Here is a 142,907-nt window from a genome sequence, read left to right on the forward strand (position 1 = left end):
CTAAGAACCCCTTTTTCTCTCAACTGAGGAAGCCAGCTTGCTGGGAGCCCAATTCTCTCTCAATGAACTCAAAAGGGCATTGGAATACATGAATAAAGGCAAATAACCTGGTTGGGACAGTATTATTCCAGAGATGTATTAAAAAAGGATTTAAATACAGCACTAATTTTGATCATAAAAAAAAAGGTAAGGACACCACCCAGTTTTCTCCTTATCATCCCCTATCATTGATATACACAGATATGAAACAAATTTTTTAAAATTGTCATGCCGTCTCAAAATGTACTTACCCAAATTGGTACATGCAGACCAAAGTGTGTTTGTTAAAAACAATTACCCTTAGATAACCTCCGTCGTCTATTACATATCTTCCATTCTTCATCAAAAACCAAAGGTCATTGGGCAGTTCTATCTCTCGACGCAGAAAAAGCTTTTGATAGACTAAAATGGTCGTATCTGTGGTCGGTTTTGGAACATATGGGACTTACCTCCAATTTCATTCATATGATTAAAATACTATATGCCAATCCCTCAGCCATAGTAATAACAGGGAATACCAGCTCTGTTCCATTCAGAATAACTAGAAGTAGCAGGCAAGGTGATCTTATCTCACCTCTGCTATTTTTATTGTCTATGGAGCCCCTGGCCCAGGCAAATCGACAATTGAAACAAATTACACCAATATCTCTCAATTCTACGGATCACATAATCTCGTTTTACGCCGACTATATCTTACTTTATCTTGACAATGTATCTCAATCCCTCCCAAACGCTTTGAAGATCATAGACAAATTCCACTCCATCTCAGGTTATAAAATAATTCTAACAAAAATCTCCCTCTTAAAACCCAGATGGTGGACTCCATCTCTACTTATGGAATCCCAATCGTTTCCCATTTTATATATGGGAATATATATAAAAAAAAAAAAATAATAATAAAATAATCCATAGTGTGGTTTTGAAATGTATATGGTATTTTGTCCCATCCTAAATTGGTTTAGACATCATTCTTCTGCCCCCTGGCTGAGTATAGAGATACATATGGTGTCTCATATTGCCCTGGAAGAGGTGGATGTCGTACAGTGCCTTCGGAAAGTATTTAGACCCCTTGACTTTTTCCACATTTTGTTACGTTACAGCCTTATTCAAAAAAAAAAATGAATTCCTCATCAATCTACAGAATACCCCATAATGACAAAGTGAAACAGGTTTTTATAAATTTTGCAAATTTATTACAAATAAAATACAGAAATACCTTATTTACATAAGTGTTCAGACCTTTTGCTATGAGACTTGAAATTGAGCTCTGGTGCATCCTGTTTCCATTAATCATCGTTGAGATATTTCTGCAACTTGATTGTACTCCACCTGTGGTAAATTCAAATTGATTAGACATGATTTGGAAAGGCACACCCCTGTCTATATAAGGTCCCACAGTTGACAGGGCATGTCAGAGCAAAACCCAAGCCATGAGGTCAAAGGAATTTTCCATAGAGCTCCGAGACAGGATTATGTCGATGCAGAGATCTGGCGAAGGGTACCAAAAAATGTCTGCAGCATTGGAGATCCTCAAGAACACATTGGCCTCCATCATTCTTAAATGGAAGAAGTTTGGAACCACCAAGACTCTTCCAAGAGATGGCTGCCCGGCCAAACTCAGCAATCTGTGGAGAGTTGCCTTGGTCAGGGAGGTGACCAAGAACCCGATGGTCACTCTGACAGAGCTCCAGAGTTCCTCTGTGGAGATGGGAGAACCTTCCAGAAGGACAACCATCTCTGCAGCACTCCAGCAATCAGACCTTTTTGGTAGAGTGGCCACTCCTCAGTATAAGGCACATGACAGTCTGCCTGGAGTTTGCCAAAATACACATAAAGACTCTCAGACCATGAGAAACAAGATTCTCTGGTCTGATGAAACCAAGATTGAACTCTTTGGCCTGAATGCTAAGCGTCACGTCTGGAGGAAACCTGGCACCATCGCTGAAGAATGGTGGTGGCAGCATCATGTTTTTTAGCGGAAGAAACTAGGAGACTAGTAAGGTTCGGGGGAAAGATGAATGGCGCAAAGTACAGAGAGATTCTTGATGAAAACCTGCTCCAGAGCACTCAGGACCTCAGACTGGTGTGAAGGTTCACCTTCAAACAGGACAACAACCCTAAGCACACAGCCAAGACAATACAGGAGTGGCTTCAGGACAAGTTCCTGAATGTCCTTGAGTGGCCCAGCTAGAGACCGGACTTTAACCCGATCTAACATTTCTGGCGAGACCTGAAAATAGCTGTGCTCCCCATCCAACATAACATAGCTTGAGGGGATCTGCAAAGAGGAATGGGAGAAACTCACCAAATACAGGTGTGCCAAGCTTGTAGAGTCATACCCAAGAAGACTCGAAGCTATAATTGCTGCCAAAGGTGCTCCATTAAAGTACAGAGTAAAGGGTCTGAATACTTATGTAAATTTAATACTTCATTTTTTTTTATTTTTATAAATTAGCAAACATTTCTAAAAACTTGTTTTTTCTTTGTCATTATGGGGTATTGTGTGTATATTGATGAGCGGATAAAACGATTTAATCAATTTTAGAATAAGGCTGTAATGTAACAAAATGTGGAAAAAGGGAAGGGGTCTGAATACTTACCGAATGCACTGTGCATCCCTTAAACAATGTAAACTATGCTTTGGTCCTATTGCTCACACAATCTGTATTTTGTGCAAAATTTTAAAAACAATGTAACTGGGAATCAAAATGGCATGCCCATACTCCAATATTTCACAGTAATGCCTTGCGATCTGGAAGGAGGCCTTTTGCATCCCCCCCAATTGTCCAAATGTGGAATCCGTACCCTTGCCGATATCATGGACAGTAATGTTTTGAGAATATTCCAAGATTTGAAAGGCATATACACATTACCAGGCAATTTCTTTTTTTTCTATATTTACAACTTGAGTTAGCCTATAAATCCAACTTCCTGAACCATCCAATGAGGGAATTTATAAATACATTAAATGATCTGTGCTCCCGAAAAGACTGCTCTCTGTAATATATATTTAAAATTGGACTGACATGCAACCCTAGTTGCTAGATGGATGGGAAGGGGTGGAAAACATGGTTTTCGGGTGGTTGAGGTATATCAGGCTACTCACTAGTTCATGAATAGGCTACATTAGGTATCATTAACCCGGTATCCACATCTTCATAACATACCAACCAGCACTATTTATAAATGTAACTAGGAGGCACCTATGATAAAGTACAGTCCAAACTGTGATCTACATGCAATGTCCTGGATGTTTTGGGTGAAACAGTGGAAATACGGAAACACACACAATACAACATTATTTCAATAATTTCCATCATTTGGTAAGCTGTAAGCTGTAATGCGTGATCTATTCTTTGTGAAAAACACCTGGGCTATAAATGAACAATATCTAGTTTTATCTACCATCTAGATAGGTAGCCTACTGCATAGTCAGTTAGCTATCCCTTCACCCACAGCTAGCCAACATTTGTATCAACTCTACCCAATTACATATTGTATCAACTATAGAACGCTATTGTGATGGAAATGTTATACATGTGCTTTTCTTATAACTCATTTCTGCATTCTATTCATGTGCTGTTCTATAAACACATTTCTGTGTTCATGCAAGTGAATGACTGAACGAATCCTCACTATCAGTAGCTGCAATTTGGCAGTACGCCCAGACCTTGTTTTGAGAACGAAAGATATCTCTCCGTTTCAAGGTCTCAGCTTAGAGAGAAGAAGCCTCGGGAGGTATTGGTCTGTCACATGTTATGAACCAGTATTGGTCGGTGACATGAATGAAACCAAACGATAATGATGAACGAGCAATGCTAAAGCATGCAAATAGAATTTGTCTGTGTATAGCCGCATATAAGACAACTGCTGGGATTGCCCCAGCAGAGCTCCTGATTGACATGTGTACTATGGTGCATTGAGTTGGTTGGAACCTCTCCAGCGCGCTGACAAATAAACAATGATTCATATTAAAATTGACCTTGAGTGTCCCTGTGTAAGAACTTCCACAACGTTATAATAATAACTTACCTTTGTTGAGCACTTTTCATTTCCAGACGTAAATCACAAAGCTCTTTACATTGAGAGCAATCATTCTAATAAAAAAGCTTTAATTAAAGGCCTAAAAACAAATTAAAAGATAGCTAGCGGTCTAGTACTATACAATATACACAAAATAATAAGGGAGGTGACAAGGACAAAACAATAGAACTTGAAAATAATGTTTAAGACCAACAAGAGATACCACAACGTAGATCACATTTAGCGAAAGCCAGTTTGAAGAAGTGTTTATTGAGCTCAGACTTAAAGTCAGTGGTGGTCTGGGGCGCGCAGGGGTGGGGAGACAGAAGAATGCTCGGTCACCCATTGTTTTTAGGCGTGTCTTTAAGTGAACGTGAAGACTGTTTGGGGCTGAGGAGTTCTGAGGTATTGGAGACCAGAAGCATTAAGGGTTTTGAAGACTAACAGGAGGTTTTTGAAGTTGATTCTGAATTGGATGGGTAGTCAGTGGAGAGAGGCTAGAATGCGGGTGATATGGGCAGATCTCCAGGTTCCTGTGAAGACACTGGCAGCTCTATTCTGCACAAGCTGCAGCCTGTGGATGCTTTTTTAAGGGGAGACCACCATGGAAGTCATTGCAGTAATCGAGTCGGGAGAGTTTGTATGAACTCTAGCTAGCCAGTAACATTTGTAACATCTACAGCAAGTGATATCTGTATCAATTCTATTCTTGGGAACTTTTGAAGAAAATAGCTACCATTATGAATTTGCAGAAAAATTCCATTCACACTGTCAAATTTGAATACGAGTAAAATCCAATTACAGATTAAAGGAAGTAACTCCAGAAATAGTTTGGTCTTCCTGCCAACAGGAATGAAATATCAATATGACCGGGCAGGGCCAGCAGTAGTGTAGGAGGATATATACAAGTAACATAGGAACAGTAATTGTTCAATTATAATCAGATTGCCTTGTAACGTAATGTGATGGGCCAAACCCTCCATCCCACCTAAACAGGCTGAAATTCCAGGCATTTATTTTCTTCAAATATGTGGTTTATTTCAACCTCATAGTGTGGAAATATCATTTAACAAATGTTTTTAACTGCATTGCCCCTGTAATGATTTTTGGAAAGTGTTCGCGTTCAGTATAAACAATAAATAAAATTAACAACTTATTTCTTATGGCACCCTATTATGTAAAAAGTGCACTACTTTTGACTGGAGCCCTAGTCAAAAGACAGGCACTAAATATGAGAATAGGGTGCCATTTGGGACATGGCCATACAGTATGATCTTTATGAAAATGATCTTAAACCAGTTGGACCATTTACCAGATTCCCCCTCATGGAAAATGTGTCCTATCTTCACGAGGCACTTAGCACAGCATGCGACAATCAAAAGCAGTAAACATCTGGACTCATGTCATGAAGCCATCCCGTTTAATAAATCTTTGGGAGATAAATCTGTTTCTCATTTTACCCCTCTCTCTCTCCATAGCTCCAGGGAGCATACACAACTTGATGACATCAAACGTATAATTATTCATCGGGAAATTGCTGATGTCTGCACGAGCTTCCGTCAAACATTTGATCAACATGTTGCGTTCTGACTATATATTCGTAGACCACATTATTGACGTGCCTGTCTGTTGAGATGCTGAAGTGTTACGAAGGCACGCAGAGTGCTAGATCCAAATAGTCTGAATGAACGGTGGAGAATTGTTGGGAATGCTGCTCAAAAGAGCTTTCTACTAACCTCCAATTCAAATTTAGGAAGTCAATCCAGCCACTTTTAAAGTATTGTTTTGGGCTAATGACTGCAGGAGAGCCCAGATGTTTCACCCAACAACAGAACTGGTTAGAGGGGTTTCGGAAGTTTCTACTGAGCTGTAATAACTGTATTCAGACTGTTAGCATATGACTGGGATGGGAACTATGACAATTTACCCACTTGATCACTGGACCAATGATTAGTCTCCCCCAATTATGTGAATTTGCAGAGAAAACAATTTCACGTTTATATGTTTTCAGAGAGTACGGATGTCGTGACACTACATTTTTACATGTTATTGGGCTTGAATAGACAATCACCATCTGTCCTTTTGGGGCCTTCAGGACCAGGGGTAGAAACTTGGAACATGTCAAAGGAAGCATCTTAGGCACCACAGTTACACAAAAGTTCTTTATTCCTGTGCCATACAAAATAGAGAGACGATGTATAGAGGATTCTCTTCACGCTCCACCTCACAGCGACTGCACAGAAGTCAGTCAAAAAAAAACAAACAAACGAAAACTCCTGGGAGATTCCACAGCCGATACAAAAAACTAAGTAAAGAATCAAGGGGTCCAACCCATCTCTAACCCAGAGTCCAATGTGTGTTCCCTGTCCAGTGACGTCATTCGTGGGAACTACTTCTTGGCATAAGTGATCTTCATGGCACATTGGGCCGTAATCCGGAAGCCCTGCAGTGCATCTTTGGCCACTCCCGCCTGGCCCTCGCTCTCAAACTCTACAAAGGAGATGTCGTGTTTGCCAGGGACGAGTCGCACCTCTTTGAAACCAGGGAATCTATGAGGAAAAAGAGAAATCATGGGTGTATTGAGAGAGGTGAAATGTTCAGAAATCAGAAATGTAATGAATAGAGCTGACATGATCTCCCTTTTCTACATGGTAGATAAGCAGGTTTGTTCTACACAATGCATTTCTATCTGAACGTTCTGTACTTTTGCACCCTCTTGAACAGAGCCCCAGTTGCCAATTCTGCAAAATATCATATATCAAAGACTTCACCACCTGGCAATGGTGAAGTCTGAATGATATAAAGCAGAGGTTCTTAAACTTTTTCATCTCCAAGACCCAAACGAGAAATTGACCGTCCTCCTGTGACCCAAGTCGTCCTCCAACGACCCAAATTAAGAAGAAAGTGTGTGTGATTATACGTGTATTCTCATAACTCACAACCCAACTCACACGCCCAGGGCTCCTACCCACATTTTAAGAAACCCTGTTATAAAAGCTACTACTGTATATTTCACAAGTTCACGAGCCAGACTCAATAACAATTGCTGCCGAAGAATGAACGCAATCAGGCATCTAGGCGAGTTCCCTCAATTGACAACAAGATCATTCAATACTCACTGATTGAACAGCATGGAGAGCATCATTTCATTCGTTTCCTCTGGCAGGTTATTAAGGAATAAAATGTAGTTGGGTGGATTGTCCGGAACCTAAAAAGACAAAGAAATCAGTCTGTAATTGTCACACAAAACCCTCCCATGGAACATTTTTGCAGCTTGGTCAATAAGCAGACCAGGCTATCTGTAGCACTCCAACAGTTAATCCAAACAGGGCGTATCAAAACAGTAAAAGACTCCTTAAGCAGTGGGAGCAGAGATTTTTTTTGCAAGAATACAAGTCATTTCAACATTGAGCTGATTACGAGAGTCCATCGGCACTAGTGATTTAGTCAGTCACTCACAAGGGACATTTGCCGAGTAAACGCAACCCCGTACACATCTCAATGGAGTTGAGTTGCGATGCGCGTCGGCGGAGTGTACCCCCTATTACAGTTGGTATCAGTCGATACTTTAATTTTTTTTTATTTTTTACTTGTAACTTGTGCCTATGTTTCTCCTGTGTAACCAGGTTATTTTCTTTGGGTGGTGCAAACCGTATTTATTATTTAAACAGCGTTTTACGCGACCGCCGCCCAGGGAGCCGTTGTCTGTTAACGGAGAAGGCGCAGTCACTGCTCGGCAGATTATTTTTGGGGGGGCGGGGGATGCATAGAATGTGATTTCTTATCAAAAACGAAGGATTCCAACTCTATAACAATCAGGACAAGCATTAGCATTAAATCATTTATAGAAGTATCACGTGGTAGCGCATGTTCGAAGTCACTAGCTTCACATTCTATTGGAAAACAGCGGATTACACAGAGCAACTTGACAGACGTCACATCAAATTGGATCTTTTATCAAACACTACAGATGGCAGCAACCGACGAAAATAACACAGATACACAGGACAAACGGTTTACTCAGCAAACGGAAAATGAACAAGTTCACTTAACATTCTGGGTTATAACTCTTGATAGGGCTAGAAAGGCTTACCTGCATGGTTGTTGGAGCATTATTTGTGTTGGCTGATCCCTGTCAATAGAAAAGATAAACAAGTTATGAAAATAGCGTTGGAGTACAAGTACATTCAAAAGTGTACAGGATGGCTATGTGCAGTATGTTGACGAATACTCATGACCTATGGCAGGGGTAGGCAACTAGATTCAGCCTCGGGAAACATTTTGTCAAGATGCGGATGGTCGGGGGCCAGAGCATAATTATAATAATCTAAGTTGTGCCTTCTATTTCATTTTGCACCGTATCTACGCAGACTCACAGGACTCTACACACTCATTTTTATTTGACCTTTATTTAACTAGGCAAGTCAGTTAAGAACAAATTCGTTATTTACAACGACGGCCTAGGAACTGCCTTGTTCAGGGGCAGAACGACAGATTTTTACCTTGTCCGCTCGGGGATTCGATCTAGCAATCTTTCGGTTACTGGCCCAACGCTCTAACCACTAAGCTACCTGCCGCCACTCATGCACCATGACACTCGAACACACATAACATGTACACGCATCTATACTGACACACGTACTCGCTTAATCATCATATACGCTGCTGCTACTTATCATATATCCTGATGCCTAGTCACCTTACCCCTAAACACATCTACTACCTATCGCTCCAGTATCCCTGCACATTGTAAATATGGTATTGGAACTGACCCTGTAAATAGCTTACTTACTTTCTTGTGTTCTTCTTATTTCTGTTTTTGTTCTACCTTATGTTATTTTTAGTACTACATTGACATTGATTACTGCATTTTTGGGTTTAGAGCTGGCAAGAAAGGCATTTCACTATACTTGTGCACGTGACATTAAAACGTGAAAAATGTCATACATTGAGACACGATTACATACAGTCGAAGTCGGAAGTTTACATACGCCTTAGCCAAATGCATTTAAACTCAGTTACACAATTCCTGACATTTTATCCGAGTAAAAATTCCCTAAGGTCACTTAGGATCGCCACTTTATTTTAAGAATGAGAAATGTCAGAATAATAGTAGAGAGAATTATTTATTTCAGCTTTTATTTCTTTCATCACATTCCCAGTGGGTCAAAAGTTTACATACAGCATTGCCTTTAAATTGTAGAACTTGGGTCAAACGTGTCGGGTAGCCTTCCACAATCTTCCGACAATAAGTTGGGTGAATTTTGGCCCATTCCTCCTGACAGAGCTGGCGTAACTGAGTCAGGTTTGTAGGCCTACTTGCTTGCACACGCTTTTTCAGTTCTGCCCACAATTTTTGTATAGGATTGAGGTCAGGGCTTTGTGGTGGCCACTCCAATACCTTGACTTTGTTGTCTTTAAGTTATTTTGCCACAACTTTGGAAGTATGCTTGGGGTCATTGTACATTTGGAAGACCAATTTGCGACCAAGGTTTAACTTCCTGACTGATGTCATGAGATGTTGCTTCAATATAGCCACATAATTTTCCTGCCTCATGATGCCATCTATTTTGTGAAGTGCACCAGTCCCTCCTGCAGCAAAGCACCCCCACAACATGCTGCTGCCACCCCTGTGCTTCACAGTTGGGATGGTGTTCTTCAGCTTGCAAGCCTCCCCTTTTTCCTCCAAACATAACAATGGTCATTATGGCCAAACAGTTCTATTTTTGTTCCAGAGGACATTTCTCCAAAAAGTACAATCTTTGTCCCCATATGCAGTTGCAAACTGTAGTCTGGCTTTTTTAAAATGGTGGTTTTGGAGCAGTGGCTTCATCCTTGTCGAGCGGCCTTTCAGGTTATGTCGATATAGGACTCGTTTTACTGTGGATATAGATACTTTTGTACCTGTTCCCTCCAGCATCTTCACAGGGTCCTTTGCTGTTGTTCTGGGATTGATTTGCACTTTTCGCACCAAAGTACATTCATCTCTAGGAGACAGAACGCGTCTCCTTCCTGAGCAGAATGACAGCTGCGTGATCCCATGATGTTAATACTTGCGTACTATTGTTTGTACAGATGAACGTGGTACCTTCAGGCGTTTGGAAATTGCTCCCTAAGGATGAACCAGACTTGTGGAGGTCTACAATTTAGTTTCTGAGGCTAATTTCTTTTGATTTTCCCATGATGTCAAGCAGAGGCACTGAGTTTGAAGGTAGGCCTTGAAATACATCCACAGGTACACCTCAAAATATGTCAATTAGTCTATCAGAAGCTTCTAAAGCCATGACAATTTTCTGGAATTTTCCAAGCTGTTTAAAGGCACAGTCAACTTAGTGCATTTAAACTTCTGACCAACTGGAATTGTGATACAGTGAATTAAAAGTGGAGTAATCTGTCTGTAAACAATTGTTGGAAAAGTTACTTGTGTCATGCACAAAGTAGATATCCTGACCGACTTGCCAAAACTATTGTTCGTTAACAAGAAATCTGTGGAGCGGTTGAAAAACGAGTTTTAAATGACTCCAACCTAAGTGTATGTAAACTTCCGACTTCAACTGTAGGTCTCTTGGGAACATATTTCCTAAATGAAACAAATTTTTGCTGAATTCCTGGTGATTTTACAGTCTTTTTTTACCCAATGGGGCCAAAAAAAGGCCTGCAGTTGAGAGGGTTGCCGACCCCTCCCCTATAGGCTCTGGTCAAAAAGATTCACTATAATATATGATATAGGTATAGGGAATAGGATGCCATTTGGGATGCAGTCATATAGCCTGTGCCGATGCTGGCACTAAGACAGCGCTCAATGAGCTGTATACGAGGTTCTGCTCGCCTGAGGTAGAGTATCTTATGATAAGCTGTAGACCACACTATTTACCAAGAGTTTTCATCTATATTCTTCGTAGCTGTCTATTTACCACCACAAACTGATGCTGGCACTAAGACAGCGCTCAATGAGCTGTATACGGCCATAAGCAAACAGGAAAACGCTCATCCAGAGGCGGCGCTCCTAGTGGTTGGGGACTTTAATGCAGGGAAACTTAAATCCATTTTACCTCATTTCTACCAGCATGTTAAATGGGCAACCAGAAAAAATAAAACACAGAAAAAAATAAAAATAAACTCGAGACCACTTTTACTGCACACAAAGAGGTGCATACAAAGCTCTCCCCTGCCCTCCATTTGGCAAATCTGACCATAATTCTATCCTCCTGATTCCTGCTTACAAGCAAAAACTAAAGCAGGAAGCACCAGTGACTCGGTCAATAAAAAAGTGGTCAGATGAAGCAGATGCAAAGTTTTTGCTTGTGGACTACAGGAAAAGGAGGACCGAGCACGCCCCCATTCCCATCGACGGGGCTGTAGTGGAGCAGGTTGAGAGCTTCAAGATCCTTGGTGTCCACATCACCAACAAACTATCATGGACCAAACACACCAAGACAGTTGTGAAGTGGGCACGACAAAACCGATTCCCCCTCAGGAGACTGAAAAGATTTGGCATGGGTCCTCAGATCTTCAAAAGGTTCTACAGCTGCACCATCGAGAGCATCCTGACTGGTGGCATCACTGCCTGGTATGGCAACTGCTCAGCCTCCGGCCGCAAAGCACTACAGAGGGTAGTGCGTACAGTCCAGTACATCACTGGGGCCAAGCGTTCTGCCATCCAGGACCTCTATACCAGGCGGTGTCAGAAGAAGGCCCTAAAAATTGTCTAAGACTCCAGCCACCCTAGTCAGACTGTTCTCTCTGCTACAGCACGGCAAGCTGTAGTGGAGCGCCAAGTCTAGGTCCAAAAGGCTTCTTAACAGCTTCTACCCCTTAGCCATAAGACTCCTGAACAGTTAATCAAATGGTTACACAGACTATTTGCATTGCCCCCCTCCACTTTTATGCTGCTGCTACTCTCTGTTCATTATCTTTGCATAGTCACTTTAAAAACTCTACCTACATATTACCTCAATTACCTCGACTAACTGGTGCCCTCGCACATTACCCTGTACCGGTACCCCCTGTATATAGCCTCGCTACTGTTATTTTACTACTGCTCTTTAATTATTTGTAACTTTTAATTTTTCACTTATCTATTTTTTTACTTAACATTTATTCGTCTTAAAACGGCATTGTTGGTTAAGGGCTTGAAAGTAAGCATTTCACTGTAAGGTCTACACCTATTCTATTCGGAGCATTGGACTAATAACATTTGAAAATGTGATTTGATATACTATACTAGTCTCACCAGTGCTGGTTTCTTGGCCACGTTGGCCACTTGATCTTGAGCCTTCTTCTTCCTGTCCTTCTTCTTGTCCTTGTCGCCAAATGTGCCTCTGATTTTGGAGATCACCTCAGAGTCTGTCTTAGCATACTGAATGCGCTGAAAATAAGAGACAAGTACAATAAAAAAAATTCTTAGCACGGACCTGGGTCTTATTCACTAGAAACCAAATGGTAGAAAACAGACCGAAAAGCTGAGGAACTGCCTGACCTTGTCCACTAAGAAACTCCCCATTTTCACCGCAAAATGTTTAGCCGCTACGGTGCAAAAAGTTTTGCTCGTATATGGTAATGTATACCACCCTGTACTACTCCCATTTGTGAAACTAAGTAGTAACTTACCATGGGCTTATTGTAGAAAGGAAAACCTTGAAGTTGACGCAGTGCGTTCGTACTTGAGGCTAGCTCTTTGAACACCACAAACGCCTGCCCTCTCATCTTCATGGTTTTCATGGCAACAATGTCCATGACTTGCCCAAACTGAGAGAACAGGGCATAGAGTGACCGCTTCAGTTCTAGAAGGCAACAACAACAAATGTTACTTAACTGTTGTTACTTATAGACAATTGACACAGACAAAGAAATATATGTAAACTTACTACAGCTCCAGTACAAGAGGATAAATAGCTATCTAGCCCTGAAGGAACGCTGTAGCTAGATACATGATCTTGGAACAAAGTTGCACTGTGATTCTTACCATCCTTCTTGATCTTATCATTTACATTATTGATGTAAATGGTGTGGTTTGGTCGAATATCCATGATTAACAACTTTCCCCTGTCACTCTTTCACCTGGAACAACAAAACAAAAACATAGCCACATTAGCTGGGTACAATTTAAAAAAAACAAAATTAACAAATAAATGGGGGGAAAAACCTGGGTACTTTAGCTTGCTAGCTAGCTTTAGCTACTACTGGCTAGCTAGTACAATGAATGAAGCGGTGAGGCACGCTAGCTAGTTAACATTTCTAGTAAGCTTCCTCACCTCGAACTGATAGCTGGTGCCACTGACCAGACAAATGTACAGCTTAAACAGATCAATATGTATATGTGTGCAAACAGAACATTTCCTGAGCCCTATTTGCAGATAAACTGACTTGAGACTGTGAGAACACTCACCTGTCTCTACACACTTCCAAGAAAACACAGGAAGTAAATGTGTTCACATGGTTCATCATGGTTCTTCTTCGGTTAATCAACAGTTCTCTACCGCCACCGTCTGTACAGGAGTGTAACTATTTTCCCCACGAACGTAATTTGTTCTCTCCGAGTACCCGTATCAGCTTTGTGATTTACGATCGTATGACACTTTGTGTGTTTGATCCTTTTTTCTGTGACGGTAATGTTAGCAGGCTAATATAAAGTGCACGCTCATGTCTCAGGTAGAAGCATAAAGTAGCTAGCCCTCTTCTTTTGAAAGTAAACTTGGCTCTGTGTGTAACCGGTCGGGTGGTACAGAGGAAATTGGAAACAGACTCAAGATAACGAAACGCGCTTAGCCCACTGGTTTTGGGTGCTAGCCACATTTATTTGTACTTCACACGATTGGGTTGTTCCTTTCAAGGATACCTGGATCTAGTAGCAGGTGACGCCGACACAACAGGGATGTGCAATGGCATCGGTGCGGGTGGCTGTCCGGCTCAGGCCTATGAACAGACGGTAAGTAAAGAAAAAAACATGCTAAACAAAAACGGCCAAATTATGCTATTGTTGTTGTTAATGGTTATATTGTTTCCTTTGAGGAGAGGCGCCCGGCTGGCTCACTGTGATACATTGTAACCATTTCGAACTTCTAACAGTTTAATATACTCTAATTTGAATGGCATGTTGCAGTGACACTGCTTATTATATTTTGTCATAACATGCATTGACGTTGCCACAACTGTCTCTTCCAAAATGTAGAGGGAGACAAAATTTGGGATTTAAATGCCAACCCCACTCATAGGAGCACGAGCCCACTACACACCCCATTGTTAATCTACCAAAAAGAACGCCTGGAGGTTGGCGCGCACACATTGTTTTAGGTAGCAGACAGCTGGCAAGGTGACGGGTGAACAGTTAACAGTTAACCAACAAAACAAACATGAAGAATAGGAACTAGAGCTACCATGGCTGTGCTGTGTCCGGAATTGGGAGTTAGTATTGGCAGCCACCCAGGGATTATGGGATACCTTAGTATTTTTTTGACCTCTATCAAGAATTGCATGGCATTCGTTTTTTTAATTTTATCACAAGCTATTTCCTACAGTAAATAGGATACATACATAGCTGCATGACAGAAGACAACCACCCTGCCACTTACTCTACACATCTATGCTGGGGCGGCAGGTAGCCTAGTGGTTAGAGCGTTGGTCCAGTAACCAAAAGGTTGCCAGATCGACTCCCCAAGCTGATAAGGAAAAATCTGTCGTTCTGCCCCTGAACAAGGCAGTTAACCCACTGTTCCTAAGCCGTCATTGTAAATAAGAATTGTTCTTGCCTAGTTAAATAAAATAAAAATGTTAAATGTAGGTGTGTGAAATATTATGTACAGATTCCAAGTAAGATCCACTATGAACCTGTGGGAAAAACAAGGAAGGATTCTGAAGGAAGTAACCTTTGACACATTTTTATACCAATTGGCCCAGAGTATAACCTGATCCAGTTGGCATTGTGTTAATGGTAATCTGTTAGGCACCAGAAAGTACGGTTTTATTTCATTACAGTATGTCATACTGGAAAGGCCACTAATAATACAAGCTTGAACTGAATACTTCCACAGAGAGACTAGGAATAGTAATACCAAGAGACATTTCCTCCAGACTTTTAGTGATCAATATGAACTAAGAGGATTCAGTTGGCATTCTTCCCGACCCCAGACGGCATACACTAGCCCGATCTTCGAGAGAATGTAGTCTTCTGATTGATTAATCACAGTAAATGTATGTTTACTTTACTATGTTGTCTTTTGTTGCTAATGTAACGGGTACTTTTCTTGTTGGTCCAATTTGGGAACCACAAAGTACTGCAATTTGGAAATATTTTTTTTTACTCTGATGCTCCTTCATTAATTCACTGTCTCTGTTGCTTCCTGGTTTGGCTCAAAGAAAGGGAAAGCTTAGTTATTTGGAAGTATTAACCTGTTTTATGTTTTGATTTTTACAGGGAGAAGGACTTGACTGCCAAAAACATAATTGAAATAAAAGGGGACAAGACCACCATTACAAACTTGAAGGTAATTTAAAGTTTTAAACAGCCTTTCTATTGCAATAATAATCAATTTACCCATAGCTAGGCCTGTATTTCTTTCAACTTGGCAGATGTTTAGCATAAAGTGTTATTGAATATTACTTTTTAATACTAGTTCATTTAGATGAATTGAATACATAATTCAATTATTTGGTCATAACATATGATCAGTGAACATGCCTCATGTCCGGGGTTCTCTGCACTGCATCTCAGTGCTAGAGGTGTCACTACAGACCCTGGTTCGATTCCAGGCTGTATCACAACCGTCCGTGACTGGGAGTTCCATAGGGCAGCGCACAATTGGCCCAGCGTTGTCCGGGTGAGGGTTTGGCCGGGGTAGGCCGGGGTTGTCATTGTAAATAACAATTGGTTCTTAACTGACTTGCCTAGTTAAATACAATTTCACTCCACTTTGTCTTTACAGTATATTTCATATTATTTTGTTGTATTTAATTAGATACCAGATGGCCTTACCGGGGATTCGATGAGGGAGAGTAAAAAGACCTTCACCTATGACTTCTCCTATGACTCCGCTGACAGTAAAAGCAACACCTTTGTCTCTCAGGAAAAGGTAAATGTCATATTTCAGTCGGAAAACGTGATCTGGACTAACACTTTCTGTTTTTATTTTTTTAATTTCTCTAATGTTTTTTTGTTGTCCAAATCAGATTATAGTCAAAGCAGCTTACATTTGCCTCTGTTCAGTGGTCATTTACATTTTTTATTTATTTGTAGGACATTTTGTTATGGATGGAAGTTCATTGAGTCAAAACAGTTGGCTTATGTTCTGATAGTCTAGTCCACATGTTGACTCCCAAGCTTCAGACATAAGATATGACTTACTGTTGTGCAACATTTAAAAAAGAAAATCATAATATTGCATCACACAGGGGTCAAAGTAGATTTCATTTCTTACTGATACAGTACCTTATCACATGCACACATTTTTTTGGGAGGCTGAAACAGAATTACTTATAGAATCCCTGTTAAGATCTCTGTGGGCCTTAAAGTAAAGATTTGTTGTTCCATTTGAATGTATTGCCTTTTTTAATGTGTCATTAACATAAACAGTCATGACGTTTTCATGTGATTATCAAACAATTAGATGACAACGATCCTGTAAGCTTGGCTACCTTCCTCCACTTTAAAATAATTCCTGAATGCATACAGTGCACTGTGCACCCGCCATTTGATGAATGGAAAGAGACCTCAGTAACACAACACCAAGAGGTGTAATGAATGACATTCAGTGATTTGTTTTTGATTAGGCTTACACTTGTAACCTGAATTGACGCGTCCACTGTCCAAGTGCGTCTTGGTCACAGCCACTCATCTCTGCCTTTGCAAAAATGTGTTGTCGCCAAACCACATCGCATTTTGAAGCGTATTGCACACATTTGCCAACTTTTCATGTGGTTGACATGCGGCAATGATAAATAATATTGTGGAGGTCTACAGTTTTCTTGGAATCTTTGTTTTAATTATTGTGATATGTTCAACCGGTACACCGTACCCGCACTATTTATTTTGACGGTTCTCTGTCCTGGACCCTACCGGCTTACTTTCACCCCTGGCATCATGTCAGTGCAGTATCAATAGTAACACAGCCGATGAGCTAACTGTTATAAATGTGTTTTAAAACTATGCATACATAAATTCCATATTTTCGACTTTGTACTATATTGGCTAGATTCTTTCTTTCACTGACTGCTTACAGCGAGATCTGTTTGAGGTAGTTAGATCTGGGACCTGTTCAGGAGGTACTGTTTGGAACAAATGAGTCGCTGTCATTGTGAATCATATCAGCTACATTACATTCCAATTTGCCAAAGCTCTGAACATTTCACCTTATTGAACAAGCCCATGTTTGCCATCTTCCTTTGCAGGTGTTCAAAGACTTGGGCTCAGATGTCCTCAAGTCTGCGTTCCAAGGCTACAACGCCTGCATCTTTGCCTATGGCCAGACCGGCTCGGGGAAGTCCTACACCATGATGGGAAATCCAGTGAGACAAACATTCCCTTTCTTGGCCTGTGGTCATATAACATATCGAAGTAGGAGTGCTGATCTAGGATCAGGTCTCCCTTGTCTATATAATCTTATTCATAGTTATCCTACTCTGAGACGCTTTATGAATACAGGCCCAAATCAGACTGGGCTGTGTTCAGCAGGGCACAACGATGTGGAATGATTAAATATACAGTACCAGTCAAAAGTTTGGACACACCTGCTCATTCCAGGGTTTTTCTTTATTTTATTACTATTTTTTATGTTGTAGAATAATAGTGAAGACATTGCAACAATGAAATAACACATATGGAATAATGTAGTAACCAAAAAATTGTTTAAAAATCTAAATTTATTTTATATTTGAGATCGTTCAAAGTAGCCACTTTTGGCGTTCTCTCAACCAGCTTCATGAGGTAGTTACCTGGAAAGCATTTCAATGAATAGGTGTGCCTTGTTAAAAGTTAATGTGTGGAATTTCTTTCCTTAATGCGTTTGAGCCAATTAGTTGTGTTGTGACAAGGTATACAGAAGATAGCCCTATTTGGTAAATGACAAAGTCCATATTATGACAAGAACAGCTCAAATAAGCAAAGAGAAACGACAGTCCATCATTACTTTAAGACATGAAGGTCAGTCAATCTGGACAATTTCAAGAACTTTGAAAGTTTCTTGAAGGGCAGTCGCAAAAACCATCAAGCGCTATGATGAAACTGGCTCTCATGTGGACCGCCACAGGAAAGGAATTCCAAGAGTTACATCTGCTGCAGAGGATAAATTCATTAGAGTTAACTGCACCTCAGGTTGCAGCCCAAATAAATGCTTCAGAGTTCAGGTAACAGACACATCTCAACATCAACTGTTCAGTGGAGACTGTGTGAATCAGGCTTTCATGGTCAAATTGCTGCAAAGAAACCACGACTAAAAGCACACCAATAAGAAGAATATACTTGCTTGGGCCAAGAAACACGAACAATAGACATTTAGATCGGTGGAAATCTGTCCTTTGGTCTGAGTCCAAATTTGAGATTTTTGGTTCCAACTGCCATGTCTTTGTGAGACACAGAGTAGGTGAACTGATCTCAGCATGTGTGGTTCCCACCGTGAAGCATGGAGGAGGTGGTGTGATGGTGTGGGGGTGCTTTGCTTGTAACACTGTTGGTGATTTATTTAGAATTCAAGACACACTTAACCAGCATAGCTACCACAGCATTCTGCAGCGATACGCCATCCCATCTGGTTTGGACTTAGTGGGACTATCATTTGTTTTTCAACAGGACAATGACCCAAAACACACCTCCAGGCTGTGTAAGGGCTATTTGACCAAGATGGAGAGTGATGGAGTGCTGCATCAGATGATGGCCTCCACAATCCCCCTGGCCTCCACAATCCCCCGACCTCAACCCAATTGAGATGGTTTGGGATGAGTTGGACTGCAGAGTGAAGGAAAAGCGGCCAACAAGTGCTCAGCATATGTGGGAACTCCTTCAAGACTGTTGGAAAGCATTCCTCATGAAGCTGGTTGAGAGAATGCCAAGAGTGTGCAAAGCTGTCATCAAGGCAAAGGGTGACAGAATCTGAAATATAAAATATTTTGATTTGTTTAACACTTTTATTTGTTGGATACTACATGATTCCATATGTGTTATTTCCTAGTTTTGATGTCTTCACTATTATTCTACAATGTCGAAAATAGTAAAAATAAAGAAAAACCCTTGAATGAGTAGGCGTGTCCAAACTTTTGACTGTATAATGTACAACAATCATGCCTCTCTGACATGGAGATAAGGAATCGGGTCTACTCTGTTCATGACATTTCTGGAACTTTCCACAACATTTGCCTACCCAACAGGGCTGTTTTTGTTATCAGACTATTGGGACTTCAATCAGTCGTGGAGACCCTAAGTAAATATCCCAGTAACGAAGGAGGGCTCTGACAGTCCTGTTTTGCTTTCATAAGTCTAGGGGAAAGTGATTAGGGGGAAGTACAAGTCAAAGTTCAGTGTCAGTTTTCTTTGTGGACTCTTGTATTGGAGAAAGACTAAAGACATGTGACATATTTAGAGTTTTCCCTGTAATGAGTAAAGGATTTCCCTCAGTCAGTCCACAAGTTCCCTCCGTCCAGTCCTCCACTGAACAGGGTCAATTATTGTCAGGCTTAACATCAAATTATCACCTGCGTTTGATTAAGCGTTTGCTCTACGGATGTATTTTTCATCAGGGAGATGCTGGTCTCATTCCACGGATCTGCGAGGGTCTGTTCAGCCGGATTGCTGGGATGACTCGTTGGGATGAGGCCTCCTTCCGCACCGAGGTCAGGTAAGAAAACTCTGTCATTCTCTGGAATTAAAAATAAATAAATAAGTATTTAACCAGGCAGGCCAGTTAAGAACAAGTTCTCATTTACAACTGTGACTTGGCCAAGATAAAGCAAATCGGTGTGACACCACAAACAACAACACAGAGTTACACATAAACAAACGTACAGTCAATAACACAATATAAAAAAATCTATATACATTGTGTGCAAATGTAGATGAGTAGGGAGGTAGGCAATAAATAGGCCATAGAGGCAAAAGAGCAAGAAGATAAATAACAATATGGGGATGAGCTAGTTGGGTGTGCTATTTACAGATTGGCTGTGTACAGTGTTCGGTAAGCTGCTCTGACAGCTGATGCTTAAAGTTAGAGAGGGAGATATGTCTCCAGCTTCAATTAAGAAGCTTAATAAAGGAATAATCCACTCAAAAACAATACTTTTGGTATTTGTTGCATTAGTCCACTGTTGATACTGTGCCAAAATGTTGTGCATGTCAGCAATAAAGTTTTCAAGATTATATAACTTTCCAAACACACATGTTCACTGCCGGTGTGATGCGTTTTGCATCATATGATGCAAAACTCGTCATACACTTGCTGTATTTCTACCTGTTTGAACGGCAATAGGTCCAATACACACAAATTACCCTAGGAATTGATAGAACATTGCTCAGAGATGCACAAAAACTATATAACATAAAAAAATGGAAAATCTTTCCTTTTTTAATGGTGGCTCAATGATCATTTTTTAAATGTAATAAAAAGTGATTGCACATGATCGGTAGACGATCCAGCAATCCGTACCTCATCCAAGAGACGACAAAAAGGGTCCCTTAATAATAATTGGTAGATATCATCAGGCTAAACTTGACCTCTGAATGACCTCTTTATATCCTCTCAATGTCATCAGCTACCTGGAGATCTACAATGAACGTGTCAGGGACCTGCTCAGGAGGAAGTCCACCCAAACCTACAACCTGAGGGTGAGGGAGCACCCAAAAGATGGACCCTACGTGGAAGGTAAGACAACATTATGCTTTTTAGATCCTAATGAATGAGATTATAGGCACATAAGGGACCTAATTTGGTATTTTCTCTGTTCATTCTGAGACCGATCCCACACCTGTCTGTAAGGCAGAATGATGGCTCCCAAGCTCATTATAACAGTGGAGATCTCTCTGTATTATGAACCCATGTGTTAATCCAATCTGACCCCAGACCTGTCCAAGCACCTGGTGCAGAACTACCACGACGTGGAGGAGCTGATGGAGGCGGGCAACATCAACCGCACCACGGCCGCCACGGGCATGAACGACACCAGCAGCCGCTCGCACGCCATCTTCACCATCAACTTTACCCAGGTGGGCTGCTAGGCGAGCTAATGCTACAGCTACCGCTAGGCTAGCTAGCTACTGCTACTCCAGAAATGCTCAACTACACTGTGGCCTTTGTGGACTGGAGAAGTCCTTGTTTATTAGTTAGAGACTGATTCAGTTACCAAGTGAGTGGACTCCTAGCCAATCAATGACATTGATTGAGAGAAATAAAAAGTAGCGGGACTGTGGCTTTGGAAGACTGTATGCTGCATTATAAGCTGCATGTTAACCCTGGAAGGGGTTGCCACTAATAGCTTCTGTGATGGCAGTTATCCATATTAGGAAAGATTAGATACATAGTGTTGATTGCACCCACAGTTTAAGTGCAACCTTTCAACTCAAAGTTCTTCATCAGACTTAACAATATTAGCCTTTCAGCCTCTTTGACATCCTTCAGGGTTTTTACGTGTTTTCTCCCTCCTCTCCAGGCTAAGTTTGACGCGGAGATGCCCTGCGAGACGATCAGTAAAATCCACCTGGTGGACTTGGCGGGCAGCGAGAGAGCGGACGCCACCGGTGCCACTGGAGTCCGGCTCAAGGAGGGCGGCAACATCAACAAGTCACTGGTCACCCTGGGCAATGTCATCTCCGCTTTAGGTGGGTGACTGTTACACCAACTGTTATATCATCGAGACAGCAGATATGATGGCGTTTTCATTAAAGTCGCATAATATTTTTTTTTGTATGGAATGAAACCCCTTATCTGGCAGTGTCTTTTAGCTTGAATATGCAGGCCACAATAATACGTTTTCCCCTTACAATATTTGAACCACAGCAGTGTTCCAATGTCTGTTGATTTGCCCATTGATTTGGGCATTTGATCCGACCTGATCCGACCTGGATTCAAATACTACTTGAAATCTTTCAAATACTTTGAGTGTTTGCTCTAGCCTGCCTGAAGTGGCAATTATTTGTCTAAATGATCGATTGATCTGAAATCCTTTCCTTGTCTTGGTCCAGCGGACCTGAGCCAGGACGGAGTGAACACCAACCTGAAGAAGAAGCAGGTGTTTGTGCCTTACAGAGACTCTGTGCTAACGTGGCTCCTCAAAGACAGCCTGGGAGGCAACTCCAAGACCATCATGATCGCTAGTAAGTCCTTAATAATGCAAAATGTCTTGCATTTAATCAAATGTTTCCAATCCTCCCCTTGAAAAGCCCCAAATAGACCGGACTAGGAACCTTGGTTTTTACCTGTCTTACTTCAGTATATAAGAGGAAACCTTGAGTCTCATTCATCTATAGATCAGATCCTGAGCCCAGCCACGCGTTTTACTGGGATTAAACAACGGCTTTGCTGCGGATATGACTTTTCTGGGCCCTTCTTCCCGTCAGCTGAAGGTTCCAAATGCTTCTGCACATGTGGGTGGGATCCTCTACTTTAAAGACAGTCTGCTCTATTCATAGACGCGAATGGTACTTGTTTAATGAAGTTGGATAAAAGCTTAATCAATGTCTGCAAGATATAGTATAATGTTACTTTAAGACAAAAAAACACTTTCTTATGAGATTTTATGATTGTGCAAAAGATCAACATTTTTTCTCTCATGTGGCCAAAACGCAACAGCAAGTCCCACTAGGCAAAATATGTGCTTTGATTTCAACTAAACACAGGTAGACTATCCTATAGGTTAACACCATTGGCTCATTGTAAATAATAAAACAATAACAGAATGATTCTGAGACCCTGGGTGACCAGTGACTTGTTGATGTTGCCGCCCTCCTTGAGCCGGACTCCTGTGGCACCGGTGGCGTCCGCTCTCCTGCTGCCCGCCAAGTACAACTCTATGCAGAAGGACTACTTTGAACAATTTCCACATACAATTTGACAAAAACACATTTACTTGAACAGTGCGATTGCAAAGTTTTGTAACAGAATGACAGTCTGTCTCAGCATAATTTTGTTACTGTGGAATTTCCCATATCCCTATAAAACTGATTGAGATCAAATGGTTGAAGAATTAACATTCACAATAGACCGTAAGAAATGTGAAGGGAGGGTGACCACAAAAAATGTGTGCGTAAAGAAACGCATGCGCTAGGGCTGTCAAACAATAGAAAAATGTCATCGAGTTATTAATCGCAAATTCAGAATTTGTTCAACGTGAGCTGTAATTTACGATTTTTCTCACATGAAACATTACAAGAATATAGTAGTCTTTTGTCTAAAGTAACGCTTAGCAAAATTAGGTAGATTAAGAAAGCACACTTTTTGTTTAACCACGTTTCCATATCATAGAAGGGGAAAAAAATAAAGACATCTGTGATGGAAACAGGAAGTTTCTATACAATTGTATACATGTCAACATAATTTGTTCGTTTGTCAAATTAATTATGTAAGAAATGGCGGTGGAAACGCCTTTGTGCGCAAATATTGATATAATAACCATCATATCGAAGTAAACTTGGGAGTCATGCGATGACATGGTGTGTGGTTCTCCCACTACGACTCAGGAAACCATGCAGTTTATTAGGCTACAAATCAAATAAGTTCTGATGAACTCAAAGCGTGGTGAAAGTGATGCTCCTTCCAAAATGAATGTCGAAGGGTCTGATTCTGGTGACATGATCGATGCTCGACTGCCGTTTGACAAATTAAAATATTCTCGCTCTTATCCATAATAATCACATGCTGCTGTTGGCTGGAGCGCACGTGCCAAGACCAGAGTAGGCACATTTGCTATTTAACGCCACAGTTTTTGTGACAAAACTATCCGTAGAGTTGAAAATGCGATGGAAACATATCTAACTTTTTAGATAATTTTTTTGGGTGCATGAATACTTAAGCGAAAAAGTGAATTTTGTGCGTACTACGTCATCACGCACTGATTTTTATCTGCAACAAGTCCGTTTGGTGGAAACACGCCACTGGTGTGAAAATATGCACATTTTCTTTGAAGATTTTAGAATATTCTCATTCAAATCTGTCGCCAGTTGGATGGAAACCTGGCTACAATCAACATGTTTTTACATGGCATTGTACATTTGAGCTGTATAGATTATATATTTTGGATGTTGTCAGTGTGTTTTCAATGCAATAAAAGGACACAATGTTAATTTAACTGACTTAACTCTGGCAGTCCAAGCATGCCCAGAACGTGTTTCGGCTCTTCAGCTCAGGGTAAAATGGATCCAGGGGGCAGGATGGGGGTGGTTACCTAGAGATCTTCAGCCATAAAACAAGATGGACCCCAATTTTTTACAGTTGTACCACAGCAGGAATCATGAATGTGCTTTGCAGACATTCTTGCATTCCTAGTCCAGTATACTTGGTGCTAGAATTTGAGAACATGGCTTTCTAAACCCTTGTTAAGGCTGACTTTATGTATATGATTCTTAAGTGTGGTGAGTGGCCATAAACTAAATATCTGTGGCTTGTTTGCAGTCAAAGATGTAGCATTAGAACACGGCAATTGTAAAAGTATTTTGTAGTACGACAAAGGTTTCAAAGATGTTTTGCTCTCGTTTGCGGCAGCCATCTCGCCTGCTGACGTTAACTACGGCGAGACGCTGAGCACTCTGCGCTACGCCAACCGTGCCAAGAACATCATCAACAAGCCCACGATCAACGAGGACTGCAACGTCAAACTCATCCGAGAGCTCAGGGCTGAAATCGCCCGACTGAAGGCCCTTCTGGTCCAGGGAAACCAGGTGGGGATTTGTCACACTGACCTGAAATGTTTTGTGTGTGTGTGTTGATGGTTTAGGGCAGTGGTTCTCAATCCTGGTCCTGGGGACCCAAAGAGGTGCACATTTTTGTTTTTGCCCTAGCACTACACACCTGATTCAAATCAACAACTCATCAGGCTTTGATGATTTGAGTCAGGTGTGTAGTGCTATGGCAAAAACAAAAATGTGTACCCCCTTGGGTCCCCAGGACCAGGTTTGAGAACCACTGGTTTAGGTCATTGGAACTCAGCTATCCTGTCCACTACAACATTTTCTCTGTATTTTTTTAATTTTAATTTTTTATCTCTTTATTTAATTTTAAAAAACAAAACAGCTCTACAATACACTGCCTTTCAAGTTACATAAAAAAATCTGTTATAGTACACATGGGTATAGCAAAAATGCGTTTTGTTAATTTATGGGCACATTTTTATAATGCATAGCTAGTACATTGTTTTATTCATGTCCACCTTTCCAGCTACTGGCCTATGACCTTGTTGTGTTTTAAATGTACCATCTTATCTAACTAGGTCGCACTGACTTAGGGAGTATTGATGTGTGATTCAATAATGTATTGATTGTTGGTTTGGTTTTCATCCTTCTCAGATTGCACTTCTGGATTCACCCACCGCTCTGAGCATGGAGGAGAAACTACAACAGAACGAAGCTCGAGTAAGGCCATGTGATGGTTCCCTTACGAGTAAAAATGAACACGATCACCCCAAATAAGCTATCGATACTTTGGAAGTGCAGTGTTCTATTCTTCGAATCCATAAACGAACAAGTCGAGCATTACAGCAAGTTAATGACGTGACCTCGTCTTTGATATTCAAGATTTTTTTTTTTTGCATTTTCTGTCATAGGTGTTGGAGCTAACCAAGGAGTGGACTAACAAGTGGAATGAAACTCAGAACATTCTCAAGGTGAGTGGGTATATATTTGTATAACATGTCAAGTTCAATTTAGTTCACAGAAGCACTCTGGTTATATGCCTTTTTGTATTATAGTCAGCTTTGAAATTTCATTGACTTGAGTCAGAATCATCAATCAATTCCTAATGACTGACAATTGATCTCGTCTTTACAGGAAGAAACCCTTGCCTTGAGGAAAGAGGGAATCGGTGTCGTCCTCGATTCGGAGTTGCCTCATCTAATTGGTATCGACGACGACCTCCTAAGTACTGGCATCATCCTCTACCATCTAAAGGTCATTCGTTTGACTCTTTAGTTATTTTTACACTTCATTTTTTTCTCCGATTGCGTCACATAAGTTCATTCGTCCTCCTATTAAACTGTAAATAGAAGTTACATGGACTTGACATACTGCATCGCTTTCATTTGTTTTTCTAGGAGGGCAGGACGAATGTTGGTCGAGACGACGCGTCGACTGTTCAGGACATTGGTGAGTGGCCTCTGTTACATACTCTATCCGCTGTCGTACTTTGCTACAAATCAAGACAAAGAAATAATTGATAATGCTAATGCATGCACACACACACACACACTGTCTTTCCCTCTCTCTCTTCCCTAGTTCTCCATGGGCTGGACCTAGAGAGTGAACACTGCATGTTTGCGAACCAGACCGGCACTGTCACACTGGTTCCACTCAATGGGGCCCAGTGCTCCGTGAATGGAGTGCAAGTGACAGAAGCCTCTCCACTAAACCAAGGTATACGCTTTTGGTGGCACGTTATTTTGATTGTCTGGATTTTCCATCTGTAGATGCTCTACAGATGGTCATAGGCTACTATCAACAAACTGTTGATAAGCAACTGCTTGCTACGGTTACGGTTAGTTAGGTTTAGAATAAGGGTGTGGCATATCAAGAAGATTATTAAATAGCATGATCATTACAAAGGTGCACCTTGTGCTGAGGACAAAAAAAAAAGCCACTCTAAAATGTGCAGTGTTGTCACACAATATCACAGATGTTTTGAGGGAGCGTGTAATTGGCATGCTGACTGCAGGAATGTCCATCAGAGCAGTTGCCAGAGAATTTAATATTGATTTCTCTACCATGAGCTGCCTACAACGTTATTTTAGAGAATTTGGCAGTACGTCTAGCCGGCCTCACAACCGCAGACCACGTGTATGGTGTCGGATTGCTGATGTCAACGTTGTGATGGAGTGCCCCGTGGTGGGGTTATGGTATGGACAACAGACACAATTGTATTTTATCGATGGCAATTTTAATGCACAGAGATACCGTGACGAGGTCCTGAGGCCCATTGTCATGCCATTCATCCACCTCCATCACCTCATGTTTAACCTTGATAATGCCCGGCCCCATGTCGCAAGGATCTGTACACAATTCCTGGAAGCAGAAAATGACCCAGTTCTTCCATAAATTGCATACTCACCAGACATGTCACCCATTGAGCATATTTGGGATGCTCTGGATCGAAGTGTACGACAGCGTGTTCCAGTTCCTGCCAGCCAACACAATGACTGTTCTGTGAATGCCCAATCAGTAGTAAAACCCACCCATCTGTATTTCCTTTCCTATGTATTTTTTCCCCCCTTATTATTATCTTTATTCAATGTTTATTGTTCTATTGCGTTTGATAGGTGCTGTTATCCTACTGGGGAGAACCAACATGTTCCGTTTCAACCACCCTAAAGAGGCAGCTAAACTAAGGGAAAAGAGGAAGGTAAACACCAAAGGCTCTATGTCTCTCAAAGGCCTTTTTATAGAAGCTTCTTAGTGGCGGTATTATTGATTTGTTGTTGTTATTATTACGTGTGGATAGCCTACTTTCCCCAAGGGTTTAAATCAAGTAAGTCATGACTCATATAGCTTATTACTCATATAGCCAAGCATTTTATCGCTGCACCTGCGATAACATCTGTGTACGTGATCAATAAACGTTGATTTGAAATAACCATCTAGTGGAAGGGCACGTTTACCCTAAGCATTTTAGGATGCAGGCGACTTGACCAACGAGTCATTATGAGGTCAATGATCGTGTTGAGCTTTAAGTGTTGGTCATTTTTTTCCCCCAGAGTGGACTGCTCTCTTCCTTTAGTCTGTCCATGACTGATCTCAACAAATCATGTGAGAACCTCTCCACAGTAATGCTCTACAACCCAGGGTGAGTGTATGTATCACCTAATCCCGAATCGGCCCCTAGCCTGCACTTGTGGCGATCTGAGAGGAATTGATAGGTGTAGGCAATATGGCGAAAACTCCACCTGGCCTATCAGAGGGCAAGGAGGAAGCTATTCCCATATTGCTTATACTAATCTATTCCTCTCAGATCTCCACAAGTGCATGGGGAGTGGGCAGTAGGGCTGGTTTGGGATTAGTCAAATGTATGCTACGGGGCATGAATGATTCCCCCGAACTCCCTCTGCGCAGTTCCCCCTGCCTTCTCAGGAGTTCGTAAGCTCTCCTTTTCCTCCATTCGCTTCGGTCCGTTGCTGCTCACCCGCGTGACCACTGACTGAAGCAGTGGATTGGTTGTAAAATACAAAAGAAAAATTGGGCTGAAAGACAATGTTACAGTGCCCAGTCAAAGACATCAGTGTTCTGATTAGTTTATGTGTAGCTCAAAATGGAAATGGGGGGGGGGGGATATTTACTTTGGATTGGAGGGAGGTCTGTAACATTGCAACTGCTGTGACTCGAGCCAAAATCATGTGCGCTGGTCATACTGCACGTCACAAATGCCACATCACTCAAACCGTATGGCCTTCATTGATTCTATTACTAACTCTCCAAATCTGAGCCAGAGACTCATTTTGCTTGTACAGAACCGCTAAGGAATACGTTTGGTTTGTTGTTGTACAGCACCCCTTGTGGAGGATGCAACTACTCTTCATTTAAGTTTTGTACAGTACAACACGTGATGCCATAGCACTTACTCCTATTTAGACATAAACCTGATTACAAAAAAAAAAAACGTATCATCTACTAGGTAGATATGCACGCACAGACAAAAAAAAAACGATTTATTAATAGGTCCAGAGCAACCATGGATATTCTGAGGAATACACAGCCAGTATTTAGTGAACGTTGGTAACGGTTATGGCTGTGTTGTTTTAACTCCTTTTGTGTGCTTATTGCTCTTCATTGAGTCTAATTTTGTAAGTACAGTAACTAATGTATCTCTGACCCCTCCCTCGGCAGTCTCTTCACTGAAAAGGGGCCTATCTATCTCAGGTAGACCCAAGCAGAGTGTTCAATGTTCACTGCTTTGTTTTAACAATGCTTGTGAAACATGAAACATCATTTCCACTTTGTCCCGCCACCACCATGTTTGAACATAAGCCGTCATCGTCTCGTCTTGTTTTTATTATGATTTTGCACGGCGTCTCGCTTGCTTCAGTCACTGTATTGGCACAAAATGATGACGTCAAGCTTTGACATCCATTGCCTTGTATGGAGCTCTTCAGTCATTCCATGTGCCAATTGCAGCCTTCATTTCTGTTATCATGCTGTCTCGTTGAGTAATACTGGTGTGTGTGTGTGTCCAGTCTCACTGTCATTGTTATTAAGCCAGTTAAATGATAATGGTGTACTTGCCTAGGTTGGAATTTGAGAGACAGCAACGGGAAGAGCTGGAGAAGCTGGAACACAAAAGGTGCGAGGGGAGACACTCAACAAACATGCTCATATTTTGACTATACAAGTCCAATAATGCTCACTAGTCACCTGTAATGCACCACATTGCAGGAACGGTGTGCTTTAAAAGCAAATATGCTGACATTACATGATTACTGGAGACTCTTATCGTTAATACCAATCGTTCAAAAAATGCCTTGTTTACTATGTATTTGTTTGGCGAATGACCATAGCGTATTGCATAGTGTTTCATGATTTGTTTGTATTTGGTTGGGAGTGCAGGAGGCTTATTAAGGAGATGGAAGACAGGCAGAAGTGCGAGAAGGCGGAGCTGGAGCGCCTGCAACAGGAGGTGGAGTCCCAGCGCAAGGAGTCGGAGCAGGTGCAGCAGCGCATCCGCCGCCAGGAGGAGACCCTCCGCTGCCGCAGCCAGGACATCGAGAGCCGCCTGCGCGACCTCCTGGCTGAGAAGCAGCGCTTTGAGGAGGAGCGCCACCGCGAGACCAAGGAGCTGGAGCTACAGAGGCGCCAGCGGCGAAAGCAGCAGGAGGAGCGCGAGGATGAGAAGACGCAGGACGAGGAGGCGCGATGCCATAGCGAGGCGGCAGAGCGTGCCGAGCAGGCGGAGATCTTCCGCGAGCTGGAGCGGCTGAAGCGGGAGCACGAGGAGCAGGTGGTGCGGCTGGAGGCAGAGAGGCGGAGGCTGGAGGAGCGCGAGATGGAGCAGCTAGGCCTGGTGGGGCGCCTAGAAGAGCAGCTGAGGGAGCGCCACGAAGCGGCGGCTGCCCTGCTGACCCGCGAGGACACCCGGCGCCTGGACGAGGAGCGCCGTGCCTTGGCCGAGATACGCTCTGCACTGCTCCGCGCCAAGGAGGCCAGCGGGCGCTCTGACTGCGACAGAATGGGCGAGGAGGCCGGGTGCGCCGCCCAGGTCCGTTACACGGACTTCAAGGCAGCGCAGGTGGAGGAGCTGGGTCAGTTGGAGGAGGGGCTCCGGCAGCAGAAGGAGTGCCTGGAGAAGGAGGTGGCGTCAGAGCACGCTTCCCTGGCCGTCCTGGTCCACGCCCACAAGGAGCGGACCCAGGAGAAGGGGGCACAGGACTCCTCAGAACTCTCCCAGGAGGAGCAGCGGATGCAACAGGCCGAGCAGCGCCTCCTCTTCAAGGAGCGCCGGCTAACCAGCCTAACCGACAGCCTCCTGCCGGCGGTGGCCGAGGAAAGGCAGAGGGCGGAGGAGCTGCTGAAACTCGGAAGCTCCTCTGGCGCTGGCAGCATTTCCAACATCTCCCTGGGACTAGACAACACCCTGTACCAGGTGGAAAAGGAACTTGAGGAGAAGGAGGAGCGCCTTACCGCACACTGCGCCAGCGCCGAGCAGCTTCAGCAGCTGCAGGAGACGTACGAGTTCACGGCCAACGTGGCGCGCCAGGAGAAAAAAGTGCGGCGCAAGGAGAAGGAGATCCTGGAGTCGCGGGAGAAGCAGCAGCGTGAGTCCCTGGAGCAGGCGGTGGCGCGCCTGGAGAGAAGGCACTCGGCGCTGAGGCGCAGTGTCCCACTGGACCCAGAGAGTGTGGAATCCAGGTGCAAGGCCTCCGTTCTGGGGCCCGCGCAGGAATTCGACCAAGAGAGGTGCGCACACTTGTTCTTCACTGTCACTACAGATACATCTGTAGAATCAATGATTAGTACAACATTTGTCCTCTAGTGGAAGGTGTGCAGTAGACCCATTGCTATCCACATAATTATAGAAAATGTAGATAAGCTGATGTCAGAAAGTTTCAAGAGATGATAGATGATGGTGGTAATGAGGATGGTAAATGAGTGTCGTCGATGAGTGATGATGGTATTACCACATTGGTCAATCCCTCCTGTCTAAAATGGTGTTTCTCAATTGGTAATATGATTATGGACATGATAAATAAGTAACTCTGCCTTTTTACAATTATATTGTACCATCATAACCGGACCATAGGGCGGCGCACAATTGGCCCAGCGTCGTCTGGTTTTGGCCAGCGTAGGCCGTCATTGGAAATAAGAATTTGTTTATAACTGACTTGCCTAGTTAAATAAAAAAGTAGTTTTGTGGAATGAGCGTATTTAGCATGACTCTGTGGGTCGATGGACACATGACAACTCTCCATCTTCTCTCCATATCCTCAGGGTGGACCGGGAGATCCAGAAGCTGAAGCAGAGGATCAGTAAAACTGAGGGAAGTGGAAGGAGTCACACTGGGAGCGGCGATGAAAAGACCAGTCTCAGCACCCCCCCTGTCAGCCCAATCCAGAGCCTACCCCCGGTGCTGCCTATCACAGATGACGGGTACAATGCCTTCAGAAAGAAAACCCCTTGACTTTTTCCACATTTTGTTGTTTGCACAGCCTGAATTTCAAATGGATTAAATTGAGATTTTTTTTGTCACTGGCCTACACACAATACCACATGGAATTTGTTTTTAGAAATGTTTACAAAAAAAGTAAACAATGAAAAGCTGAAATGTCTTAAGTCAAGAAGTATTCAACCCCTTTGTTATGGCAAGCCTAAATGAGTTCAGGAGTAAGAATTTGCTTAACAAGTCACATAATAAGTTGCATGGACTCACTGTGTGCAATAATAGTGATTGACAGGATTTTTAAAGGACTACCTCATCTCTGTACCCATACAGTTATCTATGTGGTCCCTTAATCGAGCAGTGAATTTCAAACAGGTTCAACCACAAAGACAAGGGAAGTTTTCCAATGCCTTGCTAAGAAGGGCACCTTTTGGTAGATATAGATATATTTTTTAAAGCACACTTTGAATATCCCTTTGAGCATGGTGAAGTTATTAATTACACTTTGGATGGTGTATCAATACACCCAGTCACTACAAATATACAGGCGTCCTTCCTAACTCAGTTGTCAGGAAATGAAGGAAACCACTCAGGGATTTCATCATGATGCCAGTGGTGACTTTAAAACAGGGTTTAATGGCTGTGATAGGAGAGAACTGAGAATGGATCAATAACTTGGTTACTCCACAGCTAACCTAATTGACAGAGTGAAAATAAGAAAGCCTTTACAGAATAAAAAATATTCCAAAACAAGCATCCTGTTTGCAACAAGGCAGTAAAGAAATACTGCTAAAAATTGCGGCAAAGCAATTAACTTTTTGTCCTGAATACAAAGTGTCATGTTTGGGGCAAGTCCAATACAACACATTACTGAGTATCACTCTCCATATTTTCAAGCATAGTAGTGGCCGCATCATGTTATGAGTGTGCTTGTAATCGTTAAGGACTGGGGAGTTTTTCCAGGATAAAAAAGTAATGAAATCGAGCTAAGCACAGGCAAAATCCTAGAGGAAAACCTGGTTCAGTCTGCTTTCCACCAGACACTGGTAGATGAATTCACCTTTCAGCAGGACAATAACCTAAAACACAAGATCAAGTCTACACTGGAGTTGCTTAACAGGAAGACAGTGAATGTTCCTGAGTGGCCAGTTTGGACTCAAATCTGCTTGAAAATCTATGGAAAGACCTGAAAATAGTTGTCTAGCAATGATCAACAACCAATGTGACAGAGCTTGAAGAATTTTGAAAAGCATAATGGGAAAATGTGTGGAAAGCTCTTAGAGATTTACCCAGAAAGACTCACCCCTGTAATCATGATTCTAACATTTATTGGATACTTATCTAATCAAAAGATTTTTTTGTATTTTAAAAAACAAAACAAATTTTGGAACATTTCTTCCACTTTGACATTTTGTGTAGATCGTTGACAAATCAATTTTAATCTCACTTTGTAACACAACAAAATGTGGAAAAAGTAAATGTGTGTGTGAATACTTTCGGAAGGCACTGTATGTGTCATCCTATGTAATATTCACAATGATGGCCAGAAACGGCACAGGCAAATTTGTTGTAGGTGGTGGAGAATGATGAAATGTAGATGATCAAAATAAAGATGCTTTCTTTTTTGACAGTAGAGTTGACCTGGCCATTGCAGATTTTGAGTATCTAATACGTTTCCTTATCCGTTGACAGGATAAATGCATACATTGAGGAGGAGGTTAAGAGAAGGTTACAGAAGCTGAACCTCTTCAATGGTGACAAAAACATTGAGCTCTCACTTTCATCTGAATCTCTGCAGGTAAGCATCACAGTGATACATTGTTTTGTTTGCCTGGCAATATTAAGATGGGGATATTTCTCAATCTCAAGAATAGATTCTTGATGTTCAAACTCATAAAGTCTTAGTTACTGTAGCCTCCCATACAATGGGAGCATAATAAAGAAACCCCAATTTGGAAATTGTGGCTTTGAAAAATAGCAATGATATGAAGTTCTTCAATTCTACAGGAGGACGAAGAAGTTAATGAATCTAGCTCTGTTAGATTAACGGATGAGGTAAGCCCAGGTCCTCGACACAGGGTATACAGAATGGACTATAATCTGCATGCATTTCTGAAAATTCTCTATAGAGGTTACATGGACCAATCAAGTGGGGTCTTTTCCCAACCTTTCTCATATTTTTTTGTATGTGGATGATGATTTGCCTGGTTTGCTTTTCTTTCCCCCCAATATGAGAGGAACTCTTGCTTGCCTAATGGCAAAGTTGTCCATTTACCACAGCATATGCAATTTTGGTTTGAAATGAATTTGACATTGCAATGTATCTTTTAGGAATTGTTTGTCATTGCTTAGAAGTGTGGTCTTATTCATTACAGGATGATGCCAAGCTGCAAAACCGTGTCAACCCTAGGAAATTGAAATATGAGGTAAGACTTGAGTTTTTTTCTGTTGGTGATGAAGAAACTAACCAGACATTTTGAAACAATAATTTAACTTGACTGGCAATCATTCTGAATCTTACTAACCACCACACCAACTATGAAAAAATTAATGCCGTTTGTAAAAGGCGCTTTAGGGAACATCCTGCTTTACAGGAATCCCAAATTTGTATCTGATTAGCAGGGAAGATTCCTAAACCAATAACTTCAGACCTTTTATAAAGAAATTGCAAAAACATAAGAATATAAAATAAATTGATAAAATTTGATAAAATACTCAATTGGCTAAATGAAACCATCACTGACAGAGGAGGCCGATTTAAGTGTAGAACATAATAAGGAGAAATGTCCAACCAAACAGGGTTGATGTCTGGTTTTATAAGCAAAAAGGAAAGGTCAAAATTGCATGGAAGCCTGGGATGTGTAATTTTGTATTCATGCTGCATAACAATAATCAGTCTCTTTAATTGCCTTTTGAATTGTAATCTTGCTCATCTGGATTTTTTTTCCAATCACAACTGGATTTTTACACTTGGTGGAGGAAAAACTTAATTTACTGGGGTGAGAAGGAATACATGAAAGACTATAATTCAGAGCTGTGATCTCTGGTTTGAAGTTATAGTCATGGAATCCCCCCTTGTCCACACAGAAAGACTCTATGCACTTGCTGTGGCGTAGCTTCCTGTGTGTCCCAGAACGTGAGACGAGCACTCACCTGGATGGGGCTACAACAAGTTCAGAAGAAGAAGGCGGCAAAGACCGCTCCGAGTTAGATAAAATTGGCAATCCAGAAAGGGAAACCAAAGTCTTGGCAGAAAATGATAGAATGCCTTATAAAGAGGGTGAAAAAGCAAAATGGTGGCAGGTGGAAGTGAAGGGGAAGGTTGACCAAGCTGAGAGCGAGAAGAGTAGCTGTGATTTTAAAACCAAGGACTGGGGATTTAGGTCTACAAACACCATAGTTGGTGAGGATGGAAATAACAGCCAATGTAGGCCAGATGAGGAAGATGACAAGATGAAAAGTCTGTCATATTATCAGTCCAGAGAAACCAGAACAGAAAACCCACTGTTGCTCTCACAGTTTGACTCTTTGGAAGGAACCAAAGACCAAGTTCAGAACACAAGCAAGACAAGTAACGACACTGTAACCGTGATAAATTCTGAAGTCCCCATACTGAGACCAAGTTCAAAGAGACAAATCTCCATCGAGGGCTACTTTGGTCTCAACAAGATCCCTAAAGAGTCTGTAAATGGGCAGGTGCAGAGGAATCTGAGAACTTCAGAACCGGATATATTAACCAACGAACTGGGAGCCAAACAGAGTTATGTCCTTGGATACTTGGCAGGCAAGCTGTCTGGAGTTTACAACGACGCTGGACGATATCTGCAGAGTACACGGGATATCATTCGGCAGGTTCAAGCAGGAGAGACTTCAGCATTGACTAGTACATTCTCTCAGTACATGACCATAGTTACAAAACATCTTCCACTTGCTCAGAAAAAGCAGCTTGAACCTTCAATGAAACCCGACTCGAGGCAGAATAAAGTTCATTTTGCCAATTTGACAGGCAATTGCCTTTTCAATGTACCCGATAAAGGTAATGTGTCTGCAATTCCGGACATTTCATTATGGCCTAAAGGCTCTATGACTACATACAAAGACGGGGAGCTTGTAATTTATTGTCAGACGCTCGTGCAGTTTCCCATATGCCTTTTGGAATTACAGTCTCTTCCGCTTCAGAAGATGCTCTATTGTTTGTACTGTGTGATGCCCAAAATCGCTACCATTTCCCACCACCTTTTGGGTATCTACTGGCTAAGTGTTGCCAATTGCAAACAGCCTACACCACAACCAAGTTGCTTACTGTTATTTGAAACCGACATCTATGCAGTCTCCGCTGGTACTGGTTTAGGTAACAACCAACCTTTGGCAGTTTTTCAGCACTTCAGTCTCTTGCACATCAAAGAGATCCAAGTGAGCTTTGCTGGGCAGCATGTACGACTCCTGGGCTCCACTAAAGACACCATCTTGGTCATCTTCACCCACAGCAAAGAGCTTACCCAGGAGCTATGCTGTACCCTGCTGAAGATCCTTGCCCCGGCAGAGGTTCAGGAAGGCCCAGGAGCCCACCCCTTGCTTTGTGGAGACCTCTCGCGCCTCTCTCTGGACTGGAGGTCCCACGTTCCAGACCTCCTGCTGGATAGTGGCCTCTGTGTTACCTCACGTTTTAAGAGGATCATGGCTGACCTGCTCTATATCCTGCACGGCAACATGGAAGGACCCAACAAGCCCTCCTTGGCTAACATACACCTTCTTCTCTACACTTCCATCAAGGTGGAAAACTATTCCACCTCGCGCCAAGTTGTCCTTTGCCAGTTCTTTCTCACCGACACTCACATAGGCCTGGTGCAAGAGGATGCTGTGTTCCACCCGGAACCTCGAGGCTCAACTCTGGTTCCCATCCAACCCCAGTTTCAGGGAGTGGAGCTGCGCAGACGCTCAGACATCCGCTGTGTGCTTGTGAGACACATTGATAGATGTATGGTGCTTGACATCGTATTCTCCGTGACTCACAGAGGGCAGATTGAGACCAAAAGAAAGACGAGGAAGGGCTTAGGCATTGTCCCTCTACCTTCTGATTGCAGGCCCCCAGCTGATTCCTGGAAATTAACTTTCAGCTCTACCCCGGATGCAGCAATCCTAATCAATCATCTGTCCACCTGATTTAAGGCTGTGCTTACAGGTCATAAAAGGATGTAATGCTAATAGGTAATACATGGAAAGGAGTTTAACTGCCACTGCAGGCCTGAAGCGTAATGACCGTGCCGTCCTGCTGAACTCTTGTTTTCTTTCAGTATTGCACTTGAGCAAGAAAGCCATGGTGAGTTAGCTAGCTAGCGACATTCAGTATTGTCAGCCAACTGCATTTCTGAGTATTGTATTCAGATAGCTAGACTGATAACATCAGGGTTTGCATACTACAAGAGTTGAGCAACATTGTAGTAAAGATTTCACTTGTAAATCTTATTTTGTTTGAACATGATGGTACCCTCCTACCACTTCCAATGTGTATTTAAATGATTTTTTTGATTAGTTGAAAATCATATTCCAAAGAAACATTATTCTTGTAACATGGTAACCATGCCTTTTTGTAATTGTTAATGTATGTCCATAATGTCAGTAACATTTTATTGAAACTTCTACAGGATCCTCATGAATATTGTGTTATAAGAAAATATTCATATTATATTATATACACTGCTCAAAAAAATTAAGGGAACACTAAAATAACACATCCTAGATCTGAATGAATGAAATATTCTTATTAAATACTTTTTTCTTTACATAGTTGAATGTGCTGACAACAAAATCACACACATTATCAATGGAAATCAAAATTATCAACCCATGGAGGTCTGGATTTGGAGTCACACTCAAAATTAAAGTGGAAAACCACACTACAGGCTGATCCAACTTTGATGAAATGTCCTTAAAACAAGTCAAAATGAGGCTCAGTAGTGTGTGTGGCCTCCACGTGCTTGTATGACCTCCCTACAACGCCTGGTCATGCTCCTGATGAGGTGGCGGATGGTCTCCTGAGGGATCTCCTCCCTGACCTGGACTAAAGCATCCGCCAACTCCTGGACAGTCTGTGGTGCAACGTGGCGTGGGTGGATGGAGCGAGACATGATGTCCCAGATGTGCTCAATTGGATTCAGGTCTGGGGAACGGGCGGGCCAGTCCATAGCATCAATGCCTTCCTCTTGCAGGAACTGCTGACACACTCCAGCCACATGAGGTCTAGAATTGTCTTGCATTAGGAGGAACCCATGGCCAACCGCACCAGCATATGGTCTCACAAGGGGTCTGAGGATCTCATCTCGGTACCTAATGGCAGTCAGGCTACCTCTGGCGAGCACATGGAGGACTGTGCGGCCCCCCAAAGAAATGCCACCCCACACCATGACTGACCCACCGCCAAACCGGTCATGCTGGAGGATGTTGCAGGCAGCAGAACGTTCTCCACGGCGTCTCCAGACTCTGTCACATGTGGTCAGTGTAAACCTGCTTTCATCTGTGAAGAGCACAGGGCGCCAGTGGCGAATTTGCCAATCTTGGTGTTCTCTGGCAAATGCCAAACGTCCTGCACGGTGTTGGACTGTAAGCACAACCCCCACCTGTGGACGTCGGGCCCTCATACCACCCTCATGGAGTCTGTTTCTGACCGTTTGAGCAGACACGTGCACATTTGTGGCCTGCTGGAGGTCATTTTGCAGGACTCTGGCAGTGCTCCTCCTTGCACAAAGGCGGAAGTAGCGGTCCTGCTGCTGGGTTGTTGCCCTCCTACGGCCTCCTCCACGTCTCCTGATGTACTGGCCTGTCTCCTGGTAGCGCCTCCATGCTCTGGACACTACGCTGACAGATACAGCAAACTTTCTTGCCACAGCTCGCAATGATGTGCCATCCTGGATGAGCTGCACTACCTGAGCCACTTGTGTGGGTTGTAGACTCCGGCTCATGCTACCACTAGAGTGAAAGCACCGCCAGCATTCAAAAGTGACCAAAACATCAGCCAGGAAGCATAGGAACTGAGAAGTGGTCTGTGGTCACCACCTGCAGAACCACTCCTTTATTGGGGGTGTCTTGCTAATTGCCTATAATTTCCACCTGTTGTCTATTCCATTTGCACAACAGCATGTGAAATTTATTGTCAATCAGTGTTGCTTCCTAAGTGGACAGTTTGATTTCACAGAAGTGTGATTGACTTGGAGTTACATTGTGTTGTTTCAGTGTTCCCTTTATTTTTTTGAGCAGTGTATTATATTCATAAATATCCATATTATAAATCAAATACTAAAATGTAAAGGTCTAACTCCAATTGCTGCTATTGATTTTAAAGTATTTTATAGTATATTTTAATGCTTCTGTTCTTAACATACTGCCACTGTGGTGGTACACCTTAATCAAATCCTAGTCAACCCTTAATTGTCACTTTTAAGAACAATTTTACTCATGAACCTAATTTGTTTTGTATTGGTGTAGTTAATTAATTGGATATTTTGTAGATTTTCTATCCTACAGGGAATAGGGTGACATTTTGTTTAGTCAGCTTAGCTCTCCCTCTCTGTTCTTACATGAACGCTCACATCAATCATTTATGGCTGGTAAAATTGTTTTCTTCAATATGTTTGTGTACATGTTTATGCATATTCATTATATGGTAATGTGCAATATGATTTTGAGGAATATGTATGAGTAGTAACATGACGAATGTCTGAAGAATAATATGACTTGGGACTATGATCACTGCAATAATGTTAATAAAAGATGGTTAATTGTTTAAACAGAAAATAAAGATAGGCTTACACAGAACACTTTGTGTTGCGTGGTTGTATCTAGCTGTTCTGTTTCGTACCTAGTCACTGTTGTCATATAAATAAGACTACACCTTCCTGTCCATGTTTTTCTCTCTCTCTCCCATTTTTCTTTCATTCCACCCATGTCTTTCCCAGCAGCGATTTGTCTCTGTCCCTCTTGGGACCAACTCCGACTGCCTAAAGGACCCCGTTAAAATTAGCATTCCTCGCTACGTTCTCAGAGGGCAAGGGAAAGATGAGCACTTTGAGTTTGAAATTAAGGTAAGCTTCTCTTGTTAATTTGTTAAGTATCTTTGTTAAGTATCTCTCAAGATCCAGCATCATTGCTTTTGCTGTCTCTTGTCTTGTACACACGTCCGACAAGTCCATATCCATTTTCCATTTTGAGTTAGTTGTATCAGTCTTGTACTCAGTATTATTTTCCTCTCTCTTTAGATCACTGTAATGGACGAAACGTGGACGGTCTTCAGGAGATACAGCCGCTTTCGGGAGATGCACAAAACTCTCAAGATGAAATTCCCCGAGGTAAAAGACTTTGAACTAGGAATTACCACATACTACACATCCTCTCCTATTGTAGATAATAGTAATATAATTGGTACAATCTTAATGACCTCCTTCCATACCAGCTTGCAGCTTTAGAATTCCCTCCCAAGAAACTCTTTGGGAACCGAGATGAGAGAATGGTTGCTGAACGGCAGAGTCACTTGGAGGTGAGTGCTGGCATTGACACATACTATTGCGTTTCTTAAAAGTAGTATAGTTTAAGTTGTAATGATTGACGGGGTTATCGAAATCTGTCGGTGACGAAAGTCTGAAGGTTTGTCATTCTCATCCATCAGTTCATAAAAAAAAATGAAAAAAATGAAAAAACAGTTCAGAGATCTATTTGTTCCTTGTCATACATTTAAAGCAGTAGTCGCCAAACTGTCGATCGCAAGGCATTCCTAGTCGATCACCAAACATTTCTGTAGAAAAGCCAATGATAAAGCCTTACGCTCCAATTTTTTTTTGTATTAGTCTTGCGCTGTTGGCGGTAGATGCATTTGCGCGCTGGGTAGGCAAAGTGTTCTCATTTTGAACCATTTAATTTGTCTACCCTGCGGACCAAGAGAGCTATATCAAGTGTGCCTACTGCGCTGGCCAATCGGATAGCTCAAATCACTGTGCCTACAGCTTCAACGACCCCACAGCAAAGTTTGATACTTGCCTACGTGAGATTTCATAACTTTTAAAACCCTGACCAAAGCGAGACTGTCAAAGTTACAGCTGCTGTGTTTGATTGAGTTCATGTTTAAGGCTATATTCAGCACTGTTTTTATTTAACACTTTTACAAAACAAAAAAAAGCGCTTCTCCATACTTCTACTCGCGCTACAACCAGCACTGCAACTGCAATGAATCAGTAGCCAAGTGTATCGATAGGCCTGCCTTTTGATTATTTGCAGCTCGTCGTTTTTTATTTTGTTTATATCGACCATTTCTATGGTCATAAGAACATGAATTTGTGCATGCGACTTGAGTTTCGCCATTAGGTGGAAGGCTGTCCCCTCTCTCTGGTCAGTCTTACCGGAGGAAAGGAGAGCGCAGGGAACTTGAGAGGCAGACCCTCTGCTGCTCTCTCCCTCTGCTGAGACTGACCGTCAGATGCAGGTACCATCAGTATAGTAAAATACAAAAGTTAATTAGTTGCAAATGATTCAATTCGTACTCAGCTGTGCCTTGCAAGTGATACAACAACTGATCTATTTTGTCATCAAAGCTCAAGTTTTGAAATATAATATGGTCTGAGAAGGCCAAGCATAGCCAATATGTTGTGATCATGTATTAGTGCACAAACCTCATTCCTACAGAAATGTTTTTATTAGGTTAATGTTGCATATGCTTACATTTTTTTGCTGCATTTTTTTTGCTCCTCCAGAAATATCTGAAAAACTTCTTCAGGGTTATGATGTCGCCCTCCTCGGGCTCTCCACTCCGCACTGATTCAGACTCTGAGGGTGGTCTGCAGCTGTCCAAGCACGCCATCTGTGACTTCTCCCCGTTCTTTAAGAAGGGCGTCTTTGACTACAGCAGCCATGGAACTGGTTGAAAACATTTTGGATGAGGACGGGTTGGAGCTAGTCTGGCCCTAGATATTTTTGTGCTGTTTTGCCATTTCCTACAGTCATTGGAGTTGACAAGACAGCGCCAGCAGATCTGTGACCAGGCTACGATGGAGCAGCTTTAATCCCAAAATCAAAGTGTGCGGTGCCTTCCCAGGTCGCAGTCTAGGTATTGACCTCAGTACAACCAAGTTATCAGGGGCACTAAGGAACAGATATCTAACTTACTATTCACCCTACTACTTTTTCTTCTTCTAGCTCTCCTGCTTTCCTACTCACTCTCTTCCTTTCCTACTCTCTCTTCCTTTCCTACTCACTATCTTCCTTTCCTACTCACTATCTTCCTTTCCTACTCACTCTCCTTCCTTTCCTACTCACTCTCCTTCCTTTCCTACTCACTCTTCTTCCTTTCCTACTCACTCTCTTCCTTTCCTACTCACGTTCCTTCCTTTCAGGTTAGGCCAGTACATTTGGAAATGGTCCTTTTTTATGAGGACCAAACGCATGAGGAATAGTCTTATCTTATAAGTCGAGTAAGTCATGTAATGACAACAGGTGTAGAATATGTGCTATTACAGTGACACAAAATGGTTCTTTAAGCGGGCCTTGCAGAAAGGCAATGCAACCGCTGCCAATCTAGGAGACATTGCAAAGTCCTGGCATTAGTGACTTGCTAAGTCCATCTACTCTGCTCTCTTCCTTTTCACCACAGTTTACTCAGAAATAATGTTCTGAAGGGAGGCTTTATAACAAAATACTTTTTATGCAGCTATAATTTCGATGGCAACTCTAGTTTCTACCATTTCTGGTGATATGCAATTGAGACTGACATGTGCTGTATCTATGGGAACTGACCATGAAGGCATTACTCTTCACTACCTGTAGTGTTGATAAGGGTGGGCTGTTTCTGTATTGTATGGGTCATGGCTTCTCAAACTTGCTTAAAGTGGGATGTTCAGTATTTTATGACTTAATGTTAGATGGTTACTCATCCTAAAAGTAGACTAACCCAACCATGGGTTACATTTCTTCTAGCCCATAGATTACTTTCTCGGTTAGAAACCCAAAAACTGAACCTCCCCTTTTAATGTTGATATCATGTCTCATTATTGTACAATGTATCAGTTGAAAATAGTCCGAGGAGAGGTACTTTTGAGTGCAATAACAAGGACTCATGAATACTCCCAATTTTCAGAGAAATGTTAAATTGAGTCAGTTTGGTGAGCTGTCGAAGTGATAACATGCTTTGACTTCACCTTTAATGGTAGCTACTACAGTAAAAAAAAAGTCAAGCTGATGTCACATGGCATTTGTGCGGGTTGAATCGTATTATTCAGGATTGAGAGAATAATTGTTGAACGAAAACGTGGCACATCTCTCCAGACTTCACCTTTCAACACTTAATTGGGTCTTTTTGGGGCCTAGGCAGTTGATGTGCCTACTGGTCCTGAAAGCTGTTGCTAACAGTGTTGCTCTCCATGTTTCTAACTGGGTAATAGAATTACGCTTTTGTTGACCGCATGTCTTCCAAGTTTCACACGTAATACAATCACGGCTGCTGAGTTCAACACTTGACAAAACACTTTCACAACTGGACATACTGTAGGTGCTAATACTTGTGGTGTGGATGTCAAACAGTTTACTTGGGGTTAGACTTACTATGTCTTTGTAAATCTGTAACAAAATATAATTATTTCTTTAAGTAATAAGGTGGTACAAATATACTACAGTTTCACATTAAATGTAGCATAGTGCAAGATCTTTAATCACTCCCCTTGTAAAGCATATTGTATACATATAATGTATATTTGAATGTTTGTGTGCATAGTTTTCTACATGAAGTGCTTGTACACACGCAATGTAAACTATTGACATTGAATGTCATAAAAGGGATTGTATATTATAACTGCTATAACTGATTTAGCTTTCAAAGGCTTTGATATCGTAATGATGTAAGAGGAGGACCAGTTTGCTTTACTGGTGTCCATTTTGAGACTCCAAGTTGAGGGATTGAAAGTCAGTCATATGTAAGTACTGTAGTAGAAACTTTTTGTTTTGTTTTTATATAATTTTTTTAGAACTGGAATATAATTAGGATTACATTGATTTTCATAACTGACAGCTCATTTGTGTATTTATGTCCTGTAAAAACACTTAGCTATCTGCAAAATAATGTACAGCAAGAAACTGATTAGTTGTACCATTGTATTGAGGTTGTAACTGACACATTTACAAAATCGATACATTTGATAAAACTCCTGCAAAATATTTTGCTGCGGCATTGTGTGTTTATAACATGGATGCAACTCATTAAAACAAATAGTCAAGAGGTCATAAACTGTCCCTATCTTACAGGAGTAATATACTTACTGGTGTAATACACAGCAAGCATATCAAACTATTTCTTTTTTATAATTTTTTTTATTTATTCCAACTTTATTTAACCAGGTAGGCCAGTTGAGAACAAGTTATCATTTACAACTGCGACCTCTGCCAAGATAAAGCAAAGCAGTGCAACACAAACAACAACACAGAATTACACATGGAATAAACAAACATACAGTCAATAACACAATATAAAAAAATCTATATACAGTGTGTGCAAATGAGGTAAGATTAGGGAGGTAAGGCAATAGATAGGCCGTAGTGGCGAAGTAATTACAATTTAGCAATAAACCCTGGAGTGATAGATGTGCAGAAGATGAATGTGCAAGTAGAGATACTGGAGTGCAAAGGAGCACAAATGGGCTATGTGCAGTGATCTGGGAGATATGAGTCTACAGCTTCAATCATTTTTGCAATTTATTCAAGTCATTGGCAGCAGAGAACTGGAAGGAAAGGTGGCCAAAGTAGGAAAAGGCTTTGGGGGTGACCAGTGAACTATACTTGCTGGAGCGTGTGCTACAGGTGGGTGCTGCTATGGTGACCAGTGAGCTGAGATAAGGTGGGGCTTTACCTAGCAAAGACTTATAGATGACCTGGAGCCAGTGGGTTTGGCGACGAATATTACATTTACATTAAAGTCATTTAGCAGACGCTCTTATCCAGAGCGACTTACATTTAACCTTTTTTATTTATTATTTAACTAGGCAAGTCAGTTAAGAACAAACTCTTATTTTCAATGACGGCCTAGGAACAGTGGGTTAACTGCGTACAGGTCGCAGTGGTGGGTTGTATATGGGGCTTTGGTGACAAAACGTATGGCACTGTAATAGACTGCATCCAATTTGCTGAGTAGAATGTGGGAGGCTATTTTATAAATGACATCGCCGAGGATCGGTAGGATAGTCAGTTTTACGAGGGTATGCTTGGCAGCGTGAGTGAAGGAGGCTTTGTTTGCGAAATAGGAAGCCGATTCTAGATTTGATTTTGGATTGGAGATGCTTAATGTGAGTCTGGAAGGAGAGTTTACAGTCTAACCAGACACCTAGGTATTTGTAGTTGTCCACATATTCTAAGTCAGAACCGTCCAGAGTGTAGTGATGCTGGATGGATGGGCAGGTGCAGGCAGCGATTGGTTGAAGAGCATGCAGTTAGTTTTACTAGCATTTAAGAGCAGTTGGAGACCACGGAAGGAGAGTTGTATGTCATTGAAGCTCGTTTGGAGGTTAGTTAACAGTGTCCAAAGAAGGGCCAGATGTATACAGAATGGTTTCATCTGCGTAGAGGTGGATCAGAGAATCACCAGCAGCAAGAGCGACAAGAGTCGGCCCGAGAATTGAACCCTGTGGTACCACCATAGACTGCCAGAGGTCCGGACAACAGGCCCTCCGATTTGACACACTGGACTCTGTCTGAGAAGTAGTTGGTGAACCAGGCGAGGCAGTCATTTGAGAAACCAAGGCTGTTGAGTCTGCCGATAAGAATGTGGTGATTGACAGAGTCGAAAGCCTTGGCCAGGTCGTTGAAGACAGCTGCACAGTCCTGTCTTTTATCAATGGCGGTTATGATATGGTTTAGGACCTTGAGCGTGGCTGAGGTGCACCCATGACCAGCTCGGAAACCAGATTGCATAGCAGAGAAGGTACGGTGGGATTCGAAATGATCGGTAATCTGTTTGTTAACTTGGCTTTCGAAGACCTTAGAAAGGCAGGGTAGGATAGATATAGGTCTGTAGCAGTTTGGGTCTAGAGTGTCTCCCCCTTTTGAAGAGGGGATGACCGCAGCAGCTTTCCAATCTTTGAGGATGTCAGACGATACGAAAGAGGTTGAACAGACTAATAAATAAGGGTTGCAACAATTGCGGCGGATAATTTTAGAAAGCGAGGGTCCAGATTGTCTAGCCCGGCTGATTTGTACGGGTCCAGATTTTGCAACTCTTTCAGAACATCAGCTATTTGGGTGAAGGAGAAAAGGGGGAGACTTGGGCAAGTTGCTGTGGGGGGTGCAGGGCTGCTGACCGGGGTTGGAGTAGTCAGGTGGAAAGCATGGCCAGCCTTAGAGATGCTTATTGAAATTCTCAATTATCGTGGATTTATCGGTGGTGACAGTGTTTCCGCGCCTCAGTGCAGTTGGCGGCTGGGAGGAGGTGCTCTTATTCTCCATGGACTTTACAGTGTCCCAGAACTTTGAGTTTGTGCTACAGGATGCAAATTTCTGTTTGAAAAAGCTAGCCTTTGTTTTCCTAACTGCCTGTGTATATTGGTTCCTAACTTCTCTGAAAAGTTGCATATCGCGGACGCTATTCGATGCTAATGCAGTACGCCACAGGATGTTTTTGTGCTGGTCACTGGCAGTCAGGTCTGGAGAGAAGGGCGATATCTGTTCCTGGTTCAACATTTTTTGAATGGGGCATGTTTATTTAAGATGTTGAGGAAAACACTTTTTTAAAGTATAACCAGGTATCCTCTACTGACGGAATGAGGTCAATATCCTTCCAGGATACCTGGGCCAGGTCGATTAGAAAGGCCTGCTCGCTGAAGTGTTTTATGTAGCGTTTGACAGTGATGAGGGGTGGTCATTTGACCGCAGACCCATTACGGACGCAGGCAATAAGGCAGTGATCGCTGAGATCCTGGTTGAAGACAGCAGAGGTGTATTTTGAGGGCAGGTTGGTCAGGATGATATCTATGAGGGTGCCCGTGTTTACAGATTTGGGGTTGTACCTGGTAGGTTCATTGATAATTTGTGTGAGATTGAGGGCATCTAGCTTAGATTGTAGGACGGTCGGGGTATTAAGCATGTCCCAGTTTAGGTCACCTAACAGTACGAGCTCTGAAGATAGATGGGGGGCAATCAATTCACATATGGTGTCCAGGACACAGCTGGGGGCAGAAGGTGGTTATAACAAGCGGCAACGGTGAGAGACTTGTTTATGGAAAGGTGGATTTTTAGAAGTAGAAGCTCGATTTGTTTGGGCACAGACCTGGATGGCATGACAGAGCTCTGCAGGCTGTCTCTGAAGTAGATTGCAACTCTGCTCCCTTTGGCAGTTCTATCTTTTTGGAAGATGTTATAGTTAGGGTTGGAAATTTCAGGATTTTTGGTGGCCTTCCTAAACCATGATTCAGACACGGTTAGGACATCCGGGTTGGCAGTGAGTAAAACAAACTTAGGGAGGAGGCTTCTAATGTTAACATGCGTGAAACCAAGGCTTTTACAGTTACAGAAGTCAACAAATGAGAGCGCCTGGGGAATGGGAGTGGAGCTAGACGCTGCAGGGCCTGGATTAACCTCTACATCACCGGAGGAGGAGTAGGATAAGGGTACGGCTAAAGGCTATAAGAACTGGTCTAGTGCGTTCGGAACAAGTTTCTGGGCGCAGAAGAATAGATTCAAGGCATAATGTACAGACAAGGATGTGAATACAGTGGAGGTAAACTTAGGCATTGAGTGACGATGAGAGAGGTTTTGTCTCTAGAGACATCATTTAGACCAGGTGAGGTCACCGCATGTGTGGGAGGTGAAACAATTCTTGCATAACTCATGTTCAAATGGGTGTAATCTTTAAATTTAAAAAATCTCAAAAGTGTGTTTTTTGATCAGTTTAATAACATGCTTAGGGAATGTGATTTTGGGAAAGAGGTCATCTTAATGGGAGATTTTAACATTAATTATGAAGACAAGTGTTGTAGGAAAACCCTCAAACGGATCACTAATACCTTTGACCTTACACAGCTAGTTAAAGGGTCAACCAGGGTGACTTGTTGCTCTAAAACACAGATTGATTTGGTGTTCAGTAATAAACCAGAGAGAGTGACTAAAACATTCAATATGGTTACTGGGCTATCTGATCATAATCTGACACTTATAGCCAGAAAGCTGTCTAAGAGCAGGTTTAACCTCTCTACTGTTAGAAAGCCTGATCAACTAAGAATACCTAAGAGTGAATTAAGCTATTTTGAAAACGCAATTAAGGGAATTAACTGGAATGATCTCTTGTCCTATGCAGACGTGGAAGCTGATAGTCAAGTTTTTCTATCCACAATCCAGACTACATTAAATGGTTTCCTAAAGAAAATCAAATCCAAACCTGGCCAAAAGAGCACTCTTCCTTGGCTAAATGGAGAAATCTGGAAATTGATGAAAGAACGAGATTATTATCTAAAAATAGCCCTAAGATCCAAATTAGAGCATGACAGACGTAGGTTTACCATGTTGAGAAATAAGGTGATGAAAGAAATCAGACAGGCCAAGGCAAACTTTTTTATTAACATAATTGGTGAAGCAAAGGGAAATTCTAAACTGATCTGGGAGAATCTAAAAAAGTTAACAGGGAATGACCATAGTAACACTACAAAAAGACTAGAAATCATGGTGAATAACAATCTAACACAGGATGCAGTCGAAATAGCAATAGCCTTCAATTCCTACTTTATTGACTCTGTCAGGGTACTGACACAGAACCCCTCCACTGGTTTCTTGGGCTCAGTGCTAGTAAATGATGCTCAACCTGTCTTCATCATAAGGGAGGTTTCTGAGTCAAAGGTGGACAAGGTGATTAGCTCACTAAAGAACTCTAAAGCCAAAGATGTGTTTGGGATGGACTCTACCTTTCTTAAAAACTACAAAGAGTCACTCATTGGCCCATTACTAAGGTCACCAACACATCTATTGGTCTTGGGGTGTTTCCAAGGGTATGGAAGTCGGCCATAATAACGGCCATCTTTAAATCAGGCGACCCTGCTGACGTGAGTAACTACAGGCCCATTAGTATACTACCTGTGGTGTCAAAGGTTGTTGAAAAGTGTGTAGCAGAAAAACTGATTGCCCACCTCAACAACAGCCCCTTCACATTACATTCCATGCAGTTTGGCTTCAGAGCGAAACACTCCACAGAAACGGCCAACTGCTTTCTTCTGGAAAATGTGAAGTCCAAGATGGACAAAGGGGGCGTTGTTGGGGCTGTGTTTCTGGACCTAAGGAAGGCTTTTGATACTGTTAACCATGAGATTCTCATCACAAAATTGTCCAAGTTCAACTTTTCCCCCGATGCCTTGAAATGGATGAAATCATACCTTGAAGGCAGAACTCAGTGTATCAGAGTGAGCAATGAGCTGTCGCCCACTCTTAGCTATAATGTGGGTGTGCCCCAATGGTCAATACTGGGGCCCCTCTTGTTCAGCCTGTACATTAATGATCTGCCTTCTGTCTGCACTGGGTCTGTAGTTCAAATGTATGCAGATGATACAGTGATATATGTGCATGCAAAGAGCAAACAACAAGCTGCACAAGAACTCACTACTGTAATGGTCCAGGTTACAAAGTGGCTCAGTGACTCGTGTTTGCATCTCAATGTGAAAAAAACTGTTTGCATGTTCTTCACAAAGAGGGCAACAGATGCTACTGAGCCAGATGTCTATGTGTCAGGGGAGAAGCTCCAGGTGGTATCTGATTTTAAGTACCTTGGCATCATACTTGATTCCAACCTCTCTTTTAAAAAGCATGTGAAAAAGGTAATTCAAATAACCAAATTCAACCTAGCTAATTTCCGATTTATACGAAATTGTTTGACTACAGAGGTAGCAAAACTGTACTTCAAATCTATGATACTCCCCCACTTAACATACTGCTTGACTAGTTGGGCCCAAGCTTGCTGTACAACAGTAAGACCTATTCAGTCTGTCTACAAACAGGCTCTCAAAGTGCTTGATAGGAAGCCCAATAGCCATCATCACTGTCACATCCTCAGAAAGCATGAGCTCCTGAGTTGGGAAAATCTTGTGCAATACACTGATGCATGTCTTGTATTCAAGATTCTAAATGGCTTGGCTCCCCCTCCACTCAGTATTTTTGTTAAACAGAAAACCCAAACATATGGCAGCAGATCCACAAGGTCTGCCATGAGAGGTGACTGTGTAGTTCCCCTAAGGAAAAGCACCTTTAGTAAATCCGCTTTTTCTGTGAGAGCTTCCCATGTCTGGAATACACTGCCATCAGACACACATAACTGCACCACATATCACACTTTCACAAAATGCTTGAAGACATGGCTAAAGGAAAATCAGATTTGTGAACATGGTCCCTAGCTGTGTGTTGCCGCTTTCCATGTCTGTTGTCTGTAACTTGTGAGGTGTGGAAACACTTTGTTGCTTTTATGAATTTTGTCTTGCTGCTTTTTGTTCTATGTTGCTCTGCCTGTATGCTACGTCTTGCTTGTCCTATGTTGCTATGTCTGTATGCTATGTCTTGTTCTATGTTGCTATTGTCTATATTGTAATTGTTTTTAATAACCTGCCCAGGGACTGCGGTTGAAAATTAGCCGGCTGGCTAAAACCGGCACTTTTACTGAAACGTTGATTAATGTGCACTGTCCCTGTAAAAATAAAATAAACTCAAACTCAAACTCAAATACTTTGAATTACAGTGCATTCGGAAAGTATTCAGACCCCTTGACCTATTTTCTACATTTTATGTTACAGCTGTATTCTAAAATGTATTAAATCGTTTTTCCCCCATAATCAATCTACCCCATAATGACGAAGCAAAACTAGGTTTAGAAATGTATTCAAAATACAAAACTGAAATATCACATTTTACTTCCCAAAATAGGCAATGCAGAAATACCCAAGGACAAGAAAGTTTAGATATTTTTTTTTTTAAACTAGATGATTACCTCTTGGATTACTTTGAGATTCACAAAGGATGGCAAAAAAATATATATTGGCCCCTTTTGTTTTCAATGCCATTCAATTCAGCGTTGAAAAAAGTTGCAAGTTTGTTTGTTCCACCTGAGCGAGTCTGGCCACAAGTCAGAGACGACCATGACACACCATATGCGTTTGATGGATCCTTTTTGTCTTCAATGCCTCAATCTAAAAAAATATATATTGGCACCCATTTTCAGTACTCCAGTACCCTACCATTGCGAGGATAAAGACACTGAGCCTTTTTGTAAAATGTTTAATGAGACTGGAGAACACATTGGGAGGGATGTTAGACCCTTCATGCATAAAGAATCTTTCCAGATCCTTGGTATGATTTGTCTGTGCCAATGGACTGCCCTCTTCAATTCAAACCAGTGGTTCCCAAACTTTTTATAGTCCTGTACCCCTTCAAACATTCAACCTCCAGCTGCGTACCCCCTCTAGCATCGGGGTCAGCGCACTCTCAAATGTTGTTTTTTGCCATCATTGTAAGCCTGCCACACACACACACTATACAAATCATTTATTAAAAACATAAGAGTGAGTGTTTTTGTCACAACCTCTTATAGGACCAGGGCACAAATGATAATATAATAATCAATCATTTTGCTCTTTTATTTAGCCATCCTACATGTAAAACCTTATTTGTTCATCAAAAATTGTGAATAACTCACCACAGGTTGAGAAGGGTGTGCTTGAAAGGATGAACATACCTCTGCAATGTTGTGTTGTATTGGAGAGAGTCTCAGTCTTAAGTCATTTCCCACACACAGTCTGTGCCTGTATTTAGTTTTCATGCAAGTGAGGGCCGAGAATCCACTCTCGCATAGGTACGTGGTTGCAAAGGGCATCAGTGTCTTAACAGCGCGATTTGCCAAGGCAAGAAACTGTACGAAGCCCTAACGCGAAATCTGGCAGTGGCTTCTGATTCAATTAAATTTTCACAGAACCGCTTGTTGCAATTTCGATGAAGCGCTCTTGTTCAGATATCGGGAAGTGGACTGGAGGCAGGCCATGAAAGGGATAATGAATCCAGTTGTTTGTGTCTTCCGTTTCGGGGAAAGTACCTGCGTAGTTGCGCACCCAGCTCACTCCGGTGCACTATATCACATTTGACATTTTCCGTCAGCTTGAGTTCATTTGCACACAAAAAATCATACAATGATGGAAATACCTGTGTGTTGTCCTTGTTAATGCAGACAGAAAAGAGCTCCAACTTGTTAATCATAGCCTCAATTTTGTCCCGCACATTGAATATAGTTGCGGAGAGTCCCCGTAATCCTAGATTCAGATCATTCAGGCGAGGAAAGAACATCACCCAGATAGGCCAGTCATGTGAGAAACTTGTTATTGTGCAAGCGGTCAGACAAGTGAAAAATTATGGTCAGTAAAGAAAACTTTAAGCTCGTCTCTCAATTCAAAACAACGTGTCAATACTTTGCCCCTTGATAACCAGCTCACTTCTGTATGTTGTAAAAGCGTTACATGGTCACTGCCCATATCATAATGCAGAAAATACACGAGTTCAAAGGCCTTGCTTTAACAAACCATTTTCACTAGTGTCCAACACGTCTTTCAAGCTGTCAGGCATTCCCATGGCAGCAAGAGCCTCTCGGTGGATGCTGCAGTGTACCCAAGTGGCATTGGGAGCAACTGCTTGCATGCGCGTTACCCCTCCACTATGTCTCCCTGTCATAGCTTTTGCACCATAAGTACAGACACCAACACATCTTGACCACCAAAGTCCATTTAATGTCACAAAGCTGTCCAGTACTTTAAAAATATCCTCTCATGTTGTCCTGGTTTCCTGTGATTTGCAGAAGAGGATGTCTTCCTTAATTGACCCCCCATAAATGTAACGTACATATACCAGGAGCTGTGCCAGGCCCGCCGCCACGTCTGTTGACTCATCTATATAATTCACTGGCTTGTATGCGAAGCAGTAATTGTTTCAAAACATCTCCTGCCATGTCACTGATGCATTGTGAAACAGTGTTGTTTGATGAAGCAATTGTCTGTATAGTTTTTTTGTGCCTTTTCCCCCAGCATTGTCCCAGCCATATCCGCGGCAGCAGGAAGAATGAAGTCCTCCACAATAGTATGGGGCTTGCCTGTCCTAGCCACTTGGTAGCTCACCATATAAGATGCTTCTAGCCACTTCTTATTAATGGTATCTGTTGCTTTTGTCTTACTACTCAAAAGTTGTCTTTATCACTCAAACTTCTGTGGCTTATTTTTAAAATTGTCATGTTTTGTTTCTAAATGTCTGCGCAAGTGAAGGTTTCCCACAAGAGAGTAACGATTAATGTGATTGGATGTTAATTATTTGGCTCCCGAGTGGTGCAGCGGTCTAAGGCACTGCATCTCAGTGCAAGAGGCGTCACTGCAGTCCCTGTTTGAATCCAGGCTGCATCACATCCGGCCGTGATCGGGAGTCCCATAGGGCGGCGCACAATTGGCCCAGCGTCGTCCGGGTTTGGGTTTGGACGGCCGTCACTGTAAATAAGAATTTGTTCTTAACTGACTTGCCTAGTTAAATATTTGACTAGGCTACCTGTATTTGACATTGTGTTGTTATTTTGCTGAACACTAGATGGTTTAATTTTATTTGTGGCAGTGAAACGAGGGTACTCAGGCGAGGGAAAAAAAACACAGAACTGTATACCCCCGTTGCAAAATATACATGTACCATTTGAAAATGGGAACATGGGGGGGCGTACCACTGATGGCATTGCGCGTACCCCAGTTTGGGAATACCTGATTCAAATCATATGTTTTCAATTGGGTTCGATGTGTGCTTGGGGTTATTGTCTTGCTTGAAGATCCACTCCAAGTATCAGCCTGGCAGAGGAAACCAGGTTTTGGGTAAAATGTCCTGGTACTTTGTAAAGTTCATGATGCCGTAGACCTAAAACATGGGCCTCAGGACCAGTGGAAGCATAACAGCCCCATAACATCAGATGCACCACCATATTTTCCCGTAGGTATGACGTACTTTTCTGCATATACTTCTGTTTTTCAACACCAAACCCACAACTGGTGTGTGTGGCCAAAGAGCTCAATTTCCATACCATCTGACCATAGTACCGGTTGCAATCAAATCAAACAGGGGTAGATCTTACCGTGCAATGCTTACCAACAATGCAGTTCAAGAATAGTTAAGAAAAGATTTACTAAAGTAAAAGTAGCACATTAATGAGGCTATATACAGGGGGTACCAGTACCCGAGTCAGTGTGCTGGGGTACAGGTTAGTCGAGGTAATTTGTACATGTAGGTAGGGGTAAAGTGACTATGCATAGATAATAAACAGCGAGTAGCAGCAGTGTGAAAACAAAGTGGGGGGTTATCAATGTAAATAGTCTGGGTGGCCATTTTATTAATTGTTCAGCAGTCTTATGGCTTGGGGTAGAAGCTGTTATGGAGCCTTTTGGACCTAAACTTGGCGCTCCAGTACCGCTTGCCCTGCGGTAGCATAGAGAACAGTCTATGACTTGTAACTGGAGTCTTTGACAATTTTTTGTGCCTTAATCTGACACTGCCTAGTATATAGGTCCTGGATGGCAGGAAGCTTGGCCCCAGTGATGTACGCACTACCCTCTGTAGCGCCTTACGGTCGGCTGCCCAGCAGTTGCCATACCAGGCTGTGATGCAAGGGGTGAGGATGCTCTCGCTGGTCCAAATACCAATGCCGTTTATCAAACTCCAGGCGGTGCTGTGGTCAGATGACATGAAAATAGAGCTCTTTGACCACGCACACCAGTGGTGGGTTTGGCATTTGAGTCATATGTTCATATTTTGAATTCCACTTCTGACAAGCAGCATTACCTTCAGATGTAAACATTGTATAAACAGTATCCATACAGTTCATCATCAGACACAAAGTGGAGATTTATATATCATTGCATTTATTTTAGGAACACGAAGCATGGTAAGACAGGAACACAAGACACTGAATGATAAATGTATTGTAGAAATGTATGCATTTGCTCTTAGCTGGTGAGAAACGAATTATAGCCTTTCTCAATCACTGTCTGGCTTACACTGAATCTGTGTTGATAGTATCAGTGAAAAAGTGACATCTGACTGATGTCACTGAGTGGACATCTCTTGGGAACCAGTCACCTATCTACTTTAGTAGTTCGCCAATACTTTCATTGGGGAACTCACCCCATACTTATTTCTTTATGCAATGGCTGCAGATATTTTTTTCCTACGACTTGTCTTTAGTTGATGGCTGGCCGATCTTCGAGAGGTCCCCGAACGACACGTTCGCAGAGCCTCTTTTCGCTGGTTTCGCCTGCCAAGAACAAAACAGCATTCAACATCTTCACCATTTGTCATTGACATTATATTTCGGCAAATGTGATTTGCGAAGATCACACACCTGGGAGTCATGAGGCTTCCAACCAATCATGTAGAGGATCTCAAATGTTGCAGGAACAGACCCATTCTCACTCCCGTACATCTCTGAATGGAAATCAATCAAATACAGTATCGGCATCTGAAGCAGGGGTCAGGCTGGTTAACAACTGGTACTGGAGAGCTGCTGGTTGTGCATGATTTTGTTCCAAGCCTGCGCTTAACACACCCGATTCATCTGCTCATCGAGATGTGTTGAATCAGGTGTGTTTGTGCTGGGCTGGAGCAAAACCCTACACCCAGTAGCTTTCCAGGACCAGAGTTGGTGATCACTTCTCTAAAGCAGAAGTTTGATCAGAGTTACTTCTGCTTAGGGATGGATAAAAATGTACAGAATGGGTACCTAGAGGAAAATGGGGTAAGGTCATGCTTTTTCAAATTCAGTCAAGGGGAGGGTTTAGTATTTTCTTTTTTACTAGTCCAGGGGAGGGTAATGTAATTGATAAAATGTCAATATCTCTGTGTTTTAGAATCAGTGGCTTATTAGGCTATATATCGATGTGTGCCCGATGCCACCCCGCATCTGATTCTCTGCTGGGTGCGCAATATCAAGTGCGCCTACAGGCTATTTAGTATGGTCTCAATCAAATAATCCATAGGCTACGAAGAGCATGCTCGAAAAGCACAAACAGATAGCTGGTGTATATTAAAAGGAGGACCGGAGGTCAACTTTGATAACTCTATAATTGACTTTATTAAAAATAAAATGTTTCTTGCCCATAAGGCCTATTTATCAGAGTTATCGACCTCACAATAAGCCAGGTACGAGTAACTTACATTGTGGTGCTGAAATTTGAAGCAGCTGCCGGGGCACTTAAATCGGAAATGGACAGCTCATGGTGATGAAAATAGGCAAATTCGAGTAGGCATAATTCATTTCAATGTCTTCATTTTATTTACACTTCACTATCAGGGCTTTGTGTTGGAGCCTATTTATTCCTATTTAAGAAATAAGAGGGCGGCCTACCTGTTTGACGGACAAAATTAGGCTATTGGCTGCTATATCTATAGATGTGTTGGTCAATTCCTTCACCCATCCGTGCTCTCCTTAAATAGCCTACCTCCGTGTTAGTGAAGGGCTGCTAAGTTAACTGGAGAGCCTTACAGTTGTTGGCGGAGCATTTGCCGTACCAGGCGGTGATACAGCCTGACAGGATGCTCTCGATTGTGCATCTGTAAAAGTTTGAGGGTTTTCGGTGACAAGCCAAATTTCTTCGGCCTCCAACTGTCCCGTCAATGTGGTAGGGGGGTGCTCCCTCTGCTGTTTCCTAAAGTCCACGATCATCTCCTTTTGTTTTGTTGACGTTGAGTGTGAGGTTATTCTCCTGACAGCACACCCCGAGGGCCCTCACCTACTCCCTGTAGGCCGTCTCGTTGTTGTTGGTAATCAAGCCTACCACTGTAATGTCATCTGCAAACTTGAGTTGGTTTGAGTTTGAGGCGTGCATGGCCACGCAGTCATGGGTGAACAGGGAGTACAGGAGAGGGCTAAGAACGCACCCTTGTGGGGCCCCAGTGTTGTGGCTCAGCGGGGTGGAGATGTTGTTTCCTACCTTCACCACCTGGGGGTGGCCCGTCAAAGTCCAGTACCCAGTTGCACAGGGTGGGGTCGAGACCCAGGGTCTTGAGCTTAATGACGAGTTTGGAGGGTACTATGATGTCAAATGCTGAGCTGTAATCGATGAACAGCATTCTTACATAGGTATTCCTCTTGTCCAGATGGGTTAGGGCAGTGTGCAGTGTGATTGCGACTGCATTGTCTGTGGAACTATTGGGGCGGTAAGCAAATTGGAGTGGGTCTAGGGTGGAGGTGATATGATCCTTGACTAGTCAAAGCACTTCATGATGACTGAAGTGAGTGCTACAGGGCGATAGTCGTTTAGCTCAATTACCTTATGTTTCTTGGGAACAGGAACAATGGTGGCCCTCTTGAAGCATGTGGGAACAGCAGACTTGGATAGGGATTGATTATGTCCATAAACACACCAGCCAGCTGGTCTGCGCATGCTCTGAGGATGCGGCTAGGGATGCCGTCTGGGCCTGCAACCTTGCGAGGGTTAACACGTTTAAACATTTCTCACGTTGGCCGCGGTGAAGGAGAAGAGCCTGCAGGTTCTGGTAGCGGGCTGTGTCAGTGGCACTGTATTGTCCTCAAAGCGAGCAAAGAAGTTGTTTAATTTGTCCGGGAGCAAGACGTCCATGTCCGCGACGTGGCTAGTTTTCTTTTTGTAATCCGTGATTGACTGTAGACCCTGCCACATACGTCTCGTGTCTGAGCCGTTGAATTGCGACTCTACTTTGTCTCTATACTGACACTTGTTTGATTGCCTTGCGGAGGGAATAGCTACACTGTTTGTATTTGGTCATGTTTCCGGTCGCCTTGCCATGATTAAAAGCAGTGGATTGCGCTTTCAGTTTTGCGCGAATGCTGCTATCAATCCACGGTTTCTGGTTGGGGAAGGTTTTAATAGTCACCGTGGGTACATCCCAGATGCACTTGCTCAAACTCGCTCACTGAATCAGCGTATGCAGTCGTGGCCAAACGTTTTGAGAATGACAAATATTAATTTTCACAAAGTCTGCTGCCTCAGTTTGTATGATGGCAATTTGCATATACTCCAGAATGTTATGAAGAGTGATCAGATAAATTGCAATTAATTGCAAAGTCCCTCTTTGCCATGCAAATGAACTAAATCCCTAAAAAACATTTCCACTGCATTTCAGCCCATGCCACAAAAGGACCAGCTGACATCATGTCAGTGATTCTCTCATTAACACAGGTGTGAATGTTGAACGAGGACAGGGCTGGAGATCACTCTGTCATGCTGATTGAGTTTGAATAACAGACTCGAATCTTCAAAAGGAGGGTGGTGCTTGGAATCATTGTTCTTCCTCTGTCAACCATGGTTACCTGCAAGGAATCATGTGCCATCATCATTGCTTTGCACAAAAAGAGCTTCACAGGCAAGGATATTGCACCTAAATCAACCATTTATCTGATCATCAAGAACTTCAAGGAGAGCGGTTCAATTGTTGTGAAGGCTTCAGGGCGCCCAAGAAAGTCCAGCAAGCGCCAGGATCATCTCCTAAAGTTGCTTCAGCTGCGGGATCGGAGCACCACCAGTACAGAGCTTGCTCAGGAATGAAAGCAGTTAGGTGTGAATGCATCTGCACGCACAGTGAGGCGAATACTTTGAGGATGGCCTGGGGCCAAGAAGGGCAGCAAAGAAGCCACTTCTCTCCAGGAAAAACATCATGGACAGACTGATATTCTGTGAAAGGTACAGGGATGGGACTGGTGAGGACTGGGGTAAAATCATTGGGGCATCCGGAAAAAAGCTTGTCCGGAGAAGACAAGGTGAGCGCTACCATCAGTTCTGTGTCATGCCAACAGTAAAGCATCCTGAGACCATTCATGTGTGGGGTTGCTTCTCAGCCAAGGGAGTGGGCTCACTCACAATTTTGCCTAAGAACACAGCCATGAATAAAGAATGGTACCAACACATCCTCCAAGAGCAAATTCTCCCAACCATTCAGGAACAGTTTTGTGATTAACAATGCCTTTTCCAGCATGATGGAGCACCTTGCCATAAGGAAAAAATGATAACTAAGTGGCTCGGGGAACAAAACATCAACATTTTGGGTCCATGGCCAGGAAACTCCCCAGACCTTAATCCCATTGAGAACTTGTGGTCAATCCTCAAGAGGCGGGTGGACAAACAAAACCCCACAAATTCTGACAAACTCCAAGCATTGATTATGCAAGAATGGGCTGCCGACAGTCAGGATGTGGCCCAGAAGTTAATTGACAGCATGCCAGGGCGGATTGCAGAGGTCTTGAAAAAGAAGGGTCAACACTGCAAATATTGACTCTTTGCATCAACTTCATGTAATTGTCAATAAAAGCCTTTGACACTTATGAAATGCTTGTAATTATACTTCAGTATTCCATAGTAACATCTGACAAATATCTAGACACTGAAGCAGCAAACTTTGTGGAAATTAATATTTGTGTCGTTCTTAACTTTTGGCCACGACTGTACACCAATGTTGTTGTCTGAGGCTATCCGGAACATATCCCAGTCCTCGTGATCGAAGCAATCTTGAAGCGTGGAATACGATTGGTTGGACCAGCGTTGAACAGACCTAAGCACGGGCGTTTCCTGTTTTAGTTTCTGTCTATAGGCTGGGAGCAACAAAATGGAATCATGGTCAGATTTGCCGAAAGGAGGGCGAGGGAGGGCTTTGTATGCACTGCGGATGTTAGAGTAGCAATGATCCAGAATGCTGCCAGCCCGGAACAGTATGTATGGATGATAATATGATAATAGTATAAGATGGTTTCATTTCAAGTATGTATTTATCTACTATGTAGCTCACCTTGGTAGATTGCAGCTGCAGCTAAAATGGTGTCTCTGTGCAACATGGACTTCCTGTTCCAAGCGCAGTTGCTCTCCCCCATACCTGGAGAGTTGAGACAACTGTGAAAACTCAGCATTCAGGCGCTAAACATTATTTAACTGCCTGTCCTATGAGACAATTACCTATGAGAAGATGAATAGAAACAATTAAACTATTAAAAACTCAGTATGAACAAAAAGCACAGATCTACAACAGTATAACTGCGGTATACAGTAGGCCTACCTTGCAGGTCACTCATGACCTCAAGTATCCCAGGATAGTGCACTTGAATTTCATCAATGTCCTACAGAAAACAAAATGTCATATAAATCGCTTGCCTCAAACACGAATATTACGGCATCATTATATTGTCTAGCTAATCGCTAGATTCACAGCTAGGACCACAGATTTAAATAGAACACTCACATTAGCCTATATTGTATATCTATGGCTAGGGACACCCAAGGCCTCACCACTGTCAGCATACTGAAGCCTGCCTGGCCCAGCAAGTTGCCCAGGTCTGTGACGGCCGTGTAGGGGGACACGTGGGGGGAGAACCCCCCTTCCCGCTCGAGCTCAGCCAGCTGCAGGGCGCAGCGCAGCTCATACAGGGTCTCCCCGCCCACCATGGCCCCGATGAACGCCCCATCTGGCTTCAGGACCTGGTTGATCTTTGGGAAGGGAGAGGGATTATAATGACAGCACAGTGATTTATTTATTTATTTATTTTACCGTTATTTTACCAGGTAAGTTGACTGAGAACACGTTCTCATTTGCAGCAACGACCTGGGGAATAGTTACAGGGGAGAGGAGGGGGATGAATGAGCCAATTGTAAACTGGGGATTATTAGGATATTAGTGATACAGACTGAAGAACCGGGATTGTTGTAATCCTGAATCCTATGCGTAAATATGATGTTTTAAGAAGGTAACGTGTTTGGAAAAACAGCCCGGCAATAGACAAAGTACTGATATAATAATATGAGGCTGTCAGTTACCTGTCTCAAGGCTCCAGGGAGATCATTGATCCAGTGTAGGCTAAACAGGAGAAACATACAGTACTAGATCATTTTGTGTTGCAAGCAAGCCATTCAAAACCCGGGGGAATATGACTTGGATGGCTCAAATCGAATATTATGTCAGAAACATCTACAGGGCCAAATCACCTCAAGCTGCTGACCACCAGATCAAATGTGTTTTCTTTAAAGGGTAGAAACTCTTCATCGGCCATGACACAGTGGGTAGGGATCTCACTTTCTCTTGTGTTTCTCTGAGGAGTGAGAAGAGCGTTAGATCATCCAGGGAAAAAAAACAGAAGTCCCTCCATAACATGCCTGATTTGACAGAATATTCCATCAATCTATTGATCTATAGTTAGTGGTCTCTGCTCATAAATACAATCATTCCACTTAGGTGTTCTAACAGAATTACATATTGTAATTCCTATTAGTAATTTAATTGGATATAAAACTCACCAAAGACTTTTCTGAGATGTCAGTTAAGAAGAGCTGCTCAACTACTTCCTGAAAGTGGAAGCACAATTCAATATTCAGAAAGCCATACATCTTGTGAGTTGATGTTTTCCCTACCTTAAAAAAAGGGGCAATCTACATCCATTTTGGATTTATAAATGTATGATATGTACCCATTGATTCTTGACGAATATAGCTAATAAATGCCCCATAAGCTTTGTTCTGTTGTACCCCATCAGAACCCAAAACATTCAAAAGCTTATTTTACTATAATGTTTGTCAACAAAGTACATGTAAACAAACATGATATAGCCTTAAAACATGGTTAAAACTATAATTTTGATATCATGGGTATATTGCATAGCTCGGTCTATGAATTTGGGAGTGGTTACATTTCTACAGCCTCCAACTTTCTACCGAAACGGGTGGGGAATGCTGTTATCGTTTAAAATGCTCCCCGCCTCTTTATGAACAACCATTGAAGGCTACCTTGTGCAAATGCTCAGCAATGTGACTTTTCCCACAGCCAATGTCCAAAGCCAAAGGAAATGTCCTGTGAAAATAAGTTCAAAATGTCAGCAAAATACACACCCTCACATGCACAAATATAAACTTTTAATTTCAACGACAGTGCCACGAATGTGACAATTTTCATACACTATGTCTATGCATCACAACTTCTGTTGCCTTACCTTGTAATGTCATAGACCCGGTCTGCAACTCTGCTTCCAACCTGCAAATGAATACGAACAGTGCCAGAATACATACATTTCCTTGGATAAAAGAGAGCTAGGACGGGACAAACTATCTCATACAAATACAGCTACAGTATACCTCGTCTCTCAGATAGTCATATTTGTCACCGTCTTGTAGCGATGCAGCCCATTTCTTCTGTCTCCTCTTCATAGTCCTGTCAAATACATTCATTGTACCTCCAGCCCTGCCTGACAACTGCCTCTGAATTTCAGTCCATTGAGAACACCGAATTTTAGGAGACAACTCTCTCACAGGTGGAAACATTGAATGAGTTGTCATGACATTTCTTTGCGAATGAGCTGCATCGTGTTGGTGAGGGACCAGCAATCTAACGCTGCCTATTTTCAAGACTCTCCGGCAGACACAACTACCATTGAGAAAACGACTACCTATTGCATTGTTCATTTTTACAAATTGTTTACCGACTAACGCGCTAATTAGTAGCAAACCTTTGCATAACAAATTAATTTTTGGTGTGTTTTTCCAGTCATCCACATTGAATGACCTCGACTCAGTGGACAAACATAAAACATGGAACTGTTTTTTCCTTCGTTTGATAGAAAATGTGGAACTGGATTTCAGTCTGTCCGCCTCTTCTTGTTGTAAAGGCTAATGCATATAGTGCGGATTTCATTTTAAAGCTCAAATGATACATTTATATTGGTAAATGTATGTATTGAATTTGAATACATGATGTATTGAATATGGACTGAATTGTGGTTTTGTACTGCCTGGCATGCCTTATGTACTGAATATGGACTGAACTGTGGTTTTGTACTGCCTGGTTTGCCGTATGCAAAAAGGGGCGGGACAAGAAAAAGGTCACGAAAGTGGTGCATGTTGGGAGATCACGTGGGTAGCGGTACAATTTCTTCGGAAAAGTTGTTTTTGTAAGCCTCTATTCACCAAAATACGTTTGCACGCGTTATCTCTGCCAATTACTTCTGTTTACACTTTGAATTGTGTTCTTTATGCTAACTGCAGCTCTTGGAATGGCCCTCCTCAAGTGTTGTTTACATGTTTTACTCATGTATCTAACGTGTTAGCTTGCTTGCTTGCTAACCCATGCAATAAAACACTCACTTGTTAGAGTAGTATGCGCCCAGGGCAATATTGCACATTGGTGCAGTGTACCTACTACGACTAATAGAGAGTAGGAATTAGCTTATGTCCCGAGTGGCGCAGCGGTCTAAGGCACTACAGTCCCTGTAGGGCCCATAGAGAATGATAGAGGCCTCTAGTGGCCAAAAGGTCATTTTTAGCATGGGAAGCGCCTTTGAGGGCTTCCACCATTTTAATGTAGTCAACTGGGTGGGACTTCCAACATCATTGGCTGATCCCTCCTGATGATCCGGTTCGAGGCATGTCCAACTGGGTCATCAGAAGGGATCAGCCAATTGTGAAGAAGAAAATGTACTATTTTAAAGTTGAGATGGCCTCAATGGGGTGGCAGGTAGCTTAGTGGTTAGAGCATTGGGCCAATAACCGTAAAGGTTGCTGGACCAAATCCCCGAGCTGACAAGGTAAAAATCTTTCGTGCTCCTGAACAAGGCAGTTAACCCACTGTTCCCAGGAAGGCCATCATTGTAAATAAAAATGTGTTCTTAACTGACTAGCCTAGTTAAATAAAACATGTTACAATGGTGCTGTCACAGATGCTATAATGTAGGGCGTTCACTTGCTGCTGTACAATGTAGAGAAAAACGAGGCAATTCAAGAGGGTGCTATGAAATTATTGTCAAAATGTGGTTTTCTTTGCACTGTGTCATTATAAATTACATAGAATTAATCATTATGGCAACTGCTCGGCCTCCGACTGCAAGGCACTACAGAGGGTAGTGCGTATGGCCCAGTACATCACTGGGGCCAAGCTTCCTGCCATCCAGGACCTCTGTACCAGGTGGTGTTAGAGGAAGGCCTTAAAAATTGCCAGACTCCAGCCATCCTAGTCATAGACAGTTCTCTCTGCTACAGTACGGGAAGCGGTACTGGAGCGCCAAGTCTAGGTCCAAAAGGCTCCTTAACAGCTTCTGCCCCCCAAGCCATAAGACTCCTGAAGACCTAATCAAATGGCTACCCGTACTATTTGCATTGTCTCCCCACCCCCATTTATTATCCATGCATAGTCACTTTCTCTCAATTACCTCGACTAACCTATGACCCCCGCACATTGACTCTGTACCGGTTGTCCCTGTATATAGACTTGCCACTGTTATTTTATTGTTGCTCTTTAATTAAATTTTTTTTGTATTACATTTTACTTCAGTTTATTATAGTAAATACTTTTACACATATTTTTCTTAACAGCATTGTTGATTAAGGGCTTGTAAGCATTTCACTGTAAGGTCTACCTACACCTGTTGTATTCGGCGCACGTGACAAATAACATTTGATTTGATTAGATTGTTTGCTACAATATTATAACCTTAATATACTTGTGTTGATCAAATAAGAAAGTTAATTTGCTGTGACCATTGCCAGTTTAGACTGTGCCACGCTTGGTTGTATCTCTTCCATATTTGGTGTTGTGAGGAGGTACTATTTGCAGGTATTTCCACTGGTTGGACAAATCAAAATCAACTTGATACATTTTCTCCTCCAGATCCTTGGCTTTCATTGTCTATAACCAAGATCAATCTATGTTGAGAGGGGCTGTTTCTATGGCGATTTAAAGGTAAAGACTCAGAAATACACAATGAAAACAGGAACAGATTATTGTTGTGGAGGGTGGATTTTGAAATTCAGTCTTCTAGCTTTGTAAATAAATATATTTAGTCCCTACTTAGTTTTGTATTTAGCGGATTTCGTTTTTTAAAAGCCCCTGTTTACACTCACCAACCTGCAGCCACTAGTTAGCTTGTCAGTTGACGTTCGAAGTTAGCTCCGTTCTGCCACGGCGCAGCGCCACTGAGTTCTATTGAGCAGTGACCACTTTTTGATCATGCCTGTGATAACATTCCATTCACTCTAAACATTCTAAATTCTCTGAGAAAATCATCGGTATCTTTTTAACCATATATGGTAGAAACATGGGGTTTGGACTTTTATATATACCTTGATTGAATAAATAATTTTATGGGTGAACACCTTATATAGTGGCACAGATACAAAGATGAGTCCTCTATCTATCTCTATGGGGGTGTCAAACTCATTCTATGGTAGGCCTATAATTGTTAAAGTTTTAAATATGTGTTTATTACTTTTATTATTATTTCATTCTCTTCTCTTTTTGACCTGCACTGTTGGAGCTCAGAGCTTAAGAATTTCACTGTACCCTTCAATTACATCTGCGACCCTGTGCACCTGACTAATAAACTCGTCTAATCTAGAGTCTGATGGTTTTTGCTAATGTTCTTTACTAATCAATTACCTTAATTCATCAATCAAATACAGGGAGGTGCGAAAACCAGCAGACGCTCAGCCCTCTGTGGCTTGAGTTTAACGGTGACCTAGGAGCAATTCCATGGTAACGGAATTACGTTGAGACTTTGGTATACATTTTTCACTTCAAAATGTATAACAAACAAAAACCATTTGATAATAAAAGTTTAAGAAATCATATCACATATAATTTCCACTGAACATTTTACAAGAACAACTGTGTAGATTCAAAGTTTGGTAACAGAATAAAACTGAGGAAGATTTTACTGTAATTCTGTAACCAAACTTTGCATCTGCAAAATGTTTTCAGTAAATGTTTTTATTTTTTAATTGTGTACATTTTTCAAAGTAATCATTGTGCATAGTTTATGCTTTGAAATCAATGCTTTTTGTTTAGCATACACTTTAAAGTGAAAAATAGGAGACTCCGCATAATTCCGTTACCATGGAATTGTCCCTAGCTAGTTACTTTCATATATTTCTTTAGTGGATATCAATAGACTGGAGCAAATCTACCATCTCTTACTGTAGTTAGAGTAGCTCGCTAGAGATTTTACATTTTTTATTTATTTTTATTTTTATTTATTTCACCTTTATTTAACCAGGTAGGCAAATTGAGAACACGTTCTCATTTACAATTGCGACCTGGCCAAGATAAAGCAAAGCAGTTCGACACATACAACAACACATAGTTACACACGGAGTAAAACAAACATACAGTCAATAATACAGTGAAAAATAAGTCTATATACAATATGAGCAAGTGAGGTGAGATAAGGGAGGTGAAGGCAAACAAAGTATATATATAAATAAATAAAAATATAAAAAGGCCATGGTGGCGAAGTAAACACAATATAGCAAGTAAAAAAAAGTAAAAAAAGTAGAGATAGTAGAGATAGAAAAAAGTAGAGATAGAAATAATGGGGTGCAAAGGAGCAAAATAAAGAAATAAATAAATACAGTAGGTAAAGAGGTAGTTGTTTGGGCTAAATTATAGATGGGCTATGTACAGGTGCAGTAATCTATGAGCTGCTCTGACAGCTGGTGCTTAAAGCTAGTGAGGGAGATAAGTGTTTCCAGTTTCAGAGATTTTTGTAGTTCGTTCCAGTCATTGGCAGCAGAGAACTGGAAGGAGAGGCGGCCAAAGGAAGAATTGGTTTTGGGGGTGACCAGAGAGATATACCTGCTGGAGCGCGTGCTACAGGTAGGTGCTGCTATGGTGACCAGCGAGCTGAGATAAGGGGGGACTTTACCTAGCAGGGTCTTGTAGATTGTCACGAACCGGCTCAAAGCCCGTAACAAAAGGGAGACACGTGGAGATAAGAAGTAACAAAATATATATTTATTAAATAAAGAAACTATGTATAATATACAATGGTGTGTGTAATCAGTAATCAGTAGTGTAAGTGAATGTTTTGCATGGATGAATGTGATAATGCAAGGTGTTGAAAGATGCTAAAACAAACAACCAAAAAGCACAACCAAACGCAACAAAATCTATCAAAGTGTCTGTATGGAGAGAGTCTCCTTGATGAATGGGGAAGTTGTGATTTTATCCTGGGAGAGTGGGCCCAGGTGTTTCCCATGTAGCTGACGACCCTCCCAACTCCGCCCACCGGCATCCTAATAGGGAAACAAGAGCAAAGAGAGAGAAACCGGTAGACAGAGTGGGAGGGTCGTCACAAGATGACCTGGAGCCAGTGGGTTTGACGACGAGTATGAAGCGAGGGCCAGCCAACGAGAGTGTACAGGTCGCAGTGGTGGGTAGTATATGGGGCTTTGGTGACAAAACGGATGGCACTGTGATAGACTGCATCCAATTTATGGAGTAGGGTTTTGGAGGCTATTTTGTAAATGACATCACCGAAGTCGAGGATTGGTAGGATGGTCAGTTTTACAAGGGTATGTTTGGCAGCATGAGTGAAGGATGCTTTGTTGCGGAATAGGAAGCCGATTCTAGATTTAACTTTGGATTGGAGATGTTTGATGTGAGTCTGGAAGGAGAGTTTACAGTCTAACCAGACACCTAGGTATTTGTAGTTGTCCACATATTCTAAGTCAGAGCCGTCCAGAGTAGTGATGTTGGACAGGCGGGCAGGTGCAGGCAGCGATCGGTTGAAGAGCATGCATTTAGTTTTACTTGTATTTAAGAGCAAATGGAGGCCACGGAAGGAGAGTTGTATGGCATTGAAGCTCGCCTGGAGGGTTTATGCGCTTCAAAAGTAAATAGCGGAAGGCTGCAGTACTAGCTTCTGATCTGCAGTATTGAATACTTCTAGTCAGTTCAGTTTGGATATCAATAGATCTGCATAATCAGAATTGAGTACTGAGCACAAGAATTGCTCTAATAAGCTTACATGTGAGGTAGGCTGTTCTTGGTTGTTACGACAAGTATGATAGTATTAGTAAGTAAGAGGGTAGTGTGTATGTAGAAAGGATAATAACTCATATTGTTTTCTTTCTTAATCTCTGATCTTGTGCAACATTACCTTCCATGTTATCTAATAACTTCCATTGACAAACTGTCTGTCCTCTCTACAGATACTCCTCCGACGACTTAGTCATCATGGCTTCCGAAAAGGGCCAAAGCGGCGATGACCACTTCCAAAAAGTGAAAAGGGACCCACGCTTCTGGGAAATGCCAGAGAAAGAGCACAAAATCAAGATTGACAAGCGCTTCCAGTCGATGTTCCACGGCGATCACTTCAAGCTCAAGTACACGGTCGACAAACGCGGCCGACCCGTCAACCACACCTCCTCCGAGGACCTGAAACGTTTCTACAATCTCTCTGACTCTGAGGAGGAAAAGGAGGATGGAAAGGATAAAGAGAAGAAAAAGAAGACAAAAGCAAAGTTGGACTCTGGGGAGGGAGAAGTTAAGGTAGTGGATGAGCCCAAAAAGCCTCTGAAGAAAGGAAAAGATTCACAGTCCATAAAGAGTGGACCTAAAGGAGACCAGCCTATCAGAGGAGTCAGACTGTGTGAGGAGGGTAAGTAGAAGAGGGGACCTTATTGTATGACCTTATGACCCATAACATCAATTACACCTCAGGGCCTGTGCTAAAGCAAATGTGTTAAAAACAAATGTTTGTAGTTGTATTGTCACGTGCACAAGTACAGTGAAATGCCTTTCTTGAAAGCTTTTTCCCAACAATGCAGTAATCAATATCAGTAGTACTATAAAGTAAAGTAGAACAAAAGCACACAAGACATAAGAAGAAGAGTACAAGAAAGTAAGTAAGCTATATACAGGGTAAGTGCCAATACCATATTTACAATGTCCAGGGGTAGATATAGACCCCTTTCTGTGTTTACAAACATTGTCGCAGGAGGACTATGCGCGCAAGTTGGTGGCAGAACAAGGGGGAGCTCTTATAGAACACCATCAAAAAAAAAACTCTATTTACATGTTGCTTATGAGTGCATTTCACACTACTTTTGGATTGTAATTGGATTTTAAGGCTCGTATGAACGTCCCGCTTAATATAATGTTTGTGTCATCATCGCAAATCAACTGCATTATACTTTAAAAAAACACTTCAACTTCAACCAGTAAAATGGCTCTTTGGCTAGCTGGTCAAATCAAATTTTATTTGTCACATACACATGGTTAGCAGATGTAAATGCGAGTGTAGCGAAATGCTTGCGCTTCTAGTTCCGACAATGCAGCTGTTGCTACAGCCTATATCAATGAGCGTTAGCATTCTAGCTAACAACTGCTGCATCCCAAATAGTTATTTTTGCAAAGATCACAACCAAATATAATCTTAGTGACTGTTCATGCAAGAATCAAAACATCATTGTACGAGTATGAGAACCCCAAAAAGTTATTTTGTGAAGAATACGTCAATCTAAGCTATGTTGAATGGGCGCAGATGGCGATGGCTTTCCGTGACATCAATGTGTCGTGTACTAGAAAAGGCTCTATGTATAGGTATAAGGGGACTAGGCATCAGGATATATGATAAACAGAGTAGCAGCAGCGTATATGGTGATTGTATTTGAGTCAGTATGAATGTGTGTGTGTGTTATGTTTGTGTGAGCAAATAAAGTATATGTGTGAGTATGTATAGTCCTGTGAGTGTGCATAGTCAGTACAAAAAAATGTGTTAACATTGGGCGATGAGTTGGATTGAAGACATGCATATAGCTCTAGAGATGATGAGGATGGTTTTTCCTTTGACCTGCTTGCTCAGTCCTAGCAAAGCTGCTGCTGCTGCAGCAAAGACTTTATACAGTGCATTCGGAAAGTATTCACACCCCTTCCCTTTTTCCACATTTTGTTACGTTACAGCCTTATTGTAAAATGTATTAAATAAAAAATCCTCAACAATCTACACAAAATTCCCCATAATGACAAAGTGAAAACAGGTTTTCAGAAATTGTTGCGAATGTATAAAAAAAAAAACAGAAACACCTTATTTTTTATATACAGTATATGCTCATACAATCTATGCATTGTTTTGAAGTTTGTTGTTGCCATCAATACATGCCGTTTTTACAGATGACGAAGAGGAAGATGACAAGGTGCCTCGCGTTGAGGGGGACAATGTGGACCAGGCGGCCAGCATCTCAGACGGCAGTGAGGATGACGAAGATGATGACAAAGATGAAGCAGATGTGGAGAGTGACATGGAGAGCGGCTCCGAGGACGAGTCCGGTTCAGAGTTAGACGAGGACAGTGACGGCAGTGGGCCAGATCTGGCCAGGGGGAAAGGCAATGTGGAGACCAGCTCGGACGAGGACGACGATGATGACGTGGAGGCCATCTTGAAACGCGAGGAGGAGATCCAGCACGACTGAGGCGAGGGAGGCCATCTTGAAACGCGAGGAGGAGATCCAGCACGACTGAGGCGAGCTGTGCAAGGACGCGCCGCGGAGCGAGGAGGTGAGGTCTAAGGCTGTGTCTCAATTGTCCAGAGGGACTTCTTCTACTCATTTCCTTTCATCATCTAAAATGACATAAGAAATTGCATGTTCCAATGTTGTCGTTAGTGTCCTACAACATGTAACCCAAAGGCTTGCCGTGTGTAACATGGATTGGGACCGGATGAAAGCCAAGGACCTGCTGGCTCTGTTTAACTCCTTCAAGCCTAAAGGAGGGGTTGTGCTCTCTGTGAAGGTAAGGCTCCATTAATTTGTCTATTGGCTGTCACTCAATTATGATGGATGTGACACTGCTTCACCAGACCAAGTCACAAATGTTGTGTATGTTTAACACTGTGTGTTTGTTTAGATCTACCCCTCAGAGTTTGGGAAGGAGCGGGTTCAGCAGGAACAGACCCAGGGTTCCCCTGGAGCTGATGGCCCTGCCGGAGGATCCAGACAAAGACACAGAGGAGGAGAAGTATGATCTAGCTACCCCATTAACACTTCCCTATCCTCCCTGTATTGTTCAACCAAAAATGAACCAGAGAATTGGTATTTGTGTGTGTGTGTGTGTGTGTGTGTGTGTGTGTGTGTGTGTGTGTGTGTGTGTGTGTGTGTGTGTGTTGTAGGATTTACAGAGAGAAGATGCGGGACTACCAGTTCAAGCGGCTGAAGTACTACTATGCGGTGGTGGAGTGCGGATCGCTCGACACAGCCGCTAAAATCTACCAGGAGTGTGACCGTATTGAGTACGAGAGCAGCTGCTCCATCCTGGACCTCCGGTGAGGAAATAGACAGACACTCATTTATACTGAAGTGTACACTAGTGTAATAGAATGTATAACTTGATAACGTAAAGCATGGTAATGGAGCTGTCCTCAAAAGAGAGGTGGATGTACACAACATCTTATCACTACATAGAATAAAATAATAGCATACATAGTGATGAATCTCATCCTTGCTTAATATATTACCAGTATATCAAGGTATTGCACTAGTACATGCTAACTACTTATTAGCATGATACCATTATCTGTGCTGCTGGTTCATTCTAAACATTAGGATGACGCTATACTCCCATGCTAACTGTTGTGGTGGTCCCTCCCTTCCGTGGGAACAGGTTTATCCCTGATGATGTGACGTTTGACGAGGAGCCAAAGGACTTGGCCACAGACGTGGACCTGTCTGCTTACACCCCCAAGCTCTTCACCTCCACAGCAGCAGCCACGTCAAAGGTTAGGCACACTACGTCTAATAAACTCTTATGGTCATAGCATTAATTTCTCCATGTTCGGTCCCAGGTTTACCACCTGTCAGGTGCATGGATTATCTTGGCAAAATAGAAATGCTCACCAACAAGGATGTAAACAAATTTGTGCCAAAAATGTTAGTGAAATAAGCTTTTTGTGCGTATGGAACATTTCTGGGACCTTTTTTTTCAGCTCGTGAAACATGGGACCAACACTTTACATGTTGCGTTTTATGTTTTTGTTCAGAATAAATAAGTATGAATTGTTCAGATTGAAATTAGTAGATTATTATTTTTTGGGCTGAATTTTGGGATCTCGTACATTTCCCCCTAGTCCTATCATCTTCTTTACTTGAGAAAGGACTGTGGTTATATTTCAGGTTGTTTACAGACTTATTGTGTGTTTTGCACCCCAGGTGGAGTTGACCTGGGACGAGACGGACCACGAGCGTGTCACTGCCATGAACAGGAAGTTCGACAAGGACGAGCTGCTGCAGATGGATTTTAACGCCTACCTGGCCTCCTCCAGCGAAGATGATGAGGATGGAGTGGAGATGGAGAAGGAAGAGGAGCTTCCAGAGGGTAAGAAGAAAACAACACTTGAAGAGATTTTGATTTGCTTTTATAGAATACCTTTCTACCTGTATACCTGAAGAACAAAACCTCACTTTAAGGTTATTGTTCTTTGTGCTGGTAGATTATTGCATATGTTTGCATACACTTGTATTTTGACTTGTTTCCTACCATCGTTTCCCATTGACATCAATGAATGATTTCGTAAAAGTCTCAAATCAGAAGCTTCATGAATTCACTCATTGATATGGGATTTAGGTTAAATTACCTGGAATAAGGTGGAATTGGTACACATACAACTTTGCCAAAGTTCATTAACTTTAAGGACCATTTTTCTGTGGCACAATTTGTTTTACGGTCAAGGCTTTTTTGTAGACTTCAATGAAATCTCAACCCCCCCCCCCCCTCCTCTCTGACTGACAGGTGGACGTGTTTACCTCCCACCTCTACAACTTAGACCCGTCCGACCCGGGCTACAAGAAGACCAAGGCCACCCAGAGCATCCAGGTCGAGAAGCAGCGCCTCAGGGAGGAGCGCCAGCGCGACCAGGAGCTCACAGGCCCCACCCACACAGGTAGTGGGAGCAAAGAAACAGGAAACAATTGCCAGTGGCCAGGCGGTGGCTGAACCCACCAAGAAAATGGACCCCGGACTGTCCATGCTTATCAAGTCTATTAAGAACAAAACAGAGCAGTTTCAAGCACGAAAGAAACAGAAGACAATGTAGGCCTTTCTAACTGGACTATTGGGGACTACGTTTCTGGGTGAAAAGCTATGGACTCTTAACCAGTAGCTATGTGCAGCAGCCTTACGCTACACTATCTCTTTGTGATGAAGAGACTGTTGGTGTGTGTGTGTGAGATGCCTGAGACAAGCCTTACCCACTTTCATTTTGAACTATCACTCTACAAGAGGCCTAATCAGGAACACGAAGTTGAAGATAGTTTGAATGTATAAAATGCTAATTAACATTGAGACACTTGTATAAAACATGTTCTGGGGGACTGCCAACAGTAAATGGTGGTTTCATGGATCTCTGAATAGTATTTATTTGCTCTAAATTATACAAACATGCTCTATAGCCCCAGTCTGAGCCCTTTAAAATACTTATATTAAAAGAAGACACTTCACACAATTTTACAGAACTGGTTCATTTTATTTTTGATCTGCAACAACAGTACACATTCATAGGTCCATTGACACTGTCAAACTCACAGCACGGCGACACTTCATACTGCTTTTCAGAGAAAACAAGGTCAAAAATAAAGTGTATACAAGGAAGCAAGATACAAAAAGGCTGTCCCATTTGAAAAGAGTACCAATAATAGTGCAAACAATAGTTAGCTATATACATACAAGGGCCTAACACTGAGACAGCAACATACTCAAGTATCTTAAACCTCAGCACAGGTTTACATTTCCGTTTGATGTCTATTCTCAGTTTATTAATCGCACAGAAAACCCAAGGGGAAACTTAGAGGTAACAATAGAAAATCTTAGAAATTGCACCATCAAAAATGTTTAAACTATTTCTCATGTTACAAAAATATTTGATTATACCCTAAGTATCCTCTACAGTAACGTCGATTTTTGCACAGGTTGAAAAACCTTATTTTGAAGTTGTAGTGTTTTCCTTAAAATTATAGGAATGGTTGAAGTAAAAACAAAAAAAGCTACCTACAACACTAATAATCTTGTTAAATGAGAACTGTGCGTCATAAACAGTAAAACAAATGAGTAAACAGTTAAATGTGAACAAATGCCTACCCTTCATTTAAAATAAGATTTTTTTTGGTCATATCAACGCAGTCCTACACTAGGTCCGGCATACTCATAAGGCAATTGAATATTGAACTAAATAACCTTCACAATAAATTGGATGTTTGTTTTTTCCAAACCAGGTACACTTTTAAAGCCATAGTTAAGAGATTATGCTTTCTGAACATCCGGAGGAGTGCATTTACTGTGACCGTAAAGAAGGAGTGTTACGTTTCCCTCACGTTCGACAGCTCAAGCGTAAAAGATGAGCTCAGGGATTTGCCCCCCCTGCACACCTGTCCCGTTGGTGCTGTCTGAAGAGCACTGGAACTGGAAAGTGACCTTGCCACACTGCACCTCAGTCATGCCCTCCTGGCCAAAGTAGCTGAGCTCGTTGCCGTCCAGCACTACGCTGGCCGTGTAGAATGTGTCGGGCTCGATCTGCACAGGGTATTCAAACCACACTGGGAATGTGCTGCTGGAGCCATCCGAAAAGTACTTGATGAGGCTCTGGCCCAGCAGCACGCCCTGCCTCTTGAGTTCAATCTTGGCGCTGTACTCTGCTGAGCCACAGCTGGAGCCGTACAGGCCGAAGCCGGCGATGAACACTCGCTTGTCCACGGCGAACTGGATGCTGTCGCAACGGCCCCGGTAGCGCCACTGGTTGCTCCGGTAGGCGCACGACTGGAAGCGGTGGCAACGCTGTGGCGCCAGGCCCTTGCGCGACTTGCTGGCGAACAGCAGCTCAGGCTTCTTGGCGGCCGTGTACCACAGGAAGATGTCATTGGTCTCGTTGAGCGTCAGCACACCCGACTGTGCCGCACCGTTGGCGAAGTCATCCAACGTCATGGTGGGGATGCGGATCAGGTAGATGGCCTTGCCCAGCGCCAGCCGTTTGTTCTCAATGGTGGGCGTCAGGTCCTGGCGCTGGCATTCGGCCTCGGCCCAGCTCAATGCCGCCTCGAACACCACCATCTCCTTGGCGTTGAGCGTCTCGCGGCGCAGGATACTCTCCAGAGTCACCGAGTCGATGTCTGTGAAGCCCTCGGAGCGCAGCGCCAGCTCGGCTTGGGCGTCGATCACCTCCCAGCAGCGCTGCATTAGGTCTGGTTCCTCAAACAGGCAGCTCTGGGATAGCAGCACACAAGCGTTCTTGGCGCTCAGGCTCGTCTCCAGGAAGTTGACGCAGGCCCGAGCCAGGTGGGGCACAATGTACTTCTTGGCGGCGTAGAGCGTAGCCAGGACCGTGTCGGCACACAGGTCGATCTCATCGCAGTAGATGTACCTGCCAGACCAGAGTGGGGAGAGTCAGATGAGAGCTTGACAAGTTCACTTCAACTTCTCATTTATGGGAAGGCTAACTTTATAAGTTCACATGCCCTTGCATTGTCTGCTGCCTATTCAAAGGAAGACATTCTAACCTGAATACGACATTCTGAAATGTACAATGAACACTGGGACTGCATCTAATGAGATGTCAGGAGGCGCCGGCCACTTACTTCAGCATGGCTAGGAACGAGGGAGGCTCCACATCAGGGATACGGATCTCTTCCTTGTCCTCTGCCAGTTCACCATAAAACATGGCGTGGAACACAGAACTCCCCACAGCCAGCACATACTGAGGGACAACATGGAAGATAGGGAGTCACATGAGAAAAAGAAGAGGAGCAAAGAAAAGGGAGCAAGTTATGGTGGGAGGATGGATAAGGGACAGAAGGTGGAGAGAATATACATGTACACATTAATTATGTAAGAAATGTAGAGATTTGCAAAAGGATTTAGCATAAAGAGGCTGGTGTGGAGAAATATCAGCCAATTGCATTTTATTTTACATTTTGGTCATTTAGCAGACGCAACAGATAAATCTGTCTGAACATGTTGTGTTTGGTCTTGCTCAGTTAGTTACTCACATACGTTGGACAGGTTTAAAGATGACTGATTACCTTGTGCCCAGGTACTTGCTGAGTCCCTCCTGGGGGGCCAACGACAAAGTGAACATCTGCCATCAACTCATTGTTGAACATGACTGAATTCCTGTGAAAGCATGAGTCATAGGATTAGCAAACAGTGTCAATGGCATCACATTCAGACTTCAGTATCTGCATGTATGAGCTGGTAGACCCAGGAAATTGGTTTTCTTTGGCCATTTTAAATCTATTCAATGTACACATCGTCTCTCCTCAAAAGGCATTAGATTCCCAATTTAACTACTGCTTACTAGGGTCACCTACCTCTCTCGGATGGTAGGATAGAGCCCTTGCCAGTTGCAGCTGTGAATGGTGTTGTTGTTATTCCGGTTCTGCTCCTGGTATTGCTGCACAGCTGTGTTGGTTGAGGATGCTGGGCCCAGCTTCTTGGTGGGAAAGAGCTCTGCAGCCATCTTCACCCCAATATTTATTGTTAGGGTGATCTCATGGCAGGACGAGGCTGCGATTGTTGGGGCAATCTTTTAAATTGCCTTTATGTGACGATCGTGGCCGAAACTGGAAAGGACAAAAAAAGCTAGCCACTGCAACAACGTTCTAACGTTAGCTAGCGTTTAAAAGTTCGCAAGCTACGCAAGGTAGTCTTACAATACATGCAAAAATACACACGACAAACATCTAGCTATATTCTAGAATTGAAGTTGCTTAAATCGTAGCTTAATTTTAGACGTATTAGCTAGATAGCTACCTGTAGCTAGTTTGCTAACGCTAGCTAACTGTGCTGGACTGCGGTCAAAACCGGCCAGATGTGATACAGGAAGTGGCTAATGAACGCTTGTTTGTTGAATTTGGCAAAACCGGGAAAGGTAGCTAGCTATCCTCTTAACTGTCGCAGTTGACGTCTAGTACCTATCACCAATCGTAACGTGGGCGCCCGACGATTGTATGAGACGTTTCCACATCCAAGTAGCTAGCTAGCTTGCTACAACAGGCCACACACAACTCGAGTGTACACAATACACATCTGCCAGGCACTACTGTTTAGGTGTAATACAAGTTTATACCACCACACTACTGGTGAAGGAGGGCTGTACTCCTGTTTTTTTCTTTGTAGAATACTGAACATGAATCCTTTCAAAACTATTGTTCATTTTTGTGACATTGATAATGAAGAACAATATTCAAGCTGATTGTCACTGAAATATATTGGTGTAGGTATTGAAGTTATTTCAAAAATGTATGTGAGTGTTTCTACTGCCTCTGCCCAGTGTTGTAGTACTCAGTCTTGAGACCACATATTGACTGGCTCGGTGTCGGATACATTTGGTCTCGGACAGTGAGGCTTCATAAATCTCGCCAGGCCCAATATATATACTCCTTTCTTGAAACATGAATATCTTAAAACGCCTTTATATCTATTATAGACATGTTTGCGCACTGGCGAACCTATAGGCAGGCCTTCAGCGTGTGACAGGTTCGAGATTCTTAAAGCAACCGTAATACCAGCGCACACATCTATTGGAGGGTATACGCAGGTATATATTTATTTGTTATTTAACTAGGCAAGTCAGTTAAGAACACGTTCTTATTTACAATGACGGCCTACCCCGGCCAAACCCTAAAACGGACGTCGCTGGGCCAATTGTGCGCCGCCCAATCACCGCCGGGTGTGATACAGCCTGGAATCGAACCAGGGTCTGCAGTGACGCCTCTAGCACAGATGCAGTGCCTAAAACCGCTGCGCCACTCGGGAGCCCTGAAGCCTTATACCCATATTTATTTTCAGTGGTCATTGCTTATACTCACTTCTTAGTCCCTACTGATGCGTATCAAAGTAGCGTGGTGGAGGTATACGATTGATCAATTACTAGTACAATTGTGAAATCATGCACAAAGTAGCCTACACAATCGCAAAGCACGTGAAATATATTCACACAGTCTAGTCCAACGGAATATAATCTGAGCAGCTCTCGACTGGTTTTAACATCGGTAGGGTAAGAAAGACGTTTCAATTCATGTTATCAATTGTCATCAGGGGCGGAGACATGGGAAACCCACAGGGAAACCAAGCCTTGACAGGCCCATCAAATCACATTGATGTGGTTTAAGCATATATTTTTTTCTATAAACATCTATTACTTACCAGAGCAAAAAAAAACATTTAACGTTTAGCACACAAAGTAACCGGTGACCTAAAGTTTAAAGTGGTACTTCAGCGTTTTAACTACTTTGCAGATATGAAACAAACAGACAATCATAATCAGTCAAAAATATCAAATTCCCAGTTTATGCTACAAAATCAACTTTATAAGAGGTTTTAAAAATTGAGTTAAATAGAACCTATGTTCCATAACATACACTAAGCCAATACATTTCTTGGTAGTCCAAAAAATATTGCTATCCGGTTGTAAATCACAGCTGGCCTGGTACATGGTTTTCTGCATCCTGGATGCACTGTTTCAGTTTCAATGACTCAATATTCTGAACAAAAAATGGACAAATGTAACTAAGGCTGGGAATGTCAATACAATCAAACTTGCAAGGGCAATGATCACAAGTCTGTCATAACGTGGCTAATAGGCTGGAGTATCTAGCTAGCTAGCTGCTAGGAGGATGCCATGCCATTGGAGGAGTGACTGACTTTTTCCCCTCATATCGTTTTTCCGGTGGCTATTCACAGCTAGAGGTGCAGGTGTAATTTGGTTAGGTAGCAAGAACTTGAATGACAGCTATACAATTAGCGTATGTCTTGCGTTTGAAAATTCACTCTGGCTATCTACTCCAATTTAGCACAGAACGACTGATGCATTTACAAATGCGCAACACCTGCTGAATATGACAGGGTCAGTAAACATAGGCAAAAAAAGCAATAGTTAGTCAAGCACGCTCTAGATAACATGAAAACAGCCTAACCAGCTCTGCTACGTTGAGTAAAAGGTTCAGAGTGAGGTGTTCTCTCATTTGTGTCTGGAAGTAGCTAGCTAGGAGACTAGCCAGCTATAGCCAGTGAGCTTGGGTGCTTTGCTGGGACAAGCATGCAGGCAAGCTGCAGAAGGATGAGGAGGCTACAGTTCTCCATCATTTATCAGTGCAATTTTGATGGTCAACTAGCTCAAAAAGTTTGAGAAGGTTTATCTAATGTTCCTTTGTTAGATTTTAGCTCATCTTGCTCTGGCTTGCATTATTTGTTTATCTTGTTGTGCATTACTGAGGGAGAGAGAGCCTACCTTGTCTTGGTTGTTTGATCAATAGGACTGTAAAGTTCCAAAATGTAAGAGGACTCCTGTGGTATTTACATATTTGCAGAAATCCATTCAGGTGTAATTTGTGGCTTCTGGCTAATGCATTCTAATTATCTAAAGTCACACTGTTGCAACTGCCTATAAACACAAAGTCCAGTTCAAAATGAATGATGGCAGGCCCATGTGGCAAATGGCTTGTTTGTAGAAAGCTCTGATTGGCAAAAGTGCACCATCTGTGTAGACTCCAGTCCTGGACAAAACAGATGTTTTTATTTGGTTTTATTTACTCAGTCGAAATGTGATTGGTTGATTCCACTGTCACTCCAAATGTTGCTCTAATACAGTTAAATGGCAGATGCCTTTATCTAGCTTCTGATGGCCTAGCTAATGGCTGACTTAGGTAGCTAGATTTATCTCCCCAGAGACCAGCAAAGATTTTTTTTTTTTTTTTTCTTTTTTAGGGGTGGATCAGCTTAGTATTGCGGAAAGAATGTTGCTTCCAATGTAATTGTCTGCATCATTTCCATTCCCCCATATTTTTTTGGGTAAATATATATATCCATACACGTATGCATACATATACACATATATACATACACATACCTATATAGACATACATACCTTTTTAAAGAATATGCCTTTATTATTATTCCCCGCGACCCTACCACCAATCCCCCAATTGGAGTAAACTTATAAACACTTCTGCTTTTACCTTCAATTTCTACATCTTATACCTATCTTACAGACACAGTCCACTTTACAATAGTTCTCTCTTATTTGTTCTTAGTCCTTCCTCTATTTCTGTTGTCCATCCAATTTTATTTCCACTTGTAACTGTGCTATTTCACAAAAGCTCCGCACCTATACACATTTCACAGATCCCGTATGCCCTATATTGTTTATCTTGTTATTAGTCCCACCCTTCAGCTCCACCCAACCCCTCCCATCTATCTTCCAACATCATCCATTTCGGATTTCTATTTGCCATACATTTCTCAACTGTGCTGTGATGCTTCACAAAAGACCTGAACCTTCCTATTCTCATAGCTTCTACAGATTGTAAATTAAAAATAAACATCTTTGCCAAAATAATTATTATATTATTGATTGATTGACTATGGCTTTTCAAATCCCCCAGTATTGCTATCTGTAGCGTTAGTTTTAGGCAAATGTTGCAATTCTTCAGCCATTCCTGGACCTGTGACCAAAAACGAGCTACATATGGACAATACCAAAATAAATGATCTAATGACTCTGCCTCCTCACAACAGAATCTGCAGAGCTGGGAAGATTGTATACCCCATATATATAACATTCTATTAGTTGCAAGAATTTTGTACAGTAATTTATATTGAAAAATTCGAAGTTTTGAATCCGGCGTTGTTTTGCGTATCAATTCATAAACCATGTGCCATGGAATGGGTACATCGAAAATCTCTTCCCAACTATTTTGCAATTTGTATGGCACAGCTGTTAGTTTTTTGGTCCTTAAATGAAATTGGTATATGTTTTTATTTATCACACTTTTCTTTAACCATTTTTGTTCTTTAATACAGGGCCGACATACAAGTTCCTTACTTTTTTCCCCTTCTACTTGCCTCTTCCATTTTTGTGGTAATGCTGCAATTAATTGGTTGTAATTTTGGGTAGAGCAGACTTTTCCATATGTCTGTGTTAGCTGCATGTGTGACATAACTCCACCAGTCCTATTTATGATATCATTCACAAAAATTATACCTTTTTTAAACATTTCTTCGATAAATACAGTTTTTTTATCAATTATTATATTTGAATTTAACCACAATATTTGTTGTACTATTTGTTCCGTCCTTTCAGGTGGATTAAACTGAAATTGCAACCAACTTTCTAAGGCTTGTTTAAAGAATAAGGATATTTTGGAGATCATTTCCTTTTCAAACAACCGAAAATGAGCAGGTGTAATCTGAATAAAGGGAAAAAGGCCCTTCTTGAACATAGGATGAGACATTCGTACCAGTTTACTAGAGAACCAGTTTGGATTTAAGTATAACTTTTGTATGACCGATGCCTTTAGTGAGAGGTCTAATGCTTTAATATTTAATAATTTCTGCCCTCCGAATTCATATTCGTTATATAAATAGGCCCTTTTAATTTTATCTGGCTTGCCGTTCCAAATAAAATTGAATATTTTTTGTTCATATAATTTAAAAAACAGGTCACTAGGTGTAGGCAAAACCATAAGCAAATAGGTAAACTGTGATATGACTAAAGAGTTAATTAGGGTGATTTTTCCACAAATAGACAGGTATTTTCCTTTCCATGGTAGCAAGATCTTATCTATTTTTGCTAACTTTCTATAAAAATTTATTGGAGTGAGATCATTTCTTTCTTTTGGGATTTTTATACCGAGTATGTCCACATCTCCGTCAGACCATTTAATTGGTAAACTACATGGCAATATAAAATGTGTATTTTTTAGTGATCCAATACGTAATATGGTACATTTATCATAATTTGGTTTTAATCCAGAGAGGATAGCAAAGGTATCTAGATCCTCTATGAGGCCCTGGAGAGACTCTAGTTGTGGTTTTAAAAGAAAACATGAATCATCAGCGTACAATGACACCTTAGTTTTTAAGCCATGGATTTCTAATCCTTTAATATTAATGTTTGATCTAATTTTAACAGCTAACATTTCGATGGCAATAATAAATAGATATGCCGATAGTGGACAACCTTGTTTTACTCCTCTAGATAGTTTAAAACTTTGAGATGTAGCCATTATTTACTATTTTACACCTAGGGTTACTATACATAATTTTAACCCATTTTATAAGAGATTCCCCAAAATTGAAATATTCTAGGCATTTATATATAAACTCCAGTCGTACTTTATCAAAAGCCTTTTCAAAATCAGCTATGAAAACCAGGCCTGGTGTCCCCGATATCTCATAGTGTTCTATTGTTTCCAGTACTTGCCTTATATTATCTCCAATGTATCGTCCATGTAAAAAACCTGTCTGATTAGGATGAATAATATCTGACAAAACTTTTTTTATTCTATGCGCCAAGCATTTTGCTAGGATTTTTGCATCACAACACTGAAGTGTAAGAGGTCTCCAATTTTTTAATTGGACTGGATCTTTATATATACCACTTGGGTCCTGTTTCAGTAATAACGATATCAGACCTTCTTGTTGTGTGTCTGATAATCTACCATTTATATAGGAGTGGTTAAAACAAGTTAATAATGGTCCTTTGAGTATATCAAAAAATGTTTTGTATACTTCCACTGGTATGCCATCCAGCCCTGGAGTTTTCCCATCTTTAAAGGCCCCAATTGCAACAAGCAGTTCCTCCTCTGTAATTTGGCCTTCACATGAGTCTTTCTGTTCAGATGTTAATTTTACATTATTAATAGGAAAAAAATCCATACAATTAGTTTCAGTTAGTGGAGATGGAGGAGCCTGAAACGAAAACATATTCTTAAAGTACTTTACTTCCTCTTTCAAAATATCATTTGGTGAATCATGCGTGACTCCATCATTTGTCACAAGTTTTAATACATTTTTTTTGGTAGCATTTCTATATTGAAGATTGAAAAAGAATTTGGTGCATTTTTCCCCATATTCCATCCAGTTCGCTTTATTTTTATAATATATTACACTGGATCTTTCTTGAATAAGTTCCTCCATTTCTTTTTGTTTTTCCTCTAAATTATTCTGTGCCTCTATGGTACCGTTTTTATTGCTATCTAACTGTACTGTTAGTCCTTCAATTTCCTTTGTTAATATGGACTCTTTTGATCTAAATTGCTTTTGTTTTATAGATGAGTACTGAATTGCATGGCCTCTAAAGGCACACTTAAAAGTGTCCCATACAATAAGGGGATCTGCTGTACCTATGTTGTGTCTGAAAAAGTCAGTTATAAAATCTTCTGTCCTAGTTCTAAACAATTTATCATCTAGTAGACTTTGATTAAAATTCCAATATCCTCGCCCACGTGGAAATTCTGTAAGAGAAATATATATGCCAATTATGTGATGATCCGACCGCATTCTATCCCCTATCAACACTTTTTTAACTTTTGGTGCCAGAGAGAATGGAATAAGAAAGTAGTCAAGACGACTAGCTTGATTCAGCCTCCGCCATGTATATCTCACTAAATCAGGGTATTTAAGTCTCCATATATCCACTAATTCCAATATATCCATGACATTCATGATTTCCTTAAGTGCCTGAGGGTGATAATTTGTAGTGTGATTTCCTTTCCGGTCTATAGAGCTATTTAAGACCGTATTAAAATCTCCCATTATAATAATAGAGTCTAGTGTTGCTTGTCGAGTTGATAAGTTCTTATATATATTTTCAAAGAAGCTTGGATCATCATTATTCGGACCGTATAGGTTAACAAGCCATATTTGTTTATTGTCCAATAACATATTTAAAATAATCCATCTACCTTGAGGATCTGTTTGGACAATTTGCACATTTGGATCAAAATTATTGTTAATTAAGATCATCACCCCTTTTGAATTTCTTTGCCCATGGGAGAAATATATTTTGCCCACCCAGTTCTTTTTCCACAAAACTTCATCTAAAACTGTTGAATGGGTTTCCTGTAAACAATAAATATTATAATCCTTCTCTTTTAGCCAGGTAAATACTGATCGTCTTTTCTTATTATCTGCTAAGCCATTACAATTGTAACTGGCTATACTTATTTCACCACTTACCATGAGACACACCTTTCATTCTTTTAATCAGAATATATTTTTGTAAACGTACTATTAAAAAGTAACATAATGATTGAGTGTCTATATAGTTGTACCATGATATTTGCATTTCTACTAAGTAAACCTCCAATTGGTCCCTACTATTCCACCCGCTAAAAGGCCTCATCTCGAGATGGCTTGTCATCCCAATGCCCGGCAGACCACCCTCGACCCCCTGTATCCCATAGCCCTGAACCGACTGGGATCCATTCTTTGAAAAGAGCATACAGTTCCATTTACCGAATTGAAGTAAATCAATTGCCATATGCATTTCCATTGCCGTCACCTCGATTTGTATTATATATAGCTGTGGATCATCCTCTATTGTACCTTACATCTTTTACTTCTTCTTTCGCAACAGTTGTGGGATACACACATACACACTCAGCCCTTACCCCCACACAACCATAAGCTCACTTTCTCAACAGTTGCACCATCCCAGAGCCCAACTCAAGATGGGTCATGATTTCCAAATGCCATTGCAGTTGCAGCTGCATGAGAAGGCCTGCAAGACCGCGCAAAAAAATAAGCAAAAATTGAAATTTATTTACCATTGTCATATCCTAGATAATGGCAGTCAAATGTACACCCTATTCCTGAAAAAACACCCACAATACGGCCACCAGTCATGACCATGTCCCCACGCATCTCCATGCAGTCCGACCTTGATTCTGTGCCACCAGGGCCACAACAATATACCCCCTCTCTGAATGTCCGAGTGTGACCCCCTCCCCATGGGTTACTGCAGCTAGTGTTGCCAGCACTGCCACTGCCTGGGTGGGGGTACCCCACCGGAATCCCCACCGGCTAGGTACAAGGTCGTCAAGGTTCTCATTAGCAGCTTTGAGAAATTCCTTGTATATTTTCCTCTCCCTTTAAGGGCTTTGGCTTTGCAGGACCAACCCTGCCAAGCAGGCTCAGAATCTTGAGGGGGCAGTGCTGCTCTTGGTCTCTGACCTCATTTTAGCTGCATATAGACCGCTTACAGCGAGCACATAAAACAGTTAGGGACTTCTCCTTAATATCTGGGTCATTCAGGTGGGTGTCTAGGGTATAGGGCCATAGACAGTACCATTAAAATAGGATAATAATTAGATATAATTTATTAAGATAAAAAAAATGTAGTTTTCCATGATAGGACAATAAATAAATAAGACGTATAATTCATTATAAAAGTATATCCATCATCTGAACAACATTGAAAGCCCTCTCATACCCGGCTCACAGCAATACATTGGCTCTGGGATATGCAACCATTTCATTACTCACTCACTCAACTTTCCAAACATAACAAATAAGATAAAAAATAAAATAAACACAAACCACACCATCCACACATACTGTGCCTTCTGTTTACTTAGTTTTTATCTTCACTGTGTAAAAATAGTGCTTGTGTGTTCAATTAGTTATATGTGAAGATTTATAAAAAAGCTATATTTTTTGTTGTATTGTTACAATCAGTAACCGGGCTTGAATTGTGTTTATTTTCCTCGTCTATGAGAATTTTGTAAATTTTAAAATAACCATGGAGTAGTCTTTGTGTCTCTGAACAACTGGTTATCAATATATAGTTTATCAACGACGAGAGCTACTCGTTTCGCTTTTAATCTGTTTTCTTTGAAAATTGGATACAGAACTTTGCGCCGTTCTGCAATTTCTTTCGGAAACTGATCATTCATGCCAATTTTGGTCCCAGCAAGTCTTTTACCTAGGCTTTTAACCATTATTTTATCTTTAAATGAAGCAAATTTTGCAACGATTGGGCGTTCGTACCTCTGCCCTCTCTGTCCGAAGCGGTGAACACGTTCAAGTTGGATTTTGTCGATAACTTCGCATGGAATCTGAAGCGCTGTACGGAGGAACTCTCTAACTATAGATTCAGGAACTTCTCCTTCTTTTTCTTGGATACCTGTAAGTACCAAATTCTCTCTCATGGATCTAGTTTGAATCTCCAGTAAGGCTTCCTTCAGAACGATGTTCTCTTTTTTAATTCCATTCATTTCGGTTTGAATCTTATTGACTGTCCCTTTTAGCGCGTGTGTTTCCTTCTCCAATGTCGCAGCTTTTTCATCACTCATCTCTAGGCTTGCCTTTAACTCTTTTATATCCTTACTAAGTAATTCAAGTAAACCCAGTTTGTCATTTATTGATTTTAACAGATCAGTTTCGACCTTTACCATTCCCGGTGGTGAGAATATTAAATCGTCAGTATCTGTCGAAGAATCTCGCTTGCGTTTTGTAAACGGTTCCCCTGTCTTATTCTCCGTCATGTTTGGTTGTTGTCTGTGTTCGTAATATTTGTCGATAAATGTCTCTAGTCTTAGGATTTGTTTTGTGTTATTATCCAGATTGAAGGTTTATCACTCACCAGATTATGTAGTGCTAATATTTTAGTCTATTTAGCAGATATTTCGAATATTATGTTTTATCTTGAGGTGCTCTACATAACTTCGTTCAGTCCGCCATTACCTTTACTTTACCTTTACGTCCGCCGTCTACGTCCTACCCCTAAGCTGAGTCAGTTTGTTGGCAGCCTACCATCTAATTGATTGGATCTTTTTCTTTTACTCTCTCTCTCAATTCAATTTGCTTTATTGGCATGACGTAACAATGTATATATTGCCAAAGCTTATTTTGGATATTTACAATATGAAAGAAAAAAATTGAATCAAAATTGTCAACGGGACAACAGTAACAACAGTAACCAAAGGTCAAAATAACCATACATTGAACAATAACAATAAGCATACAGTAGAAGACATGTGCAGGCAGGTTGATTGGTCTGTCAGACACTGTCCCTCAACTTATGGTAGGCAGCAATGTAGTGCGCTGCCAACCCACAGCTCTCTGCGTCCTCCCCCAACAGGACGGGTAGCCTACTCTCATCAGAGAGGTCTTTGAAACATTGAATAAGGGTTTCAAATTTGGGGAAATGACACTCTCTAATTGTTTTATATTTTTCACATTTTGTCAGGAAGTCTCTCTCTCTCGCGTCAGTCTTAACTCTTTCCTTTCCTACAAAAACTGAAGAGATTAAATCAGAGCATCATTGAAAATAATAATATAATTATCATTATTATAATCATTATTTTATAAATCCTTAGCCCTTCTCTGAAGGCATAGAAGGCCCATTGTTCCCCACTGTGTTTGAGTTAGTAATCATTTCTTGAGTGGCTCTATTCCCTCAGCATGCATTTTTTAACTTCTGAATGTATAAAGAATCCATATGTTGTTCTGAAATATGAACACAGAAATACTGGACATTTACATCTCTTATTATGGTGGTGATTTGACAAAATGACAATCATGGTCTTGAATTGGACTTACATTTTTCTGGTCTTAACTCGGACTTGATTTGCTCCGGTCTTGGTCTTGAATCAGTCTCGAACACAACACTGCCTCTGCCCAGAGCTTCTGTGGCACAGTCCATTAGGTGCGTGCCTCTGCATCGTAGGAGCCACTGTCCGAGTCCCTGGGGCAGTCTCACTTTATCCCGCTACACTGGTGGCAGCAGTGATCACTCCAGTGGTCTCACATGGCATTGGGCAAGCATGATCTGTATGTGTTTTGGGCTTGGTGTGCGAGGACACTTGGGGGAGAAGCCTGGAGTCCGAGGGAAGAAGCAACAATGTGATCAACGGAGTTTCGAACCTGTGTTTCAAGAGTCTAAAATCTCCCCTTAATTAAAGGGAAACTTCAGAATTTTGGCAATGATGGACACTTGGGGTATCTCGTTTCCAAGAGTCAGATGAACTCGTGAATACCATTTGTATGTCTCTGTTTCCAGTATGAAGGAAGTTAGAGGTCTGTTTCCTGAGTCAATGCTAACTAACTATTGTTAGCGCAATGACTGGAAGTCTATGGGTATCTGAAGCTAGTTAGTAAATTACTATGGAATTTTATATTTATATTTTTCTCCTTGGTTTTTCTTTTATATGTTTTTTTTGTGTTGGTTTTTCCTTTTTATGGTTTGTGTGTGATAAATACCTGCTGAACATTATATCTTAACTACTGTATCTATGTCTTATCTTAACTAATGTCAAAGAAACATGAGGTAATTCCAATTTCTTTATTTTTATTATTAATATGTGCAAGGCAAAATAGAATGGTATTTTATTTGCTCTTGCAGAATAGTTTAAACAACTGCCAGTAAGGCATCCAGCAGCCAGTCCTGGTCCAGGTTCTCCACCTTGGGGGTCTGCTCTGAGGAAGATCTCATCTTCTTCCTCAGGTAGTTGTGGAACCTCTTCCAGGCAGAGAACTTTGGCTTTGCAGTGGAGAAAGCCTCACAGCCCGAGAGCTTTAGGTCAATCTCCTTTTCATCTGCATCACCGTGGTCCTCCACTTCAGCCACAAGCAGAGTGTCCTCTGTGACGAGCTGGTTGGACAGGGGGAGGCTGACCTGGACTGGCTTCTGCTGGAGTCCTTCCTCCCCATAGTGCTGTAGGTCGCTCTACAGGAACTCCTTCTTCCTTCAGAGTGATGACCTCCTTACTCACACCTCGGAAAAATGGCAAAGGACCAGGAAGAGTCTCCACTCTCTGAGGAGGGATCAGCATCTTCCTCCTTTCACCAAACATACTTGCAGCCAATCAGCTTTTCCCCAAGAGGGTCTGATGCAGAGATCTCGAGATTGTCTCTTTGGCCAATCTCCTCCAACTCAGTGCAAATTATCACTGACAATGTTTTAAAGCTTAGGTCCTAAGGAAAAACTAGAGAAAAAAATATTTAAAAATGATGTAAAAATAAAAGCCTATGCAGACAATACATCAGCTAGGGCTGCAGAAATGACACTGCCACAAATTACAGTGTATTTTCATTAGGCTATTATAACAAGTCACGAATGCTTTTCCCATTCACAGGATGTAAAAGACGCAGTAAAAACATTTTCACTGTACCTCTTTGCTTTCCGTAGCCGATTTTTTTTCAATCGTCTTGGCTCGACAACTGTTTTTTTTAAATGGCAAAACTTGTTATTTTCGGCTTTGTGAATATTATTTATAACGACTACTGATGATACTAAAGACATTTTCACAAGTTACTTCTGAGGATACAGTCGTACAGATGTCAGCTTTGGTTGGAGTCTTTCATTTATCCAGCAGTTTCATTACGACAGCTTTTCTCCGCTGTTGTTGCTAGTGCGCACCACTAGCTAGCTAGTAGCACATCATTAGCTAGCCTGCCAACTAGACATCTACATTTCAAAAACTTTTCTTTGTTTTTGTCTTTCGTGGCGCGTTGCATTTGCATCAGTGATGATAAAAAACGCGATACAATCCGCAGGACTTCTGGTTTTGTTGTGGTTTTTATTTGGGGACTTTGTTCTGGTTTGGTTTCACAACAGAGTCAAAACCGAAACGTACAACAACCAATATTCTTCCAAAGAAGATGCTCCTGACAGTCAAGACCAGAGCTGTTTTTGTCACGTAAGTACTTACAATATATTGCAATATCAATGTCCGTTTAGGAAGGCTAAATGACTGCGTTGGAGGAACATTATTCTAGCGTTTTCTACTGTCATGTTAATTTGACGTCATCATACCCACATAGCTTGCTGGCGCTCTTCCGTTGCCTTATCCAACTTTATGGACAGCAAGGCATAACATGTAGAAATTAATCATGTGGTTGCCTTGCACATCGATACACACTGACTTGTCAAAATAATTATTAAAATGGTTGGTTAAAGATACTCGTAGCCAGCTATTTCCTGAATTCAACACTGAGTGTTTATTGTTATTGCTGTACATTGTAATTTGACACTTGTGCGCATCTCAAAACGACTGTCTTAATCGATCTTGCCCTTATCATGCGAATATCTGATCTTAATTCACCAAATCTGCAACTTCCAGTCTCACAAATGTGTTTGTAGGCCTATGTCGTGCAATGTTATATTGATGTGTATGTTTTCTAGATGTTTGTCATTCATGCCAACTTTTGAAAGAAGTTAGCTACTGACCTGACTCACATACTGCAATCAGAATCAATAAGTGTCTATATTTTTTTATACTGTGGCACGTGCCTTTATTATTTCATTCTAACAAATTGCACTCGCATTAGTAATATGAGAAGACCGAGACGTGGTGTCGTCTGATTGGCCATATTAAAGTTTCCTTCCAATTAGTTTGTGGGAGATGTAGTCTTCTCTTCCGTGAGTAATACTTGCTTTAAATGTCCTTGAACCGAAGTGAAGACTACAAATGTCAAATATAGAGGCGGGACTAAGTTTGACAGCTGCTGACATATCTTGTTTGGAGGCGAGGCCTGGGAAGGAGAATTATGCAAAATTATGGAAAAATAAGTGGTCTGAAACGACAGCTCATCCTCAGGTTAGGTCAGAGTCATGCCATCAACTCTGGCAAACTCTCACCTGTCTGTTGAAGTAGGCTTCAGCAGTCCCTTTAGGGACATAAAAGACAGAGATATTCTCATAAGGCTGATCTTAGTTTTGTAATTTAAAACTGCTGTTAAAGATACCAGCTCCTCAGATAAATAGGCAAATTAAACTATATTTTTAATAAACAACAAGGGAAACCACTCAAAGGTTTTGAATTCACCGGCATGCTCAGAGGACTTTGTTACTTATGGACGGCTTTCCTGCTTCCCATCACATTCTCTGGACAGCTACACTCAGAGGTCAGATATATATATGGTTGTTTCCATCTGTGTGCTATATGATGCTTGTGTTGGCTACATTTCCGGAATATTGTCACAATGACACAGAATGAACTGAAAGAGAATTGTCTTTTTGCTGCTTGTAGCCAGTTTGTGAAACTAATTGTCAGTAACAGCTGGTTAGATAGGCTACTCAGTTCTCTCCACATCATGACACACAACCACTGATGTGAAAGTGACTGAATGGTCTACACAGTGCTAAGAACTTAATTTCATAGAATTCTTGCAACATGCAGTCTTGTGCAACTTGTTCTTATAAAATACCGTATGTCTCTGCTTTGTCGGTTGACAGTGACACACATACCTTTTCATATGGCTGTAATTACAATATACTCATGAAACGAGTTTATATACTAAAATATTTTCGATGACACCATTTGCATTGATTGGGTCTAAACCTGAATACTTCATGATGAGAGAGAGTGGAAAGGCTTGGGTGTCTGCTGGACCAGAGCAACGCAGTCTTTCTTTCACAAAGCAGCTGTCTATTTCATTATGCATGGGAGAATAAAGCCGTTTGTCCGCAGGTATCAGATGTATGAAAAGGGGAAGGTGGAGGGAGAATGGCAAACGTTTTGGTAACCAAATTTTGGTCAACAACCTCAACCGGCAGCTGGGACGAACGTTGTCATGTTGCTTAAGTGTTTTGTGTTGTTCGAGCGTCAGGAAGTGGTCTTTTATCTGGCTTCCAGCTCTCATGTCTGATTTGAAAGAGTATGTGGCAGTTACATTTGAGGCTAAATATGTGTAAGAGGAAGTTAAGATTTGCAGGCCAGCTTTTGCACTAATTTCTGTCTCTTTCTGTCTCCCCCCTCTCTTTCTTTGGCTGTATTCCATATCTTCCCCTTGCCCCCGGCCCTCCATTTGCACCTAAGTGTTCCAAAGCTGAGGGAGGGAATATTATGGAGGGTGTAGAGCCTAATTAGACCTTCCGATAGCCACTTTGACAAGTCAGCGTTGCTTCCGAGCAGAGTGTTATCCCAACAAGGTGTAGACTATACACATGGTTAACGGTCCGGACTGCAAGTAGCCTAGTTTTAAAATGGCCCATGATATGCTTTATGAATGTAAAATATAGCCCGCCAATGCACGATAGAACGTAGCGCGGCTGTTCTGGATCATATCTTTTGAATGGTAATGGCTAGAAACAAGCTAGACTTGTTTTACTGTTAAACTGAATGCTGCTATTGTTTTTCATTTTGTGAAGCAGCTTGTGTTTCTTAATGAGGCAAAGGGTATCTGGTGGTGACTGGTTAGCTACAGGGAAGCAAAAGAGTCACCTGCGCGATGTGTATAATCGGCGGTGGCGATTGAGCGGAGCCTGTCTGCCTAACCTGCCCACACTATCGCTTTTTCCCCCCACAGCTCACCAGCTGATGTAGGCTTGGCTTGTGTGGTGGGTCCTTCCCACTGTTGAACAGAGCCGTGCTGTGCATCTGTACTGTTAATATTAATGTTGTTTATCACTGAAATTCTCTCTATCTCTCCAAAAAATCGTGTCCATTCCACTTAGTAGTCTGATTTTAGCCACAGAGATAATTTAGTCTTGTCTCGTTTTAGTCAACTGCAATGAACAATATTTTGTTGTTTAGTTATTGTTTTTCCCTGGGTCTATTTAGTCAGTTATAGTGTAGTCAACTGCCACTGAAAAACCAAGTTTGACAAATATTTTAGTCACTAATTTTGTTGACAAAATTAACACTGGTGTACAACCATAATTCTTAAGGCATTTTCCGGTTGTTTCCCTCAGTTGACAGGCGTCTTGGATGACTGCTTCTGTGACATCGAGAGCATTGACGTCTTCAACAACTTCAAGATCTACCCCCTCATTCAGAAGCTGACCGAGAGGGACTACTTCAGGTACTACAGGGTAAGTACTAAATTGTAGGCCCCAACAGGGGAGGACGAGGAGCAGTAGAAATGTCCTTAAAATCATCAGACCGTAAGGTTTTGCGTTTGTTTTTGCACTATAGCTTAAAAAATGTGTCCTAAAGGTAATCCCTCAATAAATAATCCTACTACTGTGGATTTACGCTAATTGACTACCTGTATTTTCAAATGTTTTTTTTTTTTTTTTTAACTATATCATTGTTTGAGCTTCAATGGCCCTTAACCCGTAGTACTTAGTGCTTATAAAGGGAGCCTCCCCAATTCAGTTTCTTGCTAATCTAAAACAAATAGGCCAAGCAAATGTTTTCCAGCCTACCCCAGGCTGGAAAACATTGTGGGCGCTGCATTGGATGTCTCCACCCGGGACTACTGTTCTAGTTGGAATAGGTCTGCTTCAGGGTTGACTGTAAATTGACAGCGATTAGACAACATTCTTGAATAAAAAGTTAATTGTGCTACTCCTATTTACGTTATAATGTCCATGGGTGTATTCACCAGGAACCAAACGGATGCAAACGGGCCGAAATAAGACGGGACTAACCTGAACTTGTCCAATAGGGTTGGTTGTTTAGCAACTAAACCGACGCGTGCGCAACTATGGCGCAAAACAGACCGGGTTAACTTAGATTGTTGACATGTTGAAAACGTTTATAAATGAGCACTTGTGGTCTCTCAAATGAATCGTTACAGTTGTTGGTTATCAAGCTGGCTAATTTTAGCCATATTAGCGTAGGCATGACATGAGTCAAAACAACATCACAACAAGCTAAAACGAGCCGCCTACGATTCCCCACATGGCAGCTTCTTGTCATTGTTGCTAGCTATCAGAATCATAACCCCACGCGGCATTCTGCCTCATTGATGCTTGCGCATCATTTTTGTGACGTTGCCAGCCAACCCTTCTATAAGAAAGGCTTGTTTTCGTTGCGAAACATTTTCCGTTGCAAAATTTGCTTGCAAAATTTGCTTGGGCCCTAGTTACAGCAGAAACACACAGACTTTACGTTATAATTATTGTATGTGATACTTGTCAGGTACATTTAAGTGTGAAAATTAGATGCTCCTCATACTGGAACCTAGGTATTAGAAAGAGTGCACGAGGAAGACACCGTGTGGATGTAACTGAATCTTATAGGGAAATACAGTAGGTCCAGTCCAGTGGTGACAAACCTTGAGTCAGGCGTCTTTCCCAATCAGCCTCTTTTGCATCTCTAGACAGTCTTACGAGTTGCTCATTTGTAGAACCTGATGCTAATATGATATCATTCTCTATGATAACAGCACGGTTACATTTGTATAACTGCTCAAACGCTCTCCCGACACCTAGAATCCATAAGAAGCATTTAGACCCATTTGAGTCACTTAATCTTTTCACAAAGGCAGTTTTTAAAAAAAGTCTCTCAATTTGAGTCCAGCTGTTGCGTTCATACGCCATTCATACACACCAAGCCATCTCATTCTAAAGGCAGTGTATTGCCCTTTTCCCACTGTGAACATCCGACCAGGAACTCTGAAAAGGAAGAATAGACTCATAGGAACATCATAAATATTTTCAGAATACTCATCTGGCCCCTAGTGTGATATTCCGATTAAGTTTCTGTCCCCCACTGATCAGTAAGCTGCTGCTCTACTAGTCACCGTCCCATTGACTGAGCAACATTTTGACCCCACAAAATCAGTGTGTCACCTTTTTGATTATTAGGTATTCTCCTCTTACTGTCGCCTTCGAATGAGGTTGACGTATCCAATGCACGGCTAGGAAAGACGTCACCAGCAACAACAATGCTCCGTGGCGTTTACGGCGGGGCTCGTCCCTGAAATGCGTCAATGGAAAGAGAATCTGGATCGGTTGCTGACATCGTTGTTTGAGTGAATTTAGCCTAGCTGTTCTGTCTTGCCTGTCTCTAACACATCGCACCTCTGTGTGACGCAGTCACTTTCATAGCATATACCATGCCATCTCAACTCTTCCCTTTTCTTCTCCACAGGTCAACCTGAATAGGCCCTGTCCCTTCTGGGCCGACGATAGCCACTGCTCCATCAAGGACTGCCAAGTGGAGCCCTGCCCAGAGGTCAGTTCAACCGACCCACAATTATCTACTTTGGTCTCCACATCGACTCCTAGTATTAATTACACACAGGCACCTCCTGTAGGTCTGAAATGGTTAAATAAGTATTGGAAATGTGGTCAAAATTGCACGTGGGCTACAACAAGGTGGTGCTATTATTGCTATATTTTTACATTTTTAAAACATTTATTTCACCTTTATTTAACCAGGTAGGCCAGTTGAGAACAAGTTCTCATTTACAACTGCGACCTGGCCAAGATAAAGCAAAGCAGTGCGACACAATCAACAACACAGTGTTACAGATGGAATAAACAAACATACAGTCAATAACACAATATAAAAGTCTATATACAGTGTGTGCAAATGGTGTGAGGAAAGGCAATGAATAAGATATAGTAGCGAAGTACTTACAATTTAGCAAATTAACAATGGAGTGATAGATTTGCAGATGATGATGTGGAAGTAGAAATACTGGTGTGCAAAAAAGTAAATAAAAACAATATGGGGATGAGGTAGGTAGATAGGATGGGCTATTTACAGATGGGCTGTGTATAGCTGCAGCGATCGGTAAGCTGCTCAGATAGCTGATGCTTAAAGTTATTGAGGGAGATAATAGTCTCCAACTTCAGCGATTAAAAAAAAAAAATATATATATATATATTCTAATTTTTTTGCAATTCGTTCCAGTCATTGGCAGCAGAGAACTGGAAGAAAATTAGATATACCTGCTGGAGCGCATGCTGCGGGTGGGTGTTGTTATGGTGACCAGTGAGCTGAGATAAGGCGGAGCTTTACTTAGCAAGGACTTATAGATGACCTTGAGCCAGTGGGTCTGGCGCCGAATATGTAGCGAGGGCCAGCCGACGAGAGCATACAGGTTGCAGTGGTGGGTAGTATATGGGGCATTGGTGACAAAACGGATGGCCCTGTGATAGACTACATCTAGTTTGCTGAGTAGAGTGTTGGAGGCTATTTTGTAAAGGACATCGCCAAAGTCGAGGATCGGTAGGATAGTCAGTTTTACGAGGGTATGTTTGGCAGCGTGAATGAAGGAGGCTTTGTTGCGAAATAGGAAGCTGTTTCTAGATTTAGTTTTGGATTGGATATGTTTAATATGAGTCTGGTAGGAGAGTTTACAGTCTAGCCAGACACCTAGGTATTTGTAGTTGTCCACATATCTGACATAAGTCAGAACCATCCAGAGTAGTGATGCTAGACGGGCAGGTGCGGGCAGCGATCGGTTGAAAAGCATGCATTTAGTTTTACTAGCGTTTTAAGAGCAGTTGGAGGCCACGGAAGGAGTGTTGTATGGCATTGAAGCACGTTTGGAGGTTTGTTAACACAGTGTCCAAAGAAGGGCCAGATGTATACCGAATGGTGTCGTCTGCATAGAGGTGGATCAGGGAATCACCCACAGCAAGAGAGACATCATTGATATATACAGAGAAAAGAGTTGGCCCAAGAATTGAACCCTGTGGTACCCCCATAGAGACTGCCAGAGGTCCGGACAACAGGCCTTCTGATTTGACACAGTGAACTCTGTCTGAGAAGTAGTTGATGAACCAGGCGAGGCAGTCATTTGAGAATCCAAGGCTGTTGAGTCTGCCGATAAGAATACGGTGATTGACAGAGTCGAAAGCCTTGGCAGGTCGATGAAGACGGCTGCACAGTACAGTATTCGATGCTATTTCAGTCTGCCACAGGGTGTTTTTGTGCTGATCGAGGGCAGTCAGGTCTGGATTCAACCAAGGGCTATATCTGTTCTTAGTTCCACATTTTTGAAAGGGGCATTATTTAAGATGGTGAGGAAATTACTTTAAAGAACGACCAGGCATCCTCTGACGGGATGAGGTCAATATCTTTCCAGGATACCCGGGCCAGGTCGATTAGAAAGGCCTGCTCGCAGAAGTGTTTTAGGGAGCGTTTGACAGTGATGAGGGGTGGTCGTTTGACCGGGGACATAGCGGATGCAAGCAATGAGGCAGTGATCGCTGAGATCCTGATTTGAAAACAGCAGAGGTGTTTTTGGAGGTCAAGTTGGTCAGGATAATATCTATGAGGGTGCCCATGTTTACAGATTTAGGTTTGTACCTGGTGGCTATCTTGATAATTTGTTTGAACTGTTTGGGCATAGACCTGAAAAGCATGACAGAACTCTGCAGGCTATCTCTGCAGTAGATTGCAACTCCTCCCACTTTGACAGTTTTATCTTGACGGAAAATGTTGTAGTTGGGGATGGAAATCCCCGAATTCTTGGTGTCCTTCCTAAGCCAGGATTCAGACACTGCAAAGACATCAGGGTTGGCGGAGTGTGCTAAAGCAGTGAGTAAAACAAACTTAGGGAGGAGGCTTCTGATGTTAACATGCATGAGACCAAGGCTTTTACGGTTACAGAAGTCAACAAATGAGAGCGCCTGGCGACACGCAGGGCCTGGGTTAACATCCACATCACCTGAGGAACAGAGGAGGAGTAGGATGAGGGTACGGCTAAAGGCTATCAAAACTGGTCGTCTAGTGCGTTGGGGACAGAGAATTAAAGGAGCAGATTTCTGGGCGTGGTAAGATAGATTCAGGGCATAATGTACAGATGGGTAGGGTGCGGGTACAGTGGAGACATTGAGTGACGATAAGAGAGGTTGCATCTCTGGACGCACTAGTTATGCTGGGTGAGGTCACCGCTTGTGTGGGAGCTGGGACAAAAGAGGTATCTGAGGCATGTTGCGTGGGACTAGGGGCTCCGCATTGAACTAAAACAATGATAACTATCCTAAACAACAGTATACAAGGCATATTGACATTAGAGAGAGACATAAAACAAGGCATAAAGCAATCACAGGTGTTGATTGGAAGAGATAGCTAAGTCAACAACGCAAGACAACAGCTAATCAGCTAAGACAACAACAACAGGTAAAATGGCGATGAATGGGCAGAGAGGGTCAGTTAACTACACACAGGGCCTGAGTTCATGGCTGGGGCCGACAGATAAACAAAATGGAGTACCGTGATTAATGAACAGTCCAGCAGGCATCAGCTATGTAGCCAAGTGATCATAGGGTCCAGTGAACAGCAATAGATGAAACAGGGAAGCCGCTAGGTAGTCGTTACTACACTAGCAAGCGGGAGACACGGCGTTCAAAAAAAAGTTAGCAGGTCGGGGCTAGTAGAAGCGTCTGCTCCGACGTCCGGCAAAGGCCGATTGAGGGCACAACAGATGGAATTACGTCGGCAGACCAGTCGTGATGAAACGGCGTGTCGACAAAGGGTCCAGGCCATTTGGCAAAAGAGGTATTGTAGCTGGAGTAATTTTGTTTGCTAGTTGGGAGATGCACCTGGCTCGCGGCTAACTGGTGCTAGCTTCGGGACAAGGGTGTTAGCCACTATAGCCACTCGGTAGCAGATAGCTAGCAGCGATGATCTGATGCAAAGGTCCAGAGCTTACGGTAAGAATCCGGTGGTGTAGTGGATTCTAGTCGTGTTAGTGAAGAGTCCGGGAGACATCAGCTGTGCAGCCGAGTGATCATAGGGTCCACTGAGCAGGCCTGGAGATGGACCTGGCTCAAGGCTAGCTTTGGGGCTGGGCCACTCGGTGGTGGCAGCTAGCTAGCTGCGACGATCAGGAGTAATGGTCCAGGGCTTACAGCAGGAATCCTGTGTTTTAGTGGAGAAAAACAATCCGATATGCTCACGGTTGATAACGCGCTATGCAGGCTGGCAAGTATTATCCAGGCTAAAAGCGGCTGGTGTCTGTGCTAAAGGTAAAGGCCGCTAGCAGTGGCTAACAATGACTAAATAGCTAGTAGCTAATTAGCTGCTTAGCTGCTGATGGCTAGCTTCTGGTGGAGGTTTTAGCTATACGGTCTAAAAATAGCAGATCCATATCACATTGGGTGAGGCCGGTTGCCGGAAGGTATATTTAATTTAAAAAAGGAAAAAGGGATTTAAAATATATACAAAAAAGACGAAACATACCAAATTTACATGGGAGAACGACAAACAACGTCTGCACTGCTACGCCATCTTGGAATATTGCTAATCATTCTAATTATTTTAAATCTAGGCCACCAAGAAGAGACCAGGGCTAGGGGCAATTTAACCCTAGTAGGTTAATTTACAATTGTTAATATAGTGTTTCCCTAGTCTTCGTATTCTAATCTGTGTTTTCTGTTAATTATAGCTTAGCCTCTGTGACCTGCTTTCTGCATTGTTGACAGTGATGTCCCATCAGTTTTCTTTGTGTGTGTTTGTTTACAGAGCAAGATTCCAGTGGGAATAAAGTCTGGAAACTACAATAGGGTAAGGCGGTCTCTCCCCAGATAGACAGACGGCGTTCACTCAACAGTCATTCAACTGTAATGAATACAAACACACTCTACAAACACATTAAAATGAAAGGAAAGAGAATGTTCCATATGCACTTTTGATTTTCATGCAATATGGCAAAGAAACAGGAGTGTACTTACTATGTTTTAAAAGAATTAGGGCAAAGGAGTAAGTTAAACAGATAATACTGTGTAAATGTATGGTTGGAAGAATGTATTATGGTTGGGGGGGGGGGGGTAAGCGAGGGACATGATTGTTGGCAAACGCTTGGGTCGTGTTCAGTAGGCATGAAAAGGAGTGAAACAGGTGGAGTGAAACGGGTGGGTACTATCTGATTTTTCTGATAGATTTTTCATTTTTGTTCTCTTCTACAGAATGTTTTGATACAGTGTGCGCTAATGAACATGACCCTGGCGTAATGCCTTCTGTTTGTCTTGTAATGACCCCCTAGTGTTTGTTGGATATCTGGACTGATTGCCAGCCAAGGTCAAATCGTGCTGTATCTTTAGTTAGTGGGAAAAGGTTATGTTTGGACACATCGGTTGAGCTAGGGGTAGTTACATGGCTATAGGCTACATTATGTGCAGGGCAAGGTTTGTTTTTCAACTTTAATGAAATCAGCCACATCTCACAGATTTTCGACCAACAGCGTTAAGCCAGACAGCTCTTCAAAACTGTACAGTAGTTTATTAGCCACATCTGGCTTGACCTCCCGAGGCCTCTGGTCCCTTATTGTGTGGTCTGTTGTGTGAGGATTTTTGCCACATCACCCCCAGTGTTAGGGGTTAGCGCTAAGTGTGCTACTGGAGACGTGTGAGGCAAAAGGCAGATTAATTTCACAGTTAGCGCTGTGGTGATGCTCTCCCACAGCTGAAGGCACAGAGTGCTGGCTAGAGACACTATGTGGCTGGCGACGTGGCCATGCCACAGGACAAAGCAGGTGCTTGTGTGTGAGGTCATGACGAAACATTAGCTGACTGCACATCAGTTGTTTATTTTGCTTTTTATGCTTCGTGGCATGTGGCGTTAGCTTAACCAACTTGTTTAGCCCCTCAGGTATTTTTTCTTGACTGACTTTCTATTTAAAAAGTTGAATCCTATTGCAGACATGTGTGAAGAGCTCGAGTTGAAGTATACAGAGTAGGGAGCCCTATATGATGGATTTAGCCTAGCCTAATTGATAACAAAGATGGGTCGTTCCATTTGATTTCAATCACCTTTTGACTGCATCCCTTTTGATTTTAACAAAACTTTTAATACATATTTGTCCATGGTAGAAGTGGTCAGAAAGTAGCTTTTAGGACTTGAATGCCAAAACATTTAGGAGATAGTGGTGCTCAAAGATGACCCATTTTGCATACCCCACCATACCATGAGACATCCATGTCTTCATCACTGGAAAAGATAAAAGGTTGAATTTGATATAATTTAAAAGCTTATAAACAGGGTTGTCAAACTATTGTATAATTTCTTGACAATGATATATATATATATATATATATATATATATATATATATATATATATATATATATATATATATATATATATATATATATATATACATTTATTTTAACCTATATGTTGTATCTTAGACCCGATTTTACATAATCTGAGGTGTTTGTGTTGTGTCCGCCACAGCATGCTCTTGAATACATGTTGGATGTCATGTTTTGGGTGATCAATTATTTTAAATGGGAATACAATTGAAATGTCAACTTTCAAATAAATTGTAGTGCAAAGATGGTTGGAGGTCCACACATCAGAGACTTAAATAAGAATATCAGTTTTAAATTGTACTGCCAATTTTCCTAAGGAAACCTATTGAAATTATAGATAATAGAGTAGACATTCCCATTTAAATTCCTTTTGATGGTGGGTGGACTGGTGGCCATCTTTGTGGTAGTAATTGGAAGTATACATTTCAATTCAATTAACATTTAAATGATGTACCAGCTAAATTGCACGGATATGTCCTAGGGTTGAGCTCTATCCAGATTTCCATACCTTCACACCGTGCTTGTGCCATCCCGGGATATACGATATTACCGGTAGTGTACATAAGGGGCGCTATAATCCCCCCCCCCCCCCCCCCCCCCCCCCAAACGTATAAAAAAGCTAAAAAAAAACATCACTTAACAAAATACTAACAAGTACTAAGGAATTCTTATAGGACAGACAACCCAGCTCATAAAGTTATGGAAGCATCTCAAAACACAGTTTGCAGCACGCACAAAACAAAAATTAGACAGCAGGGTTCTTAATCCAGGAGGGGATTGTCTCTGCTGCTTCTACCAAGAAGCTTGATCTTGCAAGCTAACATTAGCAAGTTAGCAAAATGAACAAATTAGCAAAACCCAGCTGAGGAGAATTTATTTGGCACATCTTAGATAGTTAACTTAATAGTTATAGGATATATAGCTGGCAAATATTAGTAGTAAATTTCATACAAGTGTAACTTGATCAGCTCACTTAAATTGCGCTGCAGCAGTGACTCACCCATTTTGCTCATTGTGCTTCTTTGTAAACAAACACACGTGACTGGCTCAAACCGCTTTTTTGGGGAAACTAGTACCGGTAAGCTTCATAATGATGAAAAATGATCTAACTGGCGAAATTATGAACGTGATCTGCGTTATCTATTACCTAGTGGACAAGTTGACTGCAGGTATTTATTTAAAAAGTACTACTATTCAAAGCACAAAAACCATCACTTACCAGTATGCTAACAAAATGCTAACAAGTACTAGGGGATCCTCATGGAGAATGCTAACAAAATAATAACGAGCGCATTGCAAACATTGTATACAGTTTCTGACCTAAACTACACAAGTAACTCAAAAACGCTAGTCACAGTTTGTTGCATGCGGAGTTGCCACTTTAGTTTTAGAAGTGGGGGTATACAACCTAAAGCTCATTTCCTTTTACACAATTCAATATCCCGTCTCTATTTAGCACAAAAAGCAAGCAAAATTGCCCACAGTCATCAAGCTAGGTAAGAGATCATTATTACATTTGTTTAAGTGATTAGTAAGACTGAACTAGATCAGAGGTAATTCAATAATAAATATTGTGTTGCACCTAATACACTGCTCAAAAAAATAAAGGGAACACTTAAACAACACAATGTAACTCCAAGTCAATCACACTTCTATGAAATCAAACTGTCCACTTAGGACGCAACACTGATTGACAATAAATTTCACATGCTGTTGTGCAAATGGAATAGACAAAAGGTGGAAATTATAGGCAATTAGCAAGACACCCCCAATAAAGGAGTGATTCTGCAGGTGGTGACCACAGACCACTTCTCAGTTCCTATGCTTCCTGGCTGATGTTTTGGTCACTTTTGAATGCTGGCGGTGCTCTCACTCTAGTGGTAGCATGAGACGGAGTCTACAACCCACACAAGTGGCTCAGGTAGTACAGTTCATCCAGGATGGCACATCAATGCGAGCTGTGGCAAAAAGGTTTGCTGTGTCTGTCAGCAATTACATTGGAAGCAACATTCTTTCCGCAATATTAAGCTAATCCACCCCTAAAAAAAAACTTTAAAAAACAATAAAAAAAAAACTAATTGAACATGTTTCATTATTTATTTGAGACTAAATAGATTTTATTGATGTATTATATTTAGTTAAAATAAGTGTTCATTGTTCATTCAGTGTTGTTGTAATTGTCATTGTAATTGTTATATATATATATATATATATATATATATATATATATATATATATATATATATATATATCTCGCCCGATTAATCGGTATCGGCTTTTTTGGGTACTCCAATAATCGGTATCAGCATTGAAAAATTATAATTGGTCGACCTCTACTCTACAGATGTTGCAGAGCATGAACCTGCAGGAGTGAGTTACTATTTTGATGTTTGCAGAGAACGACAGGGTGTTGTCCAGTGTAATGCCAAGGTTCTTGCACTCTAGGAGGGGGACCGTGGAGTTGTCGACCGTGATTGACTAGTCTGTCTTGTTGAGCTTGTTAAGCTTGACCTTTATCTGGGTGGGCTAACATCCAAACTGACATCCAAAATATGCCAGGCAGGCAGAGATGCGTGTCGCCACCTGGGTGTCAGAAGGGAGGAATGAGAAAAGTAGTTGCGTGTTATCTGCATAGCAATGATAGGAGAGACCATAAGAGGATATGATAGAGCCGAGTGATTTGGCGCATAGAGAGAAAAAAGGAGGGGGCCTATAACCGAGCCCTTGGGGGACACCAGTAGTGAGAGCATGTGAAACTTTGAGCACCTTTATCTGTTTTGGCATTCAAGTCCAAAAAGTAACCATGGGCAAATATGTATAGAAAGTTTTGTTCAAATCACAAGGGGTGCCATGAAAAGTGATTGAAATCAAATTGAACGACCCAGATGGAGCATTTTTCTTAGGCTACCCATTTTTACTTTAAAGTTAGCTTATTTCATCTAGCTAATGCTCTTTTCTCTTTCTATCCTTGTGGCCAGTATTCCCAGGTGGCCAACGCCAACACAGACATAGTAGATTGTGAACAAGCCCAAGACCTGGGGGCCATTAACAGCACCCTGAGGTAAGAGCACACGCACACGCATGCTACTTCCCTAAAAGGCCTCATACATACCATGGGCATCAGTTTTGATAAGAAACCACTAAACCAACACTCCAAAATATGGTGGTTATTTCAGATGAATGAAAGCATTGTCCAAGAGTGGTTGCTGTATTACTTTTGCTCCTCCTCCTCTCTTATAGTAACTACAGTAAAGAGGCCTTTGAGGACTGGGCCCGGCACGATGACGCACAGGACCACTTCTGTGAGCTGGATGGTAAGGCCCACTCTTCTTCCACCGCAATGCTCTTTTTAGACGGTGCCTATCTTTTCCATTCATATGGGATTGAGGCTGGTGTATTTCTTCTAACATTGGTGCTAGAGTGGGGTGTTGCAGTAGTTTTTTTTACCTGCTACACTGGAAGTGGAACTTAAGGCCAGTGTGCAAGATCCACTTTTATAAATGATACGCTCAGTAATCTATGATGGGCAAACGCATGTAGCTGTCTGAGAGTATCTGTTTGGAGAGGTGGAGACTTTGCTAGTGTCGTTAGAATATTTTCTGACACGTCTCCCCCTGGAACATAATCGAGCATCTGATGCAATTTTCTGTGGAATTGCAAAATATTTTATTTCTGAGTGTCTGAGGTTATACGCTCACCAACGCGAAATTCCCCTTTAACATTGACAAGATACATGTTATAAGGTGCATCTCAATAGTGAAAGGGATTCATCTATCCGTTCATCCCAATGTTCTCTCATTCTTTCTCACACCTTCTGTCAGATGAGACGTCACCAGATGCAGACTATGTGGACCTGCTCCTAAACCCGGAGCGCTACACTGGCTACAAGGGCCCCTCAGCCTGGAGAGTGTGGAACAGCATCTACGAGGAGAACTGCTTCAAGTGAGACACACACACACACAAATTGTGCATTTTTTTTAAATTTTACCTTTATTTAGCTAGGCAAGTCAGTTAAGAACAAATTCTTATTTTTCAATGACGGCCTAGGAACAGTGGATTAACTGCCTTGTTCAGGGGCAGAACAGTTTTGCACACAGATTAACTACATCTCTCCCATGCCGACTCGCGCACAGTCCACTCACACACACACACCACATAAGCGACATGTTCCCTAATCTGTAGCTAGCTTAAATATTTCAGCTTCTTCCCTCTCTTCGATGGTCTGATATACAGTCAGGTCCATAATTATTGGCATGTGTGCATCAAAGATCCACCACCATATTTTACTGCAGGCACAAGGTACTTTTCTGCATATGCTTCCGTTTTCCAAAACCACCACTGGTGTGTGTGGCCAAAGAGCTCTATTTTTATGTCATTTGACCATACCACCGGTTCCAATCCAAGTCACAATGCCGTTTATCAAACTCTAGGCGGCGCTATGGTCAGATGACATGAATATAGAGCTCTTTGGCCACGCACCCGAGTGCTGGGTGTTTGGCATCAAAAAAAGGGAAGCATATGCAATAAAATACCTCATATTTATGGTAAAATTTAGTGGTGAATTGTTGATGTTATGGGGCTGTTTTGCTTCCACTGGTCCTGATGCCCTTTTTAAGGTCAACGGCATCATGAACTTTACCAAGTACCAGGACATTGTGCCTAAAACCTGGTTGCCTCAAATTGATTTTCCAGCAAGACTATAAACCCAAGCACTAACCAAAGTCCACAAAGAAAAGGGCAGTCCATAAGAGCAGGAGAATGATCTGGAAAGATTCTGTATGGAGGAATGGTCTAAGATCCCTCCCAACGTGTTCTCCAATCTCAAAGCATTTTAGAGAAAGGTTCAGTGCCGTTATCCTCGCAAGGAGAGGGTGCTATACTATTAAAAACAGGCGTGCCAATCATCAATTGTGTTAGTATAAAATAATACAATTTCCCTTTTTTTAGCATACAATATAGCTCATTATTTGTATAATTTTATAGTATTTTTTTTGCTTGTTTTTTGCTTGTCTTTATTATTTAACCTTTTATTTACCTAGGCAAGTCAGTTAAGAACATATTCTCATTTACAATGACTGCCTACACCGGCAAAACCCTAACCAGGACGACGCTGGGCCAATTGTGCGCCGCCCTATGGGACTCCCGATCACGGCCGGTTGTGATACAGCCCTGGATCGAACCGAGTTCGAAAATTCAATTAAAAAAAATATATATATCCCAATGCCCCAGAGCAGTCATTGGGGACACTACCCTGTGTAGGGTGCCGTTTTTCGGATGGGAAATTAAACGGGTGTCCTGACTCTGAGGTCATTAAAGATCCCATGGCACTTATCTTAAGAGTAGGGGTGTTAACCCCGGTGTCCTGGCTAAATTCCCAATCTGGCCCTCAAACCATCACGGTCACCTAATCATCCCCAGCTTGCAATTGGCTCTTTCATCCCCCTCCTCTCCCCTGTAACTATTCCCCAGGTCGTTGCTGTAAATGGGAACATGTTCTCAGTCAACTTACCGTAATTTCCGGACTATAAGCCGCAACTTTTTTCCCACGCTATGAACCTTGCGCTTTATACAATGACGCGGCTAATTTATGGATTTTTCCCGCTTTCACAAATTCCGCCGCCAAAAAACTGAGCACCGTCACATAATGTGAAGTAAATCGAGCGCGCTCAAACTTTCCATCATTCTGATTACGGTAGTCATTTTGTCACCCTCATCATGGCAAAGACACAGAGAAATGCATATGATGCAGCTTTCAATTTAAAGGCGATCGATCTGGCTGTTTGAAAAGTAAATAGAGCTGCTGCACGGGAGCTTGGCCTTAATGAGTCGATGATAAGACGTCTGAAACAGCAGCGTGAGAAACTGACTTTGTGCAAAAAGACAACAAAAGCTTTCAGAGGAAAGAAAAGCAGATGGTCCGAACTAGAAAATGAGGCTTGGATGACAAGTGGGGAGAAATCCTTCACTAAAACGGGCGACTTATGGTCAAGTCTGCCAGTGGGTCCTGACAGCGTGGAGCTGCTGCGTATTGAAGAGGGCAGCATAAGCTCAGCGGGGAATTTGCCTCCGGATGAAAGTGAGGAGAGCACAATGAAAACGATCCAACATCGGATGAAGCAATTCTGAGGCTATTCAACTCCGACACCAAAGGAGATGACTTCAGTGGTTTCAGTGCACAGGAGGAAGATAGTGACCAAGGACTTTCTTGGTAGGCTACTGTTTACTGCTATTTAAAAAAAAAAAAAAAAATGTTACAAGCCTGTTTCGTTAAAGCCTATTTATTTTTGTTACAAGACGTGTTTCGTTAAAGCCTATTTATTTTTGTTACAAGCCGTGTTTCGTTTAAAGGCTGTGTAAAGTTCATTTGTTTCAATGTACCGGTAGGCACCTGCGGCTTATAGACACGTGTGGCTTATTTATGTACAAAATACATATTTTTTTCAAATTCAGTGGGTGCGGCTTATATTCAGGTGCGCTTAATAGTCCAGCAATTACGGTACCTGGTAAAATAACAAATAAATAATAAATAAATAAAATGTGCCAATAATTATGGACCTGACTGTATGTCATTTTGATAAATCCATAGAGTATAGTGTCTGATTGCCCATTGTTTGTGGTTTGCAGGCCCAGATCAGTGTACCGGCCCCTTAACCCACTGGTTCCGCCCAGAGGTAAGGGATGCTCTTCTAGCTTACAGCCTGTATTCACCATCATGGATTGTCTTGTCTCCATTTTCCTTCTCAGGGTGGCCTGTATTTTACAATCTGAAGCCAACAGCTAGTTTTGTTTTAGTTTGCCCTGTGTATTCACATGCTTTAATTTCACTATTAGGTTATAATAATAGTTGTTATATTGTTAATAACCAATATAATAGCCTGTAATAGCCTACAGGTACGTGTGTAACATGCCTTTGTCCTCCTCTCCCTCCCTTTTGTATTTTTTTTCATTGCCATAGGAGGAGATGATGACGGTAAGATGGAATCTATGCATATTAATCTATGTATATTGAATTGTGCTATTTTATAATATGCTTTAATGAATGCAAACTGACACAAGGCCTGTTGTCGTCTTGTATCCGTGCAGGCGAAGGCTTCTACAACTGGCTGGAAGGTAACTTTTTAAAAATAGTTTTTTATTTCATCAAATTATTTAAAAAATCGCTTCAAATTAGCATTATTTTCACTTCAAACACACAATATATTTTGGAATGAAGCAGTGGCACATCTTTGTTCAGCACGGTTACACTTTATAATCAATTCCCTGTATGGGACGCCACAGGACAAGTAGAAACTTCTAAATGAATTCCACTAGAATGGGATTATTTTTGTTATTTGTTAACTAGTCCATTTCAGAATAACTTGAATGTTCAGTGTCATCGTCGAATGCCCCTTAACCACACCACTCAGAACAGCCACTCGCATCCAAACCAATTCAGCTGAGACACTCTCTCTCTCTCTCTCCAACTTTTTCTCTTGTATAATGGTGTTTTCAACATCTCTCAAGTTGCGTCCCAAATGGCCCCCTATTCCCTATGTAGTGCTGCACTACATTTGGGGGACTCTGGTCAAAAGTAGTGTACTATATAGGGAAATGGATGCCAAAAAAAAGCGCCCTCTTTGTATGCCTTCATTAAGGTGTTTTTGTTCAGGCAGACAATAGTGGTGGAAACCTCTTTGGGTGGGCTACAAAGAAACCATACAGAGTTCCATTCCTTGGCTCTAGTATAGAGAAGACTATGAAATAAGCCTTTGTTGTGAATGTCCCGTGTCGTGCAGACACACTTACTGGACCGAGAGAGGGGACTCTAGTCACTCAAATGCGTTGTTGACGACACACACATACACAGCAATGGCAGACTATTTCTGAACCAGGGGTGTGCGTGTGTGCGTATCTCAAGCTTTCTTGTTTTCTCCTCCCTCTCTCTCTCTCTCTTCCCATCACCCATCTACATACTCTTTCTCTCTCTCTTTTTCAACCCTTCCTCCCCTCTAGGTCTGTGTTTGGAGAAGAGGGTGTTCTACCGGCTCATCTCTGGTCTCCACAGCAGCATAAACATCCACCTGTGTGCAGAGTACCTATTGGCCGGTAGGAAAAACCAACCACTTCCTCTCTATAGATATCAAAACAGTCACCAGCGTTATATGGTCGTAGAATTATGATTCTTAGAATAGAAGTAAGCCCCTCGAGTCATGACAATTTGGATGACGAACCATGGCAATTTGGGTGGAGTAATGTGTGTGGTGTATTTGTGTTTGTGTAAAACCAATGTATCATTTTCTATATATTTACTCTACTTTTGTAAGTGTTCTTGTATTGGAATACTTTCATATGGGTCTGTTTTATCATTCTATAACTGATTCCCTGTGTTTACGTCTTCGTTACGTCAATGCATAAAGGTTTCTAAATCAGTGGTCCCCGTTTTTCACCCCGACGTCATCAAAGTCGTGCCAACGTCGATGTAACCCTCACTGTTCACTCTCCCTGCTCTCGTCAGAGGGCTGGGGCAAGTCCCTGTGGGGCCCCAACGTGCAGGAGTTCCGGCAGCGCTTCGACCCGGCCGAGACCAAGGGCGAGGGCACGCGGCGCCTCAAGAACCTCTACTTTCTCTACCTGATCGAGCTGCGCGCCCTCTCCAAGGTGGCGCCCTACTTCGATCGAGCCTTCGTCAACCTGTACACGGGCGACCGTCAAGAGGACCGAGCCACCAAAGAGTTACTGCTGCAGTTCTTCAACGAGACCAAGTTAGTAAATTTTTTTTACATATATTTTTTGAAAAAGGTTTTTTTTTCTTCTATTTATAGAAGAGATAGTGAGAGAGGAGGGTGACAGTGAAGAACGATAGAGGTTGTGTCAAAGGGCAGTAGGCTAGATTCAAACCTATGCCAACACTATAGACGTGTGCCAGAGGCTGCAGCATTACAGCTAGACCAAGCGGGCCACACTACCAATTGAGTCTTAAGGATAATTTCCGCTACTCAACTCTAGGGCTTCAATGAGACCATGAGTTTCAGTTCAAGTGGTCGGTTTTGATTGTGAACTAGAGGGGATATTGTCTTGGCTTCGAAATAACTGTCTGTTCTCGTCTGCCAGAGCTTTCCCAATGCACTTTGACGAGAAGTCCATGTTTGCTGGGCAGAAGATCGAAGCGAAAACGTTGAAGGTGAGTCCACGCTTCTCACTTTCCTTCCACTGTTAGTACTAACATGCTTATATTTGCCATAAGCCCAGTTCTAGAATAGGTTTGACCCAAATCTCAATGGTTTGGTCCCTAGCATAGCTTTGTACAGTGGGTCTTAATTTGGACTGTGGAGAGCAGATGTGTCTATGCAGATTTTTGTGCTAGCTCACTGCACGAGCGGCTAACCAAATGGGCCAGTATTCGGTCAACAGACATTGGTTTAATGCACTGTATAATGATTTTGATGCGTCCATTGAACTTGACTTGACACAACCAAGATATGGCCTAGTAGGCCTACAATACTGTACATATCAAATACATTTTGTATTTGTCACATGCGCTGAATATAACAGGGCTAACCAAATGGGCACCTTACAGTGAAATGCTTGCTTACTTAACCAACAATGCAGTTAAGAAAAATACCTACAAAAATAAGAAATAAAACTAACAAATAATTAAAGAGCAGCAGTAAAATAACAATAGCGAGGTTATATACACCGGTACCGGTACAGAGTCAAAGTGCGTGGTTAGTAGAGGTAATTGAGATAATATGTACATGTAGGTAGAGTTATTAATGTGACTATGCATAGATAATAACAGAGAGTAGCAGCAGTGTAAAAGAGGGGGTGGGGGGCAATGCAAATAGTCTGGGTAGCCATTTGATTAGATGTTCAGGAGTCTTATGGCTTGGTGGTAGAAGCTGTTTAGAAGCCTGTTGGACCTAGACTTGGCGCTCCGGTACCATCTGCCGTGCGGTAGCAGAGAGAACAGTTTATGACTAGGGTGGCTGGAGTCTTTGACAATTTTTAGGGCCTTCCTCTGACACCGCATGGTATAGAGGTCCTGGATGGCAGGAAGCTTGGCCCCAGTGATGTACTGGCCTATACGCACTACCCTCTGTAGTGCCTTGCGGTCAGAGGTCGAGCAGTTGCCATACCAGACAGTGATGCAACCCATCAGGATGCTCTCAATGGTGCAGCAGTAGAACCTTTTGAGGATCTGAGAACCCATGCCAAATCTTTTCAGTCTCCTGGGGGGGAATAGGTTTTGTCATGCCCTCTTCATGACTGTCTTGGTGTGCTTGGACCATGTTAGTTTGTTGGTGATGTGGACACCAAGGAACTTGAAGCTCTCAACCTGCCCCTCTACAGCCCCGTCGATGAGAATGGGGGCGTGCTCGGTTCTCCTTTTCCAATCATCTCCTTTGTCTTGATCACGTTGAGGTTGTTGTCCTGGCACCACACGGCCAGGTCTCTGACCTCCTCTCTATAGGCTGTCTTGTCGTTGTTGTTGATCAGGCCTAACACTGTTGTGTCTTCGGAAAACTTAATTATGGTGTTTGAGTCGTGTCTGGCCGTGCAGTCATGAGTGAACAGGGAGTACAGGAGGGGACTGAGCACGCACCCCTGAGGGCCCCTCGTGTTGAGGATCAGCGTGGCGGATGTGGTGTTACCTACCCTTACCACCTGGGGGCAGCCCGTCAGGAAGTTCAGGATCCAGTTGCAGAGGGATGTGTTTAGTGGCAGGGTCCTTAACTTAGTGATGAGCTTTGAGGGCACTATGGTGTTGAACGCTGAGCTGTAGTCGAAGAACAGCATTCTCACATAGGTGTTCCTTTTGTCCAGGTGTGAAAGGGCAGTGTGGAGTGCAATAGAGATTGTGTCATCTGTTGGAGCGGTATGCAAATTGGAGTGGTTTTAGGGTTTCTGCGATAATGATGTTTATGTGAGCCATGACCAGTCTTTCAAAGCACTTCAGGGCTACAAATGTGAGTGCTACGGATCGGTAGTCATTTAGGCAGCTTACCTTAGTGTTCTTGGGGACAGGGACTATGGTGGTCTGCTTAAAACATGTTGGTATTAGACTTCGACAGGGAGAGGTTGAAAATGTCAGTGAAGACACTTGCCAGTTGGTCAGCGCATGCTCGGAGTACACGTCCTGGTAATACATCTGGCCCTGCAGCCTTGTGAATGTTGACCTGCTCAAAGGTCTTACTTACATTGGCTGCGGAGAGCGTGATCACACAGTCGTCCGGAACAGCTGATGCTCTCATCCATGTTTCAGTGTTACTCGCCTCGAAGCGAGCATAGAAGTAATTTCGCTCATCTGGTAGGCTCGTGTCACTGGGCAGCTCTTGGCTGTGCTTCCTTTTATAGTCTGTAATAGTTTGCAAGCCCTGCCACATCCGACGAGTGTTGGAGCCAGTGTTGTACAATTCGATCTTAGTCCTGTATTGATGCTTTGCCTGTTTAATGGCTCGTCGGAGGGCAACTGCTTAAATTTTTGCTTGTAAGCAGGAATCAGGATAGAATTATGGTCAGATTTGCCAAATGGAGAACGAGAGAGAGCTTTGTACGCATCTTTGTGTGTGGAGTAAAGGTGGTCTCGAGTTGTTCTTCCTCAGGTTGCACATGTGACATGCTGGTAGAAATTAGGTAGAACGGATTTAAGTTTCCCTGCATTAAAGTCCCCGGCCACTTGGAGCGCCACCTCTGGATGAGAGCTTTCCTGTTTGCTTATGGCCGTATACAGCCCATTGAGCGCTGTCTTAGTGCCAGCATCAGTTTGTGGTGGTAAATAGACAGCTACGAAGAATATAGATGAAAACTCTCTTGGTAAATAGTGTGGTCTACAGCTTATCATGAGATACTCTACCTCAGCAATACCTTGAGACTTCCTTAGATATTGTGCACCATTTGTTGTTTACAAATATACTTAGACCGCCACCCCTTGTCTTACCAGAGGCTGCTGTTCTATCCTGCCGATACAGTGTATAACCCGTCAGCTGTATGTTATTCATGTCGTCGTTCAACAACAGCTCGGTGGAACATAAGATATTCGTTTTTATTGTCCCGTTGGTGGATATACGTGCTTTTAGTTTGTCCACTTTATTATCCAGTGATTGTACGTTGGCCAATAGTACCGATGGCAAAGGCAGTTTAGCCACTCGTCGCCAGATCCTCACAAGGCACCACGATCTCCTTCCGCGATACCTTAGTCTCTTTCTCCTGCGAATGATGGGGATGAGGGCCTGTTCAGGTGTCTGGAGTAAATCCGTCTTGTCTGACTCATTCAAGAAAAATGATTTGTCCAGTTCAAAGTGAGTAATCGCTGTTCTGATGTCCAGAAGCTCTTTTCGGTCATAAGAGACGGTAGCAGCAACATTATGTACAAAATAAGTTCCAAACAAAATATTCATGTTGTTTAAGAGCCCATAAAACGGCAGCCGGCATGAGGTCATAATAGCTAAGCTAAAAGCTAATGACAACTGACTTGGTGCGAGTGTATGTGTGTTTGATTCCTCAGCTGCACTGATTATGACTAAATGTGTTCAAATGATACAGAACGAATGCAGGTGTTTGCAGGCTATTTATCCACATTGAGCCTAGCTCGTACCCCCACAGGAAGCAAAGACTGAAACATCCCCGTCTCGCTCTCTCCCCCTGTTTTCCCAGGAGGAATTCCGGCTACATTTTAAAAACATCTCCCGGATCATGGACTGTGTGGGCTGCAGTAAATGTCGACTCTGGGGGAAGCTACAGGTACGCCATTTTGGGACTCTCCTCCTGTGGACACGTGGTTATTTTCAGCGGTAGTTACTTGTTATCCTGTGCAGTAGTTAGCTGTTATGCAGTAAGTGGAAAGGCAGTGCTATTTGTAGATGTGATCAGACAATTTTTAATTTCTCTTCATATCAGTGTTATTTAGTTACTTTGCAAATTACAGTGCAACTTGCTTCAGTTTAATACATACTGTAGAAAATATATCTTAAATTCTTGATGTATGAAGATTTAACTAAAAGAATACTTCTCTGCTTTCAAATTGATCCTGGCACATAACACAGGGGCACCATTATAAGCAGTAACAATACCCTTAGGACAATAACCAAAACCAATGGATTTTGAGTACAGTCAAGAGGACAATATGGAATTGTACTCTATATCGTGGGACAGTGTTCGATCTGATGATGTATAGGAAAATATTACATACCAGTATCCACATCCAATGTTTCTGAGCATTTGCTGGATATCAAATATTTTCATAAGGTAAAAAAAAAGACTCCGCACATTGAAATCCACGCTCCCATGTGGTTTATGGGCGACAATGTTTTAGGCACAAGCCACAAGTCATAATAATGACCGGAATGGCGCAAATGGAATGGCATCAAACACCTGGAAACCATGTGCTTGATGTATTTGTTGCCTTTTCTCTGATTCCGTTCCAGTCATTATCACGAGCCCGTCCTCCCCAGTTAAGGTGCCACCAAACTCCTGCGGTTTCTGCCCTTGGGTCATTGTTTTCCAGTCCTGGTCGTGGGGACTCGGGGAACATTTTAGTTTTTGCCCTAACAATAACACACCTGATTCCTCTAATCAAAGGCTTGACGATGAGTTGATTAGTTGAATCAAAAGTGTGCAGGACCAGGATTTGAGAAACGTTTAAATAATTATACGCTCATGAAACCTTGTTGCCAATAAACCACATGGGATCATGGATTGACGTGTGTGAGATCTCAGGCTTTCTCACATGATTAACCCATGGCTCCCCAACCCTCCCCATTGCAGACTCAAGGGCTGGGCACGGCGTTGAAGATCCTCTTCTCCGAGAAGGAGATCAAGAACCTGCCAGAACACAGCCCCTCCAAGGGTTTCCAGCTGACACGCCAGGAGATAGTGGCCTTGCTCAACGGCTTTGGGAGGTTGATACCACTTTTATACACATTGTGTCTTTATGGTTGATACTACTGCCTTGGAATCTGGGTTGTGTTTATTAGGGCACGCAATGGAAAATGTTTTAAAACGGAAAATGAAGACAATTTGCACAAATCCAGGTAGTCCTTCCGTTTCAGTCCGTTTTGTTCCCTTTGGTGCGTAATGAACACAGTTGGCCTCATGACGGGTGATTCAAGTAATGTTAGCATCTATCATGCTCTCACTCTCTCGCTCTTTATCTGTCTCGCAATTTCAAATGACTATTAGCATGACATACATTTAGTAAATATTGCATACATTGTCATAAATAGTTTCACAATCTCTTTCTCCCCATCTCCTCCCCCCTTCTGTTTCTCCCCCTAGGCTCTCCACAAGCATCCACCAGCTCCATAGTTTCCGGGCCTTGCTGAAGGAGAAGAGGTAACACCCCCCAACAGCACTACCACCTCCCGGCCACCAGGTGGAGCCAACCCAGAGGGAACTGCAATAGTCTTATTCCTCCCCAGAATAAGATCAAGTTCAGGGACTTCAGGATCGACACTGAACCCCCATCCCCTCCCCCTTCCTTCTTCCTCTATGTACAACTCTCCTCACTCTCCTTCTCTCCTCTTCCTTTCCAGAGAGCAACGGCACTCTGAGTCTGAGAAATCTGTACCTCTGTTTCCTTTCGTTGTTTTTACTTTTGTGGATGAAAGTGTTCACTATGTCAGGCATATTAGTTGTGAGCTAAACCCATCCTTGAGTGAGTGGGGGTGTGTGTGTGTCTGTGCGAGTGTGTTATTGAAGGTGTGTGTGTGTGTGTGTGAGGGTACTTGTTTTGTCGTTGATCGCCAGATGCAGCTAAAGGATAACGAGAACTAGGGATAACGAGAACTAGGGATAACGAGAACTAGGATTCATTCCGTACTTTTACGAGCATAAACTTGATGAGCGCAGCTGCTTTTTCCTATCCTAGAGGTGTAACCTTTTTCTCTGTGTGAGCGACTACGTCTGCTTTTACTTTTGTCTGTGCATTTAACTGCTGTTTAGGGGGTGTTTTAACATCTCCATTTGACAATCCAGTCTTTCTGCGCATCATATTATATAAAGCCTAATTTAAATGTGAAAAAAGAACAATTTACAGATTGGGTATCTGTTGACAACGATAAGCTTGCATTACTTCTCTCATACCTATTCTATTTGGTGGCAGAACGGTTCCTGGTGTTTTATTCTTATCCTATTCTTATTTTATTGCTTTTATGAAAGTCGAGACTAGCCAGGGTGACGGCAATCCCAAATGTGTAAGAGGTGTTTTCATGGCAATGAAAAGCCACACCAGTATTTGTTTCATAGTTCACGTAAATAAGCTGTCATGCTGTGAAACTGCCATGTTGGAGAAGACTACTGTTAAAGTATAATGGAGAATATAGCCAATGGTGTGAAAAGAAGCAACTCGAAACAAGCAGTGGGGTTTGTTCCCCCATGATGGTCAAGTTCACTGGGGTGTCTTGGTGAGCTTGCCATGTAATCAATTCAAAATGGATACCCGTAATGGCATTTAACGTCACACAACCTTTTTATACTGTCATGCCCTTCAGGGCTGGGACGATACCAGTGTGGCGATACTCGTTAGTATCGTGGCAAGGAAAATACGCTTCATGCTATGTTAACTTCTTTAGGAAAACAGCCCTAACGTTCCACACACTATACATGTTTTATTTCTATTTCACGATGTGGACCAAAGATTTTATGTTGCCTTTTTTTCTTTTTTCTATCATGTCAAAGCACATTTGAGTTTTTCCACCATATAAGTTTTTAGTTTGTGCATCATCACCCCCTTCGCTAACATTTGGTTAGAAAATGTTGCAAGTGAGGTTCGCCTTATGTGCAAAGATCAAACTATTGGTAGCCAGACAATACCTGGGTAATACTTTGTATCACATATTTGTAAAAGAAAATCTCGATCCAATCAAACAAAGGTAGACGTGGGGTCCAGTAAATAGGATTTGAGTCAAGTGCTAGCTAGCTGATGCTTATGCTAACATAAAGAGCAACGCTAATGTCGCCGTGAATGTGAATGCTATGGAGATTGAACACCCTGTTCCTTTGCTTAAAATGAAGGAAATAGACAAGATAAAATATTATCTTAGAGGAAAAGCGTGTGTGTCTGTCTGGGCCTCGCATGCTTTCTAAAACACCAGAACGTCCTGTGCAATCCACTTGTCTGCCTTAAAAAGTTCCAAAAAATTGTTTTGAAAAAATAATTTCAAAAGCTTGAGCCTGCTTTCTTGGATGAAATTCACCATTTTGTCTCCAATGATCTCCACGCTCTTCTGCTTTCTCCAATCTCTGCCTTTGTAACATATTCAGAATACCCAGAAAGTTGTACTATTTGTAAAAAGAAAATGACAAGTTTTTTTCAAAGCTGTATGAATATATAATTAGTTGCACCTGTATTGATGTGTATTCTTGTTTGATTATATTTATTTGAACAGAGGAATAAATATTTCTGGTTGTCATTCAAAACTTTTTATGCATCTTTTTCAGATTTGTACCACGATCCTTTATGTACAAACACTTTCAGAACAATACTATTTGACCTCACCCTAACAGAAAGGTATACTTTATACCCCTCAAACTCAACTCGGGACCTCAAAGCCAGTTCCACTATGTGTTTTTTCATTGTTCCCCTTTTAATCAGGGACTGATTTAGACCTGGGACACTAAGTGGGTGCAATTAATTCAGGTAGAATAGAAAACCAGCAGGCTCTGGACCTCGTAGGGTCAAATTTGAATACACCTGCTCCATACGCTGAATTTAATATTTGTAAGTCATTTTTAGCAATAAACCCTGAAAAGGGTTCTGTTATTGGGACTTGTTCGGACCTTTCCTATCATAAAGTGAATTGTAGACAACGTTGGGGTACAATTCCATTTCATCGAGTGACTAAATCAAGAACAGTAGGATATCCTCAAATTGAGTGTCACACCCCAAATGTCATTTTATTCATGGTTATGTGTCAATACCGATCACGATACAGACAGAAAAACAGACCAAAAAATATAGAGCATCTGATCACTGAAACGTTCTCCATTACATAAAATAAAACTTCCTGTTAGAAATATAGAATCCATCCTTTTCACGTCGCCAAATAAATTAATGTATGTTCATAGTCATATTCACATGACATGATTTTGTGTCATTGTTCTATACAGGCTTTAGGATATTGATATTGTCTAAGATCAACTACTTTGATGTATATGTTTGTTCCGTGACTTAGTGCTAGCTTATAATATGGGTTTATTTCACAGGTTTTCTAGATGACTTTCTAAAATGTCTAGCTGGTTCCCAAACTGTGGGATGGTCGATAGGGGGATGCAGAGTTTATTTTTTAAGGAACTCAGTCTGGCGTTCAACTTACTTTTGAAAGTTGTTATAGTAGAATGCACACGGCACAATTTTGGGTAGTGTATCATCAGTTTTCCTCTTGTCATGTCAGTCATTGAATATCTTAGAGCTATTTTATAACTTGTCAGAAATGTCCAGATCAACTAGCCCATGTCAGCTAACGGGATGTTCCCCAATGATGGAAGGGGGGCCCGAGTGAAATGGTTTTGGAACCACTGGTCTACATTATCACTGAGTGATTAATGCAATACGGTGGCTGATGATGGACAAAATACAGATGCTGTCAAGAAGTGTCAAAGTTTACAAAGTGCATTGCGGTGCTGTACAGTGCAGTGTGGATTGGTTCAGAGTTAGGGTCAATACCAATTTTTTGCTTTTCAATTAGGAAAATTCTGAATTGGAATTTTTGCTTCCTGATTTGAACTAATTGAAATGGAATTGACCTCGACCCTGGACTTGTTAAGTCTCAGTATGGATGGAGCTCTCCCGTCACCGGTGCCAACCGCTGTTCGTCCGTCCCCGTTTGTACAGTGAAACTGCTGTTGCGGCTGCCCCAGTCGTAGCAGTCTGTAACTAGGCTATAGACACAAAAGATAAACAAATCTTTGAGTTACTATTATTATACTGAACAAAAATATTAACGCAACAATTTCTTACAGTTCATATGAGGAAATCGGTCAATTGAAATAAATTAAGCCCCAATCTCTAAGGATTTCACATGACTGGGAATACAGATATGCATCTGTTGGTCACTGATAACTTTAAAAAACAATGGACCTCAGGATCTCAAAGCTTTTTTGTGCATTCAAATGGCCATCGATAAAATGTAATTGTGTTAGTTTTCTGTAGCTTATGCCTGCCCATACCATAACCCCATCACCATACACGCGGTCTGCATTTGTGAGGCCTGTTGGACATACTGCCAAATTCTCTAAAACAACATTAGAGGTGGCTTATGGTATAGTAATTAACATTAAATTCTACCAGCAAAAGGTGCACCTGTGTAATGATCATGCTGTTTAGTCAGCTTCTTGATATGGCACACCTGTCAAGTGGATGGATTATCTTGGCAAAGGAGAAATTCTCACTAACAGGGATGTAAACAAATTTGTGCACAAAATCTGAGTTAAATAAGGTTTTTGTGTGTATGGAACATTTCTGGGATCTTTTATTTCAGTTCATGAAACATCAGACCAACCCCTTTTACATGTTGTGTTTATATTTTGGTTCAGTGTAGTTATCTTTCAGTATATCTTTTAAATCCTAAAACATACTCAAAAGTAACCTATCCCCGTCTTAACACTCTACTGTACCTTGCTGAGTTGTTCTGAGGGATGCTCCACGCCAGGTCATCGTCGCTATCGTACCGACGGGGGTTGTCAAAGAAATAACCTCTGGAAGAGAGCACGTGGTTTGGGATCCCTGATCCACTCTGCGAAGACAGAGCATACCGAATAAGATAAAGAAATCGGTAACGCTTTATTTAAGAGCCCAGTTTAAGCTGGTACTTACCTGGTGTTTTCACTATGAAACTATGTGGTAGCAACGGACACTTTCTGGTACTTATCTCAGAATTGAACACAAGTGGTAACTAGCTGGTATCAAATGGTATTAGCTTAAATAGTGATGCTAGCGTCAATGAATCTCAATGAAACCGAAGTGTAAGTGCAATACAATTATTAGGTATTTACTGTTTAATTAAACAACTAACTAGCTGGTAAACGGCAGGCTGGTTAAATGAAAGCGTTTTACAAATCATTCAAACATTTCTAAGCTTCTCTTTCCTTGTCATCTGAACACACACTCACCCTGTCCTGTGGCAGCCTGCGGACCCTGAAGAAGAAAACCACCAGGGAGGTTGGCAGCAGTTCCCAGACAAAGAGGATCACCCCGAACACGATGTAACCAGCGTCCCCCAGAGTGGACCTCAAGTCAGCCTGCACAGAGAGAGAGTGCATTTGTGTGTTTATCCCTCCAGAGGATCCTCATTTGTGGATTGTTGGTGTTAGACTGTGTTTTTGAGTGTGTTTGTCTGGCGAAATGTATTTGACTTTTGTCCCACATATACTGCGTTTGTGTCTGTCTGTCACTTTCTCTTTTCTCTCTCTCTGTTGCTCTCTTCTCTCCCTAATTCTGTGTCTGGGATAGCGTGTCATCCTTACCTGGTCGGACACGTTGTACCAGTCGTAGTCGAAAGAGTTGATGGTCTCGATGTCGGTCAGAGCCAGCACCACCAGGTTGTAGCAGGCCCGTGATGCGTACAGCAGAACCACCAGGACGCCAATCAATATCACCTGACACACCGACGTTCCCTGCAACCAATGGTGAGGGAAGTCATGGTCATGAACTATTATCTGTCACACCCTGATCTGTTTCACCTGTCTTTGTGCTTGTCTCCACCCACCTCCGGGTGTCGCCCAGCTTCCCCATTATCCCCAGTGTATTTATACCTTTGTTCTTTGTCTGTTGCCAGTTCGCTTTGTTTGTCAAGCCTACCAGCGTTTTCCCTCGCTCCGGTCTGTTTCTAGTTTTCGCCGGTTTTGACCAATCTGCCTGCGCTGACGCTGAGCCTGCCTGCAATTCTGTACCTTGTCACATCTCACTGGATTATTGACCTCTGCCTGACTCTGAGCCTGCCTGCAGTTCTGTACCTTGTCACATCTCACTGGATTATTGACCTCTGCCTGACCCTGAGCCTGCCTGCAGTTCTGTACCTTGTCACATCTCACTGGATTATTGACCTCTGCCTGACCCTGAGACTGCCTGCCATTCTGTACCGTTTGCACTCCGATCTGGAATACCGACCTCTGCCTGCCCTTGACCTGTCCTTTTGCCTGCCCTCTGTTCTAGTAATAAACTTTTGTTACTTCGACACTGTCTGCATCTGGGTCTTCCCTGAAACGTGATACCAATCAGCATTAGTTTTTACGAGGGGTCACCGTTTAGTGCTACCGAGTTCACACATTTTCCCACCTCCAAAATATATACAAAGACATTAAATAAAATAGAAAACTTGAACTGTTTTTTAAGTTGGCCTGAACTGTTTTTATTCTTTGTGTCCTACTTTCAGAAAAGCATGAAGCAGACTTAGCCAATCTTAATGGAAGTCTGGGGCTGTATGTATCAAGTGTCTCAGAGAAGGAGTGCTGATTTAGGATCGCAAGGACAGCCAAGACCTGATCCTCGATCAGCAATCCTACTCTGAGATGCTTGACACATACAGCCCCTTATTCTCAAGTTCTGAGGTCCTACCTTGGACTCGAGGTATATGCTGGCCAGGGACATCTTAGCCACCTTGTAAAGGCAGACGGACAGCGAGATGGCACAGAGCACGAAGAGCGTATCGTTGATGGTGACTCTGACCAGGACAATGGTCTTGACCTCGGTGGCGGTCATCTTAACAAGCAGGGCACAGGCCAGGTTGACCACCAGGAAGAGAAAGCTGACCGCCAAGAAGACCAGATAGAGGGGGAGCCTGTGGAAGGAAAGATATGGAAATCTCTGGGCCCTAGTTACAGCCTTTGAAATATGTAAGGATCCTGTATATGGACCTGAAGAGAGGGGTAAACTCAGTCTACTTACTTGTATTTAAGGAGCTCTGGGGTATACTTGGACTTTGCCTTGAAGTAAACCTGTTTTGGGTGACATCAGAAAGCAAGTTACACTTTGGACATTTCCCCCCAAGAAAACAACAAACAATCAACAATGTGGCCACTCAGCTGAAGAACCAGTTAATGAATTAATTCTGTCTCCAGATCAGATACATTTGAAGGGATCCCGAAGAAATACAAACAAATTGGACGCCTTTTTCGCTATGTAGACTGACCTCTTATCAGTTAAACCCATGACGTGATGCCAACAGTAGACAAGCGAGGCCCTACTGTATTATCTTTTAATAGCAATGTGTGAAGGGAGACAAATGCTGGCAATAGATGTAGCATTGCAAGTGTGTGATTGCTGGCGTCTGCAGACGGAGGCTGTGCAAGTCTCTATTGTGGGCCACCCCTTTTGAGCCGCGTTCCTCTTTAGGTTTCCTTCCTCCTTCTAGAGAGTTGTTCCTGCCCTGTGCTTTCGCTTCTGCTTTGCTTGCTCTTTGGGGTCTAAGCCGGGTAACTGTCAAGCACTTTGTGACAACTGCTGAACAACTGAAATCTATATAAAATCATTTAGAAAACGCTAGGTCCTCTAAGTCTCTTACAATTGAATTACGTGCCTCTGATAATGATTCATCATCTATACTGAACAAAAATATAAACGCAACATCTAAAGTGCTGGTCCCATGTTTCATGAGCTGAAATAAAATATACCAGAAATCTTTAGCACAAAAAGCATTTCTCTCTCAAATTCTGTAGACAAATTTGCTTACTTCCATGTTAGTAAGCATTTCTCCTTTGCCAAGATAATCCATGCACCTGACAGGTGTGGCATATCAAGAAGCTGATTGAACAGCATCTTAATTACACAGGTGCACCTTGTGCGGGGGACAATAAAAAGATCCCTCTAAAATATGCTGTTTTGTCAAACAACACAGTGTGCAGTTGGCATGCTGACTGTAGGAATGTCCACCAGAGCTGTTGCCAGATAATTGAATAATAACTTATCTACCATAAGCCGCCTCCAATGTCGTTTTAGAGAATTTGTCCGTACATCCAATCGGCCTCACAACCGCAGACCACGTGTAACTACGGCAGCCCAGGACCTTCTTCAGTTGCGGGATGGTCTCAAAAGAGCAACCTGGACAGCTGATGAAACTGTGGGTTTGCATAACTGAAGAATTTCTGCACAAACTGTCAGATACCATCTCAGGTAAGCTCATCTGCGTGCTCGTAGACATCACCACCCCAGTGATGACGACGAGCACGCAGATGAGCTTCCCTGAGACGGTTTCTGCAGAAATTCTTCGGTTATGGAAACCCACAGTTTTGGTCTTGACCTGACTTCAGTTCGGCAGTGGGCAAATTCGATGGCCACTGGCACGCTGGATACGTGTGCTCTTCATGGATGAATCCCGGTTTCAACTGTACCGGGCAGATGGCAGACGTCTTGTGGGCGAATGGTTTTCTGATGTCAAAGTTGTGAACAGAGTGCCCCATGGTGGCAGTGGGGTTATGGTATGGGCAGGCATAAGCTACAAACAACGAACACAATTGCATTTTATCAATGGCAATTTGAATGCACAGAGATACCGTGACGAGATCATGAGGCCCATTGTTGTGCCATTCATCCGCCACGATCCCCCCCTGTTTCAGCATGATAATCCATGGACGGCCCCATGTCGCAAGGATCTGCACACAATTCCTGGAAGCTGAAAATGTCCCTGGATTATGGCCTGCATACTCAACAGACATGTCACCCATTGAGCATGTTTGGGATGCTCTGGATTGACGTGTACGACAGCGTTTCCAGTTCCCGTCAATATCCAGCAACTTTGCACAGCCATTGAAGAGGAGTGGGACAATATCCACAGGCCACAATCAATAGCCTGATCAACTCTATGCAAAGGAGATGTGTCGCACTGCATGAGGTAAATGGTGGACACACCAGATACTGACTGGTTCTCTCATTAACGTCCCTACCTTTTTTTTAAAGGAATTTGTGACGAACAGATGGATATATATATGGGAGTATATATATATATATATATATATATATATATATATATATATATATATATATATATATATATATATATATATATATATATATATATACACTGCTCAAAAAATAAAGGGAACACTTAAACAACACAATGTAACTCCAAGTCAATCACACTTCTGTGAAATCAAACTGTCCACTTAGGAAGCAACACTGATTGACAATAAATTTCACATGCTGTTATGCAAATGGAATAGACAAAAGGTGGAAATTATAGGCAATTAGCAAGACACCCCCAATAAAGGAATGGTTCTGCAGGTGGTGACCACAGACCACTTCTCAGTTCCTATGCTTCCTGGCTGATGTTTTGGTCACTTTTGAATGCTGGCGGTGCTTTCACTCTAGTGGTAGCATGAGACGGAGTCTACAACCCACACAAGTGGCTCAGGTAGTGCAGTTCTTCCAGGATGGCACATCAATGCGAACTGTGGCAAAAAGGTTTGCTGTGTCTGTCAGCGTAGTGTCCAGAGCATGGAGGCGCTACCAGGAGACAGGCCAGTACATCAGGAGACGTGGAGGAGGCCGTAGGAGGGCAACAACCCAGCAGCAGGACCGCTACCTCCGCCTTTGTGCAAGGAGGTGCACTGCCAGAGCCCTGCAAAATTACCTCCAGCATGCCACAAATGTGCATGTGTCTGCTCAAACGGTCAGAAACAGACTCCATGAGGGTGGTATGAGGGTCGGGCCTTCATACCTTTACCCTCCTTTTTCTTGAGCTGCCCCCTCCTCCCCACTGCCTTCACGCCCCTCTCACCACTTACCTCTTCTAGGGGAGCTTTCCCTATAGGATTGTATATCCCCCCCTATTGGGGATGCCACCATTTCAGCAAAATCAGAAATACCAGTCCACAGCTATTCTGTACACACAACACTCACACATCAATGTATAATCATATTAATACTGTGAACTACTACCTAGACACTGAGACTGAAAGAAAGGGCAGATTGTGTATAAAAAAAAACAGCATATAGCATCCAACTGTAATCCACATTTTGGACCCCAATGGACCCTCAAAATGGCCTCAATATGGCCCTTGTGGCCCCCTGAGACCCCCCATTCCCTCAATGTGGCCCCTGGGAGCCCATCCTCACCTGGGCGCAGTAGAGGTTCATGAGGCTCAGCGTGAAGAACTGCAGGCAGACGGGGAAGCAGTAGAGCAGCCAGAAGGCGAAGGGACCCAGCGCATTGGCCGTGACGCAGTCGCGGAAGTAGAAGGAGAAGAGGAGGGCGCGCAACGCGGCCCACAGCAGACACAGGAAGAGGAATGCCGTCTGGTAGCTGAAGCGCTTGTGGCGGTATCGGAGCACCAGCCACAGCTGGGCATAGATGAAGGCAAAGAGGAGAGAGTAGAAGACAGTATAGGCCACGGTGAGGCCAAGCTTGACGTAGGGCGGGATGGCCGGGGCCATGGTGGGCGGAGGAGGCAGGGAGCCGTTACCGGCTGCTGTGGATGCCGGTTCTGGTGCCACTGACACCCCCCCGACGGTGCCTTGCTCCACCACCGGGGATGATGACTCCAGGGGCATGTCCATCGCTTCTCCATTCATCCTCTGTTCCTCAACGAGGGAGAGAAAGAAGGGAATCCTTTTTTCTTCTGTCTCTCTCAGGCAATGTATCGCTGGTAGAGACGATATCTCCCCTCCATGGAGCCTTTGCTTCAGACACACAACCCTGCTGTCTGACTCAGTGAGAGGGAGGGAGACAAAGGAGGGAGGAGACGGGGAAAAGAGACACTCCCCTCTTTTTGCCAGTGCTCCTTGGAGAGTGGTTGGAGGCTGATGTCACATGACCGTGGCTCGGAGCGTTTCAGTGGCCGAGGGCCAGGCAGGAGGCTGTGATGTATTTGAAGAGGATGGAGGGAGGGTACAGATGGATCGAGAAAAAGAGAGCGTGAGAGAGAGGTGGGAGGGAGTGAGGGAGAGGTGCACTGACTGTACCTTAGACCACGTGCTGGAGGGACCTGTCATCTGCTCCCATCCCCCTCTTTCGTCATAGACAGCATCATCATGCAGTCTGTGCCAATTGTCTTTCTGCCGCCCCTCCCCCATTTCTTCCCTCCTAATTTCTTATTTCCTCCATCCACACTGAAGGTTGTGTAATGGATGTATCAGTGATGGTGGGTGCTTTAAAATACACTGCTCAAAAAAATAAAGGGAACACTTAAACAACACAATGTAACTCCAAGTCAATCACACTTCTGTGAAATCAAACTGTCCACTTAGGAAGCAACACTGATTGACAATACATTTCACATGCTGTTGTGCAAATGGAATAGACAAAAGGTGGAAATTATAGGCAATTAGCAAGACACCCCCCAAAACAGGAGTGATTCTGCAGGTGGTGACCACAGACCACTTCTCAGTTCCTATGCTTCCTGGCTGATGTTTTGGTCACTTTTGAATGCTGGCGGTGCTCTCACTCTAGTGGTAGCATGAGACAGAGTCTACAACCCACACAAGTGGCTCAGGTAGTGCAGTTCATCCAGAACGGCACATCAATGCGAACTGTGGCAAAAAGGTTTGCTGTGTCTGTCAGCGTAGTGTCCAGAGCATGCAGGCGCTACCAGGAGACAGGCCAGTACATCAGGAGACGTGGAGGAGGCCGTAGGAGGGCAACAACCCAGCAGCAGGACCGGTACCTCCGCCTTTGTGCAAGGAGGTGCACTGCCAGCGCCCTGCAAAATAACCTCCAGCAGGTCACAAATGTGCATGTGTCTGCTCAAACGGTCAGAAACAGACTCCATGAGGGTGGTATGAGGGCCCGACGTCCACAGGTGGGGGTTGTGCTTACAGCCCAACACCGTGCAGGACGTTTTGCATTTGCCAGAGAACACCAAGATTGGCAAATTCGTCACTGGCGCCCTGTGCTCTTCACAGATGAAAGCAGGTTCACACTGAACACATGAGCACATGTGACAGACGTGACAGAGTCTGGAGACGCCGTGGAGAACGTTCTGCTGACTGCAACATCCTCCAGCATGACCGGTTTGGTGATGGATCAGTCATGGTGTGGGGTGGCATTTCTTTGTGGGGCCACACAGCCCTCCATGTGCTCGCCAGAGGTAGCCTGACTGCCATTAGGTACCGAGATGAGATCCTCAGACACCTTGTGAGACCATATGCTGACACATGCACATTTGTGGCCTGCTGGAGGTTATTTTGCAGGGCTCTGGCAGTGCACCTCCTTGCACTAAGGCGTAGGTACCGGTCCTGCTGCTGGGTTGTTGCCCTCCTTCGGCCTCCTCCACGTCTCCTGATGTACTGGCCTATCTCCTGGTAGCGCCTGCATGCTCTGGACACTACGCTGACAGACACAGCAAACCTTGTTGCCACAGTTCGCATTGATGTGCCATCCTGGATGAACTGCACTACCTGAGCCACTTGTGTGGGTTGTAGACTCCGTCTCATGCTACCACTAGAGTGAGAGCACCGCCAGCATTCAAAAGTGATCAAAACATCAGCCAGGAAGCATAGGAACTGAGAAGTGGTCTGTGGTCACCACCTGCAGAATCACTACTGTTTTGGGGGGTGTCTTGCTAATTGCCTATAATTTCCACCTTTTGTCTATTCCATTTGCACAACAGCATGTGAAATGTATTGTCAATCAGTGTTGCTTCCTAAGTGGACAGTTTGATTTCACAGAAGTGTGATTGACTTGGAGTTACATTGTGTTGTTTAAGTGTTCCCTTTATTTTTTTGAGCAGTGTATGTCAGTTAACCACTTGGTTGAGTAAGAATTTTGTCCACAAATATACCCACAATTCTATTATACACCGAGTGTACAAAACATGACATAGACTGACCAGGTGAATCCAGGTGAAAGCTATGATCCCTTATTGATATCACCTGTTAAGTCTACTTCAAACAGTATCGTTGAAGGGGAGGAGACAGGTTAAAGAAGGATGTTTAAGCCTTGAGACAAATTAAAGTTTATTTGTCACGTGCGCCGAATACAACAGGTGTAGACCTTACAGTGAAATGCTTACTTACAGGCTCTAACCAATAGTGCAGAAAAGGTGTTAGGTGAACAATAGGTAAGTAAAGAAATAAAACAACAGTAAAAAGACAGGCTATATACAGTAGCGAGGCTATAAAAGTAGCGAGGCTACATACAGACACCGGTTAGTCAGGCTGATTGAGGTAGTATGTACATGTAGATATGGTTAAAGTGACTATGCATATATGATGAACAGAGTAGCAGTAGCATAAAATAGGGGTTGGTGGGTGGTGGGTGACAGGACACATTGCAGATAGCCCGGTTTACCAACGTGCGGGAGCACTGGTTGGTCAGCCCAATTGAGGTAGTATGTACATGAATGTATAGTTAAAGTTACTATGCATATATGATTAACAGAGAGTAGCAGCAGTGTAAAAAGAGGGTTTTGGGGGGGGGTGGGGGGGCACACAATGGAAATAGTGCAGGTAGCCATTTGATTACTTGTTCAGGAGTCTTATGGCTTGGGGGTAAAAAATGTTGAGAAGCCTTTTTGTCCTTGACTTGGCACTCCGGTACTGCTTGCCATGCGGTAGTAGAGAGAACAGTCTATGACTGGGGTGGCTGGGGTCTTTGACAATTTTAGGGCCTTCCTCTGACACCGCCTGCTGTAGAGGTCCTGGATGGCAGGCAGCTTAGCCCCAGTACTGGGCCGTACGCACTACCCTCTGTAGTGCCTTGCGGTCAGAGTCCGAGCAATTGCCGTACCAGGCAGTGATGCAACCAGCCAGGATGCTCTCAATGTTGCAGCTGTAGAACCTTTTGAGGATCTCAAGACCCATGCCAAATCTTTCTAGTTTCCTGAGGGGGAATAGGCTTTGTCGTGCCCTCTTCACGACATGTCTTGGTGTGTTTGGACCATTCTAGTTTGTTGTTGATGTGGACACCAAGGAACATGAAGCTCTCCTCCTGCTCCACTACAGCCCCGTCGATGACAATGTGGGCGTGCTCGGTCCTCCTTTTCCTGTAGTCCACAATCATCTCCTTAGTCTTGGTTACGTTGAGGGATAGCATCATCTGTGGATCTGTTTGGGCGGTATGCAAATTGGAGTGGGTCTAGGGTTTCTGGGATAATGGTGTTGATGTGAGCCATGACCAACCTTTCAAAGCACTTCATGGCTACGGACGTGAGTGCTACGGGTCTGTAGTCATTTAGGCAGGTTGCCTTTGTGTTCTTGGGCACAGGGACTATAGTGGTCTGCTTGAAACATGTTGGTATTACAAACTCAATCAGGGACATGTTGAAAATGTCAGTGAAGACACCTCCCAGTTGGTCAGCACATGCCCGGAGCACACGTTCTGGTAATCCGTCTGGCCCCGCAGCCTTGTGTATGTTCACCTGTTTTAAAGGTCTTACTCACGTCGGCTACGGAGAGCGTGATCACACAGTCGTCCAGAACAGCTGATGCTCTCATGCATGCCTCAGTGTTGCTTGCCTCACATAGAAGTGATTTAGCTTGTCTGATAGTCTCGTGTCACTGGGCCCTGCCACATAAGACCAGTGTCGGAGCCGGTGTAGTATGATTCAATCAGTGTGAATGTTGCCTGTAATCCATGGCTTCTGGTTGGGGTATGTACGTACAGTCACTGTGGGGACGACGTCCTCGATGCACTTATTGATAAAGCCAGTGACTGATGTGGTGTACTTCTCAATGTCATTAACATGCAACCGCTGTGTTAGATTTTTTAAAATAACTTTACCATAACAAACAGCTTGCGTTATTGCGAGACAGCGCTCGCCAAAACGGCGGAGAATAGGAATCAACATTTTCCACAGAAATACAAAATAACATCATAAATTGTTCTTACTTTTGCCGAGCTTCCATCAGAATCGTGTACAAGTAGTCCTTGGTCCAGAATAAATCGTTGTTTGGTTTTAGAATTCCCTTTTCTTCTGTCGAATTCGCGCCACAATGCTAGCCAATGTTGATAACGTTCCCATTTTCTCTCGACGCAAAGAATGGAAAACTCCAAAAGTCCCAATAAATGTTGAATAATCTGATAAAACTCGGTTGAAAAAACCTACTTTACGATGTTATTATCACATGTATCAAATAAAATCAGAGCCGGAGATAACCGAACGCTTATCAGAAGACAATATCGAGGTACTTCGCGCGCCTTGGTAGATAAAGGAAATTCCTGACCTGCCACTCCGAAAGCTCTTGTTCGACCTCAGATCAAGCTAGACACCCCATTCCACCTTCCACTGCCTGTTGACATCTAGTGGAAGGCGTATGAAGTGCATGCATATCGATAAATATAAGGCAATTGAATAGGCAGGCCCTGAAACAGAGCCTCATTTTCAGATTCTTCACTTCCTGCATGGAAGTTTGCTGCAAAATGAGTTCTGTTTTACACAGACATAATTCAAACAGTTTTAGAAACTTCTGAGTGTTTTCGATCCAATAGTAATAATAATATGCATATTGTATGATCTACAAAAGAGTACGAGGCCGTTTCATTTGGGCATGATTTTTTCCAAAGTGAAAACTGCGCCCCCCTATTGACAAGAAGTGAAACAGTGTCTGTAAACAATTGTTGGAAAGAATTACTTGTGTCCTGCACAAAGTAGATGTCCTAACCGACTTGCAAAAACTATAGTTTGTTAACAAGAAGTTTGTGGAGTGGTTGAAAAACTAGTCTTAATGACTCCAACCTAAGTGTATGTAAACTTCCGACTTCAACTGTATATGGTAAAGAAATAGTGTTCTCTTTCCAGTCTTTTCGGTCCTCTGAAGCAGCAGGACGTCAGCAGGTTGTCACCGTCAAAAACACTGTCCTTGGAGAGCAATTCTGTGGTAATAATTTTGCGGAACTGCGAGAGAAAGAGTTGAAGAGGAGGAAAAGGGAGATTGAGATTCGATGTCATCAGGTAAGAATAATGGTGTGTGTGGATTAGACTACAATATTCTGTAACAGTTCATTGATTGATCAATATTTATTAATTGACCCATATTTGCACAACATAGCTATTTAGTGTTGATTAGCAGCTCATCTGTCAGGGCTCTACAGTTCAACTGTTTTGATCTCTTATCGGGCTGTGGTGGTCATGAAATTTCATCAGCCGGTGATTGTCAAGCAAATAATTGTCGGTCTCACGGTAATTGAACGTTAACTGTTAATTAACATAAAAACATTTAGCATCTTCTGGCTTCCACACTCAGACTACAAGCCACTGATGCAGACCTTTGGAACATCTACATTTTAAAAAGTTGAACAAATCTATGTAATATAGCCTACACCTTTACAATAAATCCAGTATTTATTTTAGACAGGTCTAAAGAGACAAATCATATGAAGAAAATGTAGATTATTTCAGAAGAACAGAATAGCGTTGTCTGAGTTGTCCATATGTTAGGTCCTGATCTGGCAATGCCATATGGCTGTGGTCTACACTAGTTCATTTAGCAGACAAGATTTGTTCAGAATTCCGTGGCATTATTTTATATTATGAAGAATACAATTGAACAAAGCTGAATAAAATGAAAAATTATATTTTCTCCAAACATTGAGGGTGCGCACATACGGCTATTCTATGTTGAGCGGTTAACAACGAAATAGGTTCTCCTATATGCTTAGAGTTATTAATGTAACTTTAGTTGCTCTACAAACGTTGGGCTATATGTTTTGATGTTTAATACATTGTAACGCTGCATGATGCCACTCTAATACGGAACCCAAACCGGCTGCGTGCGTGCGCCATCGTGCGCTATCGTGCATACATTTATTTTGCCCCCCCACACCAAACACGATCACGACACGCAGGTTAAAATATCAAAACAAACTCTGAGCCTATGTCATTAATTTGGGGACAGGTCGAAAAGCATTAAACATGTATGATAATTTAGCTAGCTAGCTTGCACTTGCTAACTAACGTTAATTTGTCCTATTTAGCTAGCTTGCTGTTGCTAGCTAATTTGTCCTGGGATATAAACATTGAGTTGTTATTTTACCTGAAATGCACAAGGACCTCTACTCCGACAATTATGCCACACATAAAACGGCCAACCGAATTGTTTCTAGTCATCTCTCCTCCTTCCAGGCTTTTTCATCTTTGAACTTGTATGGTGATCCATCTAAACTTTCATTGTATAACCATTGAGGAGATGGCACGTGGGTACCTGCTTCTATAAACCAGTGAGGAGATGACTTTCAGCGCGATCTGCGTCAGAAATAGGAACGACTTCTATTTTAGCCCTTAGCATCGCAGACACTCGTTGGCAGCGCGAGCAGTGTGGGTGCAATAATTGAATAACATGGATTTCTACATTTATTTTGTGACGCTCGCGCACGCGACGTGTCCGGTCTGGTCAGCATGTAAGGATGATTTGAAAAAAGTCGCTTGAAAGTCATGAGCACTGCTTCGTTTTTTGCGCAGGCTGTGAAAGGAGGTTCATGCTGCTGGCCTGTTGCCGTATTCTACTGCAGACAAGTTGAGTATTGAATTCGGGGGTGGTGCATCTGCTACAGACGGAATTTGCTATCTGCACGAAACGTTCGTCTGCAATACTAGGTTAAGCATTGCAGCTCATATAGAACTTCATCAATATTTTTGGGGGGGTTCTGGAGATTCGACCTGAAACACAAGAGTTACAGATGCAGGTAAGGGGATGGGAGGACATAAAATCAGAGGTCCACATTTTTAATCCAAATCACATGGTTTTAGTAATGATTATTTTACTTAAGAAAACTTGATAAGAAAATACATTTCGTTGTAATTAACATAAACACAAAACCAATAGTTTTAACAATGGTATGGATTACAAAATACATGCAAGCATACTGAAAGATCTAGTTTGTGAATGATCATTCCAATATCTGATCCTTACAGAAGCTGACACAGATAAGGCATTGAATGGTGGGTTACACATTGTTGAAAAACAACTCATCTGATGACTTACTAAAATGAAGTTGAATTATTACAGAATAAGATCTATAGATGTCTGACAGAACTAGGGTTCTCTTGTGGAGACTGTGGGTAGCTCCTCGCTGCTCCTCAGGCGCACTCCAAGGCGGTAGGGCTTTGGAGACTGTGTCCCACCAAAGATGAGACTGAAATCTGGGACACCTCCATCCTCAGGCCAGACGAATCGGTAACTCCGAAGCAATGTCACTAGAACCAGGAAGAGCTCCATACGTGCTAACCCCTCCCCCAGACACACACGAGATCCTAGGGAACACACACACGGCTATCAATGAGAACAACATTTCACTCATACCTTCATATGCATGCAGCCTGGCATTTTATGTCAACATATTCTCCTGTCTTAGTATCATTTATAAGTCATAGATATTGACACTTTTACAAAAAGGCACCTGCAGAGAATGGAAGAAAGGCTTCTGGTTTCACAAACTCTCCGACCTCGTTGAGGAAGTTCTCAGGGTTGAACTCGTGAGGGAATTTCCACTGGCCCTCTTCATGCAGCACTGAAGACAGGTTAGGAATCACCGTTGTGCCCTGGAACAGATGAGGGAGAGAGGGATTAAGGGTGAGAAGGAGAAGGAGAAGGAGAAGGAGAGGTGAAGAGGTACACTAAAGACTGAGATAGCACCAATCATGAAATCACTCACTGTAGCCCAGGAGACCTTTATAGCTCTAAGGTCAACAACAGGCAGCATATCAGTCGTCATGGTAATGCTCACCTGGGGCAGCTGGTAGCTGTGTACTTGTGTGTCGCTGCAGGTAGTATGGAACACGCTAAGAGGAACGGTGTCGCTCATGCGCTGTGCCTCATGGATCGTGGCTTGAACATACGGCATGGCATGTCTGTCCTCAAACGAAGCGTCTGCACGTCCCTCAAGAACCTCGGCGATCTCTCGGTGACAGCGATCTGGGACAAACACACACTCGTTGGCCGGGTTTCAATCCGATCAAGTTTTGTAGAATGTTTAATATTTAAAGCTCATTTCCTATTTAGCCGACATATGCATCGTTTACCGTGAATGCGGAACCATTGTCTACAAGCGCCATCGAATTGAATGAAATGTCTGCCCATGTGTGTGTGTTGTGTGTATATTTCCTCACCCTGTACATGCTGGTTGGTCATCAGGTATAGCATGGCAGAGCGGAGGGTGTTGGAAGTCGTGTCTGTCCCAGCAAGGAACAGGTCAAGTAGTAGAGACACCATTTGAGTGTCATTAAATGTGGAGCCTCCATCAGCTGTCTGAAACGCACACAAACACACAGACACCAAAGGCATCGACATTAAATTCTGCATTCCACCCTGCTCCATCCTGTAAAGTACTTCCTCCTCTTCTACCAGCCCAATGAAAATGTTTGCCCCGTTCAAAGAAGTCATTCCAAAGACTCTAAAATGGGACCCGATGCCTCTCTGATTGGCAAATGGATTCAGGGTAAAGTCCTGCGACAGATTAGTGTCCTATCCAGGTACTTCTACATCAAGCTTCTTAATATTACAGAAACAGGAGATAGGCTCCTGCCCTATGGACCATTCAGGCTTACTTGTACAAGGCTACTTACTTGATATCTTATCTTCTTTTGTCACGCCCTGACCGTAGATTGCTTTGTATGTTTCTATTATTTGTTTGGTCAGGGTGTGATGTGGGTGGGTATTCTATGTTGTATGTCTGGGTGTTGTATTTCTATGTTTAGGCCTGGTATGGTTCCCAATCAGAGGCAGCTGTCAATCGTTGTCTCTGATTGAGAACCGTACTTAGGTAGCTTGTTTTCCCACTTTTGTTTGTGGTGGTTGTTTTCTGTGTCTGTGTTTTCACCATACAGAACTGTTTCGATTTTCATTTCTTTCATTCACTTTGTTATTTTGTATTTTTCGTGTTCTGATTTAATAAATTATCATGGACACTTACAGCACTGCATTTTGGTCCGATCCTTCCTACTCCTCATCCGATGAAGACGAAGATCGTTACATCTTTATTTTACTTCTACAACCATACTTCTATTGTTCTCCTACCTTGTCAATCTGGTCCAGGTAGCAGTCAAGGAGGTCTCTGGGCTCTCCTGCGACCCTTGAACTTTTGTGCTTGGTCACAACCTTCTTGATATGTTCTTTCATTTGATCAAATTTGTGGAAAACGTTCCTGAAGGGCAAAGGGAGGGGCCTCAAGACCGGTATGATTTCATAGAGCTACAAAGGTAGATGGGAGGAAATGGAGATAAAACAAAGGGGAATGTGGATCAGTGTGTCATGTCTAGCACAGAGTGGTCAGTGATGATCATGTAACTTCCATCTAGAATCTAAAAGGAGTATTTGGCTGTCCTCATCGGAGAACACTTTGAAGAACCCCTTTGAAGAACACTTTTGGGTTCAGTGTAGAACCCTTTCCACAGAAGGTTCTACCCTGAACCCAAATGGGTTCTACCTGGGGACAGCCGAATAACCACTTTGGAACCCTTTTTTAGTAAGCATGGAGTGGTACAGGGCTTAGACTGTACCATGGCCCAAGGTCCGACAGCTTCCTTGGTAAACTCCTCTAACCTCTGGATGAGGGTGAGGATGACCGGGTCGTCATATTCAAACCTCTCTCCAAAAATCAGTGAGCAGATGATGTTAGACGCAGCCAGATGGAACAGGTGCTGAGGATCCATCGACCCGCCTACCAGGGCACAGCAACGATCACCACACGAGGCAATACACACGGACAAGGTAAGAACAACGATCACAGAGCTACTGAATTGAACACACTGACAGGATAGATAAAGTAACAATCCCCACAGTCTTTATACCTAATGTTAAAACAAGCATAGTAAATATCGTCATACTGGGAGTATTACTGAGAGTATCTTATTTCTGTGAAGTTTGTGTGGTTTATGGAAGTTTGTTACAACAACAAGGGGTTAATAGTGTAATGGTTTGATACAGTATTTGGAGGAGCTTTGGGGTGGATACTAAGCGCTGATAATGACATGAATATGCACAGTGATGACTGTGATTACTAGGATGTTGTGTGTGTGAGACTGCACCAGCACTGCTCTCCAGCTCAGTGCAGATGTGGGACACCTCCTCCAGGATGCGCTCTTCCATGGAGCGTTTGCCCAGACCAAAGTTTCTCAGCGTGGTCAGAGCAAAGCGCCGGTGGGCCCTCCAGCTGGAGCCATAATTGGCCATGACGATCCCTGATCGGCACACACACATACAAACACACACGGAGCGTAAGTGGGTCGGACTCACGGTCTCATGCCTGCTACTTTAAAATCAGTGTCACCCTCAGCCCAAGGGGTGATTTCCTATTGGGCTAATTCTTAAGACGTTGGTTTCTCCTGTGTGAGACCAGGGCTCAGATACCGCCGGTGACACATACATAGTGCCCTTATTATAATACATAGTATAAAAGAGGTCAAGAAAGTTCTACCTTTGCCTTTGAAGAGGTGGCTGACCATCATGTGGGTTGGTCGTCCAGCATATTCCGCTGCGCGTGTCACCAGTGCCTCACGAACCACCTCCAGGCCATTCAGAACCACTGCAGGCCGTGAGCCGATGTACAGACTGAACACGTTACCATAGCGCCTCTTCAGCTGAAGCACAGAAGGAGAGGGACGGGGAGTATTTATTGTGAGAATATAATGTGGAACTTTTCTTTTGAAATGTTATTCAAGCACACAAGGGTTGATGGATAAGCTTTCAGTCTTGCGTTTTAGAGTAACTCTTGGCTGACTACTATTATTTGTCCCTTTACAAGTTGTGTAGCACTCTGATATTAAACATTGAGTCCCTGGTTTTCTTTCTTATGTGTAATAACAAAATAGCTCAACCTTATTCAGAACATATCTATACAGTGTTGTTAGTGTGTAATTACACAATTTCTACACAGGATAATAAAGTTTTTCCCTTTTTTAAAATTCAATATTTTTTCCTTGTTTATAAATCCCATAGAATGTTACGGTTTAGAAAAAACAGAAAGCATGGTTTTTATCCACAATTTTCACTCATTATTTTACTAGTGTCACGCCCTGGCCTTAGTATTCTTTGTTTCCTTTATTATTTTAGTTAGGTCAGGGTGTGACATGGGGAAGGTATGTGTTTTTGTATTGTCTAGGGTGGTTGTATGGTTTAGGGGGTTAAGTAGAGTAGATGGGTTTGTGTTTAGTGTAGGTGTCTAGCTGTGTCTATGGTTGCCTGAATGGTTCTCAATCAGAGACAGATGTCATTAATTGTCTCTGATTGGGAGCCATATTTAAGACAGCCATAGGCACTAGGTTTGGGTAATTGTCTATGTTGAACGTTTGTAGCTTCACGGTCGTTTGTTGTTTTGTTTCAGTTTATGTATAGTGTTTGTTTCGTGTTTTCTTTCTCTTCTAAATAAAATAAGATGTCTTTTCCACACGCCGTGCCTTGGTCCACTCATTTTCAAGAAGACGATGTGACAGAATTATCCACCTGAATCGGATCAAGCGGCGTGTCAAGCGGCAACAGGAGCAACCCACACAGGATTTATGGCAAAGGGATCAGGATCTGGGCTACACTACGTGGGAGGAGATCGACAGGTGGGCGATCGACCCAGGGCGCGTGCCGGAGCCCGCCTGGGATTCTCTGGCGCAGTGCGAGGAGGGATACCGGTGAATGGAGGCAGCACGAAGACACGGTAGGAAGCCTGTGAGTCAGCCCCAAAAATTTATTGGGGGGGGGCCTTAAAAGGAGTGTGGCGAAGTCAGGTAGGAGACCTGCGCCTACTCCCTGTACTTACCGTGGAGAGCGAGAGTACGGGCAGACACCGTGTTACGCAGTAGAGCGCATGGTGTCTCCTGTACGCCGCATAGCCCGGTTCGGTACATTCCAGCTCCACATATCGGCCGGGCTAGATTGAGCGTTGAGCCGGATGTCATGAAGCCGGCCCAACGCATCTGGCCACCAGTGCGTCTCCTCGGGCCGGCTTACATGGCACCAGCCTTACGCATGGTGTCCCCGGTTCACCTACATAGCCCGGTGCGGGTTATTCCACCTCCCCGCACTGGTCAGCGATGGGGAGCATACAACCAGGTAAGGTTGGACAGGCTCGTGCTCAAGGGAGCCAGTACGCCTGCACGGTCCGGTATTTCGGGCGCCACCTCCCCACCTCAACCCAGTACCACCAGTGCCTACACCACGCACCAGGCTTCCAGTGTGTCTCCAGAGCCCTGTTCCTCCTCCACGCACTAGCCCTATGGTGCGTGTCTCCAGGCCTTTACCACCAGTGCCTACACCACGCACCAAGCCTCCTGTGTGTCCCCAGAGTCCTGTGCGTCCTGTTGCTGCTCCCTGCACTAGCCCTGAGATGCGTGTTCCCAGTCCGGTACCACCAGTGCCGGCACCACGCACTAGGCCAAATGTGCGTCTCCAGGGTCCAGTATGCACTGTTCCTTCTCCCCGTACTCGCCCTGATGTGCGTGCCCTCAGCCCGGTACCACCAGTGCCGGTACCACGCACCAGGCCTATAGTACGCCTTGAGAGTCCAGTGTGCCCTGTTGTTGTTCCCCGCACTAGCCTGATGGTGCGTGTCCGTAGCCCGGTACCTCCAGTTCCGGCACCACGCACCAGGCCTACAGTGCGTCTCAGCCGGCCAGAGTCTGCCGTCTGCCCAGCGGTGCCTGAACTGCCCGTCTGCCGTCTGCCCAGCGGTGCCTGAACTGCCCGTCTGCCGTCTGCCCAGCGGTGCCTGAACTGCCCGTCTGCCGTCTGCCCAGCGGTGCCTGAACTGCCCGTCTGCCGTCTGCCCAGCGGTGCCTGAACTGCCCGTCTGCCGTCTGCCCAGCGGTGCCTGAACTGCCCGTCTGCCCACCCAACGGCACCTGAACTGCCCGTCTGCCCAACGGCGCCTGAACTGCCCGTCTGTCCAACGGCGCCTGAACTGCCCGTCTGCCCGCCCAACGGCGCCTGAACTGCCCGTCTGCCCGCCCAACGGCGCCTGAACTGCCCGTCTGCCCGCCCAACGGCGCCTGAACTGCCCGTCTGCCCGCCCAACGGCGCCTGAACTGCCCGTCTGCCCGCCCAACGGCGCCTGAACTGCCCGTCTGCCCGCCCAACGGCGCCTGAACTGCCCGTCTGCCCGCCCAACGGCGCCTGAACTGCCCGTCTGCCCGCCCAACGGCACCTGAACTGCCCGTCTGCCCGCCCAACGGCGCCTGAACTGCCCGTCTGCCCGCCCAACGGCGCCTGAACTGCCCGTCTGCCCAACGGCGCCTGAACTGCCCGTCTGCCCAACGGCGCCTGAACTGCCCGTCTGCCCAACGGCGCCTGAACTGCCCGTCTGCCCAACGGCGCCTGAACTGCCCGTCTGCCCAACGGCGCCTGAACTGCCCGTCTGCCCAGCGCCGCATGAACTGCCCGTCTGTGCTGAGCCTTCAAAGCCGCCCGTCTGTACTGAGCCTGCAAAGCCGCCCGTCTGCCATGAGCCTTCAGAGCCGTCCGCCAGACAGGAGCCGCAAGAGCCTTCCGCCAGACAGGAGCCGCTAGAGCCTTACATTTACATTTACATTTAAGTCATTTAGCAGACGCTCTTATCCAGAGCGACTTACAAATTGGTGCATTCACCTTATGATATCCGCCAGACAGGAGCAGCCAGAGCCTTCCGCCAGACAGGAGCAGCCAGAGCCTTCCGCCAGACAGGAGCAGCCAGAGCCTTCCGCCAGACAGGTGCAGCCAGAGCCTTCCGCCAGACAGGAGCAGCCAGAGCCTTCCGCCAGACAGGATCAGCCAGAGCCTTCCGCCAGACAGGATCAGCCAGAGCCTTCCGCCAGACAGGATCAGCCAGAGCCTTCCGCCAGACAGGATCTGCCAGAGCCGCCAGTCAGCCAGTATCTGCCAGAGCCGCCAGTCAGCCATGAGCAGCCAGAGCCGCCAGTCAGCCATGAGCAGCCAGAGCCGCCAGTCAGCCATGAGCAGCCAGATCCGTCAGCCAGCCATGAGCAGCCAGATCCGTCAGCCAGCCATGAGCAGCCAGATCCGTCAGCCAGCCATGAGCAGCCAGATCCGTCAGCCAGCCATGAGCAGCCAGATCCGTCAGCCAGCCATGAGCAGCCAGATCCGTCAGCCAGCCATGAGCAGCCAGATCCGTCAGCCAGCCATGAGCAGCCAGATCCGTCAGCCAGCCATGAGCAGCCAGATCCGTCAGCCAGCCCGGAGCTGCCGTCCCTCAGTCCGGAGCTGCCGTCCCTCAGTCCGGAGCTGCCGTCCCTCAGTCCGGAGCTACCCCCCCTCAGTCCCGAGCTACCCATCCGTCCGGTGGCGCCCTCTGGGATGGTCTTCAGTCCGGGACTTTCTACAAGGGCCGCCGCTCCAGAGGCGCCACCAAAGCGGGTATTGACAATGGTGGAGTGCGGGCCGCGTCCCGCGCCCAAACCGCCGCCATGATGGGGGGCCACCCCGGACCGTCCCCTTCTGTTTCAGGTTCTGCGGCCGGAGTCCGCATCTTTGGGGGGGGGGGGGGGGGGGGGGGGGGGGTACTGTCACGCCCTGGCCTTAGTATTCTTTGTTTCCTTTATTATTTTAGTTAGGTCAGGGTGTGACATGGGGAAGGTATGTGTTTTTGTATTGTCTAGGGTGGTTGTATGGTTTAGGAGGTTAAGTAGAGTAGATGGGTTTGTGTTTAGTGTAGGTGTCTAGCTGTGTCTATGGTTGCCTGAATGGTTCTCAATCAGAGACAGATGTCATTAATTATCTCTGATTGGGAGCCATATTTAAGACAGCCATAGGCACTAGGTTTATGTGGGTAATTGTCTATGTTGAACGTTTGTAGCTTGTGTGTGCACTAACGTTTGTAGATTCACGGTCGTTTGTTGTTTTGTTTCAGTTTATGTATAGTGTTCGTTTCGTGTTTTCTTTCTCTTCTAAATAAAAGAAGATGTATTTTCCACACGGCGCGCCTTGGTCCACTCATTTTCAAGAAGACGATCGTGACAACTAGGTAAGTCAGTTAAGAACAAATTCTTATTTACAATGACGGCCTACCCCAGCCAAACCCGGGTGACACTGGGCCAATTGTGCGCCACCCTAAGGGACTCCCAATCAGAATGGATGTGATGCAGCCTGGATTAGAATCAGGGACTGCAGTGACACCTCTTGCACTGAGATGCAGTGCCTTACACCGCTGTGCCACTTATTAATTATGTTTATTTTCAAATTAATTAATCATTGTCTTTTGTTGAAATTGTGTTATGACATTCCAACCTTGTTGAGCATGTTTTTGTCCAATTGTGGCATGAATCAACTATTGTATCCGTTTTCCTAAAACTTTAGCCATACTTAATACCCATTCAGTCAGACTGGTCTCATAGACTAGACGTAACATAGTAAATGTAGATCTTGGACTCTCAAATTTGTATGATATGTTACCTCTGGTATGGTTACATAAGACAGATGGTTACTTAAGGCAGTGGTTCCAAAACTTGTTTTATTTTTAAGAACCTTGTCCAGATTTTAAATTGACTCTTGAAGGTTGTTACAGTCCCATAGATTTTGTTGTAATTTTTTTGTCACTCAAATATCACATGAATACACATTAGACATGGGAAACTGTATAGAATTGCAAGAAATGTAGCTTTAAAACGGCAACATTTTCTTTGCACCCTGTGACAAATGTGTAGAATTTCAGGAAATAAGCTTAAAACCTGCAAAATCCTTTCCACCAACAAGAGGGGTGTGAACAGTTTTTTGTCTGCCCATATAAGTAGACGTGGCGCTTGCGCGCAGGGAGGGCCCAGCAAAATCATAACATATTGTTATTTTTTGCAAATTCACAACATATGATACAAATTATAATTCGTAACATATCATACGAAATGGGTGATGGACATCCATACTACACACTATACGAAACGTAACATCATAAATACTAAATGGAGTGACTTGGATTTATTACAGAATAGGAATCCGTTCTCCTATATTACGCGTTCGCTGAAGAAAACTATATCCAAAATATTAGCGTCACAAAAAAAAGAAGTTATTTCCAGCAGCGTTATCGTAGCAGGTCTCGAGAGTTGGTCTAACTCTAGCCTACAAAGTATAGCCCACTTTACCCTTTCCAGGTCTTTGAGGGGGTTGCCAGGATCCAGCTGTAGCAGATTGCCGAGGATGGGCAGGGGACGGGGTCCTGGTGGGAAGTTTTTAGGTCGGCGGACCCTGATGAAGAAGAATAGAAGGAGGATAAAGAGCCACAACAACACCACCGACCCAAGCATCCCGACTGGGCTTCAGGAATTGTGTAGGCTACTTCACGATTTAAAGCTGGCTGATTTAAAGACGCCTGTTGCCACCCACACAAATGGTGGACTTTGTTTTGAACACTAGTCAACAAGGGTTTATGAGAGGGATATTGGCTGACTAAGTTCACAGATCTATGGCAACAGTTAATGTGGGAGGTAACCTGTCTGCCTATGGGAGACTAGTAGGTTTACAGCCTTGATTCAGGACTTCCTGTCTGCCTATGGGAGACTAGTAGGTTTACAGCCTTGATTCAGGACTTGGTAATATTTTTTGTTTGATTTGGTATTGGAACTGGGGATTTATTTGCTGCCCAATACGAGGTAACGACAGTTTCAAATGAGACATTCAACGCATATTTGCGCTTTCAAACCTCAACAGCTTTCAAACCACTTGAGCCACAGGCTCCAAATAAGTGTCATGATGTTGGAAAAATTGCACACAACATTGCACAGGTCTTATTTTCACGATTTGTACATTAATTCTCTTTCCAAAGCTAATAAATGTGGAAATGTGAGCAGCATTTTGTATTCCTAGTTGAATTAGTTATGGAGCGTAAACAAAGTACAAACTTTTTTTTACATTCGAATGTCAATAGCTCCTTGGTCATGTGACCTACTTGACTCAAACAAGGTTCAGAATGTCCATGACTACCCTTCTATATTGCAACCCTTTAGTTTGTCCATTTTCATGTCACACGTTTTTACATTAATTTTTCAAACTTAAACATTTCAATAGCTCCTTAGTCATGTGACCTACTGTCTTCAAACACGGTTCAGAATGTCCACTCAGTGGGCCTACAGATTGCACACCCTTTAGTTTGTCAATTTTCATGTCACATGTTTTTACACAAATTTTTCAAAATGTAAAATTTAAATTGTTTGAAGTCATGACCAAGGAGCTATTGAAATTTTACATTTTGAAAAATGTATGTAAAATCTTGTGAGTTGAAAATGGACAAACTAAGGGCTGTGCAATATAGAAGGGTAGTCAGTGGACATTCTAAACCTTGTTTGAATTCAGTAGGTCACATGACCAAGGAGCTATTGAAGTTTGACATTTTTAAAAATTAATGTAAATATGTGTGAGATAAATGGACAAACTAAAGAGTGTGCAATATAGAAGGATAGTCAGTGGACATTCTAAACCTTGTTTGAAGTCAGTAGGTTAAATGACCAAAGAGCTATTGAAATTCAAAAATGTTATAAATAATTTCAAATAATGCCAGATGTAAATCAACAAAAAAAGTATGTGTAATGTGTGTCTATGCCATCGAGTTAGCTACAACAAGTTTGGAAAGTTTTAGAAGTAATGGTTAAAGAGCTGTTGAAATTAGAAAAATTTGATTTGTCACTATGTTGACGGTTCCTAACTGCTTTTGGTGGACATAAGGAAAACTACAGGCGAATATCCGTTGAATATCCAACATGAAACTGGTTTTACCTCGGTTCACAGAATGCATTGTGACGTTTCTTTGTGCAATACTTTGGAAATGGATGCAACAACAATATTCCATGCTCTAATTTATTATGACATTCCTTTCCAGAATATTTTGATAATCGCCAAAATTAAGAATTATAACAATTACCAAGACAATAGCTTTTTTTTGCAAAGATTCAAACACAAATAGAAGATTTATCCAAACCTTTCAACAAAGGTATTTGGTAATTTATTAGGATTGTCACGACTTCCGCCGAAGTCGGTCCCTCTCCTTGTCCGGGCGGCGTTCGGCGGTCGACGTCACTGGTCTT

The 142,907-nt window shown here is 42.8% G+C and overlaps 7 protein-coding genes and 1 pseudogene across 18 annotated transcripts; 3 read left to right on the top strand and 5 right to left on the bottom strand.

The window, feature by feature from the left end:
- Positions 1–6,210: 6,210 nt before the first annotated feature.
- On the bottom strand, positions 6,211–13,536 carry LOC129839849 (U2 small nuclear ribonucleoprotein B''-like). 2 transcript variants are annotated; one of them, XM_055907530.1, is made up of 7 exons: positions 13,451–13,536; positions 13,028–13,122; positions 12,673–12,845; positions 12,296–12,430; positions 8,156–8,194; positions 7,182–7,270; positions 6,211–6,611 (listed from the first exon to the last, which is right to left on the bottom strand). In XM_055907530.1, the coding sequence occupies exons 2-7, from the start codon at positions 13,089–13,091 to the stop codon at positions 6,452–6,454; spliced, it is 660 nt and encodes a 219-aa protein (XP_055763505.1). In that variant the 5' UTR covers positions 13,092–13,122; positions 13,451–13,536; the 3' UTR covers positions 6,211–6,451. The 2 variants fall into 2 exon arrangements, with proteins under 2 accessions (XP_055763505.1, XP_055763506.1); XM_055907531.1 differs by lacking the exon at positions 13,451–13,536 and adding an exon at positions 13,317–13,444.
- A 56-nt stretch (positions 13,537–13,592) lies between these two features.
- On the top strand, positions 13,593–44,009 carry kif16ba (kinesin family member 16Ba). Of its 8 annotated transcripts, none has more exons than XM_055907525.1 (28): positions 13,603–13,990; positions 15,476–15,545; positions 16,017–16,130; positions 17,446–17,562; positions 19,786–19,883; positions 20,794–20,903; positions 21,102–21,244; positions 21,688–21,856; positions 22,220–22,351; positions 24,735–24,910; positions 25,535–25,600; positions 25,792–25,851; positions 26,015–26,134; positions 26,278–26,329; positions 26,459–26,596; positions 27,496–27,578; positions 27,931–28,019; positions 29,057–29,089; positions 29,457–29,510; positions 29,774–31,120; positions 31,652–31,810; positions 33,513–33,618; positions 33,828–33,875; positions 34,196–34,246; positions 39,773–39,898; positions 40,073–40,162; positions 40,267–40,350; positions 41,558–44,009. In XM_055907525.1, exons 1-28 carry the CDS (start codon positions 13,944–13,946, stop codon positions 41,726–41,728), a joined length of 4,053 nt encoding a protein of 1,350 aa, XP_055763500.1. In that variant the 5' UTR covers positions 13,603–13,943; the 3' UTR covers positions 41,729–44,009. The 8 variants fall into 8 exon arrangements, with proteins under 8 accessions (XP_055763497.1, XP_055763496.1, XP_055763499.1 ...); XM_055907526.1 differs by having other exon boundaries at positions 39,776–39,898; XM_055907528.1 differs by lacking the exon at positions 33,828–33,875 and having other exon boundaries at positions 39,776–39,898.
- A 10,701-nt stretch (positions 44,010–54,710) lies between these two features.
- On the bottom strand, positions 54,711–62,281 carry ndufaf5 (NADH:ubiquinone oxidoreductase complex assembly factor 5). The gene is made up of 11 exons (XM_055906405.1): positions 61,955–62,281; positions 61,813–61,853; positions 61,610–61,673; positions 61,124–61,171; positions 60,815–60,918; positions 60,647–60,686; positions 60,122–60,319; positions 59,892–59,952; positions 59,628–59,711; positions 55,213–55,295; positions 54,711–55,125 (listed from the first exon to the last, which is right to left on the bottom strand). Exons 1-11 carry the CDS (start codon positions 62,279–62,281, stop codon positions 55,039–55,041), a joined length of 1,137 nt encoding a protein of 378 aa, XP_055762380.1. The 3' UTR covers positions 54,711–55,038.
- Positions 62,282–62,416: 135 nt separating this feature from the next.
- LOC129839608 (ESF1 homolog) lies at positions 62,417–73,093 on the top strand (annotated as a pseudogene).
- Positions 73,084–79,264, bottom strand: btbd3a (BTB (POZ) domain containing 3a). Its single transcript, XM_055906404.1, has 4 exons — positions 75,938–79,264; positions 75,650–75,740; positions 75,206–75,324; positions 73,084–74,991 (listed from the first exon to the last, which is right to left on the bottom strand). The coding sequence occupies exons 1-4, from the start codon at positions 76,084–76,086 to the stop codon at positions 73,959–73,961; spliced, it is 1,392 nt and encodes a 463-aa protein (XP_055762379.1). The 5' UTR covers positions 76,087–79,264; the 3' UTR covers positions 73,084–73,958.
- Positions 79,265–88,550: 9,286 nt separating this feature from the next.
- Positions 88,551–116,474, top strand: LOC129839805 (ERO1-like protein beta). 2 transcript variants are annotated; one of them, XM_055907451.1, is made up of 16 exons: positions 88,551–89,053; positions 92,050–92,169; positions 94,178–94,261; positions 98,510–98,551; positions 103,055–103,137; positions 103,317–103,390; positions 103,898–104,018; positions 106,701–106,747; positions 107,032–107,046; positions 107,160–107,186; positions 108,069–108,161; positions 108,571–108,817; positions 109,167–109,236; positions 112,710–112,796; positions 113,820–113,953; positions 114,330–116,474. In XM_055907451.1, the coding sequence occupies exons 1-16, from the start codon at positions 88,883–88,885 to the stop codon at positions 114,388–114,390; spliced, it is 1,476 nt and encodes a 491-aa protein (XP_055763426.1). In that variant the 5' UTR covers positions 88,551–88,882; the 3' UTR covers positions 114,391–116,474. The 2 variants fall into 2 exon arrangements, with proteins under 2 accessions (XP_055763426.1, XP_055763427.1); XM_055907452.1 differs by lacking the exon at positions 88,551–89,053 and adding an exon at positions 89,956–90,260.
- An 855-nt stretch (positions 116,475–117,329) lies between these two features.
- Positions 117,330–124,930, bottom strand: LOC129839807 (G protein-coupled receptor 137Ba-like). Its single transcript, XM_055907453.1, has 7 exons — positions 124,102–124,930; positions 120,937–120,986; positions 120,607–120,829; positions 119,517–119,666; positions 119,163–119,291; positions 118,668–118,786; positions 117,330–117,932 (listed from the first exon to the last, which is right to left on the bottom strand). Exons 1-7 carry the CDS (start codon positions 124,555–124,557, stop codon positions 117,821–117,823), a joined length of 1,239 nt encoding a protein of 412 aa, XP_055763428.1. The 5' UTR covers positions 124,558–124,930; the 3' UTR covers positions 117,330–117,820.
- A 4,992-nt stretch (positions 124,931–129,922) lies between these two features.
- Positions 129,923–141,289, bottom strand: LOC129839376 (cytochrome P450 2B4-like). 3 transcript variants are annotated; one of them, XR_008757011.1, is made up of 10 exons: positions 140,973–141,289; positions 135,335–135,497; positions 134,919–135,098; positions 134,418–134,578; positions 133,936–134,109; positions 133,029–133,167; positions 132,647–132,834; positions 132,320–132,461; positions 131,905–132,173; positions 129,923–131,579 (listed from the first exon to the last, which is right to left on the bottom strand). XR_008757011.1 is itself a non-coding variant. In XM_055906779.1 (9 exons), the coding sequence occupies exons 1-9, from the start codon at positions 141,132–141,134 to the stop codon at positions 131,956–131,958; spliced, it is 1,527 nt and encodes a 508-aa protein (XP_055762754.1). In that variant the 5' UTR covers positions 141,135–141,288; the 3' UTR covers positions 131,607–131,955. The 3 variants fall into 3 exon arrangements, 2 of the variants coding, with proteins under 2 accessions (XP_055762754.1, XP_055762756.1); XM_055906779.1 differs by lacking the exon at positions 129,923–131,579 and having other exon boundaries at positions 131,607–132,173; positions 140,973–141,288; XM_055906781.1 differs by lacking the exon at positions 129,923–131,579 and having other exon boundaries at positions 131,607–132,173; positions 134,946–135,098; positions 140,973–141,287.
- Between the last annotated feature and the right edge of the window lie 1,618 nt (positions 141,290–142,907).

This window comes from Salvelinus fontinalis, chromosome 40 (genome assembly GCF_029448725.1).
Source record: "Salvelinus fontinalis isolate EN_2023a chromosome 40, ASM2944872v1, whole genome shotgun sequence".
In the NCBI taxonomy this organism is placed as follows: Eukaryota; Metazoa; Chordata; class Actinopteri; order Salmoniformes; family Salmonidae; genus Salvelinus; species Salvelinus fontinalis.

Bases quoted from the DNA above. Each gene is read 5' to 3' on its own strand.
- ndufaf5 (XM_055906405.1), bottom strand. From the start codon at position 62,281: ATGAACAATGCAATAGGTAGTCGTTTTCTCAATGGTAGTTGTGTCTGC. The intron at 60,919-61,123 runs GTGAGTTTTATA...CTCACTCCTCAG, and splicing joins ACATCTCAGAAAAGTCTTTG to AGAAACACAAGAGAAAGTGA. The intron at 55,296-59,627 runs GTGAGCTACATA...ATTTCCATTCAG, and splicing joins TGCAGCTGCAATCTACCAAG to AGATGTACGGGAGTGAGAAT.
- LOC129839376 (XM_055906779.1), bottom strand. From the start codon at position 141,134: ATGCTTGGGTCGGTGGTGTTGTTGTGGCTCTTTATCCTCCTTCTATTC. The intron at 134,110-134,417 runs GTACAGTCTAAG...CTACCTTTGTAG, and splicing joins CTGTCGGACCTTGGGCCATG to CTCTATGAAATCATACCGGT. The intron at 132,835-133,028 runs GTGAGGAAATAT...TGTTTGTCCCAG, and splicing joins GACCAACCAGCATGTACAGG to ATCGCTGTCACCGAGAGATC.
- btbd3a (XM_055906404.1), bottom strand. From the start codon at position 76,086: ATGGCTGCAGAGCTCTTTCCCACCAAGAAGCTGGGCCCAGCATCCTCA. The intron at 75,741-75,937 runs GTAGGTGACCCT...ATGCTTTCACAG, and splicing joins TATCCTACCATCCGAGAGAG to GAATTCAGTCATGTTCAACA. The intron at 74,992-75,205 runs GTAAGTGGCCGG...CTGGTCTGGCAG, and splicing joins TCGTTCCTAGCCATGCTGAA to GTACATCTACTGCGATGAGA.
- LOC129839807 (XM_055907453.1), bottom strand. From the start codon at position 124,557: ATGAATGGAGAAGCGATGGACATGCCCCTGGAGTCATCATCCCCGGTG. The intron at 120,830-120,936 runs GTAAGTAGACTG...TTCCTTCCACAG, and splicing joins CCAGAGCTCCTTAAATACAA to GCTCCCCCTCTATCTGGTCT. The intron at 119,292-119,516 runs GTAAGGATGACA...CTCTCTGTGCAG, and splicing joins GGTACAACGTGTCCGACCAG to GCTGACTTGAGGTCCACTCT.
- LOC129839849 (XM_055907530.1), bottom strand. From the start codon at position 13,091: ATGGATATTCGACCAAACCACACCATTTACATCAATAATGTAAATGAT. The intron at 12,846-13,027 runs GTAAGAATCACA...GTTGCCTTCTAG, and splicing joins TGATAAGATCAAGAAGGATG to AACTGAAGCGGTCACTCTAT. The intron at 8,195-12,295 runs GTGAGACTAGTA...TTCTATTGACAG, and splicing joins TGGCCAAGAAACCAGCACTG to GGATCAGCCAACACAAATAA.
- LOC129839805 (XM_055907451.1), top strand. From the start codon at position 88,883: ATGATAAAAAACGCGATACAATCCGCAGGACTTCTGGTTTTGTTGTGG. The intron at 103,138-103,316 runs GTAAGAGCACAC...CCTCTCTTATAG, and splicing joins GCCATTAACAGCACCCTGAG to TAACTACAGTAAAGAGGCCT. The intron at 107,187-108,068 runs GTAACTTTTTAA...CCTCCCCTCTAG, and splicing joins CTTCTACAACTGGCTGGAAG to GTCTGTGTTTGGAGAAGAGG.
- kif16ba (XM_055907521.1), top strand. From the start codon at position 13,944: ATGGCATCGGTGCGGGTGGCTGTCCGGCTCAGGCCTATGAACAGACG. The intron at 31,121-31,651 runs GTGCGCACACTT...CCATATCCTCAG, and splicing joins CAGGAATTCGACCAAGAGAG to GGTGGACCGGGAGATCCAGA. The intron at 31,811-33,512 runs GTACAATGCCTT...ATCCGTTGACAG, and splicing joins CTGCCTATCACAGATGACGG to GATAAATGCATACATTGAGG.